Source organism: Ranitomeya variabilis, chromosome 5 (assembly GCF_051348905.1).
Source record: "Ranitomeya variabilis isolate aRanVar5 chromosome 5, aRanVar5.hap1, whole genome shotgun sequence".
Classification (NCBI taxonomy): Eukaryota; Metazoa; Chordata; class Amphibia; order Anura; family Dendrobatidae; genus Ranitomeya; species Ranitomeya variabilis.
In genome coordinates this window covers 566,573,102-566,717,280 of record NC_135236.1, presented here as the reverse complement: position 1 = coordinate 566,717,280, position 144,179 = coordinate 566,573,102, and positions in this window count along the sequence as shown.

Sequence of the window (144,179 nt, the reverse complement as noted above, 5' to 3'; positions counted from 1 at the left end):
ACTCTATCTCGCCTCCCGCTGCCAGAAACATTTTCTGGTGATAGTAAGTTTTGTAGGGGTTTCATGAGTCAGTGATCTATACATCTAGAGCTTCTGGCCTCTCATATCCCCACAGAGTGGGCTAAGGTGGGGTTTATTGTGTCTCTCCTGTCGCACAGGGCGTTGGAGTGGGTTACGCCGCTGTGGTAGCATGGCGATCATGTGGTGCAGAGTGTTTTGTTGTTCCTGAGCACTCTGAAACAGGTCTTTTTAGGTCCTCATGTCAACCATGGTATGGCGCTCCAACTGTTGTCATTGACTCAGGGCTCATCTTGGGCAGCCATTTTGCCGTGCACTTTCGCACCCTAGCATCTGAGCTGGAGTGGTCGGATAAAGCCCTTATTCCGATATTTTGGAGGGGGCTGGCTGACCACGTGAAGGACGCCCTGGTCACTAGGGAGATTCCCACCACACTGGAGGAGTTAATAGCAGTGTCCACTCGTATTGACCTCTGTTTTCACGAGCAGAGGTTAGAGCGAGCCCAGTGTAGGCAGAGGTTTCGGCTGGCTCCCACCTTTGCCAAACCTTTGGAATCTCCAGTCCAGGCTCCTGAGTCACATGAGGCCATGGATGTGTCACAAGCGGGATCTAAGTCCCGGACTGCTCGTGCATCCCAGGTTTGTCATGTTTGCCAGCAGTCAGGACATCTTGCCACCAGATGTTCCCAATGGTCGAGGAAACGTCAGCGTCTAGTGGTAGTAGGTGGAGGTACACTATACACGGCCACGTTTGCCTCCAAATTGTCCTTTAAGGGGACTATTACAATAGGCTCAATTACTCACTCAGTAGAGCTCTGCATGGATTCTGGGACGGAGGGCAATTTTATGTCTTCTGCCTTCACCCAACGTCACGCAATACCCCTGTTAATACTAGCTCAACCAGTAACTGTACGAGTGGTGAATGGGTCGACACTGCCCTCACAGATGACACACCAGACCATCCCTTTCACTCTGTCCTTGTCGCCATCTCATCAGGAGATTATATCTCTGCTCGTCATTCCTGAGGGAATTGATGAGATACTGTTAGGGATGCCTTGGCTACAGTATCACTCTCTTCATATCGAGTGGTCCACAGGCAGAATTTTAGGATGGGGTGAATCTTGTGGGGGTAGATGTCAGAGGGAAAGCGTTCAGGTTGCTACTATTGAGGTACCCACAGATTTATCCTCTCTCCCCAAGCAATATTGGCCCTATGCGGATGTGCTCTCCAAAACGGCTGCGGAGACCCTTCCTCCTCACCACCCCTATGACTGTCCTATTGACCTCTTGCCTGGTGAAGAGCCTTCCTGGGGTCGAGTCCATCCGTTCACTCTCCCGGAGATGGAGGCAATGTCACAGCATATCCAAGAGAATCTGGCAAGAGGATTCATTAAGAAGTCAGTGTCACCTGCAGGGGCTGGGTTCTTCTTCGTACAGAAGAAGAGTGGAGAACTGCGTCCATGCATAGACTATAGGGGTCTTAGCGCCATCACCGTTAAGAATAAATACCCACTACCCCTGATATCTGAGCTTTTTGATAGGCTACGGGGAGCAAGGTTATTTACTAAATTAGATTTGCGGGGTGCTTACTACCTGATTCGCATCCGTGAGGGGGACGAATGGATGACGGCTTTTAACACAAGGGATGGGCACTATAAATATCTGGTGATGCCCTGCAGGCTCTGTAATGCCCCAGCCATTTTCCAAGCCTTTGTAAACAACATCTTCTGGGATATACTTTCCACCTCGGTCATAGTTTATCTGGATGATATTCTCATCTACTCTCCAGATATAAACTCCCACCGGAGAGATGTTTGCAAGGTCTTCGACCTCCTACGGGTTAACTCCCTCTATGCCAAGTTGGAGAAGTGTGTGTTTGAGCAGGAGTCCTTGCCTTTCCTTGGCTATATCATCTCTGCCCAGGGATTGGCTATGGATCCTGCCAAGCTACAGGCTGTGATGGACTGGCAGTAACCCCATTCTCTCAAAGCGGTGTAGGGCTTTATGGGGTTCATTAATTACTATCACCAGTTCATTCCCCACTTCTCAACTTTGGTAGCTCCCTTGGTTGCCCTCACCAAGAAGGGGCAAATCCCAAGTTGTAGTTGGAGGACGTCTCCAATGCATTTCTCTCGATTAAGTCACACTTCGCTAGCGTTCCCATCCTACATCGCCCTGATGTAGATAAGCCATTTATTATGGAGGTGGATGCCTCATCCATTGGTGCTGGAGCAGTCCTCTTCCAAAAGGATGCTCAAGGTCTGAAGCATCCTTACTTCTTCTTCTCTAAGACCTTTTCACCAGCGGAGAGGAATTATTCCATTGGGGACAGGGAGTTGCTAGCTATGAAGTTGGCTTTCTCAGAGTGGAGACATCTTCTGGAGGGAGCTCGCTTTCCCTTCCAGGTGTTCACAGACCACAAGAACTTGGTGTATTTACAGACAGCCCAGCGGCTAAATTCTCGTCAGGCTAGATGGTCCCTGTTCTTCTCCCATTTCCATTTCACCCTCCATTTTCTTTCCGGGGAGAAGAACGTTTGTGCCGACGCTCTTTCTCACTCTGTAGTGTCATCAGAAGAGGAGGAGGAGGAGCCTCAGCTTATTGTCCCTTCAGAGAGCCTGAGAACTGTGGCTCCAGTTTCACTAGAGTCTGTGCCCCCAGGCAAGACTTTCATTTCATCTAATTTGCGACCGCAGGTTCTCTCTTGGGCTCACTCGTCCAGGGTGGGTGGACACTTTGGGATCAAGAGGACATCTGAGCTCTTGGCGAGGATGTACTGGTGGCCGCATAAGGCTCGTGACGTTGCAGACTATGTTCGGGCATGTGTCTCCTGCGCCAAGAACAAGTCTCCTCAGCAATGGCCAGCTGTGTTGCTTTACCCCTTGCCGGTGGCGGACAGGCTCTGGGAGACAGTCAGATGGACTTTGTGGTGGGCTTACGCAAGTATCGTAGCTGCACCATTATCTGGGTGATCACCGACCATTTTTCCAAAATGGTGCACTTGGTGCCTCTTCCACGGCTACCTTCTGCACGGGCTCTGGCTGCGTTGTTCATCAAACATATATTTCACCTGCACGGTATTTCAGACAAAATTGTCAGTGACCGGCATCCCCAGTTTGCGTCTCGATTCTGGAGAGAGCTTTGTCGTCTACTCAGTATTGAGTTGAATCTCTCTTCGGCATATCATCCCGAGACAAATGGGTTGGTAGGGAGGGCCAACCAGACTCTGGTCACATATCTACGTCATTTTGTTTCTGCCAGGCAGGATGACTGGGCATCCTTGCTACCGTGGGCAGAGTTTGCGCTTAACAGCGCCGTAGCCGACTCCACTCCTCCTTAATTACGACCAGCATCCGCGTGTCCCTGTGCCCATGCCCATGTCTTCCGCCGACTCCAGGGTGGCAGACTGGGCTGTGGAGGCACGGGACATTTGGGACGGCACTCAGGATGCCATTCAGGCCTCTAAGGAGAGAATGAGGTCATCCGCCAATGATCATCGACGCCCCGCTCCGACCTTTTCTCCTGGCGACTTAGTGTGGCTCTCCACCCATAACCTCAGGCTGCATGTTGAGTCCACTAAGTTTACACCTCGCTATTTGGGTCCCTTCAAGGTCCTCGAACAGGGTATCCCTGTGGTCTACCGTCTGGCCCTTCCTCCACGCCTAGGTATTACCGACACCTTTCATGTGTCCCTCTTGAAGCCCGTATGCATGTCCCGGTTTTCTGAGTAATCTGCCAGGACATCGGGTTCGTCTACGGACGATTATGAGGTGAACACTATTTTGGGGTGCAAGGTGGTATGTGGCAAGAAATTTTATTTGGTGGACTGGAAGGGTTATGGCCCAGAGGACAGGTCTTGGGAGCCTGCTGAGCACATTCGAGCTCTGCAGTTCATTGTTGCCATCGAGTGTAGCGAGGTCCAAGGAGGGGGACCCTGGGAGAGGGGTAATGTTAGGTGTCGAGTTCCCGCCTCTGCACAGGGGGAATCTCGAACCATCTCCGCTGCAGTCTCCCGTTCTTCTCCAGCCGCAGTGGAGTCTGCTCAGCAGAGACGTCGGTCCCAGCATCTAGCTCAGGCTGATACTGGATGACTGGTTACTTCTGCCCTTCCAGGCTCTGTCCTTGTAGCCAGCAATGTTCAGCAATGAGCAGGTCTTTCTGGGACTAATTCCTGTTTTTCCCATACTGAGCATGCCCACGGGACGACCTCCCATCGGAGGTCGGGAGTCACATGCTTAGGTCCTGTTGCGGCTCCTATTGGTCCATCTGGAAGGTCTTGTACCACTTCCGCTATAAAAGGTTTGCATGGCCGCTCGGCCATGCGCTAGTGTACATTTAAAATGTGTCTGTTGATGGGTGCAAGTCGTTCTTTAAACATCCCCTCCCTTGTGTATGACTGCTCGCATAAGGTGGATTTCTGCTATCTAGCACATGGCAGAGCTATCAGCATTAAGCACACGGAACAGCGTCTAATTGCTGTGACCGCTAGTGCAGTGCCGTGCGCTATAAGAGCACTTTCCTATCCCAAGTCTGGGTGGTTAGTGGCGTCCGCCAGAGCGGCACAGCAGGCACTCTTATGCATTTACGTTATATTTTCAGTTACTCTGACACCCCAGTTGCGGTGTCGAGCGCAAGTGGTCTGAATGTACTCTAATCCTGTGTCTTGGTATGGAGTCCTGAGACTCCTTTCTTGCGCTCTTGGTGCGGTACTGCGGCCCTGTGACGCAACAAGGTTTGCTTCCTTCACACTGGGTGAAGTTAACCCATGTGGGTATCCACATTGTACCGCCATATAGTCCGTCATTACTCAGCAGCAGGTTCCATCTCTGCACGGTGGACCCCGGGCTGCAAACGCCCTATACCATTTCTCTTATAATTTGGTGTGTTCCGCCGGCCCTGACAATGAGTGGATCGATCTGCTGTGTTTTGATTTGCACATATAGCAAAAAAATGGCTGGTATCATTTCACACATTGCTGAATATTGAATTAGTCAGAGAGTGGGCTCATGACTTCATGTGTAGCCCCACAGGCTTCCTCATATTGACTTGTAGCTATCACATGATATAGTTTAGCCAATCAGGCGGGGACAAACTTTCTCAATGAGAAACTATGTCTCTCTATGAAACAATATCACCTGCTCACATGGGGAATGCAAACTGGCCAGCAAGATAAGCTTGGCTCAGTTTGTCCTCTATTTTCTCCTCATGATTGTCTTTTTGGCAAACAGTCCACACTGTAGTGCCTTGTCATTGTTATCAGTTAAGATGAGTGGGTCGATCCATGGAGGATCGAGTTCGAGTCGATTTCCTGAAATTCACGATTTCACTTGAATACAAACATTTTGAGATTCATTTTGTGGTTCGCAAAAAAAATACCTTAAAATAGAAACAAAATGATCATATATCTTGCTGTAAGTAAGTAAAAATCAACAGTGCATATTAAAAACATACAGTAGGATGTTTAGTAAACACTTTCATAAAAGCGATTCCACCAGCGTAAAGGTGTATCCAATTGGGACAGTCCAAATCTAAACTATTAAAACTTTACCATGTGTCAAAAATGACATCAATGTGAAAAAGGGCCGAGCAGGATTGGGGCCTGACTATTTATACCCAGTAATCGGAAGCTATATACTGTAAGGACAGAGACAGACTGCCGTATTTCTCGTGGGAGAATCGCATTGTAAACCTCATACTGGCTGTCGGCCCTCCTGACCTGAGCTTGACAGCTGCATAGAAATACATTCTACTGTCTTGCTCAGGTCAGGAGTGGTGCCAGGCCAGTGTGTGCAGTGCGATGTGATTCTCTCATGAGAAATAAGGCAGTCTGACTCAGCCCTAAACCGTGTCCAGCTCAAATAAAGGGAGGCCACACCCTTGTGTGCACTGAGTGCAAGAACCTAAAGTAAATCCAAAAGAAAATGAACTAGAGTATAAGTTGGCATCCATGCAACATGTAGGAACACGTTCACACTGGCCATTAAGTTCCCAAAGTACCTTATGTTATTTATATGCACTATTGCTTTTTACTCACCTATAGCAAGGTACGGTTTATTGTTCATTTTGTTTCTATCTTTCGTTTTATCTGTTTAATGGCCAGTGTGAATATGCTCTTACAAGTTACATGCATACCAACTTGTACTCCAGTTCATGTCTTTCTCTTAAAAATAAACTTGCCCAGCACCATTTGCCACACTGTTGAAGCATCAAAGACTAGGCTAATTTAATTTTACGTTGCTCTGTGTGCTTCCCCGAAATGCCTTGCAGCTATGACATTTTATGACATTTCATACCTTGTACTGTGATGGTCCTGAGAGCGTTTCCCAGCAGAGCACAGTTTGCACCTAAGAGTCGTATTCCAAGCCCAGAGTCATTGTGTAAGTCTCTTTCTTCTGCAGAGTGTAGGCCCTTACAGTCAGCAGTAGAGATGAGTGGTGTTCGAGTCCAACTGTTCGCCAATTTCAAATTCGAGCATGAAACCGAGCCGATCCCTGTGTGGGGTCGGCCATGCGGTACGCGACTTTCGCGCCAAAGTCGCGTTTCAATGACGCTAAAAGCGCCATTTCTCAGCCAATGAAGGTGGACGCAGAGTGTGGGCAGCGTGATGACATAGATCTCAGTCCCCACCATCTTAGAGAAGGGCATTGCAGTGATTGGCTTGCTTTCTGCGGCGTCACAGGGGCTATAAAGGGGCGTTCCCGCCGACCGCCATCTTACTGCTGCTGATGTGAGCGTAGGGAGAGGTTGCTGCCGCTTCTTCAGAAGCAGGGATAGTGATAGGCAGGGTACATAAAGCTACAAACCGCTTGTGCTGTAGCGATTTCCACTGTCCAACACCACCTTTTGTTTGCAGGAACAGTGGAAGCTACATTTTTTTTTCCTCAGCGCTGTCGCTCATTGGGCTGCCCTAGAAGGCTCCCTGACCCTGATAGCTGCGTTGCTGTGCCTGTGTGTGTACGACGCTGTGCAAACCAACTGCTTTTTTCAAAGCACAAATCCTGTATTTCCTTCCTTTCTGCACAGCTATCTTGTGTGTTTGTCCACACTTTGGTGTGCAGCAGTCCTTTTCCTAGCTGCCTGCCATACTTTTCTGAGATAACTGCAGGGAGATAAATATTGGCAAGTCTGCCTCCATGCCATTGCTGTGGGTGGCATCTCTTTCTCATTGTGTGGCACCGAAAAAACCACTGTGATACTTGGCCATTTTTTTTTTTTTTGGCTAAATTCTCCCTTTTCAAAAAAAATAAAAATTAGTGGGAGATAAATATTGGCAATAAATGATATCCAAAAAAGAAAAAAGATGAAGCGCACTCACCGGTAGTAAATCCAAGTCTTTATTCCAAGTCTTTATTCGGACATAACTTAATGTGCTGCAGGGAGGGTGGTGAACACTCGGACGACAGCTGTTGATAGGACCTGTTGAAGTGCATTAAGCACGAAACAGCTGTCGTCCGAGTGTTCACCACCCTCCCTGCAGCACATTACGTTATGTCCGAATAAAGACTTGGAATAAAGACTTGGATTTACTACCGGTGAGTGCGCTTCATCTTTTTTCTTTTTTGGATATCATTTATGGACTATTATACAGCAGCACCCCGGTAAATTTGTTCCATATTTCAGGCTAAAGCGGCAATTGGCAATAACATAGGGAGACTCAAGGGTCTAACTTATAACAGCAGTGCGGAAGTGTTTTTTTTCCTTAAATATTGGCAAGTCTGCCTCCGTGCCAGTCCTGTGTGTGGCATCTGTCTCTCATTGTGTCCCACCGAAAAGCAGTGTGTAATACTGGGCCTTTTTGTTTTTTTTGGGTAAATTCTCCCTTTTCAAAAAAAAATAGTTAGTGGGAGATAAATATTGGCAAGTCTGCCTCCGTGCCAGTCCTGTGTGTGGCATCTGTCTCTCATTGTGTCCCACCGAAAAGCAGTGTGTAATACTGGGCCTTTTTGTTTTTTTTGGGTAAATTCTCCCTTTTCAAAAAAAATAGTTAGTGGGAGATAAATATTGGCAAGTCTGCCTCCGTGCCAGTCCTGTGTGTGGCATCTGTCTCTCATTGTGTCCCACCGAAAAGCAGTGTGTAATACTGGGCCTTTTTGTTTTTTTGGGGTAAATTCTCCCTTTTCAAAAAAAATAAAAATTAGTGGGAGATAAATATTGGCAAGTCTGCCTCCGTGCCAGTCCTGTGTGTGGCATCTGTCTCTCATTGTGTCCCACCGAAAAGCAGTGTGTAATACTGGGCCTTTTTGTTTTTTTTGGATAAATTCTCCCTTTTCAAAAAAAAATAGTTAGTGGGAGATAAATATTGGCAAGTCTGCCTCCGTGCCATTGCTGTGGGTGGCATCTCTCTCTCATTGTGTGGCACCGAAAAAACCACTGTGTGATACTTGGCCTTTTTTTTTTTTTTTGGCTAAATTCTCTCTTTTCAAAAAAAAAAAAATTTAGTGGGAGATAAATATTGGCAAGTCTGCTTGAGTGCTGCTTCTGTGCGTGCCATCTGTCTCAAATTATTGGGGCACAGAAAACCGAGTGTGTAACATTGGGCCTGATTTTCCTTTCAGTGTCAGGCACCTATAAAGGTATATATAAATTCTACAGAAGTTTGAGTTCACCTTATAAGTTGTTTTACAGTAACAAATAGCGTTACTTTGGTTACGTTTTGCAAACAATGAGGAAGTCTAGTGGAAGAGGTCATGGCCGTGGGCGGTCATTGTCAGCTGGTAATGATGGTAGTGGTGGTGGAGCATCAGGTGGTCGTGGTAAAAGCAGTACAGCACCTAAGTCTCGAGTTATTGGGCCAAAAACGTCATCTGCCTACACAAGGCCTTGAACGCTCTCTTTTCTGGGAGTAGGAAAACCACTTTTGAAGCCGGAGCAGGAGGAACAAGTATTGGCTTTCATTGCTCACTCTGCCTCTAGCTCTTTCGCCTCCTCCTCGGAAAGTGGCAAATGTCAGAGCAGTGCATCATCAGTGGATGCTCCCGGTCAGGAACAAGTCGCTTCCTTGTGTCCTTCACCCAGAACAACAGTGAAGGATACGTCAGTCGACACAACAGGTTACTCCATGGAGCTCTTTTCACATACCGTTCCTGGGTTAGACAGTGAAACAGTTAACAGGCCATGCCCATTAGAAGTTGAATCGGACATGGAGTGCACAGATGCACAGCCACAGCAAGATTACTATGCTGTTCCTTTGACTCAGACAAGAACATTGCCCTTGCAGTGTACTAAGGCAGAATCAAACCCAGCGGAGACTATGGTGCCCCGTCACGAACGCTATACCACCGGCTTACACGGTGACACAGACAAAGTTGCACACGACATAGAAGAGGAGGTCATAGATGACCCAGTTGTTGACCCCGATTGGCAGCCATTGGGGGAAAAGGGTGCAGGTGGCAGTAGTTCAGAAGCGGAGGAGGAGGAGCCGCAGAGGCATCAACATCACAACAGGTTCCATCTACCGGGCCCGTATCTGGCCAAAACCACGGGGCAAAACCAAAACCTGTTGGAGGACAGCGTGGCCATCCGGTTAAAGAAGCTCAGTCTTCAATGCCTGAAAAGTTATCCGATAGTAGAAAGAGTGCAGTCTGGCATTTTTTTAAACAACATCCAAATGATCAGCGCAAAGTCATCTGTCAAAAATGTTCAACTACCTTAAGCAGAGGTCAGAATCTTAAAAGTCTAAATACAAGTTGCATGCATAGACCTTTATCCACCATGCATTTGCAAGCCTGGAATAACTACCAAATGTCCCTAAAGGTTGCAGCACCCTCGGCCAATGAAGCTAGTCAGCAACGCTACATCCCTTCCCTCACTGTAAACCCACCATTTCCCGCACCACCGGCAGTATCTGTGCAGCTTTCGTCGCCAGGCCAAAGCAGTCAGGGAATCACCAGGTTTGCAGTAGGAAACACTGCATGTAGGGCACCGGCAAGAATACCATCTCCAACCCTCTCTCAGTCTGCCATGTCCACCGGCACCACCACTAGTTCCACGATCTCCAGCTCTCCAGTCCAGCTCACTCTACATGAGACTTTTGTTAGGAAAAGGAAGTACTCATCCTCGCATCCGCGTACACATGGTTTGAATGCCCACATTGCTAGACTAATCTCATTAGAGATAATGCCCTACCGGTTAGTTGAAAGCGAAGCTTTCAAAGCGCTGATGGACTACGCTGTACCACGCTACGAGCTACCCAGTCAGCACTTCTTTTCTAGAAAAGCCATCCCAGCCCTCCAACAGCATGTTAAAGACCGCATCGTCCATGCACTCAGGCAGTCTGTGACTACAAAGGTGCACCTGACAACAGATGCATGGACCAGTAAGCATGGCCAGGGACGTTACGTGTCCATCACGGCACACTGGGTGAATGTGGTGGATGAAGGGTCCACAGGGGACAGCAATATTGGGACAGTTTTGCCTAGTCCACGGTCAAGGAAAGAGTTGGCTGTAGGCGTTAGCCCCCCCTCCTCCTCTTCCTCCTCCTCATGCAGAAGCGAGAGCTCGTCCACACACCGCAGTCGCACATCCACTCCATCCGCAGCTGCCACTGTTGCATACCAGGTGTGCCATTATGGGACAGCTAGTGGCAAGCGTCAGCAGGCTGTATTGGCAATGAAGTGTTTGGGTGACAACAGACACACCGCGGAAGTTCTGACCGAGTTCTTGCTGAATGAAACTCAGTCATGGCTGGGCACTGTACATCTTGAGGCAGGCAAGGTTGTGAGTGATAACTGAAGGAATTTCATGGCTGCCATAGCCCTTTCCCAACTGAAACACATTCCTTGCCTGGCTCACACCTTAAACCTGGTGGTGCAGTGCTTCCTGAAATGTTACCCGGGGTTACCAGACCTGCTCCTCAAAGTGTGCAGACTTTGCTCGCATATCCGCCGTTCGCCCGTACACTCCAGCCGTATGCAGAACTATCAGCGGTCTTTGAACCTTCCCCAGCATCGCCTAATCATCGACATTTCAACAAGGTGGAACTCCACACTGCACATGCTTCAGAGACTGTGCGAACAGAGGCGTGCTGTTATGTTTTTGTGGGAGGATACACATACACGGGCAGGCAGTTGGATGGCAGACATGGAGTTGTCAGGTGTGCAGTGGTCGAAGCTACAAGACCTGTGTCAAGTCCTTCAGTGTTTTGAGGAATGCACACAGCTGGTTAGTGCAGACAACGCCATAATAAGCATGAGCATCCCCCTAATGCGTCTGCTGATGCAAAGTTTGACGCACATAAAGGAGCAGGCATCTGCAGCCGAGGAAGAGGAAAGCCTTGATGACAGTCAGCCATTGTCTGGTCAGGGCCGTGTAGAGGACGCGGTAGCAGGCGAAGAGGAGGAGGAGGACGAGGAGGATGATGGGGATGAGTACTTTTTGAATGAGGAAGCTTCTCCTGGGCCCACAGAAATTAGTGGCGTTGCAAGGCTGGGTTCTGTTTTTTTAAGGGAGACAAGTGACGTAGATTTGCCTGTAACAGCCCCTCCAACGAGCACAACCGCAGATTTGACAACTGGAACTTTGGCACACATGGCGGATTATGCCTTACGTCCCCTTAAAAGGGACACATGCACTATTAAAATGATGAGCGATGACGATTACTGGTTGGCCTGCATCCTTGACCCTCGCTATAAAGGCAAATTGCAAAATATTATGCCACATGAGAACCTCGAACAAATATTAGCAACCAAACAAGCTACTCTTGTAGACCGTTTGATTCAGGCATTCCCAGCACACAGCGCCGGTGATGGTTCTCACACAAGCTGCAGGGGGCTACAGGGCAGAGGTGTTAGAGGTGCACAGATCAGAAGTGGCGTTGGACAGAGGGGTTTTCTGACCAGGTTGTGGAGTGATTTCGCAATGACCGCAGACAGGACAGGTACTGCAGCATCTATTCAAAGTGACAGGAGACAACATTTGTCCAGTATGGTTACTAACTATTTTTCATCCCTTATCGATGTTCTCCCTCAACCGTCATTCCCATTTGATTACTGGGCATCCAAATTAGACACCTGGCCTGAATTGGCAGAATATGCGTTGCAGGAGCTTGCTTGCCCAGCAGCTAGTGTGCTATCAGAAAGAGTATTCAGTGCTGCTGGTTCAATATTAACCGAAAAAAGGACTCATCTGGCTACCCAAAATGTGGATGATCTCACCTTCATTAAAATGAACCACTCCTGGATTTCAAATTATTTTGCCCCACCTTTCCCGGCTGACACCTAGCTTTCCTATAAAAAGGTCTTGCTTCTGGACTGGTCTTACTGAGTGTTCCTATCTCTTAATTTGCAGCAGCTGTTTGTCCAGCATACGACATGTTTACACCTCCCCCAATGGGAAAAATCCCCCCACGGGGCCGTTGTCTCGCCACTTGGCGCAAGCACCCGTTACAGTGCTGTTTGTCTGAAGAGGTGGGTGTGCCCGCTTTTGGTCAACGGCACTGCCACTGGGTCCCTCATAGTACAATGTAGTGTCCCTGGCGGTGGTGGTGCGCACCCAATGTCAGACAAACCGTTGTAACATGAGGGCCCTGGGGCGGTACCGCCGGCCACAAGAGAGTCCCCCCCCCCCAGCTCAAACTGTGCTCTACCACGTGCAAAATTATCTCGCACAGCTCCACCAATGTTTAGTCTATGCGCTGACATCATTCAATGCCTGGCACTGACAAACAATACCAATTTGTTTGCATCTATGATGCTAGTTAAAGTAGTCTGGGGCAGTGTCCTATATTGACACCAGTAAATACTAATTTACTGCCAAATTACTTTGTCATAAACTCTGCAGATGAGCCCACCCCTGTACCTAAGCATGCCACCCTTTTTTTACTTATAGTTGTTTTGCGAGACATTAAATTTTTTTTTTTTTTTGAGTACTAACTGTGTCAGACACTCCTTGCAATCCTCCTCCACTGACCACAATGCTGCCTGCCTGTGTATCCATGTAACCGATGTAAAACTGCCATGAGCCTATTGTTTCTTATTTTAGGCCTTTGATAGCCTGTCTGCGGTCCCTACTTCCATTACTCCTCCACTGACTACAATGCTGCCTGCCTGTGTATCCATGTAACCGATGTAAAACTGCCATGAGCCTATTGTTTGTTATTTTAGGCCTTTGTTAGCCTGTCTGCGGTCCCTACTTCCATTACTCCTCCACTGACCACAATGCTGCCTGTGCATCCATGTAACCAATGTAAAACTGCCATGAGCCTATTGTTTCTTATTTTAGGCCTTTGATAGCCTGTCTGCGGTCCCTACTTCCATTACTCCTCCACTGACCACAATGCTGCCTGTGCATCCTTGTAACCTATGTAAAACTGCCATGAGCCTATTGTTTGTTATTTTAGGCCTTTGATAGCCTGTCTGCGGTCCCTACTTCCATTACTCCTCCACTGACCACAATGCTGCCTGCCTGTGTATCCATGTAACCGATTTTAAACTGCCATGCCTGCCTATTGTTTGTTATTTTAGGCCTTTGATAGCCTGTCTGCGGCCCCTTCTTGCAATCCTCCTCCACTGACCACAATGCTGCCTGCCTGTGTATCCATGTAACCGATGTAAAACTGCCATGAGCCTATTGTTTGTTATTTTAGGCCTTTGATAGCCTGTCTGCGGCCCCTACTTGCAATACTCCTCCACTGACCACAATGCTGCCTGGAGTGCCTGCCTGTGTATCCATGTAACCGATTTTAAACTGCCATGCCTGCCTATTGTTTGTTATTTTAGGCCTTTGATAGCCTGTCTGCGGCCCCTACTTGCAATACTCCTCCACTGACCACAATGCTGCCTGGAGTGCCTGCCTGTGTATCCATGTAACCGATTTTAAACTGCCATGCCTGCCTATTGTTTGTTATTTTAGGCCTTTGATAGCCTGTCTGCGGCCCCTACTTGCAATACTCCTCCACTGACCACACCAATGCTGCCCGTGTAAGTTCATAGAGCCTAGTTATATATTTTATTTACTATTAATAAGGCCATGATGGACTATGCTGTACCACGCTACAAGCTAACCAGTCGACACTTCTTTTGCGAGAAAAGCCATCCCAACCCTCCACCAGCATGTAAAAGACCGCATTGTCCATGCACTCTGGCAATCTGTGAGTACAAAGGTGCACCTGACAACAGACGCATGGACCTGTAGGCATGGCCACGGAAGATTACGTGTCCATTAAGGCGCAATGGGTTAATGTGGTGGATGCATGGTCCACAGGGGACAGCCTACTAAGTCTGTCTGCAGTCCCTAATTCAAATTGTCCTCCACTGTCTAAATCGGAGCTTCCACCTTCTGGCTTTCGGCCTATAGTATCAGATATTAAACTGCATTTGGCCTTCAACTTTGGTTACGGCCTACTAACGGTGTCTGCCCCTCCCTGGTGTTGCCCTCAACTGAATACAGCTGAGCTTCTACCTTCTGGCTTTCGGCCTATAGTATCAGATATTAAACTGCATTTGGCCTTCAACTTTGGTTACGGCCTACTAACGGTGTCTGCCCCTCCCTGGTGTTGCCCTCAACTGAATACAGCTGAGCTTCTACCTTCTGGCTTTCGGCCTATAGTATCAGATATTAAAATGCATTTGGCCTTCAACTTTGGTTACGGCCTACTAACGGTGTCTGCCCCTCCCTGGTGTTGCCCTCAACTGAATACAGCTGAGCTTCTACCTTCTGGCTTTCGGCCTATAGTATCAGATATTAAACTGCATTTGGCCTTCAACTTTGGTTACGGCCTACTAACGGTGTCTGCCCCTCCCTGGTGTTGCCCTCAACTGAATACAGCTGAGCTTCTACCTACTGGCTTTCGGCCTATAGTATCAGATATTAAACTGCATTTGGCCTTCAACTTTGGTTACGGCCTACTAACGGTGTCTGCCCCTCCCTGGTGTTGACCTCAACTGAATACAGCTGAGCTTCTACCTTCTGGCTTTCGGCCTATAGTATGAGATATTAAACTGCATTTGGCCTACTAGTGTGGTTGGGCCCTTAAAACAGTGTCTGCTGCTCTTGGGTTTGCTACTCCACTGAACAAAGCAGTGCCGTCTGTTTAGTCCTGTTACCAATTTTGAACTGCATTTAGCCTACTTTATTCTTTGGCTCTATATCTGTTTCCTCCTCATCCTGCCCATTGCCCAGCCACTGCTAGATGAGTCTGCTGGTACATTGACCCAGACCACTACATTCCCCTTGCACTCTACACAGCCAGAATCTGACCCTGCTGAAAGTAAGGTTCCCCTTCCCGCATGTTATACCACCTTACACAGGGACAACGAGGAAGGTGCAGATGAAAGTGCAGGTTCCTTCATCAGGTGGGGGGGCATACTCGTTGGCGACGTCATTGGCACAGGGCCCCTCAGAGTACGCAAAAGTGTCGCTGCTGGTGGGATGCGCCCCCGCCGTGCAAACACACCGCTGTACTTTGAGGGGCCCTGTGCCAGTGCCAATGCGAACGAGTGGGCCCCCCCCCTGCTTGCTCAGGATCACAGCACTTGCAACGTTGAAATACTTACCTCTCCCTGCTCCACCGCCGTGACGTAGTCCACGTTTCCTGGGCCCACTAAAACCTTGAACCAGCCCTACCCCCCACAACTTTTGCCAAATGACCCCCAAGTTCCAATGCCCAACTATTATTATAAAGTTAATTAAGATTGACAAGCTTCAGAAACAAGAATGGATGTTTTGGGCATTAAAATGGGCACTGTAGGTGTTTTCCTGGCCTCCACTCACTGCCGACTATGCTTCCCCATTGACTTGCATTGGGTTTCGTGTTTCGGTCGATCCCCGACTTTTAGCGATAATCGGCCGACTGCACTCGACTCGACTCTGGACAAAGTCGGGTTTCACAAAACCCGACTCGATCTTAAAAAAATGAAAGTCGCTCAACCCTAGTTTTGGGCGATGTTCGAGTTTTTCGACGAACTTGAACAATTTGCTTAAAATTCGGCTGTTCGAGTTTCTGTTCGATAACTGTTCATTCACCAAAAGCCTAACTTGATTTTCACATTAAAACTGTTTATCAATGTTAATAGACTGTTTCAGTGTATAGTGTGCGGGGTGGGGGGGGGAGATAGATCTCTGCTGAAATAATGCCGATCTCCATTTTATTTTTTCCCGCATTTACAGTGGGGCGGTGCCGTCTCTCAGCCTATCAGCAGTGCACACACACAGCAAAGTGCATGTGATGCACACAAGCAAGGGCATGTGTCATTGGCTATGTATGTCACATGTACTTGCCCTATAAGAACCAGCCATTTTCCCAATCGCCACCATATCCTCACTGCCGTGTTAGATGGCACTGCTGCTGCTGTGGGTGCTATACAGTATAAGAGTGTGAATTGCGAGCGAATTTGCAGTTAGATAGAGAGAGATAGGTTTAGGGAGTCGGGACTAGTTGTAATATCAGCCCTTTTCAGGGTAGGTTACAGCAGTTCATAGCACTTTTTGCCAGGCAGGTCTGTGCCAGTGCTGTGCAAGTGTTTGGTGTAGCAAAGAAATCTGAGGACACAGGGATTGTAGTTTCTTTACCTTTAATTGTAGGTGCAGTCCGAAGCAAAGGTAACAGGTGGTATTGGAGATCCGGGAAGCGTGGAAGCAGTTCAGAATTCCCCTAGCCAGGTGGGGTTGTAAGCCTCCCTACTGCGCTGCTCTCATGGTTCCTGATGCTTGTAGTTCTCCTCAAGTCCCTCTCTCAGTCTATTCCTTAAATGGGATACTATCCACATGGCAGGCAGCTTGAGCCTGTTCAAAGTGTCATTCCCTCGTGGTTACTCTGGGCTCTAGTATGCAGCTGTGCCTTTGGGTGTCAGTTGTGGCCAGGAGATCTGCAATCTCCTGTTTGACGGATTCAGTTGTTGGGCATGCAGTTGGTGCAGTTGTTGGGCATGAGTGAGCTCAGTCGCAACTCCTATCCCTAGCTTCTCCTCACTTGCTTTCTCTCCTTCACTGTCTCACACTGAACTAACTAACCCCTCCTCCAGACCAGAACTTATTGGGAACCAGGTTTAGAGCTCCCCCTTCTGGTCTGGTGTCAGGAAAGGTGTTGTATGCCAGCGTACCTGCTAAGGGAATCAATCCCTTCTTGCTTCCGGGGATGGCATCACTCCCTGTCAAAGAGGCAGTGCCACTGTGGCATGCCTACCAGGGCATTTTACACCAGTAAAAGCACCAAAAATCCTACTTATAGCAAAAAGGGAGAATTATAGTTATGGAACTATATGAATTTATGTTTCACAAAATTGTTGTCTTTTGTGCCATGCAATCGTACATCTATGGAATTGTTTTCAGAATTGTGGATCAATGTCCGGTATTGATCGGAGTGTTGGATAAAAATCAGCAATATAAGTTTACAGGTCAGTGAAAAAAATCTGAAAGCATTTTGTATGCTGTCTGTCATACACGTGGATTGTGGACCCACTGTTCTATGGGGCCATGCTTATCAAGGAGGGGTAAATCTAAGTGACTACCTGGTTTTCTTTAGAGCTCTGGATGGGAGTGCTAGTCTTGTGCAGCAGGTAGCCGCCAGGTAACACTCCTGATTATTACCTGGTACTGCAGCAGCTGACTCCAAGGGTCAGGATCACAGTCACAGTCACAGACACGGACTCGGAGTCACTAGCATGACTGGATTCAGATATTAATTCTGGTTCAGACAGTTCAGATTCTGGAACACAAGACAGGATGGACACTGATACTGGTTCAGGTACTCCTGGAGTGGCTACAGTCTCAGGTACTGCCGGAGCGGCTTCAGGTTCAGGTACCACTGGAGCAGTTTCAGGCTCAGGTACCATTAGAAAGGTTTCATGCTCAAGTACCAACGGAGTGGTTTTAGGCTCATGTATCTCCGGAGTGGCTTCAGGCACAAATACCGCGGTTTCACGCTTAGGTAAGCCATAGTGGCTTCAGGCTTTAGGCTAAGGTTCCACCAGAGTGGCTTCAGGTTCAGGTACCGCTGGAGTGGTTTCAGGCTCAGGTACCACCAGAGTGGCTTCAGGCTCGGATACCGCCAGAGCGGTTTCAGGTTCAGGTAAGATGGACAACAGAAACAGGTTCTATTACAGACAACATGGGTTTAAGGGACAGGTTCAGATTCAGAAAACACGGTACTCAAGGATAGGGAGCTAACATACTAGCTTCGACACACACACAGTAGGGAAACTACAGGAGAGGGTGCCATATATACCTGATGCCTCCCAGCTATTTCAAAAGTGCACAAGCTGCTCCTTTAACAATTGGGGAAAGTGCACATGTGTGCAATAGGTGCGTTACCAGAGACCTGTGAAGAGTGCGCAGGCCCAGATAAGACACAGCAGGAAACGGGGACACCCCGCACAGCTGGGATGGTGAGTATGTTTGATCTTTGCCGCGAGGAGGGAGAGGGACACGCAGAGATGCTGGCATTGGTGCTACACCATCCATGTGGTGTCCGTTTTTCAATTAGTGACAGATAACTAATAAAAGGTGGTGGAAAAACTTTTCTTTTACTCTGACCAAATTCTGATGTATATCTGTTTAAATTCTAATGAAAATCAAAGATGAAACTTGGTCTATTTATCTCAACATCAAAACAACTAATATCTGAAAAAGGTCTACAATGCAACACAACTGCTTGCTTAGAATTTCCATTTGCTCAAATATTTTATTCTCTCAGTGAATTCAGTGGCTTGCATGTTCATCAGTTGACCTGCACAACATTTCCAGAATCCACCATTTTCTTATAGTGATTTCAGTAAACCTTTATTGTTGCTCTCACTCATGTATTCACTTTTCGACTGCTGTAACTCACTGTACATCAGACTTCCCTTCACTAAACTTTTCCCCCTCCAATCTATGCTGAACACAGCAGTTTAATTTCTGCTCCGGTACAGCTGCCATAGCGATGTCTTTAGAGGCACTGGTTGTTCATGATCTTTAGAACTAAATGTATTGTCCTTAAAACTCAACAATATAGCCCTCCACAATGTGCTGCACTACTCAACATGTATGCTCAAAATTTTGTATGCAATGTCCTGTGTATACATTGGCAACCAAGAAGTTTTGCATTTTTTAAAGTGTGGTTATTTCTGTCTGGTTGTTGTGGTGCCATTTTCCTGGTGATGAATTGAAAGTTCATGAAGTTGTCATCATGCAAGACCTTAACTTTAACCAAAATGCTTTAGAATGTAGGTATGGTCATTTATTTAAAGTAAACTAACTGTCAAAAGTTTTGCAGGTACTATTTATTGATCACAACGTAGAGAGAAGTTCATTGTTTACAATGCAATAACTTAATATTTTGTAGCATAACCTCTTGCTTTACTGCACCACACCGACGGGCATTGAAGCCATTAGGGTATTCAAGACATGTTGAGGCATCTTGCGCCATTCCATCTGCAAACGTGCAAACAATTCATCTTTATTGCTATAGGTACGGGCTCCAACTCCTTGCCCTAACTTATCCCAGAGGTGCTCTATGCGGTTTAAATCAAGTGATTGGTCTGGTCTGATGAGATGAAGATAGACCTTTTGGTGATAGTTGTAATTGGTATGTGTGGAGAAAACCAGGCACTACTCATCACCTGCCCAATACAATCCCAAAAGTGAAACATGGTGGTGGCAGCATCATGGTATGGGAGTGTTTTTCAGCTACAGGGACAGGACAAATGGTTGTCATTGAAGGAAACATGAATGCGGCCAAGTATATAGATATCCTTGATGAAAACCTTTTCCAGAGTGCACTGGACTCAGACTTCGCTGAAGGTTCCTCTTCCAACAAGACAATGACGCTAAGCACACATTTAAAATAACAAAGGAGTGGCTTCAGAACAACTATGTGACCATTCTTGACTGGCCCAACCAGAGCCCTGGCCTAAATCCAATTGAGCATCTCTGCAGAGATCTGAAAATGGCTGTCCACCAACGTTCACCATCCAACCTGACGGAACTGGAGAGGATCTGCAAGGAAAAATGGCAGAGGATCCCCAAATGTTGCATCATTGCCAAGGAGACTCATGGCTGTACTAGCTTAAAAGGGTGCTTCTACTCAATACTGAGCAAAGGATCTGAATACTTATGACCATTTGATATTTCAGTATTTTTAAGTACAGTTTTTATTTTTTAATACATTTGCAAAAATTACTACATTTCAGTTTTTTTTCAGTCAAGATGGGGTGCAGAGTGTACATTAATGAGAAAAAAATGAACTTTTTGAAATTACCAAATAGCTGCAACGAAACAAAGAGTGAAAAATTTAAAGCTGTCTGAATACTTTCCGTACCCACTGTATATAGTGCTTGCCATTAGAGCCGACTCGATCCGAAAAAAGTAAAAGTCGCTCAACTCTAATGGCATACTACATGCATACATACATACTCCATACATACATACTGCATACATGCATACATACTACATACATACTACATACATACATACTACATACATACTACATACAATACATTCATACATTACATACAATACAGACATATAGACATACAGTACATTAAACATAGATTACATACTCACCATTACTTGTCATTTTGATCCCCAAAGCCAGTGTCATCTGTAAAAAATATGAAATAAACAAACAACCAATATACTCCCTGTCCACACAAATCCAAGAGTGTCCCACGACGATCTCCCGTGGAGAACGGCAGCAACAGCTGTTGCAACCGCTCTCCAGGGGCCCCAGGAACACAATGACGGGAGGAAGGTATTCCTCCGCCGCTGTAAAAAATAGTCCCTAGTCTCACTTTATGGCATTGCTGTATGAGAAATTTTTCCAGGCAGCAATTGCCATAAAGTGAGACTTTGAACTCTGGTAACCTCAGTGATGCACTGCAGGAGCCATTGTCTCCTGTCAGTGTGTCACTGAAGGTCCTATAGAGCAGTGACATCACCCGATGTCACTGTTTTATAGGGGAGATCGTCGTGGGACCCTTGTTATTAATTGGACTACGGCGGACAGGTAGTATACGGTTTATTATTTTACGTTTTTTGCAGGCGCTTAAGTATGGTAAGAATGGTGAAATGAAGAATGTTAAAATACTTTTTCCTAATGTGTGCGTGCTTTATTAACCCTTTCTTACTATTGGATTAATAACGGATAGGCGTCATATTGACTCCTCTCCATTATTAACCCGGCTTAATGTCACTTTACAATAGCAAGGTGACATTAACCCCTTATTACCCCATATCCCACCACTCTATAGCTGTTGCTGCCGTTCTCCCCAGAGATCGTCGTGGGACACTCGTGGATTTCAGTGGACAGGGTTGTTTGTTGTTTTCATATTTTTTACAGATGACACTGGCTTCGGGGATCAAAATGACAAGTAATGGTGAGTATGTAAAATATGTTTAATGTACTGTATGTCTATATGTATGTATTGTATGTAATGTATGTATTGTATTGTATGTAGTATATATGTATGTATGTATGTTTATAGTATGTATGTAGTATGTATGTATGTATGCAGTATGTATGTATGGAGTATGTATGTATGTATGTAGTAAGTATGTAGCACATATGTATTGACTTGTAGTCCCATCGGACGATGCCTGCACACACGCACAGAGCCCCAGCACGCCGCACAGAGATCCCCCCACGCCGCACAGAGACCCCCCACGCCGCACAGAGACCCCCCATGCCGCACAGAGCCTGGGCAGCCCACATCAAGCCCCGGCACGCCGCACAGAGCCTGGGCAGCCCTGATACAGCCCCACATAGAATTAAATCACTGGCAGGCCCGCACAGACCCCGCCCGCACACACAGACACTCACAGTGCCGCCCATGCACCACCCACGCACCGCCCACACTCTTCCCCCCTCCGGAGCAGCATATAGAAGGACAGAAAGGGCTTATTTACGTTCCGATATTTGTGTCCCATTGACTTGCATTGGTATCGGGTATCGGCGATATCCGATATTTTTTGGATATCGGCTGATCCAATACGATACCGATACTTTTGAATATAGGAAGGTATCGCTCAACACTAGGTCGGGGTCAATGTGCCAGCAGACTCATCTAGCAGTGGCCGGGCAATGGGCAGGATGAGGAGGAAACACAGTTAGTAGGCCCAAATAATAAAGTAGGCTAAACGCAGTTCAAATGTGGTAACAGGACTAAACAGGCGGCATTGCTTTGTTCAGTGGAGGAAAACTGTAATGAGTGGCAGACACAGTTAGTAGGCCCAAATAATAAAGTGGGCTAAATGCAGTTCAAATGTGGTAACAGGACTAAACAGGCGGCATTGCTTTGTTCAGTGGAGGAAAACCGTAATGAGTGGCAGACACAGTTAGTAGGCCCAAATAATAAAGTGGGCTAAATGCAGTTCAAATGTGGTAACAGGACTAAACAGGTGGCATTGCTTTGTTCAGTGGAGGAAAACTGTAATGAGTGGCAGACACAGTTAGTAGGCCCAAATAATAAAGTGGGCTAAATGCAGTTCAAATGTGGTAACAGGACTAAACAGGCGGCATTGCTTTGTTCAGTGGAGGAAAACTGTAATGAGTGGCAGACACAGTTAGTAGGCCCAAATAATAAAGTGGGCTAAATGCAGTTCAAATGTGATAACGGGACTAAACAGGCGGCATTGCTTTGTTCAGTGGAGGAAAACTGTAATTAGTGGCAGACACAGTTAGTAAGCCCAAATAATAAAGTGGGCTAAATGTCTGCCAAAAAATTGTTCATAAATAAACAGGTGGCATAGCTAGGTACAGTGGTGGGCTCCTCTGCTGAGTAGCAGACAGTGGTAGTAGGCGCAAAGTATTAAATGGTCTTAATGAAGGCCAGGGCCCCTGTATATTTTAACTATCATCTATCATTTCAACAAATTTGTTAGTGCCATTTGAAGGATTTAACAGCACAGACTACACAGTGGTGGAGCAGGGAGAGGTAAGTATTGCAAGTGGTAGAGCACTGTTCGAGCTGGGGGGAACACTCTCTCGTGGGCGACGGTACTGGCACAGGGCCCCTCATATTACGACGGTGTGTCTGACGTTGGTTGTGCACCACCACTGTCAGAGACACTTCATTGTACTATGAGGGACCCTGTGCCAGTGCCGTCGCCCAAGAGTGGGCCCACCAACCTCTCTAGGCAAACGGCACTCACACGGGTGCTTGCACCAGGTGGTGACCACGGCCGAAAGGGGGAAGTCAGCCCAATAAGGGAGGTATAAAAATGGCCTATGGTGGACATTCAGCAGCTGCAAATGGAGGAATTGGAGAAGTCAGTGAGAGGAGGCCAAAAGCAAGACATTTTTCAGGCAAGCTACGTGTCAGCAGGGGAAGGTGGGGCAAAATAATTTGAGATCCATGATTGGTTCATTTTAATGAAGGTTAGATTATAAACATTTTGGGTAGCCAGACGTGTCCTTTTCGGTCAGTATTGAACCAGCAGCACTGAAGACTCTCTGTGATAGCAAACTAGCAGCAGGGCAAGTGAGCTCCTGTAATGCATATTCTGCCAATTCAGGCCAGGCTTAACCATACTGGACAAATGCTGTCTCCTGTCACTTTGCATCGATGCGCAGTACCTGTCGTGACAGCAGTAGTGTTGAGCGATACCTTCCGATATCGGAAAGTATCGGTATCGGAAAGTATCGGCCGATACCGTCAAAGTATCGGATCTAATCCGATACCCGATCCCAATGCAAGTCAATGGGACGAAAATATTGGAATTAAAATAAACCCTTTCTTAACTTGTTGGTTCATTCTACATGAAGGAAAACAACTATGAATAATGTAGGATGTATTGGGGGACGTGGCGGAGACATTAAAGGCACAGAGGTTTAGCCCAATCTAATAGAATAGCAGGATTTTGTTTTGTTTTTTATGACGTTCGGCGTTAGAAAGATTTTGACTATGTTAATTTTTTTTTTTTTTTTGTCAGATATTGATGTTTCACTACTTCCACGCCCTTCACCTTCTTTTTTACTTCTCCCACACTTTCTTCTTCATTATCCTCATCATCAGCTTCTTTGACATCAACTTCTTCACTTATTCATCTTCTTCTTCATCTTCTACCTATTATTTTTTTTGTTACATTGTTCATATTCTTTTTATTTTACTATTATCTTCTTCATATTCAACTTCTTCATCATATTCTTATTTGTGACAGGCATTCCCGTAGTTGTTATCTATAAAAGTTTGAAGATTACACCTTCCGTTCTGCCTGTCACAAAACAGTTACATTTGTCCGCGTTCAGTTTGGCCTGCAGCATCAGGCTTTATCCAGGGGCACCACGAGGAGGAACGGACTCACCCCCATACACTGCTTAGTCTTCTTCTGCTTATAATTTAGATAATATCTTTTGCTCTGATATTTAGTCTTATGCTTAATGTTCTTCTGCTCTTTGTTCTGCAGCCTCTTGTTCTTCTGCTTCTCGGTCTTCCAGGTCGTCGTCGTCTCCAGGGTCGTCGTCATCGGGGTGGTCTTCAGGGTCATCGTCTCCAGGGTCGTCGTCATCTCAGTGGTTGTCGTCTCTGGTGTCATCGTCATCTTAGGGGTGGTCTTCCGGGTCATCGTCTTTAGGGTCTTGAACTTGGAAATGTAGCAGAAGGTACAAGAAGGCTGAGAAAATGCCGAGAAACAGCTGATGGAACTGGAACTCGGATGGCTACCCGAAGGTCCAAGAGCCAATGGAACTACCGAGGACCAGCTGACGTTACTGGAACTCGGTTACTAAGCAGGAGGTACCCGTGCTGAAAGCACTACCAAGGACCACCTGACGTTGGTGGAACTCAGATACCCAGAGGGAGGCACCTAAGCCAAAGGCTCTGCCCGGAACCAGCTGACAGTACTGGAACCAGGATGGGGAGCAGAAGGTACAAGAGCAAAAGACACTGCCGAGAACCAGCTGATGGTACTGGAACCCGGATGGGTAGCCGAAGGTCCAAGAGCCAATGGAACTACCGAGGACCAGCTGACGTTACTGGAACCCAGTTACTAAGCAGGAGGTACCCGTGCTGAAAGCACTACCAAGGACCACCTGACGTTGGTGGAACTCAGATACCCAGAGGGAGGCACCTAAGCCAAAGGCTCTGCCCGGAACCAGCTTACGGTACTGGAACCAGGATGGGGAGCAGAAGGTACAAGAGCAAAAGACACTGCCGAGAACCAGCTGACGGTACTGGAACCCGGATGGGTAGCCGAAGGTCCAAGAGCCAATGGAACTACCGAGGACCAGCTGACATTACTGGAACCCGGTTACTAAGCAGTAGGTACCCATGCTGAAAGCACTACCAAGGACCACCTGACGTTGGTGGAACTCAGATACCCAGAGGGAGGCACCTAAGCCAAAGGCTCTGCCCGGAACCAGCTGACGGTGCTGGAACCAGGATGGGGACCTATTCAGGCTTGTCTTCCTAGAGCCCCAACTAGCGGTGTTGGAGCAAAGGGTCAGCAGGGGGAGCAGAGTGTAGGCCGAAGCCTGCACTGGCGGCAGCTTTCGGTCTGTTGTGTCTGCGTGGCTGTTGCAGGACACGTTGCCGGCTACACAGCAGGGGAACAGCTGGCGGTGCTGAACCCCACTGACACATTGGCTGGTGTTTTTCTCTGTGCAGCTAGCAGTACCGGGCCCCAACTGGCGGTGTTAGAGCCCAGGGTCAGCAGGAGGAGAGGGAGCAGAGTGTAGGCCGAAGCCTGAACTGGCGGCAGCTTTGTGTCTGCGTGGCTGTTGCAGGACACGTTGCCGGCTACACAGCAGGGGAACAGCTGGCGGTGCGGAACCCCACTGACACATTGGCTGGTGTTTTTCTCTGTGCAGCTAGCAGTGCCGGGCCCCAACTGGCGGTGTTAGAGCCCAGGCTCTGCAGGGGGAGCAGAGTGTAGGCCGAAGCCTAATTGAACCAATTTTAAAGGTAACCTTTAACCCCCCCTCAGGTGTTACAAAGTAGAAGAGCCACAGCTTATGCAGCAGTAGTGCTGCACAAGTCAAAGGTTGCTCTTTTAATTTTTCTCCTTGCACACGCTGAATGAAACACGTATAACATTTAGCCCTTTATACAGTCAAACTGTGTTGGAGGCGAGAGTTCCCTTCGTAATGAGACGCAGCACAGATGTCAAGAATCCCACCTTGGTGCTGGGCGCAGCCTCCTGAGCGTTGTTATTTGCTGTACAGGAGTCTGCACTGTCGTTTTATCCCTTGGCCTTGCGCTGTTAGCGCTGCCCATCTTCTGGCATCATTTAATGTCGGCCGTTGCGGTTTGCGATGACCATGAATCCCAGCCCCACAGTGTCTTGACATAGTTAAAACACTGCGGTGCTGGGATTCATGGCCTGGCGCAGTACATATGTTGGCCTCTCACACTCGGGTCCTTACACCCGCTTCAGACTGTGCGGCGTCAGCTGATCCCTTATCGCATGCCACGGCCATGAAGCCGCACAGTCTGAGGAAGGCGGAAGGAGATGAGGGACAGGCGAACATATGCACTGCTCATGCCCATCAATCACACCCTTGCAGTCCAAATAAATAAGACACCGAGGGGCGTTGTGTCGGGCAGGGCGGCCGCAGAGGCGCAGGCAGCCAAACAATGATGCCAGAAGACGGGCAGCGCTACCAAGGGGGTTGCAGCGTGTCATTACAAAGGAAAGTCACACCTCCGGGACGGTTAAATGGTCACAGAGGACACATTTTAGACGTGTTCAGTTCCACATGTGCGAGGAGAATAAGTTTATGAGCCACCTTGCACACATGCAGCATTATTGCTGTACAAGGTGGCTGTAAAACATACAAACACCTGGGGGAGGGGGGACAGGTTAGCTTCAATTTCAGTTCTTGTGTCTGCGTGGCTGTTGCAGGACACGTTGCCGGCTACACAGCAGGGGAACAGCTGGCGGTGCTGAACCCCACTGACACATTGGCTGGTGTTTTTCTCTGTGCAGCTAGCAGTACCGGGCCCCAACTGGCGGTGTTAGAGCCCAGGGTCAGCAGGAGGAGAGGGAGCAGAGTGTAGGCCGAAGCCTGCACTGGCGGCAGCTTTGTGTCTGCGTGGCTGTTGCAGGACACATTGCCGGCTACACAGCAGGGGAAAAGCTGGCGGTGCGGAACCCCACTGACACATTGGCTGGTGTTTTTCTCTGTGCAGTTAGCAGTACCGGGCCCCAACTGGCGGTGTTAGAGCCCAGGGTCAGCAGGAGGAGAGGGAGCAGAGTGTAGGCCGAAGCCTGCACTGGCGGAAGCTTTGTGTCTGCGTGGCTGTTGCAGGACACGTTGCCGGCTACACAGCAGGGGAACAGCTGGCGGTGCGGAACCCCACTGACACATTGGCTGGTGTTTTTCTCTGTGCAGCTAGCAGTACCAGGCCCCAACTGGCGGTGTTAGAGCCCAGGGTCAGCAGGAGGAGAGGGAGCAGAGTGTAGGCCGAAGCCTGCACTGGCGGCAGCTTTGTTTCTGCGTGGCTGTTGCAGGACACGTTGCCGGCTACACAGCAGGGGAACAGCTGGCGGTGCGGAACCCCACTGACACATTGGCTGGTGTTTTTCTCTGTGCAGCTAGCAGTACCAGGCCCCAACTGGTGGTGTTAGAGCCCAGGCTCTGCAGGGGGAGCAGAGTGTAGGCCGAAGCCTAATTGAACCAATTTTAAAGGTAACCTTTACCTCCCCCTCAGGTGTTACAAAGTAGAAGAGCCACAGCTTATGCAGCAGTAATGCTGCACAAGTCAAAGGTTGCTCTTTTAATTTTTCTCCTTGCACACGCTGAATGAAACACGTATAACATTTAGCCCTTTATACAGTCAAACTGTGTTGGAGGCGAGAGTTCCCTTCGTAATGAGACGCAGCACAGATGTCAAGAATCCCACCTTGGTGCTGGGCGCAGCCTCCTGAGCGTTGTTATTTGCTGTACAGGAGTCTGCGCTGTCGTTTTATCCCTTGGCCTTGCGCTGTTAGCGCTGCCCATCTTCTGGCATCATTTAATGTCGGCCGTTGCGGTTTGCGATGACCATGAATCCCAGCCCCACAGTGTCTTGACATAGTTAAAACACTGCGGGGCTGGGATTCATGGCCTGGTGCAGTACATATGTTGGCCTCTCACACTCGGGTCCTTACACCCGCTTCAGACTGTGCGGCATCAGCTGATCCCTTATCGCATGCCACGGCCATGAAGCCGCACAGTCTGAGGAAGGCAGAAGGAGATGAGGGAAAGGCGAACATATGCACTGCTCATGCCCATCAATCACACCCTCGCAGTCCAAATAAATAAGACACCGAGGGGCGTTGTGTCGGGCAGGGCGGCCGCAGAGGCGCAGGCAGCCAAACAATGATGCCAGAAGACGGGCAGCGCTACCAAGGGGGTTGCAGCGTGTCATTACAAAGGAAAGTCACACCTCCGGGACGGTTAAATGGTCACAGAGGACACATTTTAGATGTGTTCAGTTCCACATGTGCGAGGAGAATAAGTTTATGAGCCACCTTGCACACATGCAGCATTACTGCTGTACAAGGTGGCTGTAAAACATACAAACACCTGGGGGAGGGGGGGCAGGTTCCCTTCAATTTCAGTTCTTGTGTCTGCGTGGCTGTTGCAGGACACGTTGCCGGCTACACAGCAGGGGAACAGCTGGTGGTGCTGAACCCCACTGACACATTGGCTGGTGTTTTTCTCTGTGCAGCTAGCAGTACCGGGCCCCAACTGGCGGTGTTAGAGCCCAGGGTCAGCAGGAGGAGAGGGAGCAGAGTGTAGGCCGAAGCCTGTACTGGCGGCAGCTTTGTGTCTGCGTGGCTGTTGCAGGACACGTTGCTGGCTACACAGCAGGGGAACAGCTGGCGGTGCAGAACCCCACTGACACATTGGCTGGTGTTTTTCTCTGTGCAGCTAGCAGTACCGGGCCCCAACTGGCAGTGTTAGAGCCCAGGGTCAGCAGTAGGAGAGGGAGCAGAGTGTAGGCCGAAGCCTGCACTGGCGGCAGCTTTGTGTCTGCGTGGCTGTTGCAGGACACGTTGCCGGCTACACAGCAGGGGAACAGCTGGCGGTGCGGAACCCCACTGACACATTGGCTGGTGTTTTTCTCTGTGCAGCTAGCTCATCTGGGCGCCAACTGGCGGTGTTAGAGGCCAGGGTCAGCAGGAGGAGCATAGTGTAGGCCGAAGCCTGCACTGGAGCAAGTTGAAAGGGAACCTTTAACCCCCCCCCCCCAGGGGTTTGTAGCTGAAAAAGCCATATTGTACAGCACTAATGCTGGAAAAGGTAAACTTAGCTCTTTTAATTATGGTCCTTGCAAACGCTGAACTTGACACTAATGAAATGTGTCCCCTCACACCGTTAAACCGTCCGGTCGGAGGGACTTTCCTTTGTCATGTGACGCAGCACAGCTGTCATTCTTACCCCCTTGGCGCCGTGCGCCGCATCCTCAGCATTGTTTGAATCTGTCCCGGAGCCTGTGCTGTTATGTTAGCCCTTGTCCATGCACACATTTTGCGCTGCCCATCTTCTGACATCATTTGGTGTCAGGCTGGCTGCGCCTGTGCGGCTGCGCTGGCCAAGATCCCGCCTCGCTGTGTCATCTAATGTAATCACTCTGCGGACCTGTGATCCATGGGCATGCGCAGTGCATATCCTTGCCTCTCACTCCCCTCCTTCCAGCTTCTTCAGATTGTGCGGCGTCATGGCCGTGGCATGCTATTAGGGATCAGCTGACGGCGCACAGTCTGAAGAAGGCTGAGGGAGATGAGAGAGAGGCGGAGGTTAAGATATGCACTGCGCATGTCCATGGATCACAGGCCCGCAGTGGGATTAAATCAAAAGACACTACGAGGCGGGATCTCGTCCAGCGCGGCCGCACAGGTGCAGCCAGCCTGACACCAAATGATGTCAGAAGATGGGCAGCACAAAATGTGTGCATGGACAAGGGCTAACATAACAGCGCAGGCTCCGGGACAGATTCAAACAACGCTGAGGAGGCGGCGCACGGCGCCAAGGGGGTAAGAATGACAGCTGTGCTGCGTCACATGACAAAGGAAAGTCCCTCCGACCGGACGGTTTAACGGTGTGAGGGGACACATTTCATAAGTGTCAAGTTCAGCGTGTGCAAGGAGCACCACAAAAAAAGCCACTTTTTCCTTTTGCATCATTATTACTGCTGCACAAGGTGGCTCTTTCAGTAACAAACGCCTTGGGGGGGGGGACAGGTTCCCTTAAATTTAAGTTGTGCCTGCGTGGCGGTCGCATGACACGTTGCCGTATACACAGCAGGGGAACAGCAGGCATTACTGAACCCCACTAACACATTGGCGAGGTGTTTGACTCTGTGCGGACAGCACTTCTGGACAACAACTAGCGGTGTTGGAGCCCAGGGACAGGAGGAGGAGGTGGAGGAGATAGGAGGGATTGCCACAAACACAGCTGGGGAACAGCTGACGTTACTGAACCCCAATAACAGAGGAGCGACTGTTGGGACTGTGCGGACAGCACTTCTGGACGGCAACTAGCGGTGTTGGAGCCCAGGGACAGGAGGAGGAGGAGGAGGTGGAGGAGATAGGAGGGATTGCCACACACACAGCTGGGGAACAGCTGACGTTACTGAACCCCAATAACAGAGGAGCGACTGTTGGGACTGTGCGGACAGCACTTCTGGACGGCAACTAGCGGTGTTGGAGCCCAGGGACAGGAGGAGGAGGAGGAGGTGGAGGAGATAGGAGGGATTGCCACAAACACAGCTGGGGAACAGCTGACGTTACTGAACCCCAATAACAGAGGAGCGACTGTTGGGACTGTGCGGACAGCACTTCTGGATGGCAACTAGCGGTGTTGGAGCTCAGGGACAGGAGGAGGAGGAGGAGGTGGAGGAGATAGGAGGGATTGCCACACACACAGCTGGGGAACAGCTGACGTTACTGAACCCCAATAACAGAGGAGCGACTGTTGGGACTTTGCGGACAGCACTTCTGGATGGCAACTAGCGGTGTTGGAGCCCAGGGACAGGAGGAGGAGGAGGAGGTGGAGGAGATAGGAGGGATTGCCACACACACAGCTGGGGAACAGCTGACGTTACTGAACCCCAATAACAGAGGTGCGACTGTTGGGACTGTGCGGACAGCACTTCTGGACGGCAACTAGCGGTGTTGGAGCCCAGGGACAGGAGGAGGAGGAGGTGGTGGAGGAGATAGGAGGGATTGCCACACACACAGCTGGGGAACAGCTGACGTTACTGAACCCCAATAACAGAGGAGCGACTGTTGGGACTGTGCGGACAGCACTTCTGGACGGCAACTAGCGGTGTTGGAGCCCAGGGACAGGAGGAGGAGGAGGAGGTGGAGGAGATAGGAGGGATTGCCACACACACAGCTGGGGAACAGCTGATGTTACTGAACCCCAATAACAGAGGAGCGACTGTTGGGACTGTGCGGACAGCACTTCTGGACGGCAACTAGCGGCGTTGGAGCCCAGGGACAGGAGGAGGAGGAGGTGGAGGAGACAGGAGGGATTGCCACACACACAGCTGGGGAACAGCTGATGTTACTGAACCCCAATAACAGAGGAGCGACTGTTGGGACTGTGCGGACAGCACTTCTGGACGGCAACTAGCGGTGTTGGAGCCCAGGGACAGGAGGAGGAGGAGGTGGAGGAGATAGGAGGGATTGCCACACACACAGCTGGGGAACAGCTGACGTTACTGAACCCCAATAACAGAGGTGCGACTGTTGGGACTGTGCGGACAGCACTTCTGGACGGCAACTAGCGGTGTTGGAGCCCAGGGACAGGAGGAGGAGGAGGTGGTGGAGGAGATAGGAGGGATTGCCACACACACAGCTGGGGAACAGCTGACGTTACTGAACCCCAATAACAGAGGAGCGACTGTTGGGACTGTGCGGACAGCACTTCTGGACGGCAACTAGCGGTGTTGGAGCACAGGGACAGGAGGAAAAGCAGAGGAACACAATGTAGGCCGAAGCCTGATTGGAGAAAGTCGAAAAAGAACCTTTAACCCCCCCCCAAGGCGTTTGTAGCTGAAAGAGCCAGCTTGTGCAGCACAAAGGATGCAAAAGGAAAAGGTGGCTCTTTTCATTATGCTCCTTGCAAACACAGAACTAAACACTTATAAAATGTGTCCCCTGAAACCGTGAGACCGTCCCGGAGGTGGGACTTTCCTTCGTAATATGACGCAGCACAGCCGTCATTCTTACCCCCCGGCGCCGTGCCACGGCTCCTCAGCGTTGTTTGATTCCGTCCCAGAGCCTGCGCTGTTATGTTATCCCTTGGCCAGGCACACTTAGCGCTGCCCATCTTCTGACATCATTTGGTGTCAGGCTGGCTGCGCCTGTGCGGCCACGCTGGCCGAAAGCCCGCCTCGCAGTGTCGTCTAATGTAATCCCACCGCGGGCCTGGGATCCGTGGCCATGCGCAGTGCATATCCTCGCCTCTCACTCCCCTCCCTACGGCTTCTTCAGACTGTGCGGCGTCACGGCCGTGGCATGCTATTAGGGATCAGCTGACGGCGCACAGTCTGAAGAAGGCGTAGGGAGATGAGTGAGAGGCGGAGGTTCAGATATGCACTGCGCATGTCCATGGATCTCAGGCCCCCAGTGGGATTAAATCAGAAGACAGTGCGAGGCGGGCTCTCGGCCAGCGCGGCCGCACAGGCGCAGCCAGCCTGACACCAAATGATGTCAGAAGATGGGCAGCGCTAAGTGTGCCTGGCCAAGAGATAACATAACAGCACAGGCTCCGGGACGGAATCAAACAACGCTGAGGAGCCGGGGCACGGTGAATGACAGCTGTGCTGCGTCATATTACGAAGGAAAGTCCCACCTCCGGGACGGTTTTACGGTATCAGTGGACACATTTTATAAGTGTTAAGTTCTGCGTGTGCAAGGAGCTAAACAAAAATAGCTACCTTTTCCTTGTGCAGCATTACTGCTGCACAAGGTGGCTCTTTCAGTAACAAACGCCTTGGGGGGGGGGGACAGGTTCCCTTACATTTCAGTTGTTGTGTCAGCGTGGCGGTCGCAGGACACATTGCCGGCTACACAGCTGGGGATCAGCTGACATTACTGAAACCCAATAACACTGGGTCGTATGTTTTGACTGTGCAGACGGCACTTCTGAGCCTCAACTGGCGGTGTTGGAGCCCAGGAATTTAAGTTCAGGTGGTAGAAAGATGAACACAACAGGAGACCTGGATAACGTAGACAGTCACCTAATTATTTAATCAGGAAGACGAGTGGCAAATTCCTGCGAGATCCAGGCCTTGTTCATTTTCAGGAAAGTAAGCTGGTCAACGTTATCGGAGGATAGTCGCATGCGACGGTCAGTTAGTACACCACCTGCAGCACTAAAGACGCGTTCCGATAATACACTAGCCGCAGGGCAAGCCAGCACCTCCAATGCATACTGGCTTAGCTCTGGCCATGTATCCAGCTTTGAGACCCAAAACTTGAAAGGGGAAGAGCCGTCTGGGAGTACAGTAAGAGGGCAAGACATGTAGTCTGTCACCATCTGACGGAACCGTTGCCTCCTGCTGACTGGAGCCGTCTGTGATGGTGTAGACTTTTGTGGCGGGCACAGAAAACTGTGCCACAGTTGGGCCATACTGGTCTTGCCTTGGGCAGAGGCACTGCTTCTGCTCCCTCTTTGTGCAGAGCCTACACCACTGCCTGGACGCACTGAGCTGCTTTGTAATGCACTAGCAGCACTTCTCTCACTTGGAATGGAGAAGATGATGGAATTCACCAGTGTGTCTTGGTACTCCCGCATTTTTCGCTCCCGGTTCAACGGTGTGATGAGGCTTTCTACGTTGTCCCGGTAGCGAGGATCGAGGAGGGTGAACACCCAATAATCAGACATGTTGAGAATGTGGGCGATGCGGCGGTCATTTCTCAGGCACTGCAGCATGTAATCCACCATGTGCTGCAGACTGCCAACTGCCCAAGAAACGCTGTCCCCTGCTGGAGGCGTGATCTCTGCCCGCTCGTCATCACCCCACCCTCGCTGTACACACTGAGTACTGGACAATTGTGTAACTCCCTCCTCTGGATGGATGTCTTCCTCCTCCATTGACTCCTCCTCATCCTCCTCACAAACTGTCCCCTGCCTACGCGTTTGTGAGGAACCACGTGGCGCTGACTGTCCAGAAGATGATGGAAATGGTGAATCCTCATCCTCTACCTCTTCCACAACATCATCCCTTAGCGCTTGCAGTGATTTTTCAAGCAGGCAGATAAGGGGGATAGTCATGCTGACAAGTGCATCATCTGCACTCGCCATCCGCGTGGAATAATCGAAGGGACGCAAAACCTGGCAGACGTCATTCATAGTGGCCCACTCTGTGGTTGTGAAGTCTGAACGGCGCGGAGTGCGACTTCTTTGCGCCTGATGCAGCTGGTACTCCATTACAGCTTGCTGCTGCTCACACAACCGCTCCAACATATGTAACGTGGAATTTCACCTGGTAGGTAGGTCACATATGATGCGATGTTCCGGCAGGCGGTGTCGGCGCTGCAGAGCCGCAGTGCGCGCTTTTGCCATGCTGGAACGCCGCAAGTGAGCACACTCTAGGCGGACCTTGTGCAGCAGTGCATCAAGATCCGGATAGTCCCTCAAAAAACTCTGCATGACCAAATTGAGCACATGTGCCAGACATGGGATGTGAGTGAGGTTGCCGAGGCCCAGAGCTGCCACCAGATTTCGGCCATTATCACACACTACCATGCCTGGCTGGAGATTCGCTGGCACAAACCACACATCGCTCTCCTGCTTGATGGCATTCCAGAGCTCCTGCGCTGTGTGGCTTCGATTCCCCAAAGAAATTAATTTCAAGATGGCCTGTTGACGTTTGGCCACGGCTGTGCTCATGTCGGTCGTAACAGGTAAACGTTCATCACGGGTCCATGTGGAGGTGGACTGTGACGGCTCCTGCAGCGATGATTCTGAGGAACTGGTGTAAGAGGAGGAGTCAATGCGTACAGAATGGATTCCTGCAATCCTTGGAGTGGGCAGGACACGTCCTGCGCCACTCGCACGATCTGTACCCGGCTCAACGACATTAACCCAATGGGCAGTGAGGGAAAGGTATCGCCCCTGTCCATGTTGACTGGTCCACGCATCGGTGGTGAGGTGGACCTTGCTACTGACGGCGTTCAGTAGCGCGTGTTTTATGTGTCCCTCCACATGCTTGTGCAGGGCAGGGACGGCTTGCCTGCTGAAGTAAAAGCGGCTGGGCACATTGTACTGTGGGACTGCCAATGACATCAAGTCACGGAAGCTGTCAGTCTCCACCAGCCTGAATGACAGCATTTCCAGTGACAGAAGTTTGGCAATGCCTGCAGTCAGAGCCTGTGCTCGTGGGTGGTTTGACGAGAAAGGCCGCCTTTTCTCCCATGCCTGTACTACCGATGGCTGTACACTGGGCTGGGAGTGTGTGGATGACTGGGAAAGTGGTGCTGCGGGTGGAATTACAGCGGGTCTCTGGACAACAGGGCCAGAGGTTCTTCCATGGCGATCCTGGGAGGAAGCCGAACCAGCTGCGTGTGAGCTGGAGGAAGAGGCAACACGAGCTGAAGAGGTGGTAGCTGCCGCTGATGGTTGGCCTAGCTCTTCAGTGTGTCTTTCTAACTCCGCCGCGTGCCTGTTGTGCACATGTTTCCACATGTTGGAGGTATTGAGGTTGCTGACATTTCGACCTCTTTTGACTTTGTTATGACACACCTTGCATTTGACATAGCAAATGTCATCTTCAACTGTGTCAAAAAAGGACCAGGCACTGCAAGTCTTGGGAGCGCCCTTTTTGGCTTTTGGAAGAGACATGCTCCTAACGGGTGCCAAAGCGGAGGCTGCAGGATCCGCAGTCTTCCCCCTCCCTCTCCCTCTTTGGGCCGTACGGGGAATCTCTTCCTCAGAGCTGCTCCCACCACCTTCCTGTCCCTCACGCCAAGATGGGTCAAGGACCTCATCATCTACACTACCCTCTGCCCCCAACTGCTCCTCCTGGGTAGTCTCAGCAGCAGAGCACGCACCAGAAAGTGGCACCTGAGTGTCATCATCAGCTGATGCGGCCTGCGATGTGGTGACCGGAGGCACTGGCCCACCCGCCTCTTCAGAGGAAGAGAGAAAAAGCTGTTGGGCATCACTGCACCCTGCCTCTTCTTCCATTTCTCCAATGCTGCTTGGCTGGCCCCCTGTTTCCAAGCCAAGAGATTCAGAGAACAGAAGTAGAGACGGCTCCTGTCCTGGGCTCTCTGTCTGCCTGGGCAATTTGGCAGGTGGTGAAGAGACAGATGGCTGCTCTCCAGTGCTCTGTGTCTGAGAGGATGTGGCACTAATTGAAGTTGATGCATTAGCTGCCATCCATCCAACAACGGCTTCAATTTGGTCTTCACGCAGCAGCGGTGTACGGTGCTCTGCGACAAAGCTGCACATGAAGGACTGTTCCCTGGTGAAAGTGGGTGCTGATGAGTCACCGGTGCCCGCAGCAGGCACAGAATCCCCACATCCTCTCCCTGCTCCGCGCCCACGCCCACGTGCCTTACTCACTGCCTTCTTCATCTTGGTTGACTGATAAAGATAAGCAGAAAAGTACTAACGGCTTTGTGTGCTTATTCCTGAACAACTCCTAACAGGTATAAGAAACACTAATTTTCTAAAGTGTGGACTAGACTTTAATATGAGCTAATGTGGCCTACACAAATGTAAAGTGGTGTCACTGGTGTGTTTGGTGAACTTTATTATTTATTTATTTTTTGGGGGCTGAACTGACAACAGAGAGAGCTGCAGTCACACGGAGACCGTGCAGACAGCCGTAAACGGCGCTGCAAGGCCACAAAACCCTCCTCTACGTTATCCTATGTAGTGTTTTTCACAAGTTAGCTGGAGACGGGTGGAAAGACACTAATAGGAATTTTTTTAAAAAATGTGCAGCAGCCTGCACTACTTAAAACTAAAGGAAAATTGATTTTACGGTATGACGCAGTGAAGAACCCTGAGCTGGAGACAACCAGGCTATGGCTGCTCACAGACTACAGGGCAAGCTGCAGTCACACGGAGACCGTGCAGACAGCCGTAAACGGCGCTGCAAGGCCCAAAAACCCTCCTCTACGTTATCCTATGTAGTGTTTTTCCACAAGTTAGCTGGAGATGGGTGGAAAGACACTAATAGGATTTTAAAAAAAAAATGAGCAGCAGACTACACTACTTGAAAAAAAAAAAAAAGAACAGTATGAGGCAATGAACCACCCTCCCTGAACTGAATACAACCAGCTATGGATGGCCTATGGCTGCACTCAGACTAGAGAGTGGGCTGCACTCACACACACACACACACAGACCTTGCAGATCGCTGTGAAAACAGCGCTACAAGGCAAAAGCAAGGTGATTAGTAGGTGAACACAGCGGTTGCTAAATTAGCCTTTGAAAAGCACAAAGAAGCAAATCGCTATCTCTAAACTGGCCCTCAGTCAGCAAACAGCGTCCTGTCACTATCTGAATTCACAGCAGAGTGATCGCAAAATGGCACCAGCGACTTTTAAACTGCATCATGACATCATTTCAGCAGCCAATCACAGCCTTGCCAGTAGTTTCATGCCCTCCATGCTGAACAGGATGTGTCCACACTTGGAATCATTCTCATTGGCTGATTTCGTACAAATTTGTGCAGTTTGAATCCTGGGAACTTCCGATTCCGGTATCCGATACGCGGCAAGTATCGGATCTCGGTATCGGAATTCCGATACCGCTAAGTATCGGCCGATACCCGATACTTGCGGTATCGGAATGCTCAACACTAGTCAGCAGTCATTGCGAAATCACTCCACAACCTGGTCATAAAACCCCTCTATCCAATGCCACTTCGGATTTGTGCACCTGTAGCACCTCTGCCCTGTTGCCCCCTACGGCTTGTGTGAGAACCATCACCGCCGCTGTGTGCTGGGAATGACTGAACTAAACGGTCTACAAGAGTTGCTTGTTTGGTAGCCAATATTTGCTCAAGGTTCTCATGTGGCATGATATTTTGTAATTTTCCTTTATATCGTGGATCCAGGAGGCAGGCCTACTAGGAATCGTCATCGGTCATCATTTTGATAATGCGGGGGTCCCTTTTTAGGATACTCAAGGTATACTCAGCCATGTGGGCCAATGATCCAGGTGTCAATTCACTGCTTGTGCTGGGTTGCGGAGCACTTTCTTGCAAATCAACATCAATTGTGTCCCGCAAAAACCCTGTACCTGACCTTGCAACGCCACCAGTTTCTATTGCCCCTGGGAAGCATCCTCCTCCTATAAATATTCATCCCCATCATCCTCCTCCTCTTCATCCACCACCTCATCCAGGAGAGTTCCCTGAGCAGACAATGGCTGACTGTCATCAAGGCTTCCCTCCTCCTCGGCTGCAGATGCCTGCTCCTTAATGTGCGTCAAACTTTGCATCAGCAGACGCATTAGTGGGATGCTCATGCTTATGATGGCGTCTGTTGTGAATTCCGTTCTTGGGCTCCCTCCAGTGGTTGTAAATGGCACTTTTGTGAATTCTGCCCTTGGGCTCCCTCCGGTGGTTTTGAGTGGAACTGCTGCTCCTTGGGTTTAGCATTAGCAGCTGCTTCCACTGATCGTCTCTCCTGGCTCTGCTATTTAGCCTGGCTCTAGTCTTCAGCCAGTGCCAGCTGTCAATGTTTCTTGGTTGGATTCAGATCTCTCCTTGGATTTCTCTGATAGCCTGCTTCAGCAAAGATAAGTCATTGCTTGTTCTTTTGCTTGTCCACTTGCTGTGGACTTAATTGTTCAGCTCATGTTATGTTTTTTCTTGTCCAGCTTGTCAGTATGATATATTCTGCTTAGCTGGAAGCTCTGGGGAAGCAGATTTGCCCCTCCACACCGTGAGTCGGTGTGGAGATTATTTTTGTAAACTCTGCGTGGATTTTTTAGCTTTTAATACTGACCGCACATTATCCTTTCCTGCTTTGTCTATCTAGGTAGTTTTGGCCTCCTTTGCTAAATCCTGTTTTCATTCTGTGTATGTCATTTCCCTCTCCACTCACAGTCAATATTTGTGGGGGGCTATCTTTCCTTTGGGGATATTCTCTGAGGCAAGAAAGCTTTCTGTTTCCATCTTTAGGGGTAGTTAGTTCTCAGGCTGTGACGAGGTGTCTAGGGAGTGACAGGAACATCCCACGGCTACTTCTAGTGTTGGTGTTAGGATCAGGAACTGCAGTCAGTACAGATACCACCTCCTCAGAGCTTGTCCCATGTTGCTCCTTAACTACCAGGTCATAACAGTACAGCTGGCCTGCAATGTGTTGAATGCATCTCAAAAGAGGGAAAAAAAAAGTACTTAGCCTTTTTTTTTTTTTCTTTGCAGCCTGTTTTGTCTTTTTTTTCCCCTTACCTTTGGGTGGCTCAGTGGTTAGATGCTAGCATGGATATTCAGGGATTGACGTCTCGTGTGGATCAACTTGGTGCTAGAGTACAGGGCATTTTGGATTATATCATTCAGACTCCTGTCTTAGAGCCTAGAATTCCTACTCCTGATTTGTTTTTTGGGGATAGATCCAAATTTTTGAATTTTAAAAATAACTGCAGATTGTTTTTTGCTTTGAGACCCCGTTCCTCTGGTGACCCCATTCAGCAGGTGAAGATTGTCATTTCTCTGCTGCGTGGAGACCCTCAGGACTGGGCATTCTCCCTTGAGTCAGGGGATCCTGCATTGCTCAATGTAGACGCATTTTTTCAAGCGCTCGGATTGCTGTATGACGAACCTAAGTCTGTGGATCAGGCAGAAAAGACCTTGCTGGCTCTGTGTCAGGGTCAGGAAGCGGCAGAAGTATACTGCCAGAAATTTAGAAAGTGGTCTGTACTCACTAAATGGAATGAGTATGCCCTGGCAGCAATCTTCAGAAAGGGTCTTTCTGAAGCCCTTAAGGATGTTATGGTGGGGTTCTCCACGCCTGCTGGTTTGAACGAATCAATGTCTCTAGCCATTCAGATTGATCGGCGCCTGCGCGAGCGCAAGGTGGTGCACCATATGGTAGTGTCCTCTGAGCAGAGTCCTGAGCCTATGCAATGTGATAGGATTTTGACTAGAGCAGAACGGCAGGAATTCAGACGTCAGAATAGGCTTTGTTTTTACTGTGGTGATTCTGCTCATGCTATTTCTGAGTGCCCTAAGCGTACTAAGAGGGTCGCTAGGTATGTTACCATTAGTACCGTACAGCCTAAATTTCTCTTGTCTGTTACCCTGATTTGCTCATTATCGTCCTTTTCTGTTATGGCATTTGTGGATTCAGGCGCTGCCCTGAACTTAATGGACTTAGAGTTCGCCAGACGCTGTGGTTTTTCCTTGCAGCCTTTGCAGAGCCCTATTCCCTTAAGGGGGATTGATGCTACACCATTGGCCACGAATAAACCTCAGTACTGGACACAGTTGACCATGTACATGGCTCCAGCACATCAGGAAGATTGTTGTTTTTTGGTGTTGCATAATTTGCATGATGTTGTTGTGCTGGGTTTTCCATGGTTACAGGTGCATAATCCGGTGCTGGATTGGAAATCTATGTCTGTGACTAGTTGGGGTTGTCAAGGGATACATAGTGATGTTCCTTTAATGTCAATTTCCTCTTCCCCCTCTTCTGAAGTTCCTGAGTTTTTGTTGGATTTCCAGGATGTATTTGATGAGCCCAAGTCCAGCTCCCTTCCTCCTCATAGGGACTGTGATTGTGCTATTAACTTGATTCCTGGCTGTAAGTTCCCTAAGGGCCGACTTTTCAATCTGTCTGTGCCAGAGCATGCAGCCATGCGGAGTTATGTAAAGGAGTCTTTGGAGAAGGGGCATATTCACCCGTCTTTGTCACCGTTGGGAGCTGGATTCTTCTTTGATGCCAAGAAGGATGGCTCCTTGAGACCCTGTATAGATTATCGCCTTCTCAATAAGATCACGGTCAAATTCCAATACCCTTTACCTTTGCTTTCTGATTTGTTTGCTCGGATTAAGGGGGCTAGTTGGTTTACTAAGATTGACCTTCGAGGGGCGTATAATCTTGTTCGTATTAAACAGGGTGACAAATGGAAAAAAGCATTTAATACGCCCGAAGGCCATTTTGAATACCTTGTGATGCCATTCGGACTCTCTAATGCTCCATCTGTGTTTCAGTCCTTTATGCATGATATCTTCCGGAATTATCTTGATAAATTCATGATTGTATATTTGGATGATATTTTGTTTTTTTCCGATGATTGGGAGTCTCATGTGAAACAGGTCAGGATGGTATTTCAGATCCTTCGTGCTAATGCTTTGTTTGTGAAGGGGTCTAAGTGCCTTTTTGGAGTTCAGAAGGTTTCTTTTTTGGGTTTCATTTTTTCTCCCTCGGCTATAGAAATGGATCCTGTTAAGGTCCAGGCCATTCATGATTGGATTCAACCCAGATCTGTGAAGAGCCTTCAGAAATTTTTGGGCTTTGCTAATTTTTATCGCCGTTTCATTGCTAACTTTTCCAGTGTGGTTAAGCCCCTGACAGATTTGATGAAGAAAGGCGCTGATGTGATGAATTGGTCCTCTGCGGCTGTTGAGGCCTTTCAGGAGCTTAAACGTCATTTTACTTCTGCCCCTGTATTGCGTCAGCCTGATGTTTCTCTTCCTTTTCAGGTTGAGGTTGACGCTTCTGAGATTGGGGCAGGGGCCGTTTTGTCTCAGAGAAGTTCTGATGGTTCTTTGATGAAACCGTGTGCCTTCTTCTCCAGAAAGTTTTCGCCTGCTGAGCGTAATTATGATGTCGGCAATCGGGAGTTGTTGGCTATGAAGTGGGCATTCGAGGAGTGGCGACATTGGCTTGAGGGAGCCAAGCATCGCGTTGTGGTCCTGACTAGTGTTGAGCGATACTGTCCGATACTTGAAAGTATCGGTATCGGAAAGTATCGGCCGATACCGGCAAAGTATCGGATCTAATCCGATACCGATACCCGATACCAATACAAGTCAATGGGACTCAAGTATTGGAAGGTATCCTGATGGTTCCCAGGGTCTGAAAGAGAGGAAACTCTCCTTCAGGCCCTGGGATCCATATTAATGTGTAAAATAAAGAATTAAAATAAAAAATATTGCTATACTCACCTCTCCGACGCAGCCTGGACCTCACCGAGGGAATCGGCAGCGTTCTTTGCTTAAAATGCGCGCGTTTACTTCCTTCCGTGACGTCACGGCTTGTGATTGGTCACGTGCCGCCCATGTGGCCGCGACGCGACCAATCACAGCAAGCCGTGACGTAATTTTCAGGTCCTCAATGCCTAATTCTAGGCATTCAGGATTTTAAAATTACGTTCCGGCTTGTGATTGGTCGCGTCGCGGTCACATGGGCGACGCGACCAATCACAAGCCGTGACATCACGGGAGGCAGGAAACGCGCGCATTTTAAAATTACGTCACGGCTTGTGATTGGTTGCGTGCCGCCCATGTGACCGCGACGCGACCAATCACAGCAAGCCGTGACGTAATTTCAGGTCCTGAATGCAGAATTAGGCATACAGGACCTGAAATTACGTCACGGCTTGCTGTGATTGGTCGCGTCGCGGTCACATGGGCGGCACGCAACCAATCACAAGCCATGACGTAATTTTAAAATGCGCGCGTTTCCTGCCTCCCGTGACGTCACTTTGTGATTGGTCGCGTCGCCCATGTGACCGCGACGCGACCAATCACAAGCCGGAACGTAATATTAAAATCCTGAATGCCTAGAATTAGGCATTGAGGACCTGAAAATTACGTCACGGCTTGCTGTGATTGGTCGCGTCGCGGCCACATGGGCGGCACGCGACCAATCACAAGCCGTGACGTCACAGAAGGAAGTAAACGCGCGCATTTTAAGCAAAGAACGCTGCCGGTTCCCTCGGTGAGGTCCAGGCTGCGTCAGAGAGGTGAGTATAGCAATATTTTTTTATTTTAATTCTTTATTTTACACATTAATGTTGTTTCGATACCGATACCCGATACCACAAAAGTATCGGATCTCGGTATCGGAATTCCGATACCCGCAAGTATCGGCCGATACCCGATACTTGCGGTATTGGAATGCTCAACACTAGTCTTGACCGATCATAAGAATCTGATTTACCTCGAGTCTGCCAAGCGGTTGAATCCTAGACAAGCTCGATGGTCCCTGTTTTTCTCCCGTTTTGATTTTGTGGTCTCGTATCTTCCGGGATCTAAGAATGTGAAGGCTGATGCCCTCTCTAGGAGTTTTTTGCCTGATTCTCCGGGAGTCCTTGAGCCGGTTGGTATTCTCAAGGAGGGGGTGATTCTTTCTGCCATCTCCCCTGATTTACGGCTGGTGCTTCGGGAGTTTCAGGCTGATAAACCTGACCGCTGTCCAGTGGGGAGACTGTTTGTTCCTGATAGATGAACTAGTAAGGTAATTTCTGAGGTTCATTGTTCGGTGTTGGCTGGTCATCCTGGGATTTTTGGTACCAGAGATTTGGTTGCTAGGTCCTTTTGGTGGCTTTCCTTGTCACGGGATGTGCGTTCTTTTGTGCAGTCCTGTGGGACTTGTGCCCGGGCCAAGCCTTGCTGTTCCCGTGCCAGTGGGTTGCTTTTGCCTTTGCCGGTCCCTGAGAGGCCCTGGACGCATATTTCCATGGATTTTATTTCGGATCTTCCTGTTTCCCAGAAGATGTCTGTTATCTGGGTGGTTTGTGACCGGTTTTCTAAGATGGTCCATTTGGTACCTTTGCCGAAGTTGCCTTCCTCCTCTGATTTGGTTCCATTGTTTTTTCAGCATGTGGTTCGTTTGCATGGCATTCCGGAGAATATTGTGTCTGACAGAGGTTCCCAGTTTGTTTCTAGGTTTTGGCGGTCCTTTTGTGCTAGAATGGGCATTGATTTGTCTTTTTCTTCAGCATTTCATCCTCAGACAAATGGCCAAACTGAGCGAACCAATCAGACCTTGGAAACCTATTTGAGATACTTTGTGTCTGCTAATCAGGATGATTGGGTGACCTTCTTGCCGTTGGCCGAGTTTGCCCTTAATAATCGGGCTAGTTCGGCTACCTTGGTTTTGCCTTTTTTTTTTAATTTTGGTTTTCATCCTCGTTTTTCTTCAGGGCAGGTTGAGCCTTCTGACTGTCCTGGTGTGGATTCTGTGGTGGACAGGTTGCAGCAGATTTGGACTCATGTGGTGGACAATTTGACGTTGTCTCAGGAAAAGGCTCAACGTTTTGCTAACCGTCGTCGGTGTGTTGGTCCCCGGCTTCGTGTTGGGGATTTAGTCTGGTTATCTTCTCGTCATGTTCCTATGAAGGTTTCTTCCCCTAAGTTCAAGCCTCGCTTTATTGGTCCTTATAAGATTTCTGAAATTTTCAATCCGGTATCTTTTCGTTTGGCCCTTCCAGCTTCTATTTCCATCCATAATGCTTTCCATAGATCTTTGTTGCGGAGATATGTGGTGCCCGTGGTTCCCTCTGTTGATCCTCCTGCTACGGTGTTGGTTGAGGGGGGGTTGGAATATGTGGTGGAGAAGATATTGGATTCTCGTTTTTCGAGGCGGAAGCTTCAGTATCTGGTCAAGTGGAAGGGTTACGGCCAGGAGGATAATTCTTGGGTTGTTGCCTCCGATGTCCATGCTGCCGATTTGGTTCGTGCTTTTCACTTGGCTCGTCCTGATCGGCCTGGGGGCTCTGGTGAGGGTTCGGTGACCCCTCCTCAAGGGGGGGGTACTGTTGTGAATTCGGTTCTTGGGCTCCCTCTGGTGGTTGTAAATGGCACTTTTGTGAATTCTGCCCTTGGGCTCCCTCCGGTGGTTTTGAGTGGAACTGCTGCTCCTTGGGTTTAGCATTAGCAGCTGCTTCCACTGATCGTCTCTCCTGGCTCTGCTATTTAGCCTGGCTCTAGTCTTCAGCCAGTGCCAGCTGTCAACGTTTCTTGGTTGGATTCAGATCTCTCCTTGGATTTCTCTGATAGCCTGCTTCAGCAAAGATAGGTCATTGCTTGTTCTTTTGCTTGTCCACTTGCTGTGGACTTAATCGTTTAGCTCATGTTATGTTTTTTCTTGTCCAGCTTGTCAGTATGATATATTCTGCTTAGCTGGAAGCTCTGGGGAAGCAGATTTGCCCCTCCACACCGTGAGTCGGTGTGGAGATTATTTTTGTAAACTCTGCGTGGATTTTTTAGCTTTTAATACTGACCGCACATTATCCTTTCCTGCTTTGTCTATCTAGGTAGTTTTGGCCTCCTTTGCTAAATCCTGTTTTCATTCTGTGTATGTCATTTCCCTCTCCACTCACAGTCAATATTTGTGGGGGCTATCTTTCCTTTGGGGATATTCTCTGAGGCAAGAAAGCTTTCTGTTTCCATCTTTAGGGGTAGTTAGTTCTCAGGCTGTGACGAGGTGTCTAGGGAGTGACAGGAACATCCCACGGCTACTTCTAGTGTTGGTGTTAGGATCAGGAACTGCAGTCAGTACAGATACCACCTCCTCAGAGCTTGTCCAATGTTGCTCCTTAACCACCAGGTCATAACAGGCGTCATCTGCACTTACCAGCCATGTGCATTCCTCAAAACACTGAAGGACTTGACAATGGTCTTGTAGCTTTGACCACTGCACACTGCACAACTCCATGTCTGCCATCCAAGAGCCTGCCCATGTACGTGTATCTTACCACAAATTAATTACAGCACGTCTCTGTTCGCACAGCCTCTGAACCATGTGCAGTGTGGAGTTCCACCTTGTTGCAAAGTCGATTATTAGGCGGTGCGGGGGAAGATTCAGCGATCGCTGATGGTTCAGCATACAGCTGGAGTGTACGGGTGACCGACGGATGTGCGAGCAAAGTCTTTGCTCCTTCAGGAGCAGGGCTGGTAACTCCAGATAATTTTTGAGGAAGCACTGCACCACCAGGTTCAAGGTGTGAGCCAGGCAAGGTATGTGTTTCAGTTCTGAAAGGGCTATGGCAGCCATAAAATTCCTTCTGTTATCACTGACTACCTTGCCTGCCTCAAGATGTACACTGCCCAGCCATGACTGAGTTTATTGCTGCAAGTACTCGGCCAGTACTTTTGCGGTGTGTCTGTTGTCGCCCAAACACTTCATTTGCAACACAGCCTGCTGACGCTTACCAATAGCTGTTCGATAATGGGACACCTCGTGTGCAACACTGGCAGCTGTGGATGGAGTGGTCATGCGACTGCGCTCTGTGGACGAGCTATTGCTTCTGGAGGAGGACGAGGAGGAGGTGGAAGAGGGGTGGCGAACGCCTACAGCCAACTGTTTCCTAGACCGTGGGCTAGGCAGAACTGTCCCACTATGGTTGTCCCCTGTGGACCCTGCATCCACCACATTAACCCAGTGCGCCGTTATGGACACGTAACATCCCTGGCCATGCCTACTGGTCCATGCATCTGTTGTGAGATGCACCTTTCCACTGACTGATTGCCTCAGTGCATGGACAATGCGGTCTTTGACATGCTGGTGGAGGGCTGGGATGGCTTTTCTCGCAAATAAGTGCCGACTGGGTAGGTCATAGCGTGGTACTGCATAGGCCATCAGGTCTTTGAAAGCTTTGCTTTCAACCAACCGGTAGGGAATCATCTCTAATGAGATTAGTATAGCAATGTGGGCGTTCAAACCCTGTGTACGTGGATGAGAGGATGAGTCCTTTCTTTTTCTAACGAGAGTCTCTTGTAGGGTGAGCTGGACTGGAGAGCTGCATATGGTGGAACTAGCGGGGGTGGTGGTGGACATGGCAGATTTAGAGAGGGTTGGTGATGGAATTCTTAATGTTGGCCTACATTTAGTGTTTCCTACCAATAACCTTGTGATTCCCTGACTGCTTTGGCCATGCAACGATACCTCCACATTTGCAGCTGGTGGTGTCCTAACCGGAGGGCTTACAGTGAGGGAAGCAATGTAGCGTTGCTGACTACCTTCATTCTGAGCAGGTGTACCAACTGTACGGGACGTTTGGTAGTTAGTCCAGGCTTGCAAGTGCATGCTGGTTAAATGTCTAAGCATGCACATTGTATTTAAATTTTGAAGATTCTTCCCTCTGCTAAAGGTCTTTGAGCATTTCTTACAGATAACTTTTGACTGATCATTCGGATCTTGGTTAAAAAATTGCCACACTACACTCTTCCTACTATGGAATACCTGTTCAGGCATTGCATGCTGTCCTACTTTCACCAGATGGCCACGCTGTCCTAAAACTGTTTTTGTTTTTGACAAACGTTTTTGGTCAGATACGGGCCTGCCAGATGAAAGTTGTTGCGATGTAGATGGCTGCTGCGGATCATCCTCCTCCGCTTCTGAGCTACTGGCAGCGGCACCCTCTTCCCCAATGGCTGCCAATCTGGGTCAACAACTGGGTCATCTATCACCTCCTCTTCAATGTCATGTGTACCTTCCTCTGTGTCCCCGTGTAAGGTGCTATAGTGTTTGGGACGGGGCACCATAGCCTCATCAGGGTCAGATTCTGGCTCAGTACACTGCGAGGGCAATGTAGTGATCTGAGTCAATGGAACAGCATAATAATCTAGCTGTGGCTGTGTATCAGTGCACTCCATATCCGATTCATCTTGTAATGGGCAGTTAACAATTTCCCTTTCTAACCCAGGCACGGTATGTGTAAAGAGCTCCATGGAGTAAACAGACGCATCCTTCACTTTTGGTTTGGGTGAAGGACACAAGGAAACATCTTGTTCCTGACCAGGAGCATCCACTGACGACTCGCTGCTTTTATATTTGGAACTTTCTGAAGAGGAGGCAAGGAAAGCCAAAACTTTTTCCTGCTGCTCTGGCTTTAAAAGCTGTTTTTTTCCTACACCCAGATAAGGGAGCCTTCGAGGCCTTGTGTAGCCAGACGATGACGCTGGCTCAACACCTCCAGCCTTAGGTGCTATTGTGCTTTTGCCACTACCACCAGATGCACCACCACCACCATCAGTACCAGCTGGCATCCACCATCCACGGGCTGTTCCACCAGACTTTGGAAAATCTAACCAAAATAACAACCGTTATATGGTACTGTAAAACAAGGTAGAAGGTGTATATAAACTTGTTGAGAATTTAAACCTCCCTTTTTTTGTGGGAGACTGAACCAAAACTCAGGCCCTGTGCATAAAACAACAGAATGTAAGTGGCAGAAAGTGGCTGGCTGATATACGACAAACTAACAGAACTGAAATATATCCACTTTGTGAGAATTTGAATCTCCCTTTTTTTGGGGGGAGACTGCACCAAAACTCAAGCAGCCCAGTGTATAACACAACACAATGTAAGTGGCAGAAAGTGGCTGGAAGATATATGAATAAATACAAGGACTGTAGTACAATTTCAATCTCCGTACAATGATCTCAGGACAATTATGGCAGCAATACATAGGACTGCTGCACACAAAAGTGTGGACAAATAAACAAGATAACTGTGCAGAAAGGAGCAACAGGATTTTTGCTTTTAAAAAAGCAGTTGGTTTGCACAGCAGCGTGCAAACAGCAATGCAGCTATCAGGGAGCCTTATAAGGCAGCCTAATAAGCTACAGAGCTGATGCACAAAAATATACCCTTCACTGTCCCTGAAAAAAAAAAGGTGGAAATTGCTACAGCACAAGCGGTTTGGGGGTTAATCTTCCCTCCCTAACTATATCCCTTCTTCTGATGAAGCTACAGCAACCTCTCCCTATGCTAAGACCAGCAGAAGTAAGATGGCGGTCGGCGTGCACGCCCCTTTATAGCCCCTGTGACGCCGCGGAAAGCAAGCCAATCACTGTCATACCCTTCTCTAAGATGGTAGGGACCGAGACCTATGTCATCACGCTGCCCACATTCTGCGTGCTCCTTCATTGGCTGAAAAATGGCGCTGAACGCATCATATGAAACGCGACTTTGGCGCGAAGATCGCCGACTGCATGGCCGATCCCACACTAGGATCAGGTAGGGTTTCATGAAACCCGACTTTGCCAAAAGTCGGCAATTTTTGAATTTGTCCGATCCGTTTCGCTCAACCCTAGTGATCAGTATGCCTACAAATCTACGATTTTTCAAACCCAAACACCAGGCAGGCCTCAGCCTGACCTAACAGACTGTATTCAACTTTTGGGTTTTTCTTTTTTAAAGTTAATTTCTGCGAAATAGTGCTGCACAGAATTTGAGTATCACACAGCCACAAAATAAGTACACCGGCCTCCAATGCCCAAACTTAGAGCACAGAGATATATGACGGCTGTAACAGAAATACCACACTGGCAAATCTGTGGCCTTTTAATTTTTTTGGATGCTAAATAGCGCTGTATAGAATTTGAGTATCACATAGCCACAAAATATGTACACCGGCCTCCAATGACCAAACTTGGCGCACAGAGACATATGACGGTTGACGGCTGTAACGGAAATACCACTCTGGCAAATCTGTGGCCTTTGAATTTTTTTTTATGCTAAATAGCGCTATATAACATTTGAGTATCACACAGCCACAAAGTAGGTACACTGGCCTCCAATGCCCAAACTTAGAGCACAGAGATATATGATGGCTGTAACATAAATACCACACTGGCAAATCTGTGGCCTTTCAATTTTTTTTATGCTAAATAGCGCTGTATAGAATTTGAGTATCACACAGCCACAAAATAAGTACATCTGCCTCCAATGCCCAAACTTGGAGCACAGAGATATATGAGGCCTTTTTTGGTGAATTTAAAACACCAAAGAAAAAAAAAGGGGGCACAAGGGTAGCACACACAGCTATGCTATGTATGCCTGACAAACTATCACTTTTCATCAGGCCTCAGTCTGAATTTGTGGAAAAAAAGGTATGTAGACCATAAATAAGCTGCAGCAGCAGGCAGTTATGGAGCTTTGGGAAGGATGCAGTGGGAGCAATGGATGCACATACAGTGCCTGCAGGCCTTGCACTGATGTGGATATGCACTGATGTGGATATGCTGGGCCCTGCCTACCTAGCGCTGCAATATCAGGATCCACGAATTAGCCCTTAAAAGGACTGTTGGTTTCTCAGGAGTTGTGGATGTAAGAGTTGCAGACCTACACTAACTCTAAAACCACGATTCTGACCCTGTCTCGGCAGCAGCTCTCCCTACTCTCGCTGAAACAGGAACAGAATGCGGCGAGCAGGGCGGCGCCTGGACTCTTATACTCGGGATGATGCTGTACGGCCCAGCCAATCACTGCACGACCACAAAAAAGATGGCTGCGGCATTTCATGGCCTGGCAGACAATCCCAAAACTGCTGGGTGGAGACTGCAGTTACCGCCGAATAATCCCGGAAATGCTCGCTGCTCGGCGAGTACCCCAAGTACCCGGATACTTGGGCGAGTAACGAATAGAGGCGAGCACATTCGCTCATCACTAGTCCACACCCATCAGCGTTACACTATACAATTAATTAACATGCAGCTCTTGTTGAAGATGCCTATAGGTACTGCCATGGAGTGCTGTCTACTGTTTTTACACCAGATTTATCAAAAAGGCAAGCACCCACCCCTGATGAAAGAAGCACTTGCAAACACTTGTCTACCTCTGATATTGTGTTGAGCAGCAAGTATCAAAAGGACACAAGTGCCAGTTATGAAATAAAACATGAATTCTGGAAATATCCTATTTAATGTTTTCATCATACAGGTATCCTGCACAGAATCTAAAGGTTTTTATGGTGCATATGACCTGTACAAATATATCAGACACTTATTTTCTTATGTTCTAGACAATGTTGCAGATGTCAAACAGCTTTTGTATTTTGTTAGGTTGTGATGTTTAAATGATATTTCCTCTTATGGTGTCAAGATATCAGGATGTTTCATATATTCTGCAGATGTTTCTGGCAGAGAGAGAGAGAGAGTGCTTGAGGGGACTTGCAGGTTGGACAAAAAGCTGCCGAAATTGATTGGTAATTAGAGCTCAGTGGCCTCCCCTGGGTATTACTGAATTTCTGTGACTGATTTTGATGAAGTGGTTTTATTTGTCTTTTTATGTATCTAGAGACTACTGCTGAATTTGTAATAGAGCAGCATGTCTCCTGTTTAGCTTTGTCAGGCTCCACTTAGACATGTTATAATTTATTTTCTAGGAAAAAAAAATATTTCTCATGAGGGCTGGAAGCTAACACAGCTACAGAACAGCTGGCTACTGTTCAATTATTTTCTGAAGGCAGCTGTGCTGTTGTGAATATGCCAATACAGCATTTTTATATGAAGGAGGGAAACTAGTAAACTGCATTGTATGTGTATTTATAACTACACCCATATTTTGTGAAAAAGAAAAGTCACAGAGCATAATATTTTTGCAAAATATGAGTTTTGGTGGGGCATGGCTCTTGGCCATTTTTTGCAGTCATGTGACTCAGAGATCCAAATGCTCAGACTCTACAATATTCCTAATTATTATCTGATTTTAAAAAGATTGCATTAACAAATTGGTGTTTTTCTCCTAGAAGAGTGAGGGGTGGGGTTAAAAAATAAATCTATTTTCTAGAGTGTCCAGAGAGGAAAGATCTTCCAGTTGCTTATTTAAGGCTGCTGCTAGGTTTGACAGATTTACCCAGACCGCAATTCATCTGTGGCATTTCACTTGCATTGTAGTAGGACTGGTATTAGAGAAAATGCTAGTGCTGAGGTTCTGCTAGGTAACCGGAAAATAAAAACACTACTTCACATCCAGATGAAGACTCCTTATTTTAAAGTCATATGAAAACAACCCTAAACAAGGCATGTGAACAAAATCTTACACCACCAAGGTCCCTACGAATGCCATCTTGCCCAGGAAACATAAACATATTACATTCAGTCTTATCTTGGAAAAGGATTGGTAGGCCGTGAGTGGTTGTTTCATCAGTATTTTTGCACCTGTGCTACCACCATCTTAACTACATGAGTCTGCTACATCCTGTTAGTGCATTTGTCTGAAGGTTTGGGCAGGTAAACATCTCTGCCTTTTATCTGCTGGTTTCTGAATTTTTGGAGGATTTTCAGTCCTCTTTTAGTTGCTTTGCAGTACTAACGAAAAACTTTTGCATTGCTTCATTTTCCTTTTTGGAATTTATAAAATGTAAAAGATGAAAATATATATATATTGTTTTGCCTAAAATAAAAAAGAAATGTGTTATATTTAACTGTTCACAATAACAGTAATTTTGACCAGAGGTGCCCAAACCTTTACATGCCACTGTATAGGGATCTGTTTTTAACAGGTTCCAGTGGATAGCTACCAGGGCTGTCGACCAAAAGCAGGAATAGACGCCAAGCAGGGTCAAAGCTGAGAAGTCACATCAAGGAAAGGAGGCAAGTGAGTAGTCATAATTCAACCCGAAGTCAGAACATGTGAAAGACAAAGCAGATCGCAAAAGCCAAGTCAATGCAAGGTCAGATAGAAGGAATATAAACCAGCTCACCCGTGATGCATAAGCTGAATTTCGGGAGCATGGACCCGCTGTGTCCAGGCATGTAGAATCCAAGAGAAGAAAATGTCCAGCTTCACCGAATCCATGAAAAAAAGTTTTCTTTATTCACAAACTTAAACATGGAGGATGCAAACGTCAGCACAAACCATATGGGTAAGAATCTCAATGTGTTTCTGGAGACTAAGCTGTTGTCATGATTAAGGGAGCTTAGTCTCCAGAAACATGTTGAGATTCTTACTCATATGGTTTGTGCTGAAGTTTGTATCCTCCATGTTTAAGTTTGTGAATAAAGAAAACTTTTTTTCACAGATCCGGTGAAGCTGGACATTTTCTTCTTAAGGTCAGATAGAGCCTGTTGTGAGCTAAATACGCTAATAAATGGCAGTTAGAGGAAAAGGCTTTTATTCACAATGTGTTTCAATGAGTTAGTACCTAGTAGCACCCCCTTTTGAAAGTATCACAGCTTATAAACGCTTTTTGCAGACAGCCAAGAGTCTTTCAATTCTTGTTTAAGGGATTTTCATTCATTCTTTCTTGGAAAATTATTCCTGAACTGCGAGATTCCTTGGTCGTCTTGCATTCACTGCTACTTTGAGGTCTAGCCATAGATTTTCTAGGTCAGGGGACTGTGAGGGCCATTGTAAAACCTTCTGCTTGCACCTTTTGAAGTAGTCTATTTCACCTCTTTTTGTGAAATTCTGTGGCCTTTTTTATCCACACATACCTTTGTTTCTTGTGACCAAAGAGTTCTATTTTAACCTCATCAGTCTACAGGAGTATTTTTCAAAATGCACCAGGCTTGTTTAGATATTCTTTTGCATGCTTCGGACGCTGAATCTTATGGTGGGGAAGCAAGTGAGGTTTTATTCTGTTGACCATTTCATAAGTGCCATATCTGAGCAAATGTCTATGAACAGCAAAATAATGTACCACAACTCCCGAGTCTGCTAAATCTTGCTGAAGGTCTTTTTCAGTCAAATGGGGGCTCTTATTTGCCTCTCTAGCAATCCTACGATCAACTCTGAGTGAAATTATGCTTGGTCTTCCAGCCCTTATTTTGACCTCCACTGCTCCTGTTAACTGCCATTCTGAACTGACGAAAGAGCAACTTGAAAACACTTTGCTATCTTATAGCCATCTCCTGCTTTGTTGGTTCCACCAATTTCATTTTCAGAGTGCTAGGCAAGCTGCTTAGAAGAACCCATAGCTGTGTTTTTTTGGCACAAGGTTAGAGGAGGCTTGTTTTTTTAGAAAATTATGACATTTGCACCACCTTGCCTTTCCTAGCAATGATAGCTAACAAGTCATAATACTAACAGGTTAAGTAAGGTCTGAAACCTTGGTCAAAGCTATCTGAGTACAAAAATTACAATAATTATTTATTTTTGCCTAAAATGCAAAAAAAAATAAGTAATCTCTAAATTTTAGCCTTATAGAGATAATTTAATCTTCAACTGGCTTAATTGTGTACAATAACAGAAATTTTGACCAGGGGTGTCCAAAGTTTTACATGCCACTGTATCCTCTTACCTAGTAGTGATGAGCGTATTGAGCCATAAAGGACTGCATTAGAGTTCAATTTCCTGAAAATTGATGATATGAGTGAACTTGAATCCTATGCTATTCACAGAGTGAGAATTGGCAAATAAAATGCCTGTCACCATTTAACTCAGTGTTGAAGACTCAGTGAACATACTAATGACATCAGACACAGGTGCATGGGCTTCCTGATAAAGCACTGCAGCAATCAGATTCAGTATCACCAAAATGGCATTACTGCCCTTACTGGTGTACGGGACCTAGTGAGCATAAGCAAAGAGGGGGATGCTGGACTGGGCCTCCCTCTTTTTATTCTTGTCATCGGTTCCCAGGGGCAGGATTTATCCTGTTCAGTAACTGAACTTGCATCCTTGGATGCATATTCAGTTGAAATCTATTGTGGCTGGCAGCTGACATCGGCACCTGAAAAGGATTAGGAAGAGAGCACCATTAGACTGTTGCCAAGTAAGGAGATACCTTTTGTACTGAGAAACTCAATATGGGGGCAGGATGGGAGATCACATGGAAGCAGGATGGAGACACATGAAACCAGAATGGGAGAACATACGAGGGCCAGGATTGGATGACTTATGTAGGGAGGATGGAGACACATGGGGCCAGGATGAGATAATATATTTGAGCCAGGATTGGAGGACATATGGGGGAAGAATTGAGACACATGGGGTCAGGATGAAGAGAACATATGGGGCAGGATGGAGACACATGGGGTCAAGATGGTAGAACATATGGTGACAGGATGGTATAACATATGGGGACAGGATGGAAACACATGAAAGAAAAAGAAAAAAAGGTCAGGAAAGAGACACAAGGGGCAAGGTATTAGACACATGGGGACATAATTACAAGAAAGGACCTGGATGTGGGACATTATTACTGTAGAGGCTAAATAAGGGTTATTATTACCATTGTGATGTATTTTATTTTTGAGGATACTGTTTTCAGTGGCAGGAAGGTCCTGTTACTGTGCAGGGTGCCACTATGTCACATTTTTTCTTTATCTGGTGTAGTGTAGAATTTGGGGAAAAATTAGGGAATGTGCTCTGGAAATGGTTCTCTAGATAACTGTTTGTTATTTTCTGCAGAGATGAGTCCTGGCTGGAAGAAATGATGGTTGCCTGTGCTGGATGAAGAAGAAAAGTGAAGATGAATATCTTGAATTAGAGACTTCACAGGTGAGTCAGTGTGTTATCTGTACACGTACACTATACACTATATACTATAAACAGCTCCTGTGTATGATGACACTGGTGATCCCTAAATTACATGTACACTGATATTATATACAGAGCTACTGTGTATAATGTTACTGGTGATCCCTATAATACCTGTACACTTGCACTATGTACAGAGCTCCTGTGTATAATGTCTCTGATGAGACCTGTATTACCTGTACACTGACACTATATGCAGAGCTCCTGTGTATAAAGTCACTGGTGGTCCCTGTATTACCTGTACACTGACACTATACACATTATACTATATATAGAGCTGCTATGTAGAATGGAACGTATGGTATAATTAGTATTGTGTTTTTTTTAGTAATTATCAGTATTGTAGTATTCTGTCACTATGTGGTGATAATAATATGTGAACTGGTCATGGTGTGGCAGTATTTGTTCCTTGTATGTGGTGATATTTGGTCACTATGATGTGGTAATATGTGGTTTGGTCATGAAGTGATGGTATTTGTTCCTTGTATGTGGTGGCATTCAGTCACAATGTAGTGGTAGTATGTTGTCTGGTCATAGTGTGATGGTATTTATTTATTGTATGTGGTATCATTCAGACACTATGTGGTGTGAATATGTGGTCCGGCCATGTTGTGGTGGCATTTGTTTCTTGTATGTGGTATTATTCGGTCACTATGTGGTGGTAATATGTGATCTGGTCATGGTGTGATAGTATTTGTCCCTTGTATATTGTTTTATTAGTAATTTTAAAAATGTATGTGACACATTCAGATAAAGAAAAATAAATAAAAATACCTAAAAAGAGTATTGAGTATTTAAACATGTTTTTAATAGGTCTGAGTAGAGTAGGGCCTGGCCAAAAGAGTCTACATTGTTGTAGTGGCAGGCTTAAAAAATCCTTTTGGTCAAAATAAAATCTGATGGCAATGTATGTGATATGGTGTTCAATGGGACCTGTTAATGTGTGATTGGTGATGACATAGTGGAGAAGTGGAGTCTTCCAAGAGTGACAGTGGGACTGTGGAAGGTTCAAGGAGCGGAGGCGGAACTGGGGGAGAACATGGACAGAGTCTCACGGGGGCCTGAAAATTCCTGGGGGCAACCCTGATCAGATCACATGGTTTAACCCAGCAAAACAGGGAAGCTTTCAAAGCCAATATAAATTAAAGGTTTCAAAAGACTGATCGTCTCTTCCAGACAGAAAACTTTGAGACAGAAAACTGGTGTGCAAAGGTGCATACTAAGAGTAGCCATCTCCTTACAGAATTAACAAATAATGTTGCCCTCTGTAATGCTATAGCATGCAAACATGAAATATATGAAATTGGTATTGCATTACTGCTCTAGAAAATAGGAAAAAATAAGTTACTTAGTGCATAAATTGGTCAATTCATGTATGCCCAGCGGCCATAGCAAGGCAATATTCTTTGCTGGGAACCTGATCTAATGTGACTCCTTCCATGGGCAGCTAGCCTGCATTTATAAGGGTAGATAGGATCCTGCTGTGACTAAAACCAAAATAGACTGATGGGTGGAGTGGTCAGTCAGAAATCCTATGTATATAAATTTCAAAAGGCTGACAGTCACTTCCAAACAGAAAACTGGTGTGAATGCTAAGAGTAGCCTTTTCCATTTCTAATTAACAAATAAAGTTGCACTCTGTGACAATATGGCATGCAAACATATGGGTATTTAGGTTTCAGACTGCTGAGACTTTCTCCTTTGTTATAACTAGTGTTTTGCTACAGTAAACTGGTAGGTAATTAGCCCACTACTGTAAACCATGTTAGCCCCAGCAGACTAACTCCAGCTGCCAGGTATTAGTGTATTTGGATACCATTAGGCTTCTATCTGAACTTGCTCTGACTTGGCTCTTGTGATCTGTTTTGTCTATCCCATATTTAACTCAGGCTTGAATTCTGAGTACCCACTTGCATGATGATCAAAATGTTTTATCTCTCGTTGCACCAACCATATGCACCTCAGCAAATACAGTTGCTCCATCTGAACAGCTAGATGAACTACCCCTATTACTTGTTGCTCCAAAAGTTTATTTTCAGGGCATTTGGAAAGCACTGGGCCACTAGCCTGATCTAATAGTATGGACGTCACTAATAGGCTGTAAGCCAGATGCTGTGCATCACCTCTATGTGAACAGCATACAAACCTCTATTGTGCATTAATATACCAAGCAACCACCCCCTCCATGGATTGGCAGACTGAGAGTGATAGTCTCATTGTTATTTTTGGACCTTTGTAGACCCCATCTTAACTACATGGGTCCACTGCATCCAGTGCATTTGTTTGAAGGCCTGGGCAGGTAAACATCTCTGCCTTTTTCTGCTGTTTTTTTAATTTTTGGAGGATTTTTAAGGCCTCTTTTTCAGGTTTTGCTGCTTAGTGTTAGGACTCGCAAGCGTGAGGACCCTTGACATGGGTTGCGCGCTTGCATACCTTGGCCAAAATATCGACTAATACCTCACATATTTTTATGTTTTCTGCACTTTACTTTTCAGGGTGCAGCTGGGCCCATTCGGTCTTGTAAACTGTGGTGTCTGTTCACAATGGATGCATTTGGATTGCACTGGGCAGCCAGCCTGATCAAATAATATGGGCATCACTAATAGGCTGTAAGCCAGATGCTGTGCATGACCTGCATGTGAACAATGCCGCAAACAAACCTCTATTGTGCATTAATATACCAAGCAACCACCCCATCCATGAATTGACAGGCTGAGAGTGGTTGTCTCATCAGTATTTTTGGACCTGTGTTCTCGCCATCTTAATTACATGGGTCCACTGCATCCTGATAGTGCATTTGTTTGGATGCCTGGGCAGGTAAACATCTCTGCCTTTTTTGTTATTTTCAGGGGATGTCTTATTTGTTTCCCTCTTTTTATCCCTATCAATTGAATTCCTATATTACCAGACTACTACACATTGTTGTGCATTGGTTGCACACTTATGCAGTAATGAGGCAGTGACAAAGCAAAGTTCCACACAAAAGTCTCTTTAATGCATTCACTTCACAGCATTAATGTCCAACTCATATAAATACAGCGTGCGATATCCTCCGGATTGCAGCTGGGCACATATCCTCTGGATTACACTCACTAAACACGCCAGTCCACCTCTGACCAGTTGCCATGGGCGACTGCACAACCTAGGTAATGTCTCTTCACTCATATCTTTACACAGTACACAATATTCTTCAGTTTACAGTCACTAAACATGCCAGTCCTCCTCTTGAGACCAGTTGCCATGGGTGACTGCACCACTGTGTTAATGTCTCTTTACTCACAGCACAGTGTATCCTCCGGTTTGCAGCTGGGAACCATATCCTCCAGTTCACAGTCACTAAACAAACCAGTCCTCCTTTGGGCACAGGACAGTCTACTTCCGTTTTTACGCTGGGCATAAGACAGTACACCTTTGAGACCAGTTACAGTGGGTGACGGCACCACTGTGCATGCTGCGGGTTCCAGGCCTCTCAGCTCCCCTGGCTGCTTGGCTCTGCTTAACTGTGTTGTCACACACAGGAGCTCTGCAGAGCTGACTGCTTTGCCCTCTACCATACACCAGACTGATACTGACTCTGACCCTGACACACCTCAACCCTATACTGCAGGGTTTTTAACTAGCAACCTGTGGCCTTCAGCAACATGGAAAGCCTGGGCCGGGAATTAAATGGACAGCACCACTACCATACTGCAGGCTGTTTCAAACACAAAAAACGCAGAGCAGGTTATCCCTAAATCTCCCTTGGACAACCAGCATATCCAAGACCTGTACTCACTTTTAGTCTGCATTGCAACCACAGCTACGCCTTTCGTTGTTCGGACCAGCCATAGTATAAGGATCGAGTGTTCATGTAAAGCTGCATGAACCAGTTAACAACCTAAGTATGTTGCAGTACAGACACAGAGGGCTATTAACTGCAAAAATTGTATGAGAACATGGTGCGAGGAACCTGATTTTGGTTTAACTTATATGAATGAATGGGCCACACAGGGATAATTAGGTTAATGCGTTGAGGCGGTAGGCCAGGCTGAACAAATACCTTTTTAGGGCACGCTTAAAACTGTGGGGATTGGGGATTAATCGTATTAACCTGGGTAGTGCATTTCAAAAAATTGGCGAAGCACGTGAAAAGTCTTGGAGACGGGAGTGGGAGGTTCTGATTATTGAGGATGCTAACCTCAGGTCATTAGCAGAACAGAGAGCACGGGTAGGGTGGTAGGCTGAGACCAGGAAGGAGATGTAGGGTGGGACTGAGCCATGGAGCGCTTTGTGAATGAGGGTAATAGTTTTGTGCTGGATTCTGGAGTGAATGGGTAACCAGTGTATTGACTGGCACAGGGTAGAGGCGTCGGTGTAACGGTTGGTGAGGAATATGATCCTGGCAGCAGCATTCAGTACAGATTGGAGCGGGGAGAGTTTGGTAAGAGGGAGGCCGTTTAGGAGAGAGTTACAATAGTTCAAGCGAGAATGAATGAGTGAAACAGTAAGAGGTTTTGCAGAGTTGAAAGTAAGAAAAGGGCAAATTCTAGAAATGCTTTTGAGATGCAGATAAGAAGAGGGAGCCAATGATCGGATGTGGTGCTGAAGGAAAGCTCGGAATCAAGTATGACCCCAAGGCAGCGGGCATGTTGCTTGGGAGTAATGGTGGAACCACACATGGAGATGACAATGTCAGGCAAATATAGGTTAGTAGAGGGAGAGAACACGTGGAGTTCTGTTTTTGACAAGTTCAGTTTCAGATAGAGGGAGGACATGATGTTAGAGACAGCGGTAAGGCAATCACTGGTGTTTTCTAAAAAGGCAGGCGTGAGATCAGGAGAAGAAGTGTATAATTGGGTGTCATCAGCATAGAGATGGTACTGGAACCCAAATCTACTGATAGTTTGTCCAATGGGGCAGTATACAAAGAGAAGAGGAGGTGGCCTAGGACTGATCCTTGAGGAACCCCAAAAGTAAGGGGAAGGTGAGAGGAGGAGGAACCAGCAAAAGATACAGTGAAGGAGCGATCAGAGAGATAGGAGGAGAATCAGGAGAGAACGGTGTCCTTGAAGCCAATGGAGCGGAGCATAGTGAGGAGGAGCTGATGATCCACAGTATTGAATGCTACGGAGAGATCCAAGAGAATTAGCATGGAATAGTGACCAATAGATTTAGCTGTTAGTAGATCATTAGAGACTTTAGTGAGGGCATTTTCAGTAGAGTTTAAAGAACGGAAATCAGATTGAAGAGGGTCAAGAAGAGAGTTATCTGAGAGATAGCGGGTAAGACGGGAGTGGACCAGGCTTTCGAGGAGTTTAGAGATGAAGGCAAGATTAAAAACAGGTCTATAATTAGCAGCACAGTTTTGATCGAGGGATGGTTTTTTAAGTAGTGGATGTGTGATGGCATGCTTAAATGAGGAGGGAAAAACACCGGAAGAGAGAGAAAGGTTGAATATTTTTGTTAAATGAGAGGTGACAGCTGGGGAAAGGGACTGCAGGAGATGTGACGGAATGGGGTCACTGGTGCTAGTGGTCGGGCGAGAAGGTACAAGGAGCTTGATTACTTCTTCTTCTGTAACTGGTTCAAAATCAGAGAGTAAACTAGATGCTGTGGGGGAGGGAGGACAGTGCATAGTATGAAGGGGTTGGGAGATAATTTCCTGTCGAATGTGGTCAATTTTTTCTTTGAAGTAATTGGCCAGATCGCCAGCGATCTGTGGTTGGGGCCTGCACTCTTGGGTTGAGTAGGGACTGGAAAGTGTCAAATAGACATTTAGGATTATTGGACAGGGATGTGATGAGGGTGTTAAAATAGGTTTGTTTGGAGAGGTGAAGGGCAGAGTTGTTTGTTTTAAGCATGAATTTATAATGGATAAAATCTTCGGATAGATTAGATTTTCTCCACAGAAGTTCGGCACACCTGGAGCACTGCAGCAGAAAACGTTTTTGCAGCGTGTGCCACGGTTGTCGCCATTTGTGCTGAGTTTTTCTATGTATAGGAGGTGCAGTTTCACCCAGGGCACTTTGCAGGGTTTCATTGTAATGCTTCATTGCAGAATCACGACATGAGATAGGGGAAATAGGGGCCAATGAGGACTGCAAGTTCTTCACAAGTTTCTGGGTGTTAATGGCCTGTATGATTCTATAAGTGTGGAAATTGGGGATGACCTGGGCAGGATGGCAGTTCTTGATAGAGAATGAAAGAAGGTTGTGGTCAGAGAGTGGGAGAGGGGAGTTTGTGAAATCGTCCACTGAGCAAAGGCGGGAGAAGACCAAGTCGAGGGAGTTTCCGTCGTCATGCGGTGGAGAGTTAGTATGCTGCGAGAGGCCGAAAGAGAAGGTTAGAGATAAAAGATGAGAAGCAGATGGGGACAGGGGAAAAGCAATGGGTATGTTGAAATCACCCATGATGAGGGTGGGGATGTCACAGGAAAGAAAGTGAGGAAGCCAGGTGGCAAAGTGATCCAATAACTGATGAGAAGGGCCGGTAGGACGATACACCACCGCCACTCGCATGGAGAAGGGGATGTAGAGTCTGACCGCATGGACCTCAAAAGAAGGGAAGACAAGTGAAGATACTTGGGGGTAACCTGAAAGGTACATTTGGGTGAAAGGAGCAGACCAACGCCTCCATCTGCTCTGTTGTCCAATCTTGGGGTATGAGAAAAGTGTAGTCCCCCATATGAAAGAGAAGCAGCAGCGGTGGTGTCTGACTGCTGGATCCAGGTTTCAGTAAGAGCCAGGAGGTTAAGAAAATTAGAAAGGAAGAAGTCATGGATGAAAGGGAGTTTATTACACACAGAGCGAGAATTCCAAAGGGCACAATTGAAAGAGACAGAAGGCATGCATGGAATATTAATAAGGTTAGAGGGGTTTCTGAGTGTAGCAGTTGAGAGGTTAAACTTGCTTTAACATGGGGGGCCGAGGTTGGGAGAGATGTCTCCAACAACTAGGAGAAGGAGGATAGAAAGAATGAGCAGATGGTTAAGAGATTTGTGAGAACGTCTCTTGTGCTGGATGGCGGAACTGAATGGATCTGCACTGTCAAGCAATGCGAACAGAGTGTGAATGCTATACATATAAGAATGAGTGCTATCTGTCAAAATTATGGATAACAATTGTCCAATTATTATGGTCACCTGCATGAGCCCCAAGTCAGAGAGCAGCTTTTACACTTTTACTTCTTCCAGATGTAATTTTTACCCAAACGAAGTGAGAGTAAAGCAACAGCTGATTGCCACCAGTGCTCATATGACATAAAAATGTAATGGCTCAGTTATCCTAGGTGAATATTGGCTGTTTTTTATTTTACATGGGGGAATATAGCAATTGAAAAAGGGTTGAGTTGTGGACAACTCTTCTAATGCCTAAGTCACACTAGAGTATAGCATCCGATGTGAGAGCATTGGATTGTGATATGCTAATGACACTCTGGTCAAACTCTGCTGCGAGCATGAGCCGAGAGTCAGTGCACTGTGCTCTGATTTTCTTGCATGATTGGGCAGAGTCAAATCTAATTTTTTTTTATCAGATTGCACTTGTCCAATTTATTCACCCTTATAGAGATGACTGATATTGCTAAAATTTTTATTCATCAGCTTCTCCTGGAAATTTGTTTTGCATGAAATTACAAGAACGGATTGTTCATTATTATGCCCTTGGGTTTCTCCATAGCATAATAAGTGTAGGGTGAAAGTGAAATACTCAACTTGCTGCTTTCCCGTCCCACCGCTGCAGCTCCGTCCATTTTCTCCTTTCTGTCTTCACCATATGTGATGTTCTTTTTTTGCATGTTCACTCTGCACTGGGGGATTTAGCTCCGAGTATGCCCCATGTCATGATATGCTTCACCTAAAACCTAGTAGTCTGCTCTTCAGTGATTTAAAGTATGGGCTCACTCACACGAGCGTATAAATTGGATGAGTGCTGTCTGATTTTTTAGAAATATAGCAAGACAAAGAAATGTCTACCAGTGCACTTCCATTAACAGCTGCCCTGACAACAGCAGAACATTATATACAGGAAGCAGAAGCATTGTTGAATGTGTGTCTTCAACACTAGTGACATCCAAACAGTGTAGAAGGCAACAGAAAGGCAGGCAGTTAGTATAGTCAATCTAATGTTTGGCATCAGCAGAAGGTGAATGACAGTCATCACTGATACATGCCTGATTAAGTATGACAAATAGGAGGTACTCCACGGGTGTGACATTTGAGGCTGAACATGACAGTATTAGCAAAACTGGGACGGTACTTGCTATTGGTCCAGTAGTCCATGAGAATAGGGCTAAAAGTATCTGCCAAGGAAATTACATATTGTCTTTACTGAACATAACCCATTGCATCATTTTGCAAAATTTTTGGAGTATGCCCGAAATAAAAGCCGTACTCCAAAAATAAGTCAGCCCAATTTACAGACAGGATTGGCATTGGGCATGGGGTGGCAGGCTGGGAAATTTCCCAAAGGTTCTTGCACTGCAGAAGTCAAGATGAATTGAAGAGGAGACAGGCTGGTGTGTACTCTTTGTGTATACTCATGTGTATTTGCAATGTGTGTGCATACCTATGTATGTGCAGTGTGTGCATCTACACATGTATGTGCAGTGTGCATTCGTGCGTGTGTGTGTTTAGAGATGAACATTCCAAAGTTCGGTTCAGTTTGGTTCGCCGAATGTCCCAATGTTCGCAGAACATATTCAATGAACATACCCAAACCCCATTGAATTCAAGGGGAGCCAAAACCAAACCCACTCAGATGGCACAAACATCAGTTTAATAGAGTATTATTTGTAGAAAAATGTAAGTAAAGTAACAATGGTAGTTGACTAATCAATTGACACACAGTAGAACATTTAATTATGACATTGAAGCAGTCAGCCATGGGACATGCATGACTTATCAATGTCCGTAACAGCATTTAGAGCTTTGATTTGAAGTTTCAATTAAGACCTGATGGTTAAGGGAGCAGTGTAAAACTTCTTTCCTGGGAGCCATGGTACCTCATGCAACAGCTCAATTTTTTCCCAGCCACACTGCCCTACTGCTGCTACAGGCAACACACATGAAGGTGACCCAACTTGGAGTCTCTGTTACGGATCTGCAACACAGGACTAAGGTAGAAGGGGGAAAACTGACCCTGCACTATGACTAGGCTGAAACCCTACGATGGAGTGGGCGACCCATTCCTTGCGAATAGACCCACCGACGATTCTAGGTTAATCTCAAACGAAGACCTATAGATAAGGAGGAAGGGGTTCCCTAAAAGAACTAAGGAATGGGTACAAAAAAATGGGTCACCTCCTAGTAGAAAACACAGAGAAGGCTGCAGAAACCAATGGAAAACAGAAACTAAGTCTAGCAGAACCAGAGGTACCAGAACTGCACAAATAACACACACAGAACACAAAGCAAAGCACCAAGCTAGAGCTCAATCAGATTAACACTGTTGTCCAGCAAGGACTGGTAGACGGATGCTGGTTAATAAAGAAAGAAACAAACACCCAAGACAAACCCAGCATCAGAGGAAAAAGACCAGCAGCCAGAACTCCACAAGAAAATGGCGGATAGTAACAAACAGATTCTAACAGTGTCCATATTTCAAAAAACTATTCTCACACACCAGCAAAGTGTCATCAATTTCCACAGAGTAGAAATAGTATAATAGGCCTCTGATACACCTTCCATTACAGGCAATCATATTTCAAAATATTTGTAATATCAGCAGCAGTAGTAACAGCAGGCACAGAAGCCATGTCATAGGTGTCACAGACTGCAATAATGTGAGATCAATACATGACAATAAAAATGACACCATTGCCTGTCTAATCTGCGACTAGGTTGCAAAAGTCAATAGAGATCCATAACTTGTTCATTTTGATGAAAGTTAGGCAGTCTACACATTCAGGGAACTGGTGGATGAGCTTATCCGTAGGACCCCACCAGCAGCGCTGAACACATGTGCTGAGAGAATGCTGGCTTCCAGACATGACAAAACTTCCAAAGTGTGACTGGTGAGCTCAGGTCACTCTTCATTTTTGAAGACCAAAATGAAAAAGGGTCCAAATTCCCCCTGTTGGCATTGAAATTGAGCTTGAGATACACCAGCACCATCCTCTCCAGTCATTTACAAAGTGTCAGATTTGTACTCTTTTCTGCTGGTGCATGAGCTGTTCTAAAAAATTTGTGAAATAACTCACAGAAATTGCTTCTGCCACTTACACTGCTACTGCTACTGCTGCTAATATTTTTACGGTGACGCTTTGACGTTTCCGGGGTTGAAAGTTTTAAACTGCTATGCACAATGTGTGCCTTACTGCTGTCTTGGAAAAAACAACTCTGAAGATTGTCTACAAGCGTGTTTTGATACTCCAGCATGCGCACATACCTTTTCTGGGTGGGAGCATTTGGCTAAATTTACTTTTGCACCGTAGATGTCCACTTTTTATATGGACAGGGACATGTGACTTCAGCAGCCAAACACCTAAGACCTTGTGTCTTAACATTGTGGATGGTTTCTGCACCCTGATTGGCTGCCGGAATGTACACAAATTAAGTTATTAAAGAAAAAAAATGAAACATTAATTCTGTCGCTCCTCTGACCTAGACAAACCCACTCCCCTCATAAAACACTTCTACCATGCACATCATACAGAACCATGATCCTAGACAAAGTCAAAACAAAGGCATTAGTGGAAATTGGTGAACGTTTTATGAACAATTTCACTCATCTATATTTGTATTGACATGATTGTATTTGAATAAATATTTTTTTTTTGTTCAAGAATAAATGTGGATTGTTGTTCATGAAAAAAATATGACTTTGCCTGAAAATAAGCCCTATCTAGTGATGAGCGAGTATATTCGTTGCTCGGGTTTTCCCGAGCATGCTTGGGTGGTCTCCGAGTATTTGTTATTGTTCGGAGATTTAGCATTCATCACTGCAGCTGAATGATTTACAGCTACTACCCAGCCTAAGTACATGTGGCGGTTGCCTAGTTGCTAGGGAATCCCCACATGTGTTCAAGCAGGCTAGTAGCTGTAAATCATTCAGCTGCTGCCACTGAAAACTAAATCTCCAAGCAGTTACAAATACTCAGAGACCATCTGTAATACTATTGTAGGAACTCAAGGTTTCTGGTAGCGTGGGGCAATGAACAGACAGAGACGGGTTTCTGTAGTGCAAATAGTGTATTTGTACAACAGCGAATAACACCCAAAACAATATACTGATAACCCACAGTGACCTGCAATGAAACAAGTCCTTGAAACTTATACAGCAAAACGGCAGAGTTATTAAGAGTCCTCAGCAAGGTGATCAAAAGGAAAGTGTGAACGGTGACGTGGTGTGGATCAAAACACTGGCGGTGCAGAAAGAGTCAAATCCAGGTATGTAGTAAACACAGGAAAGTCCAGAACAAGTCATCAGGTTAATCCCAGGTATGACAAGAACATGGGTAAGTCCAGAAACTAGTTCACAAGTTGATCCCAGATGTGGCATGAACACGGGTAAGTCTAGAAACAGGTTCACATTAAAGCATTATACTGGTTTTGGTTCCAGCAGGTCCCACCAGGGGGAATAATGAAGGATTAAGCAGCAACACACAGTCCAGAGACACAGTTCAAAAACACAGTTCAAAAACACAGTTCTTACCAGGAAGAGTGAACCAAGGGTTAAGTTCCAAAGTCAACAGACTAAAGATAACATGCAGAGAATGTCCAGAGCCATGGGTAGAAGCAACTAAGAACAAGCAGCTGAGCTGAAGGGGAACAGAAGCAGAATACTCCAGCAAGAAGCTGACACCTGAGTCGGGTTTTAAATAAATGAGCAGGAAGTAGGGCAGACAAAAACAGCAAACTCCATCTTAACAAAGGGCAAGATCATTCACAAGTTGACTTGGAAAACCCGGAATACTGACACTACCCGAGCGTGCTCGGAAAAATCCGAGCAACAAGTACACTCGCTCATTAACAGCCCTAACCCATCTTTTGGAGCAAAAAATAATAGGGTTAGTCCACCTGGCTGTTCAGATGGTGCAACCTTATTTTCCGATCTGGTTGTTGCAGCTTCAGTCTTGGTTTATTTGTTAAAGCTGTACTACTGATTAATGTAAGTAAACATTGGCTTTGTACAGAGTGGAGAAGGGCCTCTTGGTCACACATGCAGTCTGCAGGCAAGCAGAAAAGTTATCCTGGTGATATGCCAACTTAGACTCTCTTTTGGAAACCATACACTTCTCTCGTTTTTCTTTTTACAGCGAAGGTCTAAAATCGTGGCTATCCAAAAGTCATCTGTTTGCTTGACAGTAATTATACTACTATAATCCATAAGGAATTCTAGCATAAAACTTGCCATGCTTGCCAACATGACAGAGGGCCCCATTGATCACTTTTGCTGGCATTTTCACTGTTAGCCTTGTGTCCTGTCTATGCCTAGGAAACTTCTTGTCCCCTTTATATCCACCTGTTGCTGTTCCTTCCCTGCTGCTTCTTCTCTATATCCTGCTACAAGTATCATGGATCTTCTGTGTCCTCAACAGCCACAAGATGTCGATAAACATGTATAACTTGCTGTTCTTTAGCCATCCCCCGCATTCTGATGATCGTTTATCATAGATAAATATAAATTGGATGACATTGTTTATGCCACAGTTTTCACTACTGACAGAGTTTTTAGCCTCTTTAAAGGTCTTTTCTAAGTGACCGGTCCTACAGCAGCTGCCAATGGTAGATCTAAAAGTAAACCATGATCCATTTTGGCTTCTGCATGATGTAGTCTGTCACCACTGCTTATACAGAATCTCCAACAAATACAGCGCCGAAAAACCAACTGTAATGTAATACATAACCACTCTTGCAGACTATTCTGTGTTTACAAAAACCAAGAGAGTGTACTTTGCCAAGTAAGAACAGTTGAAATGATAAGCTATTTTTGTGGCCATTTGCAAAACCTTCCTCATATGGGCATATAAATTAATATATTTTTAACAATTGTACAATTTAATTCACAATAATTAAACAGTTAAAATGTTGAATGCATTTTCACTCATAACCATAGCCAACTGTTGTTTAAGGGGAGCCATCCAAGGTGACATTTCCAGCTTGCTGCACAGCACCAACTCGTCTGAAGAGTGACTTTTGCCCCTCCCCATGTTTTCACTGTATTTTGCATGAATGAAAATAATGTGGCTGGTGTGTTGAATGAATGCTGCGCTCTTTTGTTGTCGGTGATAAAGTCATGTCTATTTGAGCCTTTCCCTGCTCATGGCACCTCCTCTTCTTCCTTGTCAAACAGCCCAGCTGAATGTCTCTCATCTTCTGCGTGTAAACAAAACTCATATAGACCCCATTTTGGAAAATACACTGTCAAAGTATTTATTTTAAGGTGCACTTAACATTTTGACTTTACAGTGGTGTTGATCGAGCAGTGAAATGTTTGAGTGCTCGGTACTCGAATCAATCACTTCAGACATGCCCGACTTGAGTAGCAAGAATTATGGATGAGCACCACAAAATATTTTGCATTGCTTGCAACTCAAATGAGTGTCTGATGCTCAATTGAGTATCGAGTAGTGCCGAGCATGCTTGCCCATCACTAATAAAGACAAGTGTTGATCGAGCAGTGAAATGCTTGGGTGCTCAGTACTCGAATCGAGCATGTCGGACGCTCAAACATGCTCTACTTGAATAGCGAGCATAATGGAAGTGAATGGCAACCTTGAGCATTTTTTTGGAGGGGGGTCTCTCTCTTTTTCTCTCTCTGCGTCTGGCTCAGATAACCCACTTAGGCCGGTTTCACATTTGCGGTTGTGCATTTGTGCCGCAATTTTCCGCATGCGTTGTGTTTTCCTATCTTTAACATTAGGGACGCATGTGTCTGCGATTGGTTGCGTTTTGCCACGTTTGACGACGCATGTGTCGTTTCGTCCTCTGCTGCTTGGCGCGGTAAACGCTACATGTAGTAATAGGAATGCAGCAAAAAAATAGGAATGCAGCAAAAAAACGCATTACAGTCTATTGGAACGCATGCGTACACATGTCTTTGCGTACGCATGCGTTTGATGCGCTTGCGTACTTCGGACTGCGCACGTCCAGGAACTGATTTAGACATGCCCATTAAAGACGCACCCTCCTGGAAAAATCAAACGCATGCGCATAAAAAGCTCAAAAATATGTAAAAACGCATGCAAACGCTGCATTTTTTTACCATCATGTGTAAGCTGATGCGGATAAAAAAACGCTGCGTTATCAGACGTTTGCGGTTGTAGACAATACGCTGTGGACTTAACCGCAAATGTGAAAGTAGCCTTATGGGGATCCGAACACTTGAGCACTATGTGATACTCACACTGCCCACTATTTGATCAAACACCTGAGCACACTCGCCCATCACCACTCTACATTGTTTCATAGATTTTTACAGCATTAGCTCTAGAAATTAGAAATTACATTCTTTAAAAAAAGAATTGGATGTCCTATGATGGATGCGGGTTTACAGAGCAAGTTAAGAATCTAAGCACATTCCATACAAAACTGTTGCCAGCTGTTATACAAGGTGCTTTTTTGTTTTTGCTTGTCCCATTATGAACATTTCAATATCTAATATGTTTAGTTGTTTTAATTAGTTTGTCTTCAATAAAACAGGACTTCAAGGCAATGTATCTTCTTAAGATTACTTATTGTTTAAATCAAGTTTTGTGTTGCATGCGTTTAAAATAAATTAGCAATTTTTTTTATTAAAAACTAAATTGCAAATTTTTCCATTTCAAAATTAGCAAATTGGTCAATTTTGGAATCATACTTTCTGTCCCTTCAGGTAGAGTTATCAGCAGGCTCAATGTCATCAGATGCAAGATTGCAATGATAATTAACACTTCAATACACAGCTGATAATATAAAATCAATTATTCAAATCAGGTAATGTCATAACCGACTCTACTTCCTTTCCCTTCCCTTCTGTGGCTAATTTATATGTGAATTTCCTGAAATCAATGTAGTAAACTAAAATAGTTTGCGTGGCCAGAATAAAAATGTGCAAGATTATTTTTTTTATTTTCAATACAGATTGTTATATGAAAAATGTATTGGCAATATTTAAAAAAATAATTAACACAAAAAGTGTTTACATTTCTTGACGCAATCTTTTTTTCCAAGATACGTTTTTCACATTTTCACTTAGTAATTCTACTGCATGGGACTTGACAAACTGCTGACTACTGGTATAATACTGTATAATGCAATGCATTTGACAATTTTAAACTGATATAAATCCTATAAGACTTGAATGTGGGCAGAGCCTAACAGACTTCTGAATCTATGGAAAACCCAGAAGTCACTTTGAAGCGCATAGGCACCTCACGAACGTTTGTTACAATTGACAAATGCTGCTAATGGCACAAACTTCTAATAGCACCAAATATTGCATTTGATAATAATAATAACAATAATAATAATAATAATAATAATAATAATTTTATTTACATAGCACCAACATATTCCGCAGCGCTTTACAAATTATAGAGGGGACTTGCACACACAATAGATATTACGGCATAACAGAAATCACAGTTCAAAATAGATACCAAGAGGAATGAGGGCCCTGCTTGCAAGCTTACAATCTATGAGGAAAAAGGGGAGACATGAGAGGTGGATGGTAACAATTGCTTTAGTTATTTGGACCAGCCATAGTGTAAGGCTCGGGTGTTCATGAAAAGATGCATGAACCAGTTAACTGCCTAAGTATGTAGCAGTACAGACACAGATGGCTATTAGCTGCATAAAGTGTATGAGAACATGATGCGAGGAACATGAATATGTTTTTTTTTTGTTTTTTTTTTAAATGGGCCACACAGGGATAGTTAGGTTAGTGCGTTGAGGCAGTAGGCCAATCTGAACAAATGAGTTTTTAGGGCATGCTTAAAACTGTGGGGATTGGGGATTAATCGTATTAACCTAGGTAGTGCAATCCAAAGAATCGACGCAGCACGTGTAAAGTCTTGGAGACGGGAGTGGGAGGTTCTAATTATTGAGGATGCTAACCTGAGGTCATTAGTGGAGCGGAGGGCACGGGTAGGGTGGTAGACTGAGACCAGAGAGGAGATGTAGGGTGGTGTTGAGCCATGAAGTGCTTTGTGGATGAGGGTAGTAGTTTTTTACTGGATTCTGGAGTGGATGGGTAGCCAGTGTAATGACTGGCACAAGGTAGAAGCATCGGTGTAATGGTTGGTGAGGAATATGATCCTGACTGCAGCATTCAGGACAGATTGGAGCGGGGAGGGTTTGGTAAGATGGAGGCCGATTAGTAGAGAGTTACAATAGTCCAGACGAGAATGAATAAGTGAAACAGTAAGAGTTTTTGCAGAGTCAAAAGTAAGGAAAGGGCGAATTCTAGAAATGTTTTTGAGATGCAGATAAGAAGAGCGAGCCAGTGATCGGATGTGGGGGGTGAATGAAAGCTCGGAATCAAGTATGACCCCCAAGGCAGCAGGCATGTTGCTTTGGAGTAATGGTGGAACCGCACACGGAGATGGCAATGTCAGGCAAAGGTAGGTTAATAGAGGGAGAAAACATGAGGAGTTCAGTTTTTGACAGGTTCAGTTTCAGATAGAGGGAGGACATGATGTTAGAGACAGCAGTAAGACAATCAATGGTGTTTTCTAAAAAGGACAGCGTGATAACAGGAGAAGAAGTGTATAATTGGGTGTCGTCAGCATAGAGATGGTACTGGAAACCAAATCTACTGAGTGTTTGTCCAATAGGGGCAGTATACAAAGAGAAGAGGAGGGGGCCTAGGACTGATCCTTGAGGAACCCCAACAGTAAGGGGAAGGTGAGAGGAGGAACCAGCAAAAGATACAGTGAAAGAGCGGTCAGAGAGATAGGAGGAGAACCAGGAGAGAACGGTGTCCTTGAGGCTGATGGAGTGGAGCATAGTGAGGAGGAGTTGATGATACACAGTATTGAATGCTGCGGAGAGATCCAAGAGAATTAGCATGGAGTAGTGACCATTAGATTTAGCTGTTAGTAGGTCATTAGAGACTTTAGTGAGGGCAGTTTCGGTAAAGTGTAAAGAGCGGAAACCAGATTGAAGAGGGTTGAGAAGAGTTATCTGAGAGATAGCGGGTAAGACGGGAGTGGACCAGGCGCTCGAGGAGTTTAGAGATGAAGGGAAGATTAGAGACAGGTCTATAATTAGCGGCACAGTTTTGATCGAGGAATGGTTTTTTAAGTAATGGATGTATGATGGCATGCTTAAATGAGGATGGAAAAATACCGGAAGTGAGAGAAAGGTTGAATATTTTTGTCAGGTGAGAGGTGACAGCCGGGGAAAGGGACTGGAGGAGATGTGACAGAATGGGGTCACTGGTGCAAGTGGTTGGGCGAGAAGATGCAAGGAGACTGATTACTTCTTCTTCTGTAACTGGTTCAAAGTCAGACAGTGAACTAGATGCAGTGGGGGATGGAGGACAGTGCATGGTATGAAGAGATTGGGAGATGATTTCCTGTCAAATGTGGTCAATTTTTTCTTTGAAGTAATTGGCCAGATCGTCAGCACGTTTACCAGAAGCTAAGAGTAAGGGTACTGTTACACAAAACGATTTACCAACGATCACGACCAGCGATACGACCTGGCCGTGATCGTTGGTAAGTCGTTGTGTGGTCGCTGGGGAGCTGTCACACAGACAGCTCTCCAGCGACCAACGATGCCGAAGTCCCTGGGTAACCAGGGTAAACATCGGGTTACTAAGCGCAGGGCCGCGCTTAGTAACCCGATGTTTACCCTGGTTACCATCGTAAATGTAAAAAAAAAAAAAAACCGTACATACTCACATTCCGGTGTCCGTCAGGCCCCTAGCCGTCTGCTTCCCGCACTGACTGAGTGCCGGCCGTAAAGTGAAAGCAGAGCACAGCGGTGACGTCACCGCTGTGCTCTGCTTATACTTTCCGGCCGGCAGTCAGTCAGTGCGGGAAGCAGACGGCTAGGGACCTGACGGACACCGGAATGTGAGTATGTACGGTTTGGTTTTTTTTTACATTTACGATGGTAACCAGGGTAAACATCGGGTTACTAAGCACGGCCCTGCGCTTAGTAACCAGATGTTTACCCTGGTTACAAGCGAACACATCGCTGGATCGGTGTCACACACACCGATCCAGCGATGACAGCGGGAGATCCAGCGACGAAATAAAGTTCCAAATGATCTGCTACGACGTACGATTCTCAGCGGGGTCCCTGATCGCTGCTGCGTGTCAGACACAGCGATATCGTATGGATATCGCTGGAACGTCACGGATCGTACCGTCGTAGCGACAAAAGTGCCACTGTGAGACGGTACCCTAAGTCATGGAGAAGAAGGGGTTAATAGAGACTTTTGTAAATTTCCTGTAGCTCCTTGTTTACTCTGGATCATCCCTGTGTCCCTCTAAATTCAAGATATATAAAGGATCACTCCCTCATGGCTTGGTTGCTGTCCTAGACCGCAATGAACTGAAGTCACTCACCTACCAAGGTTTTACATTACTGGGAATTGCCAACAGAGTCACTGCATATACGTCCCTCACACATAAGCAGTCTCCTTGCTCTTTCATGTCTGAGATGGCATGATGGCAAACACCTTCAATCACACCCATCAGAGTATGGATTATCTTTGGTGTGACTATCTTGGTGCTCTGTGCTTGCTCCTAGTATTCACCTATCTGGCAGATGCACTCATCACTTACTGAAAAAAATGGCACTCCTTACTCTCTCTCTCTGTGACATTGGTACTCTACTTGATTTCTTATGGACTACTAGGCCACCTACTCTGATGACAGTACAGGCTGTAGGTTTCTAGTTTGCTCATCTGCACTGCTCCCAGATTGAGGCAGCACATTACACATAGATAGTGCTACTTGCCCCCATTAGTAGCTATCTATGAGGCAGATACTTCCAACAGGTTTTGTCCTCTGCCGGCAGGAAACAAGACCTTTTAACTTAGTTGGGTTACAAAGAGCATGGCTCAGCAATGGCCCCAGCATCACCTTTTACTCTTTAACCCCTTACTATCTAATTGTTATTTATTCACTTAAACATCACTGTCAATCTCTGACAGTGTCCTTTAACTTGTGCAATCCTCCAGGGCCATTCATCATTCCCCGCTATGTGATGAATGATGAAGACTCTCATCATTCCCATCTTGGTGCTCCTCTGAAAGCTTGTATCTATATTTGACTGGGATACATACAATTCACTGTAAGGCTACAGTCACACTATCAGTATTTGGTCAGTATTTCACATCAGTATTTGTTAGCCAAAACCAGGAGTGGGTAAAAAATACAGACTTGGTGACGTGTTTCTATTATAGCTTTCCCCTCTGTTTGTTCCACTTCTGGTTTTGGCTTACAAATACTGATGTAAAATACCACATACTGATAGTGTGACCGTAGTGTTACTAAAAATAAAACAGAAGGTCTAAAAGTTTGAATATCCCTCCTTTTTCCTTTTAAGAAATAAAGAAATTAAGAAAATAAGCATATTTGGCATTGATGTATCCATAGAAGTCTGTTATAACGAAGTTAACTATTGCTAGACAACACCATGTCAGTGCTGTTAGATATGACCCATAATGCTTATGTAGATGTATGCAACATAAAAAGAGGCTGTTAATAATTGTGAAGAAACAGGATTGTATCTTAATTAATAAAATGACTTTTTTTTTAGCAAACCAAGAATAACGGGCTGTTATATATACTTTTGCTCGTGTCAGCCTGTAATATTTACTTGTAAGCTGATATTTCATATAATATAGTGTGGTCTTATCTTTGATGACTAGTAATGTTTGCTGATATGCTAATCATGCTTTGTGTTATGGATCCAGTTTGTTGACTTCGAAGTCAGAGAAGGAAAAACTATGCAAATAGATTAAATAATCAAGTAATGCTACTTGATCTCATTACCATTCTTCTCCTTACCTGTGATGCTGGACTGAAGGACACTTGATAAATCTAAAATGCCTCTGTAAAAAGAGACAGAGAGATTGAGAGAAAGAGAAAGCCAGAGATTCTGCCAAGACATCTATACATCCAAAGGACCAGAGATAGGACAGCAGCCATTTTACATCATGGCTCCATCACGTGAGACACGGCTCTATCATTACACAGGAAACAACCTAGTGGTTTTTGGCCCCGGTTGGAAGAACACAGATCTGCTCCATTGACCAACGCTGAACCATGAGTATGTTTAAGAAGCCAGGTTGTGACTCTAGGGATAACTGGCCTTGTACCTCAATGGACTGTCATCCTCCTATGCTTGTCGTTACCTCCTCTCTGTGTTCGTGCCATAGGTAGAGTAACCGACCCTGGAAGATAAAGCCAGGTTGTGATCCTCCGATCAACTGGCCTTGTATTGACTGAATGGACTGTCATCTTCCTACACTTGTTGTTAAGTCCTCTCTGTGTGCACGCCACAGGTGGGATAGCAATCCTGGAAGCTCTGAAGCAACATCTGCCATTATTCCGGTGAGTCAGCAAAATGGTGAGACTCTGTAATGTGCACCACCTTGTTTCACCTTTACCCTGTATTGTCTGAGTAGAGTTATACTCACATTAAAGGGAGAGCGGGCATTCAGCGGTACAATCCCTGGTTCATGCAGTTTTGGCTAGCGGAACCGTGGCGCCAGACGACCTCCCGTGTCTCCACGATAATGGTACCTGATTGCTTTACTTTGGCAGGATATGGGCTTTACATTTGGATTTTTGGGATTTACTTGTTCGAAAAAGACTTTTGATCAGCAATAAAAAAAGTGAAAACATTAAATAATGTATTTCGTAAGTATAAAATGAACAATGGTGTCAGACAATATATGTAATATGTACAGTAGCTTCTTTGTGCTGCCTAAATATATCTAAATGATAATTCTCATCTACACAGAATCACTTCAGATTCAGTTTATCACGGAGTATAATTCACACAATTATTTTGATGAGTACCTGAAGCTATGTCTTCCACAGCCAGTTAGTGCAGTAATTACGTCTGACATAAAGAAAATGAGAGGCAGATCAAGTCGAGGTATTTCCACATAGCACAAAATATTAATTCAAATAAATAATTTCATTTTGCAATTGCACAAGAATAGGCAGTATAATAGCATTTTGTAATAGATAATAAAAAATGAAATGAAATGCTGTGACAGCAGACAAATATAATGCAGAATAACATGGCGGAGAATTTGTAAATATGGTCTACAAATGACAGCAATGCAATTATAAATCATATGCACTGCTAGAGTAGGCTAATCCAAATGTCATTGCTTAATATTAAGCCACAAATGTGGCAATTTGCTCATTGGTATCATTGACTAGAAGTGTCATGTCTACAATGCTTTGGATAAAAATTAATAATAAAAATAATAATAATCTTAAAGGAAACTATGGACCCATTTGGCAAATAATAATGGCAATGATTATTTCAATACTTTAATAAGCAGGATCAGTCTGAGTTTAAAAAGTTATTCATTTCTATTATATTTCAATATTTCTATTTAAAATAGCTTCAGCTAAAGAATTAAAGAGATATAAATGACTGGAAATGCTCTTCTAGTGGCTGAAGTCGTCCCAATAAAATAAAAATGGCCATGCTCACGTCCAAGACTGCCACTGTTAAAAAAAAATCAACTTTGTCTCCTAGATGTCACATTAAATTGTTTGCGTCACTTGAGCGCTGCAGTCTATCTGTTAATGCTGTTTAGCTGCAGCCTTCCAAATTCCACAAAATAGAACAATTTTGTCTGAGTAATTTGAAGGTGGCAACTAATCAGTGTGACATAAGCAATGTCATGTGAGTGATATGCAGGAAAAAATGTTTTGAAACTGTTTACTTGTGGGGGTTACAAATCAAAAAAGACTAATAAGGAAAAACCCATAAAATTTAGATGTAAAAGATAAAAATTAACTGTTAATATACCTGATTAAACGACAAAGGACAAGCAACAAACACTGTGCACATATAACCATGTTCTCTGAGTACACTCAAAGATAAATTCCCTAAGCTCTATATCTGCCTGTCAGCGGATGTTGACACCCTAAACAAATATACAAGTGATGATGCCCCTGCTCCTCAATGGCTGACCCTGAGTGTCGTGGGTCTCCCTATGTTGGTAAGTCAGGCAAACACAAGCCCACCAGGTGCAGGGTACAAGGATACAAGGATACCAGGGTGCTTGACAAAAAGTAAGATGTAGACAGATAAGTGTCATAGAGATGCACAGAGAAAAGCAAATTAATCAACACAAATAGAATGGCATATAGATAACAAATAATATATTTTTTCAGTAACGCTCCATGCTTTTCCCTGCTTAATCAAATCCTACCTGCCAGCGGTGGTTGGCACCCTACTTTTCAGCGGATATGGCAATCCTGCTACATGATGGCTGACCCTGGAAGTCCCTAGGATTAATATACTTGCATACTGCAGGAACAGTTTCTGTAGAAGCAGTGTAGCAACAATCACAGACCATAACCAGTTAAATGGTCATATATACTATCCATTGATACATGGTACATATCATGATAACAGCATAAAAGGGTACATATGGTTGGCAGTTTGTGACCTCTACGTGTTTCACTGAATGTGGATCATCAGGAGGCAAGATGGGTTGATGCTGCATGGTGCTCGCCTGTACTCTTATATTTATACCAGCCCATATTGTCCTAATCCAACCCACATCCAGAGGAGGCAAAAAAAGGGGACAAAAGCATGTCCTCATCAGAGGCTTACCTGCATCGCTGTGCATGTCAGGGTGGTGGCCAGTGATGTCATAGGTCCGCCCACCAATGACATGTGTCCCGGTGTCTCCCACCTACCAGGAGGGCTCTGCACAGTAGGTGAAAAGACCAAGGTTGGAGGAGTGTTTAAACTAGGGATTGGGGGGGAGGGTATTCATTTTATAGGAGGGGAAGATAGTGCAGATAGAGACCTGGGCACAAATAAGGAAGTTGGAGGTGGGGATGGCATGGGGGGTGGGGTTAGAACAGTTAGTAATTTAAGAAAGAATAGAGGTACAGAGAGGAACATCAAGTGCATGTATACTAATGCCAGAAGCCTGGCCAACAAAATGGACGAATTAGAACTAATGTTGTTGGAGCATAATTATGACATGGTGGGGATATTTGAAACATGGCTGATGAGAGCCATGACTGGGCTGTTAACTTGCAGGGCTATAGCCTTTTCAGAAATGACCATACAGATAAGCGAGGGGGTGGGGTGTGTCTGTATATAAAATCGACCTTAAAACCCATCCTGCGTGATAATATAGGTGAATCTAATGAAAATGTAGAGTCCCTGTGGGTGGAGATAAGGGGAGGGGGAAAAATAATAAATTACTGATAGGGGTTTGTTATAAATCTCCAAAAATAATGGAAGCAATGGAGAATATCCTCGTAAAGCAAATAGATGAAGCTGCGACTCAAGGAGAAGTCATTATTATGGGGGACTTCAACTACCCTGAAATAGATTGGGGAACAGAAACCTGCAGTTCCAGTAAAGGTAATCGGTTTTTGACAACTATGAGAGATAATTACCTTTCACAACTGGTTCAGGACATAACTAGAAGGGGGGCACTGCTAGACCTAATATTAACCAACAGGCCAGACCGCATATCAAATATAAGGGTTGGGGGTCACTTGGGGAATAGTGATCACAAAATAATAAGTTTTCATGTAACCTTTAATAAGATGGGTAGTAGGGGGGTGACAAGGACACTAAACTTCAGGAGGGCAAATTTCCAACGGATGAGAGAGGATCTTGGTGCAATTAACTGGGATGATATCCTGAGACATAAAAGTACACAAAGAAAATGGGAGACGTTTATTAGCATCCTGGATAGGACCTGTGCACAGTATATACCGTATGGGAATAAACATACTAGAAATAGGAGGAAACCAATATGGCTAAATAGAGCTGTAAGGAGCGCAATAAGTGACAAAAAGAAAGCATTTAGAGAATTAAAGGAAGTAGGTCGTGAGGAGGCACTAAATAAATACAAAAAATTAAATAAAATCTGTAAAAAGCAAATCAAGGTAGCAAAGATTGAGACAGAGAGACTCATTGCCAGAGAGAGCAAAAATAACCCCAAATATTCTTTAACTACATAAATGGTAAGAAACTAAAAAATGATAGTGTTGCCCCCCTTAAAAATAGTCTGGGTGAAATGGTGGATGAGGATGAGGAAAAAGCCAATCTGCTAAATGACTTTTTTTCATCAGTATTTACAAAAGAAAATCCCATGGCAGACAAAATGACTAGTGATAAAAATTCCCCATTAAGTGTCACCTGCTTAACCCAGAAGGAAGTACGGCGGCATCTAAATATCACTAAAATTGACAAATCTCCGGGCCCGGATGGGATACACCCCCGAGTACTGCAGGAACTAAGTACAGTCATTGATAGACCATTATTTTTAATCTTTAAAGAGTCCATAATAACAGGGTCTGTACCACAGGACTGGCGTACAGCAAATGTGGTGCCAATATTCAAAAAGGGGACAAAAACTGAACTCGGTAATTATAGGCCAGTAAGCTTAACCTCTACTGTGGGTAAAATCCTGGAGGGCATTCTAAGGGATGCTATACTGGAGTATCTGAAGAGGAATAACCTCATGACCCAGTATCAGCACGGGTTTACTAGGGACCGTTCATGTCAGACTAATTTGATCAGCTTCTATGAAGAGGTAAGTTCCGGACTGGACCAAGGGAACCCAGTAGATGTAGTGTATATGGACTTTTCAAAAGCTTTTGATACGGTGCCACACAAAAGGTTGATACATAAAATGAGAATAATGGGGATAGGGGAAAATATGTGCAAGTGGGTTGAGAGCTGGCTCAGGGATAGGAAACAAAGGGTGGTTATTAATGGAGCACACTCGGACTGGGTCGCGGTTAGTAGTGGGGTACCACAGGGATCAGTATTGGGCCCTCTTCTTTTTAACATATTTATTAATGACCTTGTAGGGGGCATTCAGAGTAGAATTTCAATATTTGCAGATGACACTAAACTCTGCAGGGTAATCAATACAGAGGAGGACAATTTTATATTACAGGATGATTTATGTAAACTAGAAGCTTGGGCTGATAAATGGCAAATGAGCTTTAATGGGGATAAATGTAAGGTCATGCACTTGGGTAGAAGTAATAAGATTTATAACTATGTGCTTAATTCTAAAACTCTGGGCAAAACCGTCAATGAAACAGACCTGGGTGTATGGGTGGATGACAAACTCATATTCAGTGGCCAGTGTCAGGCAGCTGCTACAAAGGCAAATAAAATAATGGGATGCATTAAAAGAGGCATAGATGCTCATGAGGAGAACATAATTTTACCTCTATACAAGTCACTAGTGCGACCACATTTAGAATACTGTGCACAGTTCTGGTCTCCGGTGTATAAGAAAGACATAGTTGAACTGGAGCAGGTGCAGATGCAGAGAAGAGCGACCAAGGTTATTAGAGGACTGAGGGGTCTGCAAAACCAAGATAGGTTATTACTAGGGTTGAGCGACTTTCATTTTTTTAAGATCGAGTAGGGTTTTGGGAAACCCGATTTTGTCCAGAGTCGAGTCGAGTGCAGTCGGCCGATTATCGCTAAAAGTCGGGGATCGACCGAAACACGAAACCCAATGCAAGTCAATGGGGAAGCATAGTCGGCAGTGAGTGGAGGCCAGGAAAACACCTACAGTGCCCATTTTAATGCCAAAAACATCCATTCTTGTTTCTGAAGCTTGCCAATCTTAATTAACTGTATAATAATAGTTGGGCATAGGGAATTGGGGGAAAGTTGTGGGGGGAGTAGGGCTGGCTCAAGTTTTTCGTGGGCCCAGGAAATGCGGACTACGTCACGGCGGTGTTGCAGGGAAAGGTAAGTATTTAAACGTTGCAAGTGCTGTGATCCTGAGCAAGCAGGGGAGGGCCCACTCGTTCGCATTGGCACTGGCACAGGGCCCCTCAAAGTACGGCGGTGTGTTTGCATGGTGGGGGCGCCTCCCACCAGCAGCGACACTTTTGCGTACTCTGAGGGGCCCTGTGCCAGTGACGTCGCCAACGAGTATGCCCCCCCACCTGATGAAGGAACCTGCACTTTCATCTGCACCTTCCTCTTTGTCCCTGTGTAAGGTGGTATAACATGCGGGAAGGGGAACCTTACTTTCAGCAGGGTCAGATTCTGGCTGTGTAGAGTACAAGGGGAATGTAGTGGTCTAGGTCAATGTACCAGCAGACTCATCTAGCAGTGGCTGGGCAATGGGCAGGATGAGGAGGAAACAGATATAGGGCCAAAGAATAAAGTAGGCTAAATGCAGTTCAAAATTGGTAACAGGACTAAACAGGCGGCATTGCTTTGTTCAGTGGAGTAGCAAACCCAAGAGCAGCAGACACTGTTTCAAGGGCCTAACCACACTAGTAGGCCAAATGCAGTTTAATATCTGATAGTATAGGGCGAAAGCCAGAATGTGGAAGCTCAGCTTTGTTCAGTTGAGGACAACACCAGGGAGGGGCAGACACCTTTAGTAGGCCGGAAAAGCCTATTGCATTTTTTAAAATGGTAATTTGGAGCAGAAGGTTGAAGCTCAGCTTTATTTAGTTGAGGACAACACCAGGCAGCGGCACACAGACAGACACCTTTAGTAGGCCGGAAAAGCCTATTGCATTTTTTAAAATGGTAATTTGGAGCAGAAGGTTGCAGCTCAGCTTTATTTAGTTGAGGGCAACACCAGGGAGGGGCAGAAGCCGTTAGTAGGCCCTAACCACCATTTTGTTTTTTAAAAACCACTTAATGAGAGCCGGAAGGTTGAAGCTCAGCTTTATTCAGTTGAGGACAACACCAGGCAGGGGCACACAGACAGACACCTTTAGTAGGCCGGAAAAGCCTATTGCATTTTTTAAAATGGTAATTTGGAGCAGAAGGTTGAAGCTCAGCTTTATTCAGTTGAGGACAACACCAGGCAGGGGCACACAGACAGACACCTTTAGTAGGCCGGAAAAGCCTATTGCATTTTTTAAAATGGTAATTTGGAGCAGAAGGTTGAAGCTCAGCTTTATTTAGTTGAGGACAACACCAGGCAGGGGCACACAGACAGACACCTTTAGTAGGCCGGAAAAGCCTATTGCATTTTTTAAAATGGTAATTTGGAGCAGAAGGTTGAAGCTCAGCTTTATTTAGTTGAGGGCAACACCAGGCAGGGGCACACAGACAGACATCTTTAGTAGGCCGGAAAAGCCTATTGCATTTTTTAAAATGGTAATTTGGAGCAGAAGGTTGAAGCTCAGCTTTATTCAGTTGAGGACAACACCAGGCAGGGGCACACAGACAGACACCTTTAGTAGGCCGGAAAAGCCTATTGCATTTTTTAAAATGGTAATTTGGAGCAGAAGGTTGAAGCTCAGCTTTATTTAGTTGAGGACAACACCAGGCAGGGGCACACAGACAGACACCTTTAGTAGGCCGGAAAAGCCTATTGCATTTTTTAAAATGGTAATTTGGAGCAGAAGGTTGAAGCTCAGCTTTATTTAGTTGAGGACAACACCAGGCAGGGGCACACAGACAGACACCTTTAGTAGGCCGGAAAAGCCTATTGCATTTTTTAAAATGGTAATTTGGAGCAGAAGGTTGAAGCTCAGCTTTATTTAGTTGAGGGCAACACCAGGGAGGGGCAGAAGCCGTTAGTAGGCCCTAACCACCATTTTGTTTTTTAAAAACCACTTAATGAGAGCCGGAAGGTTGAAGCTCAGCTTTATTCAGTTGAGGACAACACCAGGCAGGGGCACACAGACAGACACCTTTAGTAGGCCGGAAAAGCCTATTGCATTTTTTAAAATGGTAATTTGGAGCAGAAGGTTGAAGCTCAGCTTTATTCAGTTGAGGACAACACCAGGCAGGGGCACACAGACAGACACCTTTAGTAGGCCGGAAAAGCCTATTGCATTTTTTAAAATGGTAATTTGGAGCAGAAGGTTGAAGCTCAGCTTTATTTAGTTGAGGACAACACCAGGCAGGGGCACACAGACAGACACCTTTAGTATGCCGGAAAAGCCTATTGCATTTTTTAAAATGGTAATTTGGAGCAGAAGGTTGAAGCTCAGCTTTATTTAGTTGAGGACAACACCAGGCAGGGGCACACAGACAGACACCTTTAGTAGGCCGGAAAAGCCTATTGCATTTTTTAAAATGGTAATTTGGAGCAGAAGGTTGAAGCTCAGCTTTATTTAGTTGAGGGCAACACCAGGGAGGGGCAGAAGCCGTTAGTAGGCCCTAACCAAAGTTGAAGGCCAAATGCAGTTTAATTTCTGATACTATAGGCCGAAAGCCAGAAGGTGGAAGCTCCGATTTAGACAGTGGAGGACAATTTGAATTAGGGACTGCAGACAGACTTAGTAGGCTGTCCCCTGTGGACCATGCATCCAACACATTAACCCATTGCGCCGTAATGGACACGTAATCTTCCGTGGCCATGCCTACAGGTCCATGCGTCTGTTGTCAGGTGCACCTTTGTACTCACAGATTGCCAGAGTGCATGGACAATGCGGTCTTCTACATGCTGGTGGAGGGTTGGGATGGCTTTTCTCGCAAAAGAAGTGTCGACTGGTTAGCTTGTAGCGTGGTACAGCGTAGTCCATCATGGCCTTATTAATAGTAAATAAAATATATAACTAGGCTCTATGAACTTTTAAATAGGTTCCAGGGGTACACGGGCAGCATTGGTGTGGTCAGTGGAGGAGTATTGCAAGTAGGGGCTGCAGACAGGCTATCAAAGGCCTAAAATACCAAACAGTAGGCACTCATGGCAGTTTTACATCGGTTACATGGATACACAGGCAGGCACTCCAGGCAGCATTGTGGTCAGTGGAGGAGTATTGCAAGTAGGGGCCGCAGACAGGCTATCAAAGGCCTAAAATACCAAACAGTAGGCACTCATGGCAGTTTTACATCGGTTACATGGATACACAGGCAGGCACTCCAGGCAGCATTGTGGTCAGTGGAGGAGTATTGCAAGTAGGGGCCGCAGACAGGCTATCAAAGGCCTAAAATACCAAACAGTAGGCACTCATGGCAGTTTTACATCGGTTACATGGATACACAGGCAGGCACTCCAGGCAGCATTGTGGTCAGTGGAGGAGTATTGCAAGTAGGGGCCGCAGACAGGCTATCAAAGGCCTAAAATACCAAACAGTAGGCACTCATGGCAGTTTTACATCGGTTACATGGATACACAGGCAGGCACTCCAGGCAGCATTGTGGTCAGTGGAGGAGTATTGCAAGTAGGGGCCGCAGACAGGCTATCAAAGGCCTAAAATAACAAACAGTAGGCAGTCATGGCAGTTTTACATCGGTTACATGGATACACAGGCAGGCACTCCAGGCAGCATTGTGGTCAGTGGAGGAGTATTGCAAGTAGGGGCCGCAGACAGGCTATCAAAGGCCTAAAATACCAAACAGTAGGCACTCATGGCAGTTTTACATCGGTTACATGGATACACAGGCAGGCACTCCAGGCAGCATTGTGGTCAGTGGAGGAGTATTGCAAGTAGGGGCCGCAGACAGGCTATCAAAGGCCTAAAATAACAAACAGTAGGCAGTCATGGCAGTTTTACATCGGTTACATGGATACACAGGCAGGCACTCCAGGCAGCATTGTGGTCAGTGGAGGAGTATTGCAAGTAGGGGCCGCAGACAGGCTATCAAAGGCCTAAAATAACAAACAGTAGGCAGTCATGGCAGTTTTACATCGGTTACATGGATACACAGGCAGGCACTCCAGGCAGCATTGTGGTCAGTGGAGGAGTATTGCAAGTAGGGGCCGCAGACAGGCTATCAAAGGCCTAAAATAACAAACAGTAGGCAGTCATGGCAGTTTTACATCGGTTACATGGATACACAGGCAGGCACTCCAGGCAGCATTGTGGTCAGTGGAGGAGTATTGCAAGTAGGGGCCGCAGACAGGCTATCAAAGGCCTAAAATAACAAACAGTAGGCAGTCATGGCAGTTTTACATCGGTTACATGGATACACAGGCAGGCACTCCAGGCAGCATTGTGGTCAGTGGAGGAGTATTGCAAGTAGGGGCCGCAGACAGGCTATCAAAGGCCTAAAATAACAAACAGTAGGCAGTCATGGCAGTTTTACATCGGTTACATGGATACACAGGCAGGCACTCCAGGCAGCATTGTGGTCAGTGGAGGAGTATTGCAAGTAGGGGCCGCAGACAGGCTATCAAAGGCCTAAAATAACAAACAGTAGGCAGTCATGGCAGTTTTACATCGGTTACATGGATACACAGGCAGGCACTCCAGGCAGAATTGTGGTCAGTGGAGGAGTATTGCAAGTAGGGGCCGCAGACAGGCTATCAAAGGCCTAAAATAACAAACAGTAGGCAGTCATGGCAGTTTTACATCGGTTACATGGATACACAGGCAGGCACTCCAGGCAGCATTGTGGTCAGTGGAGGAGTATTGCAAGTAGGGGCCGCAGACAGGCTATCAAAGGCCTAAAATAACAAACAGTAGGCAGTCATGGCAGTTTTACATCGGTTACATGGATACACAGGCAGGCACTCCAGGCAGCATTGTGGTCAGTGGAGGAGTATTGCAAGTAGGGGCCGCAGACAGGCTATCAAAGGCCTAAAATAACAAACAGTAGGCAGTCATGGCAGTTTTACATCGGTTACATGGATACACAGGCAGGCACTCCAGGCAGCATTGTGGTCAGTGGAGGAGTATTGCAAGTAGGGGCCGCAGACAGGCTATCAAAGGCCTAAAATAACAAACAGTAGGCAGTCATGGCAGTTTTACATCGGTTACATGGATACACAGGCAGGCACTCCAGGCAGCATTGTGGTCAGTGGAGGAGTATTGCAAGTAGGGGCCGCAGACAGGCTATCAAAGGCCTAAAATAACAAACAGTAGGCAGTCATGGCAGTTTTACATCGGTTACATGGATACACAGGCAGGCACTCCAGGCAGCATTGTGGTCAGTGGAGGAGTATTGCAAGTAGGGGCCGCAGACAGGCTATCAAAGGCCTAAAATAACAAACAATAGGCTCATTGCAGTTTTACAGCGGTTACATGGATACACAGGCAGCTAGGTGGTGAGTGGAGGAGTATTTAAAGTAAGGACCGCAGACAGGCTATCAAAGGCCTAACATAACAAACAATAGGCTCATGGCAGTTTTACAGCAGTTACATGGATAGACGGGCAGGCAGCTTGGTGGTGAGTGGAGGAGTATTTAAAGTAGGGACCGCAGACAGGCTATCAAAGGCCTAACATAACAAACAATAGGCTCATGGCAGTTTTACAGCGGTTACATGGATACACGGGCAGGCAGCTTGGTGGTGAGTGGAGGAGTATTTAAAGTAGGGACCGCAGACAGGCTTCAAAGGCCTAACATAAGAAAATGGGCTGGCTGTAGGCACTTTATAATTGGTTCCAGGGGTACACGGGCAGCAGTGGTCTGGTCAGTGGAGGACTAGTGGAAGGAGGGACCGCAGACAGGCTTCAAAGGCCTAACATAAAAAAATGGGCTGGCTGTAGGCACTTTATAATTGGTTCCAGGGGTACACGGGCAGCAGTGGTCTGGTCAGTGGAGGACTAGTGGAAGGAGGGACCGCAGACAGGCTTCAAAGGCCTAACATAAAAAAATGGGCTGGCTGTAGGCACTTTATAATTGGTTCCAGGGGTACACGGGCAGCAGTGGTCTGGTCAGTGGAGGACTAGTGGAAGGAGGGACCGCAGACAGGCTTCAAAGGCCTAACATAAAAAAATGGGCTGGCTGTAGGCACTTTATAATTGGTTCCAGGGGTACACGGGCAGCAGTGGTCTGGTCAGTGGAGGACTAGTGGAAGGAGGGACCGCAGACAGGCTTCAAAGGCCTAAAATAACAAACAATAGGCTCATGGCAGTTTTACAGCGGTTACATGGATACACGGGCAGCTTGGTGGTGAGTGGAGGAGTAGTGCAAGGAGTGTCTGTCCCAGTACTCCCAAAATATAAATAGATGTTAATGTCTCGCAAAGCAACCAAAACAAAAAAAAAGGTGGCATACTTAGGTACAGGGGTGGGCTCATCTGCTGAGTTTCTGACATAGTAATTTGGCAGTAACTATTTAATGGTGCCAATATAGGACACAGACACAGACTACTTTAAGTTGCATCATAGATGTCTACAAATTTGTATTGTCAGTGCCAGACATTGAATGATGTCAGCGAATAGACTAAAGATTGGTGGAGCTGTGCGACATAATTTTGCATGTGGTAGAGCACATTTTGAGCTGGGGTAGGGGGGAACTCTCTAGAGGCCGGCGGGACCGCCCCAGGGCCCCTCATGTTACAACGGTGTGTCTGACGTTGGGTGCGCACCACCACCGCCAGAGACACTACATTGTACTATGAGGGACCCAGTAGCAATGCCGTCAACCAAAAGCGAGCACACCCACCTCTTCAGACAAACAGCAGTCTCACGGGTGCTTGCGCCAAGTCGCGATACCACGGCCCCGTGTGGGGAGTTTGGCCATTTAGGGAGGTGTAAACATGTCGTATGCTGTACAATCAGCTGCAGCAAATTAGACATTAGAAAAGTAATTCACAGGCAAGAGCCTTTCATAGGAAAGCTAGGTGTCGGCCGGGCAAGGTGGGGAAAAAGATTTCGAAATCCAGTTGTGGTTCATTTTAATGAATGTTAGATCGTCAACATTTTGGGTAGCCAGACGAGTCCTTTTTTCGGTTAATATTGAACCTGCAGCACTGAATACTCTTTCTGATAGGACACTTGCTGCCGGGCAAGCAAGCTCCTGCAATGCATATTCTGCCAATTCTGGCCAGGTGTCTAATTTGGAGGCCCAGTAATCAAATGGGAATGACGGTTGAGGGAGAACATCGATAAGGGATGAAAAATAGTTAGTAACCATACTGGACAAATGTTGTCTCCTGTCACTTTCAATTGATGCAGCAGTACCTGTCCTGTCTGCGGTCATAGCAAAATCACTCCACAACCTGGTCAGAAAACCCCTCTGTCCAACGCCACTTCTGATGTGTGCACCCCTAACACTCCTAGTCTGCTGCCCCCTGGAGCTCGTGTGAGAACGATCACGTGCGCTGTGTGCTGGGAATGCCTGAAGCAAACGGTCAACAAGAGTTGATTGTTTGGTTGCTAATATTAGTTCCAAGTTCTCATGTGGCATAATATTTTGCAATTTGCCTTTATAGCGTGGATCAAGGAGGCAGGCCAACCAGTAATCGTCATCGTTCATCATTTTCGTAATGCGTGTGTCCCTTTTTAGGATACGTAAGGCATAATCCGCCATGTGGGCCAAAGTTCCAGTTGTCAAATCTCCGGTTGTGATTGGTTGAGGGGCAGTTGCAGGCAAATCTACGTCACTTGTGTCCCTCAAAAAACCAGAACCCGGCCGTGACACGCAACCAATTTCCTGTGCCCCCGGGAAAGGTTCGGCATTAAAAATATACTCATCCCCATCATCCTCCTCGTCCTCCACCTCCTCTTCGCCTGCTACCTCGTCCTGTACACTGCCCTGACCAGACAATGGCTGACTGTCATCAAGGCTTTCCTCTTCCTCTGGTGCAGACGCCTGCTCCTTTATGTGCGTCAAACTTTGCATCAGCAGACGCATTAGGGGGATGCTCATGCTTATTACGGCGTTGTCTGCACTAACCAGCCGTGTGCATTCCTCAAAACACTGAAGGACTTGACACATGTCTTGTATCTTAGACCACTGCACACCTGACAACTCCATGTCTGCCATCCTACTGCCTGCCCGTGTATCCTCCCACAAATAAATAACAGCACGCCTCTGTTCGCACAGTCTCTGAAGCATGTGCAGTGTTGAGTTCCACCTTGTTGCAACGTCTATGATTAGGCGATGCTGGGGAAGGTTCAAAGACCGCTGATAGGTCTGCATACGGCTGGCGTGTACAGGCGAACGTCGGATATGTGAGCAAAGTGCACGCACTTTGAGGAGCAGGTCGGAGAACCCAGGATAAGTTTTCAATAAGCACTGCACCACCAGGTTTAAGGTGTGAGCCAGGCAAGGAATGTGTTTCAGTTGGGAAAGGGAGATGGCAGCCATGAAATTCCTTCCGTTATCACTCACTACCTTGCCTGCCTCAAGATCTACTGTGCCCAGCCACGACTGCGTTTCTTGTTGCAAGAACTCGGACAGAACTTCCGCGGTGTGTCTGTTGTCGCCCAAGCACTTCATAGCCAATACAGCCTGCTGACGCTTGGCAGTAGCTGGCCCATAATGGGACAACTGGTGTGCAACAGTGTCATCTGCCGATGGAGTGGTTGGCAGACTGCGTTCTGTGGAAGAGCTGTAGCTTCTGCAGGAGGACGAGGAGGAGGAGGAGGGGGTGCGAACGCCTACAGCCAACTGTTTCCTAGACCGTGGGCTAGGCACAACTGTCCCTAAATTGATGTCGCCTGTGGACCCTGCATCCACCACATTCACCCAGTGTGCCGTGATGGACACATAACGTCCCTGGCCATGCCTACTGGTCCATGCATCTGTAGTCAGGTGCACCTTTGTACTCACAGATTGCCTGAGTGCATGGACGATGCGCTGTTTAACATGCTGGTGCAGGGCTGGGATGGCTTTTCTGGAAAAAAAGTGTCGACTGGGTAGCTCTTATCGTGGTTCAGCGTACTCCATCAGGGCTTTGAAAGCTTCGCTTTCAACTAACCGGTAGGGCATCATCTCTAACGAGATTAGTCTAGCTATGTGGGCGTTAAAACCCTGTGTACGCGGATGCGAGGATAAGTACTTCCTTTTTCTAACCAGAGTCTCATGTAGGGTGAGCTGGACTGGAGAGCTGGAGATCGTGGAACTTTCGGGTGTGCCGGTGTACATGGCAGACTGAGAGACGGTTGGAGACGGTATTGTTTCCGCCGGTGCCCTAGATGCAATATTTCCTCCTACAAAACTGGTGGTTCCCTGACCCTGACTGCTTTTGGCTGGCAAAGAAACCTGCACAGATACTGCCGGTGGTGCGGAAAATGGTGGCCTTACAGTGACGGAAGGGATGTTGCGTTGCTGACTAGCTTCATTGGCCGAGGGTGCTACAACCCTAAGGGACGTTTGGTAGTTAGTCCAGGCTTGAAAATGCATGGTGGTTAAGTGTCTATGCATGCAACTAGTATTTAGACTTTTCAGATTCTGACCTCTGCTTAAGCTAGTTGAACATTTTTGACAGATGACTTTGCGCTGATCAGTTGGATGTTGTTTAAAAAAATGCCAGACTGCACTCTTCCTAGACTCGGATCCCTTTTCAGGGATTGCCGACTGAGCTTTAACCGGATGGCCACGCTGTCCTCCAACAGGTTTTGGCTTTGACACGCGTTTTGGGCCAGATACGGGCCCGGCAGATGGAACCTGTTGCGATGTTGATGCCTGCTGCGGCCCCTCCTCCACCTCCGCTTCTGAACTACTGCCGCCTGCACCCTGTTCCCCCAATGGCTGCCAATCGGGGTCAATAACTGGGTCATCTATTACCTCCTCTTCGAGCTCGTGTGCAACTTCGTCTGTGTCACTGTGTCGGTCGGTGGTATAGCGTTCGTGGCGGGGCAACATAGTCTCATCAGGGTCTGATTGTGGATCTGTACCCTGAGAGGGCAATGTGGTGGTCTGAGTCAAAGGAGCAGCATAGTACTCTGGCTGTGGCTGTGCATCAGTGCACTCCATGTCAGAATATACTTGTAATGGGCATGGCCTGTTAAATGTTTCACTTTCTAAGCCAGGGACGGTATGTGTAAAGAGCTCCATGGAGTGACCCGTTGTGTCGCCTGCTGCATCCTTCTCTCTTGTTGTAGTTTTTGCTGAGGAGGACAAGGAAGCGACTTGTCCCTGACCGTGAACATCCACAAGCGACGCGCTGCTTTTACATTTACCAGTTTCGGAAGAGGAGGCAAAAGAGCTAGAGGCTGAGTCTGCAATGTAAGCCAAAACTTGCTGTTGCTGCTCCGCCTTTAAAAGCGATTTTCCTACTCCCAGAAAACAGAGCGTTCGAGGCCTTGTGTAGCCTGACGACGAAACTGGCTCCACAGCTCCAGACTTAGGTGGAATATTTTTATCCCCACGACCACCTGATGCTCCACTACCACTACCATCATTACCAGCTGACAATGAACGCCCACGACGACCTCTTGCACCAGACTTCCTCATTGTTTTAAAATCTTAACCAAAGTAACTTTATTTGTTGCTGTCAAACAACTTACACGGTGAGCTATAACTTCAGTATGATTTCAATATCCCTTAACAGGTTCGTGAGACCACAAGGAAAATCAGGCACAATGTTACACACTCTGTTTTCTGTGGCACAAAATCACAGAGATGACAGACACGCAGGACTGTCACTCAAGCACTAATGTCAATATTAATCTCCCACCTAATTTATTTTTTTTTTTTTCTCAGGGAGACTTTAGAAACCAAATAATATTAAAAAAAAAAAAAAAAAAAAAAAGGCTTTCTATGGCCCACAATTAGAGAGAGAGAGGTGGCACACCCAGGAGTCAAGACTGGCGCACAAGCTGAAAGGGCAATATTACTCTCTCACTGTTTTTTTATGTATTTTTTGTTTTTTAAGGGAGACTTTAGAAACCCAATAATATTTAAAAAAAAAAATAAATAGGCTTTCTATGGCCCACTGAATGAGAGGGAGAGAGGTGGCACACCCAGGAGTCAAGCCTGGCACACAAGCTGAAAGGGCAATATTACTCTCCCACTGTTTTTTTATGTATTTTTTGTTTTTTAAGGGAGACTTTAGAAACCCAATAATATTTAAAAAAATAAATAAATAGGCTTTCTATGGCCCACTGAATGAGAGGGAGAGAGGTGGCACACCCAGGAGTCAAGACTGGCACACAAGCTGAAAGGGCAATATTACTCTCCCACTGTTTTTTTATGTTTTTTTTTTTTTTTTCAGGGAGACTTTAGAAACCAAATAATAAGAAAAAAAATAAATAAATAAATAGGCTTTCTATAGCCCACTGAATGAGAGATAGCACACACAGCAGTGGCACACAAGCCCTGACTGAGGCCAATATTTTTCTCCCACTGATTGATGTAGTGTTTTTGTGTTGAGGTAGATTTTAGAACACAAATCAAGGAAAAAAAAAAATGCTTTCTATGGCCCACTGAATGAGAGAGAGGTGGCACACCCAGGAGTCAAGACTGGCACACAAGCTGAAAGGGCAATATTACTCTCCCACTGTTTTTTTATGTATTTTTTGTTTTTTAAGGGAGACTTTAGAAACCCAATAATATTTAAAAAAAAAAATAAATAGGCTTTCTATGGCCCACTGAATGAGAGGGAGAGAGGTGGCACACCCAGGAGTCAAGCCTGGCACACAAGCTGAAAGGGCAATATTACTCTCCCACTGTTTTTTTATGTATTTTTTGTTTTTTAAGGGAGACTTTAGAAACCCAATAATATTTAAAAAAAAAAAATAAATAGGCTTTCTATGGCCCACTGAATGAGAGGGAGAGAGGTGGCACACCCAGGAGTCAAGACTGGCACACAAGCTGAAAGGGCAATATTACTATCCCACTGTTTTTTTTTTTTAGGTATTTTTTTTTTTCAGGGAGACTTTAGAAACCAAATAATATTAAAAAAAAAAAAAAAAAAAATAGGCTTTCTATAGCCCACTGAATGAGAGATAGCACACACAGCAGTGGCACACAAGCCCTGACTGAGGCCAATATTTTTCTCCCACTGATTGATGTAGTGTTTTTGTGTTGAGGTAGATTTTAGAACACAAATCAAGGAAAAAAAAAATGCTTTCTATGGCCCACTGAATGAGAGAGAGGTGGCACACCCAGGAGTCAAGACTGGCACACAAGCTGAAAGGGCAATATTACTCTCCCACTGTTTTTTTATGTATTTTTTGTTTTTTAAGGGAGACTTTAGAAACCCAATAATATTTTTTTAAAAAAATAAATAGGCTTTCTATGGCCCACTGAATGAGAGGGAGAGAGGTGGCACACCCAGGAGTCAAGACTGGCACACAAGCTGAAAGGGCAATATTACTCTCCCACTGTTTTTTTATGTATTTTTTGTTTTTTAAGGGAGACTTTAGAAACCCAATAATATTTTTTTAAAAAAATAAATAGGCTTTCTATGGCCCACTGAATGAGAGGGAGAGAGGTGGCACACCCAGGAGTCAAGACTGGCACACAAGCTGAAAGGGCAATATTACTCTCCCACTGTTTTTTTATGTATTTTTTGTTTTTTAAGGGAGACTTTAGAAACCCAATAATATTTAAAAAAAAAATAAATAGGCTTTCTATGGCCCACTGAATGAGAGGGAGAGAGGTGGCACACCCAGGAGTCAAGCCTGGCACACAAGCTGAAAGGGCAATATTACTCTCCCACTGTTTTTTTATGTATTTTTTGTTTTTTAAGGGAGACTTTAGAAACCCAATAATATTTAAAAAAAAAAATAAATAGGCTTTCTATGGCCCACTGAATGAGAGGGAGAGAGGTGGCACACCCAGGAGTCAAGACTGGCACACAAGCTGAAAGGGCAATATTACTCTCCCACTGTTTTTTTATGTATTTTTTGTTTTTTAAGGGAGACTTTAGAAACCCAATAATATTTTAAAAAAAAAATAAATAGGCTTTCTATGGCCCACTGAATGAGAGGGAGAGAGGTGGCACACCCAGGAGTCAAGACTGGCACACAAGCTGAAAGGGCAATATTACTCTCCCACTGTTTTTTTATGTATTTTTTGTTTTTTAAGGGAGACTTTAGAAACCCAATAATATTTAAAAAAATAAATAAATAGGCTTTCTATGGCCCACTGAATGAGAGGGAGAGAGGTGGCACACCCAGGAGTCAAGACTGGCACACAAGCTGAAAGGGCAATATTACTCTCCCACTGTTTTTTTAGGTTTTTTTTTTTTTTTTCAGGGAGACTTTAGAAACCAAATAATATTAAAAAAAAAAAAAAAAATAGGCTTGCTATAGCCCACTGAATGAGAGATAGCACACACAGCAGTGGCACACAAGCCCTGACTGAGGCCAATATTTTTCTCCCACTGATTGATGTAGTGTTTTTGTGTTGAGGTAGAATTTAGAACACAAATCACGGAAAAAATAAATAGGCTTTCTATGGCCCACTCAGTGAGAGATGGCACACACAGGGATGGCACTGTAGCAGAAATGCCAATCTTAATCTCCCACAAAAAAAACAAAAAAAAAACAGGGACTGTCCTACAATTACTATCTCCCTGCAGTAATGTAAGCCAGGTATGGCAGGCAGCAATAGGAGTGGACTGATGCACAAATTAAATAAAAAGTGTGGACAAACAAAAAAGATAGCTGTGCAGAAAGGAAGGAACAAGAGGATATATGCTTTGAAAAAAGCAGTTGGTTTCCACACGGAGCCTTCTAGGGCAGCCCAATGAGCTACAGCGCTGAGGGGAAAAAAAAAAAAAAATAGCTTCCACAGTCCCTGCACACCGAAGGTGGTGTTGGACAGTGGAAATCGCTGCAGCACAAGCGGTTTGGTGGTTAGTGGACCCTGCCTAACGCTCTCCCTGCTTCTGACGAAGCGGCAGCAACCTGTCCCTAAGCTCAGATCAGCAGCAGTAAGATGGCGGTCGGCGGGAACGCCCCTTTATAGCCCCTGTGACGCCGCAGACAGCAAGCCAATCACTGCAATGCCCTTCTCTAAGATGGTGGGGACCAGGATCTATGTCATCACGCTGCCCACACTCTGCGTTCACCTTCATTGGCTGAGAAATGGCGCTTTTCGCGTCATTGAAACGCGACTTTGGCGCGAAAGTCGCGTACCGCATGGCCGACAAGCACAGGGGTCGGATCGGGTTTCATGAGACGCCGACTTAGCCAAAAGTCGGCGACTTTTGAAAATGATCGACCCGTTTCGCTCAACCCTAGTTATTACACTTGGGGCTATTTAGTTTGGAAAAACGAAGGCTAAGGGGTGATCTTATGTTAATGTATAAATATATGAGGGGACAGTACAAAGACCTTTCTGATGATCTTTTTAATCATAGACCGGTGACAGGGACAAGGGGGCATCCTCTACGTCTGGAGGAAAAAAGGTTTAAGCATAATAACAGACGCGGATTCTTTACTGTAAGAGCAGTGAGACTATGGAACTCTCTGCCGTATGATATTGTAATGAGTGATTCATTACTTAAATTTAAGAGGGGACTGGATACCTTTCTGGAAAAGTATAATGTTACAGGGTATATATATTAGATTCCTTGATAAGGCGTTGATCCAGGGAACTAGTCTGATTGCCGTATGTGGGGACGGGAAGGAATTTTTTTCCCCATGGTGGAGCTTACTCTTGCCACATGGGTTTTTTTTTGCCTTCCCCTGGATCAACATGTTAGGGCATGTTAGGCTATGGGTTGAACTAGATGGACTTAAAGTCTTCCTTCAACCTTGTTAACTATGTAACTATGTAACTATCTAAGGGTCAGGGCTGCGCATGCATGTGTAAACAGTGCACAGCATTTCTTTATTGTGTGTACGGAGAAGGGGACAGATGAATCCGGACAGTAACCAGATGGATCAAGAAGAGTGATATTGTAAAACCAAAAAAGTCAGCCCACCCATCAGTTGGCTCCAAAATCCGAGCACGGAAGCTGCAGTGCGGCCGGACAAGCAAATAACCAAGGAGTAATCCATCTCAAGTGGGTCCGTTTAAAATTATTTTGTTGAAATTTTTATTGAAGAAAAAGATTTCCATTAAAAAATATTCACATAATATACAAAATCACAACCCCCATGTGGGAATAATAGCAGGGGCAGACGCATTTCGAACAGTAGTTCTTAGTCTTTGCATACCATTGAATACTAAGTACACCCTTATATATCACATCCTGTCCCAACCATGTGTCTAATTCCACACAATCACATATAAAATTATTCATCTGCTAAGAGGTGTCTCCCTCATTAAAAATCAAAAATACAAAAATTGAAAAGAAAAAGACATAGACATTAAGAAGAACATGAGCAAAAAAGACTATATAACAATAAAATATGCAAGCCAGCTTAATAATATAATGGCATCATGGACAAATAGCTAGATTCCAAAAACACCAGCGAAATAAAGGGAAAGTCACACAATGATATATATATATATATATATATATATATATATATATATATGGGTGGGATTATGTGTGGTAATGTGGTGGGGGGGCGGGATTATGTGTGGAGATGTGGTGGGGGGCGGGATTATGTGTGGTAATGTGGTGGGGGGCGGGATTATGTGTTTCTAATATGGTGGGGGGCAGGATTATGTGTGGTAATGTGGTGGGGGGCGGCATTATGTGTAGTAATGTGGTGGGGGGCGGGATTGTGTGCGGTAATGTGGTGGAGGGCGGGATTATCTGTGGTAATGTGGTGGGGGGGCGGGATTATGTGTGGTGATGTGGTGGGGGATGGGATTGTGTGTGGTATTGTGGTGGGGGTGGGATTGTGTGTGGTAATGTGGTGGGGGCGGGATTGTGTGTGGTAATGTGGTGGGGCCGGGATTATGTGTGGTAATGTGGTGGGGGTGGGATCGTGTGTGGTAAAGTGGTGGGGGCGGGATTGTGTGTGGTAATGTCATGGGGGGTGGAGCTACTGTGCAGGGGCAGGATTAGCGAGTACTCACGATGCCTCTTATATATAGATATATATATAAGTCAGACAATGATATATATATATATATATATATATATATATATATATAATATATAATGATATGCAATATCATGTTTGATATTCAGTAAATACACCATGATTCTCTATTTAGCAACTTGCTATGGTGGTCCCCCCCCCGCTAAAGGGTTTAAAAACTGTTTCAATACCAATAATCCTACACATTTTAGTATTTCCAATATGATGTAAGGAAAAGTGTTTTGATGCAGCCGAGCATTTAATCATTTTATTGCTGGCTGCATCCAATTTCCAGTCCCATATCAGGTCATATGGTCGCTATTTTGATGACCTTCTCCTGATATGGGATGGGACTGTGGAGGCAGCCGAGGAATCCGATTTTTTTTGGTGAATCAGAATCATTTGAATTTGAAGTTCACACTTACGGTACAAAAAAAAAAGATCGATTTTTGGGATATATCTCTGGAATTTTCACCTGAGGGAATTATTATTACTCCTTTTAGAAAAGATATAGCGACAAATTCTACACTCTATGGAACATCCTGCCACCCTATAAAAACAAAATATTCCATTAGGGGAACTTATACGTACTAAAAGGAATACCTCTTCAGAAATTACATTTAAAAAGGAACAATTACAGGTTAATGACAGATTAAAAAAGGGTGGTTATTCTCAGTGGATGTTGGATAGAGCTACCGGTAATAATTCGATCGAGAATAAAAATAGACAGGATATTTTAAAAGAAAAAATTCCAGTCAGCACAAAGCAGGTTTCTAATCAAATTACTTTTGTAACTCAGTCCAGCCCTGAGTTTGATTAGAAACCGGTTGTGTACTGACTGGAATTTGTTCTTTTAACATGTCCTGTCTATTTTTTTTCTCGATCGAATTGTTAGCTCTATCCAGCATCCACTGGATTTAATCAGCCTCTAAAGCTTTCTTCTATTGATACCTCTGTGCATTGGGGCAGAACTGAGGTTTGAGTGTTTAGAATCTTCTTGTTCTTCTCCTTCTATCCACCACCTGCCTTCTGTGGTTCTATGATAAGTCACTTCAATGACCTGCCTTTTGGTAAACTTTTTAAATTCCACGCCTTCACTGTCAGTGGGTTGGGTGTCATGTGTGCAGTGTGATTCAAAGGCCAGTCTTCAAAAAGTGGTGTCGGAGAGATCTCGAGTCAAAGATGTCTTCATTAATTTGAAGTCTCTATCTGCACATGCAGACAGGGCAACCAGAAGAAGACCTGGCATTTTTGCACAGTTCAGTGCAAAAATTATCCCTGTTTGTGGAGTATTAAGAGACTGGCATTTTGCTAATCAGAAAAACAACAGCTTTTTCACAAGCCGTCCAAAAATATCCCTTTGATTAGGGAGACAAAACAGGTTGGCTGTTTAGAATGCGAAAAAGCAAAAGATTTTCAACTAGGAGTGAAAAAACATTATCAATCTGACCAAAAAGTATCCCCTTTTTTAAAGAAACAAATCATTCATGAGTATTGTCATTCAAAATAAAGAATCTAAGGTTTGCTTTCTACAAACCTTTTGAGAAATTAGCTCTATTTTGGAAGCTGTTTCATATTTGAGTACCCTCAAGGGAGTTCACTACCCAGCATCAGTAGTATTGTCTAGCACTATGAAACACAGTGGGCAGCCAGTAGATATGTGGCTGGTGTAACTGTACAATGGCTGCAGCAGGATTAGCACAATAGAGAGTTAAAGAAATATTTCCATCTCCAAGATCCTATCCCAATATGTGTTAGGTGTAATAATAATAATATCAGCAAATATTTCCAAATAGAAAGATAGTATAATTTTTCTGCTTTGCTATGTCTCTTTGCTCATGTACAGGTATTGAAGGACCTTACGTATCCATGATTACATCCACTAGCAACTAGCTAACTGTCACAATATCAGGGTCATAACTATGAAGGATACCTAAAGTACTACAATGCCTGCACATGAGTAGAAATACATAGCAAATCCAAAAAACTATACTACTTTTCTCATTGGAGATATTTGCTATTATTATTATTGTTGTTATTATTATTATTATTATTATTATTATTATTATACAATTTACTACATATTGGGATTTGATCTTGGAGATGGGAATATCCCTTTAAGATGAGGCAGTCAAAGCAATGTGTAGCAGTTTAGAGGCAGCAATGTCAACTCCAGAAGCAGGTATACAATCTAGCAGTATGAAATACAGTGGACAATAGGAGATTTGTGGATGGCGTGGCTGTGCAGTACTTGAGGCAGGAGAAGCTTGGTGAAGTGTTAGGATGAGGCAGAAAATGAGAGGGATGGCAGTTTAGGGTCAGCAACAGTAACCCTGACAGATGCAGAACAGCATAGCACTATAAAATATTATGGACAGCCAGATGTATGGCTGGCATGCCTATGCGATGGCTATGTCAGGTGCAGCAAAGGGGGTTGTTTACAGCATAACACCCATATAAACTTGTAAAAATTAGCTGCTGCAGTCTTGCCTCCAGGTAGAAGGAGAAATTCTGAGCATGCAATTTAAGAGTGAAGTGGTGGGTGGCGATTTAGATAACTGCACTGCTGAGTAGAAACACTGGACCCAAACAAGTAGATGGAATAAAAGTAGTCTTTATTAGGCGTTTCTGGGTAGAAGAGGCCCCTTTCTCAAATACAGCAACCTTTACTTCATCTACTTGCTTGGATCCAGTGTAACTTAGCAGCGTGGTCATGTAAATTGTAACCCACCACTTCACTCATCAACTGCTCCATTATGTCACATATTCTGTAGGTGTTGCTGCTGATACCCGCTGCCTTGACTACTTCTAGAGCTAAAGTTGGAATAGTTGGGGTAAATTTGTGTCTTCGTGGACCGCGAAATTGTCTGCCGGTCAGTCAGGCAAGCAAAAGCTTTACTGAGCATATAACAGAGCTTGACATGTGTATGGATTCACGCTCTCTGGTAGGCATTAGGCATTAGGCCTTAGGTAGCGGTCATACAGGCAAACAGCTTTGGTCCAAACACATGCAGTTACACAGAACCAAAAACAAACTAATAAACATAAATTCCTAGCCTTGTCCAGGCTCTAACTAAACAGAACAGACCCTGGCTACCCATACAAAAATGATGCAGTCCCATCTCAGTCAAACAACACAATTAGAGTCTATAGCAACCACTAATACGGCCTGTGCAGACTCTTCTCAGAAAGGAATTTGGTCCTGTCTCTCTCTCTTCAGCTTCAAGACACATCCAGTCTGGTCAGCTCCCCTGAACTGACTGTCTTAGAATGACGCCAATCCTGTCTATATGCAGAGCAAGCCAGGTGCACTAATTAAAGCATGCAGAGCCAAGATTTAACCCTATTTTGGAAACTGGAAAAATTCCCATTTTGCTTTTATTGCTAGGTAGCAGAAACTAGGCTAACCAATAGGATTCATTTTCAGGATGGATATTAGCAGAATTACATAATTGATTCCACATATTTTCCTACTGTCAAATGTTGTCACCTCTTCAAAGGATTTTAGTAGATAACATGCATCCCTCATTAGCTGCCAATGTCAAATCTCAAAGTAACCACCCATGCTCCAGTTTGACTGTTGCTCAAGACAATTTTGAGTGGCATTTCACAGTGGGCTACATGCTGCCAAATGCACAGCAGCAGCTTATCTGCCATGTTGCATTTCTCCCCTGAGCTTTCAAGCCTTAAACTGGAGTGAAGTCATGGGTGTTAGGGTTGGCGGATTGCACCAAATAAAAATAAATAAAAAATAAGGTGCGATCGCAACTCGGGGTCCACTGTGCAGAAAACTGCTGCTAGTACGAACAATGACAGATAAAAAACTAGCAAACATTCCTCCTTAGGGTATGTGCACACATCAGTATTTCTTGCAGAAAATGGAAATGGAAAACAGAAAACCAAACCCAGAAACAACTCACAGGTACACAGAGAGAGGAGCACCTGCTCAGCTAACCACTGAAGGGTACAGGGAAGGTTAATACCAGCTCAGCTAACCACCTAGGGGTGCAGGGACGGTAAGTACCAGCTCAGCTAACCACTGAGGGGTACAAGGACAATAGGAAGTGTGCAATACCCCGATAGAACCACTGCTAAAGAACACGTGGGTAGAACTTGCTCTATGGTGCAATACCCTGTTAACCCAGCAGGGAAGTATAGCATACACACAAAACAGAAACAGATAGCAATAACTTACAATCAGCAAGAACACGCAGCAAACCTCCTCTCCGGAGGAGCCGGAATTCTAATGGCTTGATGCCAGCCCTAAACTCACACAGCTAATCTCCTCTCTGGAGGAGAGGAGATTCTCCCACTGCGTGAGATAGATACCAAGCATCTGGAGTTACAGAGCAAGTCCAACCCACAGCCTACAACTCTCAGGGAAAGTGTCAGGGCTTTGCACCTAACATCACGTGTTCTTCCTTTGGCTCTTCATCTGCTTCATTTTTGTGTGTGATTGACACTGTTTAGTTGCAGAGCAATCTCAATCCACATGCTTCCATCCCTGCTACTTTTAACAGGGTATAGTACTCAGCAGACTGGGTGCAGTACCTCTCAGTGAAGTAGCTGAACCTGGTACTTTTTGTTCTATTCACACTGTGTGGCGTTAACACTAGAGATGAGCCACCTCCCTAGTGTTCGGGTTCGGTTCATTGAACAGTGACATGTTCGACGAACTGTTCGTCGAACTGTTCGACGAACACCATCGAACCCCATTGAAACCAATGGCAGGCAAACACAAACACATACAAACACATGGAAAACACATAGAAAACACCTTAAAAGGTGTCCAAAAGCTGACAAACTGCTCAGAAGACACAACAAACACATGGAAAAGCCACAACTGCATATAGTAATGCAAAAAGAAAAGAGGTGGAGGAGTAAAAGGAGGATGAGACACAGATATAGGCATGTCATGCCCTTCTAAAATCAAGAAAGGCTGGAGTAAAAATCTAAACTCACTCTACCAACACCCAAACGTCTTGACAAAAAAATAAAAAAATAAATATATTTAGGTAGAATGGCGGCGGGTCTATTCAGAACACTTTCCTTAGAAGACGTAGTGGTACCCCCGTTGGGAGTTGTGCCAAAAAGTGAACCCAATACATTCAAACTAATCCACCATTTGTCATATCCAAGGGGCAGGTCAGTAAATGACAACATCGACGTGGAACCAAGTACAGTACTATGTACTGTACCTCCTTTGACAAGGCAATCAGGCGGGTCAAGAGGTTGGTAAGGGGCACCCGAATGGCCAAAACAGACATTGAGGGGGTGTTCCGGTTACTACCTGTGCCTACGAATAGTGTCCTCCCATTGGGCTGCTTCTGTGAAGCAGCATACTACATAGATCGCTGTTTGCCCATGGGGTGCTCCATATCCTGCTCACTATTTGAGGCATTTAGTTGCTTCCTCGAATGTGTCGTCATGGACGTTTGTAAGGTGGCACATATTATCCATTACCTCGACGACTTCTTATGACTTTCTTATAGAAAAACTATAGCTATCATGATAATAAATAAATAAAACCAGTTCTTGACCTGCTATTGATTTGTTGATTCTGCCTCTCAAAGATTGCAGTATGGCTCAGCACACAATTATCCTGCACTCTGTGCTGAGCGCTTACACCGTGGTTTCCATGTAAATACATGATTCAGACGGAAGCCCTGGGGAAAGAATCCCTATAAGGCTGCCGTCACACTAGCAGTATTTGGTCATTATTTTACATCAGGATTTGTTAGCCAAAACCAGGAGTGGAACAATTAGGGGAAAAGTATAATAGACAAAAATGCACAACTTATGCATTTATCACCCTCTCCTGGTTTTGGCTTACAAATACTGATGTAAAATACTGACCAAATACTGCTAGTGTGATGGCAGCCTAAGTAGGCAAATGGAGACACTGTGGATACAGTCTGGCCTGTGATCCGGTGGTGTCATTTTTTTTAGGCCTGCATAAAAGTGCGGTCGGCCACAGTTTTTTGCACCTCTGTAAACAAGGGCACCGCTAGGCAGAGGCCAAATGAAGTCCAGAGTCACTCTGATGCCTCATTATAGTGAATGGATTCCTCGGGGGTAGAATGCCATACAAATGTGATCCCAAACATTAAGTAAAATGTTTCCAGTAAAACTTCAACTCTATCCACAAAAAAAACAAGTCCCCACTCAGGTCCGTTATCTGTTCATGGAAATATAGGGGGCTTCATCAATGCTAGTAGTAAACTGGCTCTGGAAAAGCACTATGGCTCCCAAAAGAAATCCAGTGAATTTGGCACCCACAAACTCAAATGTTCCCTCTCCCTACTGAGCCCCAGATTGTGCCTAAACCACATTTTACATCCACATGCTTGGGATTTCTTTAGTAATGAGTAGAGATGAGCAAATTTGCCCAGGTTTCCACCTAGTTCGGAAATCTATAGCACTTGCTGAATAAGCTGCAGAGGGAACCCGGCTTCCTGGATCTCGCTGGCTGATCAACTGATTGGCGTCGCAGCTGGTTGTGTCACAGCTGTGTGACAGTCATGACACATGCATGGACAGCCTGTTTGTTGGGCTTTCCATGCATGTGTCATGCCTGTCGCACAGCAGCGGCACATTTAGCTGCGGCGCATATCAGCTGATCGGCCCGCGATATGGCTTGCCGAAAAAAAGGTGACCCAAGCAAATTTGCTCATCTCTAGTGACTGGGCATAATGTTCTGGGAACTACAACACATTAGACACTACAATTTATGCGCACTACAATAGCAGGTTTCAATTTTCACTCAGTAATATCCACTATTGTTTGCTTCTGGAAAACACCCATGAATTCAAAATTATCATCACTTACACCTGTAGATAAATGTCCAAAATGGAGTAACTTGAGTGAGAATTATGCTCTTCTAGCACTTAGGAGCTTAGGGATTTTATATATGGAGTCTGCAAACAATTCTAGAGAAATCTGTGCTCCAGGATACAAATAGCGCGCCGTCCCTCCCAAGTCTTGCCATTACTGTACAGCCACATATTGAATATTTTCACATTCAGCATAAATTGTTACAAATTTTGGTGTCATTTTTACCCTTTCCTCTTGTGAAAATGTAAAATCCGAGGCTAAAACCACATTTATTAGGTAAAAATGTAAAAAAAAATTCTTCAACGCCCAGTGGTATAAAATTCCGTAACACACCCTTTGTATCACTATGATTACTGCACCCTTAGATTAAGAGGTATAGTTTGTAAAATGGGGTCACTTATTTGGGGATTCGACTTTTCTGGCACCTCAAGTGCTCTCCCAGTGGGTCATGGTACCTGCAAACCATAACAGTAAAATCTGCACTAACTTATGGCTCTCTTCCCCTTCTGAGTTTTGCACTGTGCCTCAAAGTAATTCCCCATTACATGTAGGATATTGGCATTCTCAGGAGAAACTGAGAGGTCCATATTTTCCTTTAGCCTTTATAAAAATTAAATATATGGGGCTAGAACAACATTTTAGAGTAAAAAATGTAATGTTTCTTTCCCCACTTCCCAATGGTGTAAATTTATGTGAGGTACATTGATGTCAACATGCTCAGTTCACCCCTAGATAAATTCATTGAGAAGTGTAGTTTGTAAAATTAACTCACATATAGGGGTTTTCTGCTGTTTTGGCACTTCAGGGGCTCTGCCAATGTGACATGGCACTCTCAAACCATTCCAGGAAAATCTGAACTCCAATATGGCACTTTTTCCCTTCTGGGCATTGCACTGTGCCTTAAAAGGAGTTTTAGGCAGGATATGGGATACTGGTATATTCAGAAGAAAATGCACTTGTGGGGGGGGTCTTCACTGTTTAAGCACATTAGCGGCTCTCGAAACCAGACATGGCATTCGCAATTATGCATTCAAGAGTCAAATGGCACTTATTCTCTACCGAGCTCTGCCATACACACAAACAGTAGTTTCCCCCACATATGCGGTATCTGAATAGCAAATTTTATGGTGCAATTTCTCCTGTTACTCTTCCAAAATTAAAAAAATGGTGACTAGAAAACATTTTTGTTGGAAAAATAAGATTTTTTTTATTTTCGCAGCTCAAAATTATAAATGTCTGTGAAACACCTGTGGCTTCAGGGTGCTCACCTCACATTTAGATACATTCTTTTGGGGGGTTTAATTTTCAAAATGATGTCATTTGTGGGGGGGTTCCACTGTTTAGGAGCTCTCTAAAAAAGGCATTGTGTCAGCTAATAATTCAAGCAACTTTTGAGTTCAAAAAGTCAAATGGTGCTTCCTCCCTTCTGAGCCCTGCCGTGCAGACAAACAGTAGTTTTCCTCCACATATTGAGCAACAAATTGTATATTGCGTTTTCTCTTGTTACCCTTGTGAAAATGCAAATTTTTGGACTAAACCTTTTTTTGGGGAAAAATTAGATTTTTTTATCTTGGTTTCTATGTTATAAACTTCTGTGAAGCACTCGGGAGTTCCAGGGGCTCACTGCACATCTAGAGACATGTTCTCTTGTTGCCCATGTGAAAGTAAAAAATTTGGGGCTGAAAAACATTTTTTGATGAAAAAGTTTGATTTTTTATTTTCACGGCTCAATGTTATAAATTTCTGTGAAGCACCTGAGGGTCAAAGGTGCTCACTACACATCTAGATAAGTTCCTTGAGGTGTCTAGTTTCCAAAATGAGGTCACTTTGGGGAATTTCCATTGTTTAGGCACATCAGGGGTTCTCCAAACGTGGCATGGGTTTTCTTTCGATTCCAGCCAATTTTGCTATGAAAAAGTCAAATGGTGCTCCTTCCCTTCCAAACACTGTCATGTGCCTAAACAGTAGTTTCCCCCCACATATGGTAATCGGTGTGGTCTTAAGAAATCGGACAACACATTTTGTAGTCCATTTTCTTGTGTTACCTTGTGGAAATAAAAAATTAGGGTCTAAAAAAAAAGAATTTTGTGAAAAAGGTTAACTGTTAATTTTTTCCTTCCACGTTGCTTCAGTTCCTGTGAATGTGATTTTGAGCATTTCTAGGGGTGTCGTTTTTAGAATGTTGTCAATTTTGGATATTTTCTGTCATGAAGGTCACTGAAAGTCACTTTGAATATGATGTGGTCTCTAAAAAATGGTTTTGTAAATTTTGTTGGAAAAATTAGAAATTGCTGGTCAACTTTTAACACTTCTAATGTCCTAACAAAAAAATTATATTTACAAAATGTTGATGATGTAAAGTAGCCATAACTCTCTGGTTTAATGGCATAAAATAAAATATTAAAAATTGCTAAATTTTTGCAAACTTTCCTTTTTTTTCACAAATAAATGCAAGCCATATTGAACTTATTTTACCACTATCATAAAACACAATATGTCCCGAAAAAACTTTCACGGCATCAGTGGGATCTGTTGAAGCATTCCAGAGATATTGCCACAAAATGACACTGGTCAGCATGGTAAAATTTGACCTGTTTATGGAGGTGAAAACTGGCTTTGGTTGGGTTAAGGGGTGAAATTACCTTGTTACATAATTGTTCCTGTGTGTACCAATGAGGAATGGCTTGACATAACTATGTACTTGAGGAATTTGGCAGCAAGTAATAATATGTTGCAATTATGTGCAAATATGATTATTTATTCCATGGCTTCATTTATAGTACATATCCATGGCATAATTTATGGCATATATTAGATGTGACAGAATATATTAAAAAAAAATTCAATTGAACTCAAATTTAAAAAAAAAATCCATATTCACTAAAATGCTTTTTTTTCAATAACTTATGTATGCATTCAGTAAAATTGTGGCTTGTTGTCCACAATTTTGATATACTGCAAAGATCAATCAAAGACTATACTGGTGTTCGCCTTACTGCTTACCCCTCTGTAATTACTGCTGTTTACCATCTCCATTTGATCTTTGCCACATCTTCTAACTGTTGCTCTGAACACTGAAATGCCAGTCCTCTTCACACTAGGCTGGAACTCTTATGAGGTCCAAGACATTTTGGCACGTGGGCATGTAAGGCCATGACATCCTGTTGTGATAATGTGATGTTGTGACCTTATGCATACATGCACAGACCTATCCCAGGTCTCAACAAAGCCAAACGTCATGGTCAAACATAAAGAGGCCTAGGATTTCAGGATTTGTGGAGGTGAAACACAAATGCGATGAGAACCGGAAAGGAGAAGATGAGGAGTTTAGGCCCTGGAGAGATGAGCGGTAAGGTTAGCACAAACGTGTTTTTTAATTTTTACATCTTATGTTTATTATGTTCTGGGGTTTCTCCAAATCCCAGCGCACACTAAGGCTTCTTTCACACTAGCGTCGTGCACCGCACGTCGCTATGCGATGTTGCGGCGCACCAACGCTAGCAGTGAAACCGCCGCACAACGGGGGCAGCGGATGCAGTTTTACAATGCATCCGCTGACCCATTGTGAGGTGCAGGGAGGCGGGGGCGGAGTTCCGGCCGCGCATGTGCGGTCGGAAAAGACGCTGATGACGCACAAAAAAAGTTACATGTAACGTTTTTTTGTGCCGACAGTCCGACGCAACACGACACAACCATTGCACGATGGTTGCGACGTGTGGCAATGCGTCGCTAATTCACGTTTATGGAAAAAAAACACATCCTGCAAGCAATTTTGCAGGATGCGGTTTTTCTACAGAACGACGCATAGCGACGTGCAGTGCACGATGCTAATGTGAAAGAGGCCTTAGGGACAGTCAATTTGCAAAGAATAACTTTGCTGCAAATCAAATTTCCTTTGAAAATCTGTTAGATATGGTGAATTTGAATGTGGCCAGATCCACTCATCTCTAGTATATGCATTTGAAACTAGAAGTTTACATACACTATATAAAAATAAATATATGCATGTTTTTCTCAATATCTGACATGAAATCAGAATAAACCTTTCCCATTTTAGCTCAATTAGGATTACCATAATTATTAATATTTACCAAATGCCAGAATAATAAGAAAGAGAATGTTTTAAGGCATTTTTATTATTTCCTGCAATGTCAAAAGTTTACATACATTTCATTAGTATTTGGCACCGTTGCTTTTTAACTGAATGACTTGGGTCAAACGTTTGGGATATCCTTCCACAAGATTCTCACAAGAGTTGGTAAAAATTTGGGCCCATTCCTTTTGACAAAACTGGTGTAAATGATCGAGGCTTGTAGGTCGCCTTGCTAGCACCTGCCTTTTACCCATAAATATTCAATAGGATTGAGATCAAGGCTTTGTGATGGCCACTCCAAAACTTTCACTTTGTTATCCTGAAGCCACTTTGCTATCATTCTGACAGTATGTTTCTGGTCATTGTCCAATTGGAAGATGACCCATTACCGCCCAGGTTTTAATTTCCTGTCTGATGTCTTGAGATGTTGCTTCAGTATTGCCACATGATCTTCTTTTTCCAAGATGACATCTATTTTGTGAAGTGCACCCGTCCCTACTGCAGCAAATCAAGCCCACAACATGATGCTGACACCCCTGTGTCTCACAGTTGGGATGGTGTTTTTAGGCTTCCAAGCTTCTCCTTTTATTTTCCAAACGTAACGATGGTCATTATGCTTAAAAAGTTAAATTTTAGTTTATTCAGAACACAAGACATGTTTTCAAAAATTAAGGTCTTTGTTTCTGTGTGCATTTGCAAACATTAATATGGCTTTTTTTTTTTGTTTCTTTTGGAGTATTGGCTTCTTCCTCGCAGAGTGGCCTTTCAGCCCATGTTGATACTGTACATGTTTCATAGCGGTATGATGGCTGGACATTTCCATCTTGTTTGTACTTGTGTATAATTGTTTGTACAGATGAATGAGGCACCTTCAGGTATCTTGAAATTGTACCCAAGGGTGAGCTAGACATGTGCAAGTCCACAATTCGCTTTTTGGTATCTTGTCTGATTTCTTGAGAATTTCCCATGATGCTACAAAAAGAAGAAGTGTGTTTCAGATGTGCATTAAAATTCATCCACAGGTGTGTTTCTAATTAACTCAGATGTTGCCAAGAAATCAGAATCTTCCAAACACATGACAACATAATATGGGTAGTCCAGAATTGTTTAAAGGCATAGCAATCTAAGTGTATGTAAACTTTCGACTTTGCAGTAAGTAATAAAAATGTCTTAAAACATTCTATCATTATTATGGCATTTGGCAAATATTAATAATTATGGTAATCCTAATTGACAAAAAAGTGAAAGGTTTATTCTGAATTTATATCAGATATTGAGAAAAACATGCATACGTGTATTTCTATATATTGTATGTAAACTTCTGGTATCAACTGTACATTTTGTGTAGATGGTTTTGAGTTCCAAAGTGATTATTGCTTATGACACGGGATCATTGTTTTTTTATGCTATAGTCTTGTATACTTCTTGCATAACACGTGGATCATATCTAACATATTTGCTTTATGAATGTCTAATGATTCAAAAGATCCTTTTCAGTTGCAAAAAAAAGCTCATTGTTTTTTCCGATCAGTGAATTCAAAAGGGCCATGTTTATGGCTCGTCACAGAAGGCTACAAAGATGCCCCAAAAATGCTTGGTTGTTCCTTCGCAACATGGTCAGAAAGCATAATTTAATACACATTAATACTTCATGCAAGACAAGGAAAAAACATTCCCTTACGGTTACAGCATGTAATAGTTAGGCATAGACTTATATCACATTCTAGAACCATTCTTTCTCTTAAAATTAAGGAGGGACAGAAATCATTTACCAATCTGTCATTTTGGGACTTTTTCAATTGTCTCTTTTACCCAGATGTAAAGGTTCATCAGACCATAACTTGTTCTCATTATTGACTAGCTGTTTCTGGCAGTCAACTTTTTGCAAATGTTCCCATGAACCTTAGTTAACTTTGCTCACCCTGGAGCCTGCAATGCTATCTGAAAACATGCCATTGTTATATTTGTTGTAAACGATGATCATTTACTGATGCATATTTAATGAGGAGAAGTGATTTATTTGTACAAGTAGATTCTTAACTTATGCTCACAAATACTGCATTAATTCAGTTGAGGGACTCCTAGAGGCAGTCTGATAGAGAAATTTCTCCAGAGAATAGACGTTTTGCATTTGTATCTAAATTTCTGTATAATTAACAAAGAACTTGCCATCTGTGGCAATTGACCTGTCAGAACTGTTCTACTCTGATAATTTCAGTGACATTTCAAAATAAAAAAAAAATAGAATTTAGAAATGTCTTTGTTAAAAAAATCATAAGATGCATTGTTCTGAAACAAAACAAATTAATGCATGAAATTATAAATTTAACAAACATATATCGTTACGAATGAAAGCATTTAGTCTGCCAGGAAATGCAGATATTATGTGTAATATAATCTTTGACTTGCACAAGCTAATTTCACTTCAACTGCATAATATAGTGTTACTTGTAATTGTAATTGTGACCTGATCCTTATGAAGGACACACTAATAAAGTAATTGCAGCCTCCAAGGAAACTTGTATTAAGCTATTTCATAATTAGAGGAACCAAATTCTAAAAATAAAATTCATCAATATGCCTCAGAACTGACAGGTACAAAGTATGACATATAACAAATTCTATTATTTTGTTAAATGTATTAGTACCATAATTTAATAATTTGTTTTCAAAGGTAACTTTGTAATATAGCTTTTCTAATTTATCCCTGATTCAACATCGTAGCATTTTATGTCTTTGAGATCAACAGTTCAGTTACTGTTCAGTTTCTTATGAAAGAATGTCTTGATTGTTGTTGACAGCCATTGCTACATTGTTGCTACCACTCAAGCTATCTAACCTTTCTCCTTGTGGAGAGTGCCAAGTTGGCATAAGGATACTTATAGGCCATGCAATGCTGCACTGAAAATGTAAATATGCAAATAGCCACTTCATAGGGGAAGAGTACAGGAACTCTAATGCCATCTATCAGATGTAGCAATCCTAAAAGTACATTTTGACTCTGTAATAAACCTTTGTCACAGGATTTAGGATAAGAAGCCACATATGAAACTTTATTTGTAGACACATGTTTCGGGGTGTTTGTCCCTCCTCGGTGCAAAGCAAAAGCTCTAAATAAGTTTATTTCTCAGGTCTTTTGAAATTTCTCTTCCATAAGGTGTTATTGCTGATAGATTGTAATGGGCAGGGGTTATTTTTGTTAAAGGGGTTGTCCAGGTTTTTCACAAATGTCTGCAGTCACTCTATATGCTCTGTGAAAATTCATTGATGCCGGCAGTGAGACTGGGCGGTCGTGTGACTGCAAGTATGTGATATGCAATCTACGGATGACTGATTTATTACACAGGATGGAAGGGCTCTCTGTGGTTGGAAAACATGGGCTTGATAAGCTCAGAAAAATGATGGCTCAGAGGTGATTTCATTTAAAAATATAAGCACAAGTGTGGTCAATACAAGTAGCTGAAAAATGAATACTCCTTCCAAGGAATTTAAAAAGGACCATTGGACATTCATTACATGCAAATAACGTTTCAGCTTCTAATTAGGAAAGGATTCGTTACAGTGTGAGTAGTCAGATTGTTGAATGCCCTACCATAAGAGGTAGTAATGTCAGGTACTAGATCAGAATTTAGAAAAGGGTTTGATGCTTTGCTCAAAACAAGTGACATTGTGGTTTCTGAATAATTTAGTGACAGTTACAGTATAATTATTGGAGAAAGGTTAAACTTGATGGACCTATGTCTTTTTTCAATCTATGTAACACTGTGCATACAATGAAGTGGGAAGATATAGCACCCTGCAACATAGAGGCATATTATATAACCACAATACAATGTAGTAAAGATTTATATGATGGTGGGTACTCTGTTCCTTTGGTCTGCCTATGATTTTACTACAATTTTGTTTCTAAAGGATTCCGTAAGCATCAGCAAATAATAAAATTTTATTATGCTTCAACATTGTAGAGGTATTCACCATAAGAACATAGAAGCAGATTTATCAAAATTCTTTGTTGTTCATAGAGACCAATCTCAGCCATTTTCATTTTACCAGAGCAATTTAAGAAACAAGAGTTGACCTTTAACTTGTTCACTATTCACTACAAAGTTATGCTGTTTCATAAAGAACTCTGCTATATCCAGATGGTTTTTAAGGTGATTTGGGTTCATTGGCTATGAACTCCAGTGACCTTATGCATTAGATACTGCAGGAGCGTAATTACGCTCCTGTCTCAGTGTGTTTCGGGTGGCTTGCTGAGCGCCTACATCATGCCACGGCTCAGAGCTAGAGTTCTTCTTGGGACAGTGTGACGGGGTGTATGGCAGAGCAAGAAGGGACAACAGGCCAATGGATGATTCCACAGATTTATTATCAAGAACGCTGGAACAACACATGCAGGTAGATCTACAGAGTCCACAATTAGTCCAACAGAACAGGTTCGGGGCACCTCCCGATAATCCTTGTGCCAGCTAACAAAGCAATAGTCCACACGAGTCCAAGGGATCCCAAAACAATCCCACGAACGAAGAGATATGTCCTCAGCTCAAGTCTCGCTCCGTTCACTTCCGCAGTCACAGATGAACGTGGGGTCTTGCCTCAGCTAAGAATCCCCATTCCTTCTCCTTCAAGGGTCAACTCACATCTGATCTCAAAAATAAGAATGGCTTGTCTGAGCTCCTGGGATCCGCCCATGAAGGGGGTAGGGGTCACACCTTTTATTCAATGGCTGAGTCCACCAGAAGATTCTATTCTGGTCGGCTCCACTTAGTCTAGGTCGTATGTACATTTGACTAGCCACCTGCTGAGAGGAAGAATGGCTATTCCTTCACTAGTGTTGACAAAGCTTAATTACATTAAAGCTTAGGGCTGCAAGTATTGGGGGAAGGAGACATTGTTACAGGTAAACTCCTAGCACAATTAAATACATAAATTACAGCTAATAGAAACCAGAGAACAGTTACATACATCAAATGGCATATTATTCAAATACAGGACAGGGCAAAAGTACAGATCATGACAATCAGCATCACATAGAGATTATCTGTGGACAGGTGAACAATATGGTGTTTTTTTTACTTTTTATTTTTACAATCATAAGTGTGTAAAAGAGGGTCAGGGAGTTTTTATTTCAAATAAAGAACATTGTGGGCTTTTTCAATTAAAGGGCTTTACTTGGTTTGTGTCTTTATGACATTTGACTATGGGGTTAGTAATGGGGGTGTCTCTCCATTACTAACCTAGGAGCTTGATGTCAGCTGATATTACAAAGCTCACATCAACCTCAATACTATTAACCTACTTGCTACCCCACCAGGGCAAGTGGGAAGAGCGAAGGCTAAGGGCAAGAATTGGTGGATCTAATGGATGCACCATTTCTTGGGTGGCTGAGGTTTGTTGTTCTTAGTCTGGTAGGAGGGCAATATCCATCATCCCTTTATAGGCTATTAATATCAGCCCACAGCTGTCTGTTTAGCCTTTGCTGGTATTAATTATAAGGGGACCTAACGTCATTTTTTTGGTGTCATCGTTTGTTAAAAACCAGCAAAGGCAAAGTAAACATCTGCTAACTGATATTAATAGCCTGGGAAGCTATATGTTTATTACCCTCTTCCCAGACTATAAACATCAGCCCACAGCTGTCAACCTTCCCTTAACTGGTTAAAAAAAATAGGATCCCAAGCCATTCTTTTCTTTAGTTATTTATGTCTTAACTAAATCCATGTACATGCACTACACTAATTATTAGTGTTGAGTGATACCTTCCGATATTTGAAAGTATCGGTATCGGATTGGATCGGCCGATATCCAAAAAATATCGGATATTGCCGATACCGATACCCGATACCAATACAAGTCAATGGGACACAAATATCGGAAGTGATCCTGGATGGTTCCCAGGGTCTAAAGGAGAGGAAACTCTCCTTCAGGCCCTGGGATCCATATTCATGTAAAAAATAAAGAATAAAAATAAAAAATATGGATATACTCACCCTCGGACGAGCCCTGGCTGTCACCGCTGCAAGCGTCTGCCTCCGTTCCTAAGAATGCAGAGTGAAGAACCTTCGATGACGTTGCGGTCACGTGAGTGGTCACATGAGCGGTCATGCGACCAATCACAAGCCGCGTCGTCCTACACTCACTGCATTCTTAGGAACGGAGGCTGCCAGTTGCACCGCTGAGGTCCAGGGTCCGTCGGTGGGGTGAGTATATCCATATTTTTTATTTTTATTCTTTATTTTTTACATTAATATGGATCCCGATCCCGATTCCCGATATCGCAAAAATATCGGAACTCGGTATCGGAATTCCGATACAGCGAATATCGGCCGATACCCGATATTTGCGATATCGGAATGCTCAACACTACTAATTATATATGTCACTGACATCTTTCTATTTATCTAGTCTATGTAAATATCTATTCTATCTATTCTCTTCTGGCGGGTCATGCTATGAACTTGCTATACTTGACTGATGAAATGTTGGGTTTCCTATGAGATGGGAGCGTAAAAATCAGATGGCATACACACTCATTGACTTAAATAGGCGATTCTCATTCGATATACGGGGTCACGCACAGCATGCTGTGATTTTTTTTTCTCAGTCCAATCCAAGATAAGAAAAAAATTGCAGATTAACACAGAATAATTGACAAACATTAGTCAGAGTGCAATACGATTTTTTATATAGGATTACACTCGTCCGATTTATACGCAGTTGAATATGAGCCACTAGAATCACTATCTGACAATACAGTTACTGTATATGAAGATGAGAAAAATCCCTTTACTGTCCAAAACAATATACTGTATAAAGCACTAAAATTAAGTTTTGCAAACTTAAAGGGGTTCTTATTTCAATTGTCAATTTTTTATTGCGCAATTCAAATTCATATATTTGATTTTGGTAAATTAACATATAATTATTCCCTAGCTTCAATAAAAGCCTTTGAACTAGTTTAGGTCTGCATTGGCACATAGTGACTGAGGAAGAAACCTACAGTATCTTTAAAGCTGTGATTGTTTCAGTTAGTAGATAAAAATGACCATGCAGCTTACAAAAAAATGTTTCTACAGATTGTTAGAATAGCACAAAACTCCATGACTTTGTGCCTTATTATATAGCTTTAAGTCGCGACATTGGTTGCAGTAATATATCAATGAACATATTGTACGAGACTGTAAATATATGGACTCAGAAATGGATCAATTTAATGTTACTATTATGTAACACCAAAGTTACTGTAAAAAATGATATTTGTGCCAAATATGTATACGCTCGAGATATACAATATATTTGTTTCTGCATACTGTATGGGTGTTACCATTTTGACCTTTCACATGTAATTCCACCTGAAACAATCCTATGCAAAAATATACCATGGCTTGAACCAGAGTGTTGAAATAATCTAAATTCTTTAATGCTGCCGTCTGAATAATTCTTAGAAGTCCTTATCGCTCCTCTTAATCAAAGCTGTGAATCTGAAGAAAAGTAGTAAATTACAAGTTGTAACCAGTGACACAATGATTTGATTTGTAGAAGGTCTTTTTCCATTACCATTTAGATGCATTCATCTCGTAGAATTGGGGTGTCTTTCATAATCAGCATACCAAAAAGCAAGTACATTTAATTTATAATGAGCTCATGTACTGTATTCCAGGCTCTGATTATAATCAAAACCCTATCTTTTAAATCTGTTATAATGTGAATCAGTTGTCTCTAGAGACGGTAGACTGTTGATTAGAAAAGAAACCACTTATTCTACATCGGTAAAGTTAGCCGCACCATCATAGTAGGTTTGCATAATGGAATCAGTACTTCATTTAAGAATGAAGGAGTTTAAACTTCAGGGAACTCTCTGCTGTAAAAGTAAGTTGTGGAAAAGGTACAACAATGTCATTGGTCATACACCATTCTTTACAATGTGAGTTTCCATTACACATAATACAGTTCACAGAGCCTGACATCCTTCAAATTAGAGATTACAATGGCTAAAATCATCCAGGTTTTTTTTCCTCATCTTACTTCAATTTCCTAAAGAACTTAAGTATTTTGAGCCAATGTTTACTAATTAAAGTATATATCTTCTGGAATTTACTACATTAATAAAAGTGCCGTAGTGAAAAATGGCCTGTGATGCGTGATAATCGGCATAACCTGGACAAAGGCAGTGAGAGGACAAAATTTAGTAGGTACGTTTCCTCATACACCATACCATAGAGTTTAGCTGCACATAACAACAAATAATAATGACTAGACCATAATAATTCACTAGTCCAAAGATTGTAGCCCATGGTCAGGGTGGCACTGATTAAAAAACAAAAAATCAGAAAACACATGTGACTAGATGCAAAATGTCTGTAAAGCGTAAATAAAATTAACATGTAATATAAGAATTTAATTGATTTCTGCTGTTTCAACAAACTTTGCATAAAGTAATTGTACAAACGAACATAAGAAACTTTGTAAAATTTCTGATAAGGAACATGCTTCTTTCACTACAGACCAGCCATTTCTTCTTCCTCTTCCTTCTGAAATCATCCAAAAACAGCCGATATCCTCTTGGATCAAAGCAAGATGGAGTGCCAACTCATTGCAGCATCAGGTTATATTTCCTATTAATATCTATAACGAGCGGAATGGGGGTGAGGAGGGAAAATCTGGGAGATGCATTAACAGAGAAACACAGATCTGTATTTCATCTTCTAGCAAGTAAGCTATCTCATCCCAGAGCAGGATTCACAGTTACAGTGCTCAATATGGCTGTGTGCTGTGCTCAAAGCTACTGCTGCTTCTGTCTATTTGTTACACAAAGGAAAAAGAAGAATTCATCTCTCTGTGTGCATTGTGTATAGGAGACATCACATCAGCTAGTTTCCACCTACAAGGTTAGAGAGAAATTAAAAAAATAGCTTGCAGTGGGAAAATGCAGGAATGCATAAGGGCCAGAGCTACTGTCATTCTTCATGTACACAAATGTTAATCTTTATTCTGAAAAGTTAGATGAAAGAGACAGGTGTACTTTAATCATTTGCAGTTGTTTCATTGTCAGCTCAGTTATATGTGACCAATTCCAATTGATCTGTAAAATCAAGCCAATCAGTGTGGTAATTTCATTGGTGGCATACCTGTGAATCAGTCCTTGTGGTGTCACTTTATTTTTAGATTTTCGCCATTCTAGGCGAAGGAAGGAGTGAAGTTAAAAATGTTATGTTGAATAATACATATATATTTGAAAAAAATCCCTCGCTTTTGTGTCGCCGTATTCTGAGAGCTATGTTTTACAATTTTCCATGCGCAGAGCTTTTTTAAAGTAAAAATAGTAAAAACATATAAAAACCTTTATAAAATTGGTATTGTTGTGAATGTGTTACTCTTTGATTGTTTTTCACTCTATTTTGTAAGACAGATGAATTTCAAGTGTTCTTTCCATATTACAAAACACTACTATGCTTCTATGTTTGCCATTTAATACTGATTAAATATTCTCTCTTTTCTCAATTTTAATTTTTAGTTCAATAGATCTGAACTACGGTGACTTACAGTGGGTACGGAAAGTATTCAGACCCCTTTACATTTTTCACTCTTTGTTTTATTGCAGCTATTTGGTAAATTCAAAAAAGTTCATTTTTTTCTCATTAATGTACACTCAGCACCCCATCTTGACTGAAAAAAACAGAAATGTAGTATTTTTTGCAAATTTATTAAAAAAGAAAAACTTAATGTTTCCTACAATGACAACCAGACGTCCTGTCCCTGCATCTGAAAAACACCCCATAGCGCTTACAATTATCACCAAAAAGGTCTATCTTCATCTCATCAGACCAGAGAATATAATTTCTCATAGTCTGGGAGTCCATCATGTGTTTTTAGCAAACTCTATGCAGGCTTTTATATATCTTGCACTGAGGAGAGGCTTCTGTCGGGCCCCTCTGCCATAAAGGCCTGACTGGTGGAGGGCTGCAGTGATAGTTGACTTTGTGGAACTTTCTCATATCAACCCGGTTGCATCTCTGGAACTCAGCCACAGTGATCTTGGGGTTCTACTCTACCTCTCTCACCAAGGCACTCACTCTCTCACCACGATTGCTCAGTTTGGCTGGACTGCCACGTCTAGGAAGACTTCTGGTGGACCCAAACTTCTTCCATTTAAGGATTATGGAGGCCTCTGTGCTCTTAGGAATTTTGAGTACTGCAGAAATTCTGTTGTAACATTAGCCAGATCTGTGCTTTCCAACAATTCTGTCTCTGAGCTCCTTGGCCATTTCCTTTGACCTCATAATTCTTGTTTGGTCTGACATGCACTGTGAGCTGTGAGGTCTTATATAGACAGGTGTGTGCCTTTCCAAATCAAGTCCTATCAGTATAGTTAAACACAACTGGACTCCAATGAAGGAGTAGAACCATCTGAGTGTCTGAGCAAAGGGTCTAAATACTTATGACCATGTGATATTTCAGTTTTTATTAAGTGAACTTTTTTGAATTTACTAAATGGCTGCAATGAAACAAAGAGTGAAAAATTTAAAATGGTCAGAATACTTTCCGTACCCACTGTAAGTGATATCACAACTAGCACCATGACAAAAAGTCTCATGGTGCAGCACTAAGCTCCTGGAGTTCAATGCAGTTCATAGGCCTGGCTGAATATCCAGCCTCAATGACCTGTGGTAACCTCGATGACATCACCGCTAGTAATTCAGGCTGCGTTTACAGCAGCTCATTCTCCAGTCTTCAACGTAGACAGTCACTTCTGGGCAACAACCAGGTTGAAAACTATTAATTGCAGATATGGAGCGCTGGTGCAGTAGATCCTTTTGCATAGCCAAGGCCAATGCAGTTTGGACGTGGTGCAAATCACGCTTGTGGAGTGGCACAGATAAAGGGTCTCTGCACCCTTCTGCAGAGTTTCTAAATGGCTAGTAAAATGCTTAGCACTGACGATGCCATCATCAGCATCACTATTTTGGACTTCTATATTCTAGAGCTCACTTTGAATAGCCTGAGTGAGGAGGTGGTGGTCCCAGAGGAAGAGTTGGAAGCAAAGGAGGATATGGAATGGGTAACAATATCTCGAAGTTCTGAACTGTCGTCTCACAGGTGGGTGCCATGGGAGGGTGGATTACAGTGATTGAGGGGGGCTAATGGTTCCGGCAAACTGTTAGTAAAGGTGCACAAGCCCAGGAACAAATTGAGGAGGACTATGAAATAAACATGCAACAGTTAGGAGATGAAGAGGATAATGATCTCTCTTCCGCTGTCTGTGGTTGGCGTTAGGGTTAGGGGATGGAGGAAGCAACCATGAGTGTTACTCTGCTACCAACACATCATGGACTTGGACTTCATGGAAGCACCTAACACATGAACGCTTTCTTGCTGCATTGTTTTCAATATGCTGCCCTTATTCTTAGAGTCAGATATAGTGCAGTCTACTCGGTTGCCACGGTACAAGAGTAAATTTAGCAAGATGCTTCCCCCCTGGAAAGAGACGTGCACATGCTGGTGTATCAAAACATGCTTGTAGACAATCTTAAGAGTGGTTTTCCCAAAAACAGCAGTGAGGCACACAGTGAGCATCACAATTGTAGACTTCAAACCCTGGGAATGTCAAGGATTAATTGCAAAACAGCAGCAGCAGTATAAGTGGCATAACCGATTTCTGTGAGTTATTTCACACAATTTTTATACCAGCCCGTGCACCAGCAGAACAGAGTACAAGTCTGACACATTGTGACCAACTGGAGAGGATTGTGCAGTAGTATCTCGATCTCAATATGAATGGCATCAGTGGGAATTTGGACCCTTTTGCATTTTGGTCTTCAAAAATGGAAGAGTGGCTGTAGCTCGCCTGTCATATCTTGAAGGTTTATTCATGCTTGGTAGCCAGCGATCTCTCAGAATTATTAATTTTATTCTGTCCACACTAAATTTATATTTATGTTACTATTTGTTTTATTATTTTGTATTATAAATATACAATCGAAAAAGTCCCTTGCTTTTATGTTGAGATATTCTGAGAGCTCATGCTTTAGGCTAGGTTCACATTGCGTTAATGTGTTCACGCTAACGGACAGCGTTGCACAGCGAAAATGTCGCAATTAACGCCGTGCAACGGGTCCGTTAGCGCACGCATTGACAGCAATGTAAATTTTGCCTGCAGCGCATCGCTAGCGCGTGCCTTTTTCGGCTTGCGCTAGCGATGTGCCGTTCTTCTGTGGCGCGCCTCGGACGCTGCTTGCAGCGTCCGCGGTGCGCCCGAGGTCCGTTCCCCGCTCTCACAGATCGGGGATCTGCGAGAGCGGGGACGTTAACGCGACCCCTAACGCGGCCCCTAAATAAACATTGCATTAGCGCAATCCGCTAGCGCTAAACGGATTGCCCTAACGCAATGTGAACCTAGCCTTACAGTTACAATTTTCCATCCGCAGAGCTTTATGAGGGTTTGCTTGTGTCATACTAGGGTTGAGCGACTTTCATTTTTTTAAGATCGAGTCAGGTTTTGTGAAACCCGACTTTGTCCAGTCGAGTGCTGTCGGCCGATTATCGCTAAAAGTCGGGGATCGACCGAAACACGAAACCCAATGCAAGTCAATGGGGAAGCATAGTCGGCAGTGAGTGGAGGCCAGGAAAAACCTACAGTGCCCATTTTAATGCCAAAAACATCCATTCTTGTTTCTGAAGCTTGTCAATCTTAATTAACATTATAATAATAGTTGGGCATTGGAACTTGGGGGTCATTTGGCAAAAGTTGGGGGGGTAGGGCTGGTTCAAGGTTTTAGTGGGCCCAGGAAACGTGGACTACGTCACGGCGGTGGAGCAGGGAGAGGTAAGTATTTCAACGTTGCAAGTGCTGTGATCCTGAGCAAGCAGGGGGGGCCCACTCGTTCGCATTGGCACTGGCACAGGGCCCCTCAAAGTACAGCGGTGTGTTTGCACGGCGGGGGCGCCTCCCACCAGCTTCGACACTTTTGCGTACTCTGAGGGGCCCTGTGCCAGTGATGTCGCCAATGAGTATGCCCCCCCACCTGATGAAGGAACCTGCACTTTCATCTGCACCTTCCTCTTTGTCCCTGTGTAAGGTGGTATAACATGCGGGAAGGGGAACCTTACTTTCAGCAGGGTCAGATTCTGGCTGTGTAGAGTGCAAGGGGAATGTAGTGGTCTAGGTCAATGTACCAGCAGACTCATCTAGCAGTGGCTGGGCAATGGGCAGGATGAGGAGGAAAGAGATATAGGGCCAAAGAATAAAGTAGGCTAAATGCAGTTCAAAATTGGTAACAGGACTAAACAGGCGGCATTGCTTTGTTCAGTGGAGTAGTAAACCCAGGAGCAGCAGACACTGTTTTAAGGGCCCAACCACACTAGTAGGCCAAATGCAGTTTAATATCTGCTACTGTAGGCCAAAAGCCAGAAGGTTGAAGTTCAGCTTTATTCAGTTGAGGAAAAACACCAGGGAGGGGCAGACACCGTTAGTAGGCCGTAACCAAAGTTGAAGGCCAAATGCAGTTTAATATCTGATACTATAGGCCGAAAGCCAGAAGGTTGAAGCTCAGCTTTATTCAGTTGAGGAAAAACACCAGGGAGGGGCAGACACCGTGAGTAGGCCCTAACCACCAATTTTTTAAAAAACAGCACTTAATGAGAGCCAGAAGGTTGAAGCTCAGCTTTATTCAGTTGAGGGAAAACACCAGGGAGGGGCAGACACCATTAGTAGGCCCAAACCATCAATTTTTTAAAAGACAGCACTTAATGAGAGCCAGAAGGTTGAAGCTTAGCTTTATTCAGTTGAGGAAAAACACCAGGGAGGGGCAGACACCGTTAGTAGGCCCTAACCACAAATTTTTTTAAAAACAGCAGTTACTGAGAGCCAGAAGGTTGAAGCTCAGCTTTGTTCAGTTGAGGAAAAACACCAGGGAGGGGCAGACACCGTTAGTAGGCCGTAACCAAAGTTGAAGGCCAAATGCAGTTTAATATCTGATACTATAGGCCGAAAGCCAGAAGGTTGAAGCTCAGCTTTATTCAGTTGAGGAAAAACACCAGGGAGGGGCAGACACCATTAGTAGGCCCTAACCACCAATTTTTTAAAAAACAGCACTTAATGAGAGCCAGAAGGTTGAAGTTCAGCTTTATTCAGTTGAGGAAAAACACCAGGGAGGGGCAGACACCGTTAGTAGGCCCTAACCACCAATTTTTTAAAAAACAGCACTTAATGAGAGCCAGAAGGTTGAAGCTCAGCTTTATTCAGTTGAAGAAAAACACCAGGGAGGGGCAGACACCGTTAGTAGGCCGTAACCAAAGTTGAAGGCCAAATGCAGTTTAATATCTGATACTATAGGCCGAAAGCCAGAAGGTTGAAGCTCAGCTTTATTCAGTTGAGGAAAAACACCAGGGAGGGGCAGACACCATTAGTAGGCCCTAACCACCAATTTTTTAAAAAACAGCACTTAATGAGAGCCAGAAGGTTGAAGCTCAGCTTTATTCAGTTGAGGGAAAACACCAGGGAGGGGCAGACATCGTTAGTAGGCCCTAACCACCAATTTTTTAAAAAACAGCACTTAATGAGAGCCAGAAGGTTGAAGCTCAGCTTTATTCAGTTTGAGGAAAAACACCAGGGAGGGGCAGACACCGTTAGTAGGCCGTAACCAAAGTTGAAGGCCAAATGCAGTTTAATATCTGATACTATAGGCCGAAAGCCAGAAGGTTGAAGCTCAGCTTTATTCAGTTGAGGAAAAACACCAGGGAGGGGCAAACACCGTTAGTAGGCCGTAACCACCAATTTTAAAAAAAACAGCACTTAATGAGAGCCAGAAGGTTGAAGCTCAGCTTTATTCAGTTGAGGGAAAACACCAGAGAGGGGCAGACACCGTTAGTAGGCCCTAACCACCAATTTTTTAAAAAACAGCACTTAATGAGAGCCAGAAGGTTGAAGCTCAGCTTTATTCAGTTGAGGAAAAACACAAGGGAGGGGCAGACACCGTTAGTAGGCCATAACCAAAGTTGAAGGCCAAATGCAGTTTAATATCTGATACTATAGGCCGAAAGCCAGAAGGTTGAAGCTCAGCTTTATTCAGTTGAGGAAAAACACCAGGGAGGGGCAGACACCTTTAGTAGGCCATAACCAAAGTTGAAGGCCAAATGCAGTTTAATATCTGATACTATAGGCCGAAAGCCAGAAGGTTGAAGCTCAGCTTTATTCAGTTGAGGAAAAACACCAGGGAGGGGCAGACACCGTTAGTAGGTCCTAACCACCAATTTTTTAAAAAACAGCACTTATTGAGAGCCAGAAGGTTGAAGCTCAACTTTATTCAGTTGAGGAAAAACACCAGGGAGGGGCAGACACCGTTAGTAGGCCGTAACCAAAGTTGAAGGCCAAATGCAGTTTAATATCTGATACTATAGGCCGAAAGCCAGAAGGCTGAAGCTCAGCTTTATTCAGTTGAGGAAATACACCAGGGAGGGGCAGACACCGTTAGTAGGCCGTAACCAAAGTTGAAGGCCAAATGCAGTTTAATATCTGATACTATAGGCAGAAAGCCAGAAGGTTGAAGCTCAGCTTTATTCAGTTGAGGAAAAACACCAGGGAGGGGCAGACACCGTTAGTAGGCCCTAACCACCAATTTTTTTAAAAACAGCACTTAATGAGAGCCAGAAGGTTGAAGCTCAGCTTTATTCAGTTGAGGAAAAACACCAGGGAGGGGCAGACACCGTTAGTAGGCCATAACCAAAGTTGAAGCCCAAATGCAGTTTAATATCTGATACTATAGGCCGAAAGCCAGAAGGTTGAAGCTCAGCTTTATTCAGTTGAGGAAAAACACCAGGGAGGGGCAGACACCGTTAGTAGGCCGTAACCAAAGTTGAAGGCCAAATGCAGTTTAATATCTGATACTATAGGCCGAAAGCCAGAAGGTTGAAGCTCAGCTTTATTCAGTTGAGGAAAAACACCAGGGAGGGGCAGACACCGTTAGTAGGCCCTAACCACCAATTTTTTTAAAAACAGCACTTAATGAGAGCCAGAAGGTTGAAGCTCAGCTTTATTCAGTTGAGGAAAAACACCAGGGAGGGGCAGACACCGTTAGTAGGCCGTAACCAAAGTTGAAGGCCAAATGCAGTTTAATATCTGATACTATAGGCCGAAAGCCAGAAGGTTGAAGCTCAGCTTTATTCAGTTGAGGAAAAACACCAGGGAGGGTCAGACACCGTTAGTAGGCCCTAACCACCAATTTTTTAAAAAAACAGCACTTAATGAGAGCCAGAAGGTTGAAGCTCAGCTTTATTCAGTTGAGGAAAAACACAAGGGAGGGGCAGACACCGTTAGTAGGCCATAACCAAAGTTGAAGGCCAAATGCAGTTTAATATCTGACACTATAGGCCGAAAGCCAGAAGGTTGAAGCTCAGCTTTATTCAGTTGAGGAAAAACACCAGGGAGGGGCAGACACCGTTAGTAGGCCATAACCAAAGTTGAAGGCCAAATACAGTTTAATATCTGATACTATAGGCCGAAAGCCAGAAGGTTGAAGCTCAGCTTTATTCAGTTGAGGAAAAACACCAGGGAGGGGCAGACACCGTTAGTAGGCCATAACCAAAGTTGAAGGCCAAATGCAGTTCAATATCTGATACTATAGGCCGAAAGCCAGAAGGTTGAAGCTCAGCTTTATTCAGTTGAGGAAAAACACCAGGGAGGGGCAGACACCGTTAGTAGGCCCTAACCACCAATTTTTTAAAAAACAGCACTTAATGAGAGCCAGAAGGTTGAAGCTCAACTTTATTCAGTTGAGGAAAAACACCAGGGAGTGGCAGACACCGTTAGTAGGCCGTAACCAAAGTTGAAGGCCAAATGCAGTTTAATATCTGATACTATAGGCCGAAAGCCAGAAGGCTGAAGCTCAGCTTTATTCAGTTGAGGAAATACACCAGGGAGGGGCAGACACCGTTAGTAGGCCGTAACCAAAGTTGAAGGCCAAATGCAGTTTAATATCTGATACTATAGGCAGAAAGCCAGAAGGTTGAAGCTCAGCTTTATTCAGGTGAGGAAAAACACCAGGGAGGGGCAGACACCGTTAGTAGGCCCTAACCACCAATTTTTTTAAAAACAGCACTTAATGAGAGCCAGAAGGTTGAAGCTCAGCTTTATTCAGTTGAGGAAAAACACCAGGGAGGGGCAGACACCGTTATTAGGCCATAACCAAAGTTGAAGCCCAAATGCAGTTTAATATCTGATACTATAGGCCGAAAGCCAGAAGGTTGAAGCTCAGCTTTATTCAGTTGAGGAAAAACACCAGGGAGGGGCAGACACCGTTAGTAGGCCGTAACGTAAGTTGAAGGCCAAATGCAGTTTAATATCTGATACTATAGGCCGAAAGCCAGAAGGTTGAAGCTCAGCTTTATTCAGTTGAGGAAAAACACCAGGGAGGGGCAGACACTGTTAGTAGGCCCTAACCACCAATTTTTTTAAAAACAGCACTTAATGAGAGCCAGAAGGTTGAAGCTCAGCTTTATTCAGTTGAGGAAAAACACCAGGGAGGGGCAGACACCGTTAGTAGGCCGTAACCAAAGTTGAAGGCCAAATGCAGTTTAATATCTGATACTATAGGCCGAAAGCCAGAAGGTTGAAGCTCAGCTTTATTCAGTTGAGGAAAAACACCAGGGAGGGGCAGACACCGTTAGTAGGCCCTAACCACCAATTTTTTAAAAAACAGCACTTAATGAGAGCCAGAAGGTTGAAGCTCAGCTTTATTCAGTTGAGGAAAAACACCAGGGAGGGGCAGACACCGTTAGTAGGCCGTAACCAAAGTTGAAGGCCAAATGCAGTTTAATATCTGATACTATAGGCCGAAAGCCAGAAGGTTGAAGCTCAGCTTTATTCAGTTGAGGAAAAACACCAGGGAGGGGCAGACACCATTAGTAGGCCCTAACCACCAATTTTTTAAACAAACAGCACTTAATGAGAACCAGAAGGTTGAAGCTCAGCTTTATTCCATTGAGGAAAAACACCAGGGAGGGGCAGACACTGTTAGTAGGCCGTAACCAAAGTTGAAGGCCAAATGCAGTTTAACATCTGATACTATAGGCCGAAAGCCAGAAGGTTGAAGCTCAGCTTTATTCAGTTGAGGGAAAACACCAGGGAGGGGCAGACACCGTTAGTAGGCCGAAACCACGAATTTTTTAAAAAACAGCACTTAATGAGAGCCAGAAGGTTGAAGCTCAGCTTTATTCAGTTGAGGGAAAACACCAGGGAGGGGCAGACACCGTTAGTAGGCCCTAACCACCAATTTTTTAAAAAACAGCACTTAATGAGAGCCAGAAGGTTGAAGCTCAACTTTATTCAGTTGAGGTAAAACACCAGGGAGGGGCAGACACCGTTAGTAGGCCGTAACCAAAGTTGAAGGCCAAATGCAGTTTAATATCTGATACTATAGGCCGAAAGCCAGAAGGTTGAAGCTCAGCTTTATTCAGTTGAGGAAAAACACCAGGGAGGGGCAGACATCGTTAGTAGGCCCTAACCACCAATTTTTAAAAAAAACAGCACTTAATGAGAGCCAGAAGGTTGAAGCTCAGCTTTATTCAGTTGAGGGAAAACACCAGGGAGGGGCAGACACCGTTAGTAGGCCGTAACCAAAGTTGAAGGCCAAATGCAGTTTAGTATCTGATACTATAGGCCGAAAGCCAGAAGGTTGAAGCTCAGCTTTATTCAGTTGAGGGAAAACACCAGGGAGGGGCAGACACCATTAGTAGGCCCTAACCACCAATTTTTTAAAAAAACAGCACTTAATGAGAGCCAGAAGGTTGAAGCTCAGCTTTATTCAGTTGAGGAAAAACACCAGGGAGGGGCAGACACCGTTAGTAGGCCATAACCAAAGTTGAAGGCCAAATGCAGTTTAATATCTGATACTATAGGCCGAAAGCCAGAAGGTTGAAGCTCAGCTTTATTCAGTTGAGGAAAAACACCAGGGAGGGGCAGACACCATTAGTAGGCCCTAACCACCAATGTTTTAAAAAACAGCACTTAATGAGAGCCAGAAGGTTGAAGCTCAGCTTTATTCCATTGAGGAAAAACACCAGGGAGGGGCAGACACTGTTAGTAGGCCGTAACCAAAGTTGAAGGCCAAATGCAGTTTAACATCTGATACTATAGGCCGAAAGCCAGAAGGTTGAAGCTCAGCTTTATTCAGTTGAGGGAAAACACCAGGGAGGGGCAGACACCGTTAGTAGGCCGAAACCACGAATTTTTTAAAAAACAGCACTTAATGAGAGCCAGAAGGTTGAAGCTCAGCTTTATTCAGTTGAGGGAAAACACCAGGGAGGGGCATACACCGTTAGTAGGCCCTAACCACCAATTTTTAAAAAAACAGCACTTAATGAGAGCCAGAAGGTTGAAGCTCAACTTTATTCAGTTGAGGTAAAACACCAGGGAGGGGCAGACACCGTTAGTAGGCCGTAACCAAAGTTGAAGGCCAAATGCAGTTTAATATCTGATACTATAGGCCGAAAGCCAGAAGGTTGAAGCTCAGCTTTATTCAGTGGAGGAAAAACACCAGGGAGGGGCAGACATCGTTAGTAGGCCCTAACCACCAATTTTTTAAAAAAACAGCACTTAATGAGAGCCAGAAGGTTGAAGCTCAGCTTTATTCAGTTGAGGGAAAACACCAGGGAGGGGCAGACACCGTTAGTAGGCCATAACCAAAGTTGAAGGCCAAATGCAGTTTAGTATCTGATACTATAGGCCGAAAGCCAGAAGGTTGAAGCTCAGCTTTATTCAGTTGAGGGAAAACACCAGGGAGGGGCAGACACCGTTAGTAGGCCCTAACCACCAATTTTTTAAAAAACAGCACTTAATGAGAGCCAGAAGGTTGAAGCTCAACTTTATTCAGTTGAGGTAAAACACCAGGGAGGGGCAGACACCGTTAGTAGGCCGTAACCAAAGTTGAAGGCCAAATGCAGTTTAATATCTGATACTATAGGCCGAAAGCCAGAAGGTTGAAGCTCAGCTTTATTCAGTTGAGGAAAAACACCAGGGAGGGGCAGACATCGTTAGTAGGCCCTAACCACCAATTTTTTAAAAAACAGCACTTAATGAGAGCCAGAAGGTTGAAGCTCAGCTTTATTCAGTTGAGGGAAAACACCAGGGAGGGGCAGACACTGTTAGTAGGCCCTAACCACTAATTTTTTAAAAAGCAGCACTTAATGAGAGCCAGAAGGTTGAAGCTCAGCTTTATTCAGTTGAGGAAAAACACCAGGGAGGGGCAGACACCGTTAGTAGGCCCTAACCACCAATTTTTTAAAAAACAGCACTTAATGAGAGCCAGAAGGTTGAAGCTCAGCTTTATTCAGTTGAGGAAAAACACCAGGGAGGGGCAGACACCGTTAGTAGGCCGTAACCAAAGTTGAAGGCCAAATGCAGTTTAATATCTGATACTATAGGCCGAAAGCCAGAAGGTTGAAGCTCAGCTTTATTCAGTTGAGGAAAAACAACAGGGTGGGGCAAACACCATTAGTAGGCCCTAACCACCAATTTTTTTAAAAAACAGCACTTAATGAGAGCCAGAAGGTTGAAGCTCAGCTTTATTCAGTTGAGGAAAAACACCAGGGAGGGGCAGACACCGTTAGTAGGCCATAACCAAAGTTGAAGGCCAAATGCAGTTTAATATCTGATACTATAGGCCGAAAGCCAGAAGGTTGAAGCTCAGCTTTATTCAGTTGAGGAAAAACACCAGGGAGGGGCAGACACCATTAGTAGGCCCTAACCACCAATTTTTTAAAAAACAGCACTTAATGAGAGCCAGAAGCTTGAAGCTCAGCTTTATTCCGTTGAGGAAAAACACCAGGGAGGGGCAGACACTGTTAGTAGGCCGTAACCAAAGTTGAAGGCCAAATGCAGTTTAATATCTGGTACTATAGGCCGAAAGCCAGAAGGTTGAAGCTCAGCTTTATTCAGTTGAGGAAAAACACCAGGGAGGGGCAGACACCATTAGTAGGCCCTAACCACCAATTTTTTAAAAAACAGCACTTAATGAGAGACAGAAGTTTGAAGCTCAGCTTTATTCAGTTGAGGAAAAACACCAGGGAGGGGCAGACACCGTTAGTAGGCCGTAACCAAAGTTGAAGGCCAAATGCAGTTTAATATCTGATACTATAGGCCGAAAGCCAGAAGGTTGAAGCTCAGCTTTATTCAGTTGAGGAAAAACACCAGGGAGGGGCAAACACCGTTAGTAGGCCGTAACCACCAATTTTTTTTAAAAACAGCACTTAATGAGAGCCAGAAGGTTGAAGCTCAGCTTTATTCAGTTGAGGGAAAACACCAGGGAGGGGCAGACACCGTTAGTAGGCCATAACCAAAGTTGAAGGCCAAATGCAGTTTAATATCTGATACTATAGGCCGAAAGCCAGAAGGTTGAAGCTCAGCTTTATTCAGTTGAGGAAAAACACCAGGGAGGGGCAGACACCGTTAGTAGGCCCTAACCACCAATTTTTTAAAAAACAGCACTTAATGAGAGCCAGAAGGTTGAAGCTCAACTTTATTCAGTTGAGGAAAAACACCAGGGAGGGGCAGACACCGTTAGTAGGCCATAACCAAAGTTGAAGGCCAAATGCAGTTTAATATCTGATACTATAGGCCGAAAGCCAGAAGGTTGAAGCTCAGCTTTATTCAGTTGAGGAAAAACACCAGGGAGGGGCAGACACCGTTAGTAGGCCGTAACCAAAGTTGAAGGCCAAATGCAGTTTAATATCTGATACTATAGGCCGAAAGCCAGAAGGTTGAAGCTCAGCTTTATTCAGTTGAGGGAAAACACCAGGGAGGGGCAGACATCGTTAGTAGGCCCTAACCACCAATTTTTTAAAAAACAGCACTTAATGAGAGCCAGAAGGTTGAAGCTCAGCTTTATTCAGTTGAGGGAAAACACCAGGGAGGGGCAGACACTGTTAGTAGGCCCTAACCACTAATTTTTTAAAAAACAGCACTTAATGAGAGCCAGAAGGTTGAAGCTCAGCTTTATTCAGTTGAGTAAAAACACCAGGGAGGGGCAGACACCGTTAGTAGGCCGTAACCAAAGTTGAAGGCCAAATGCAGTTTAATATCTGATACTATAGGCCGAAAGCCAGAAGGTTGAAGCTCAGCTTTATTCAGTTGAGGAAAAACACCAGGGAGGGGCAGACACCATTAGTAGGCCCTAACCACCAATTTTTTAAAAAACAGCACTTAATGAGAGCCAGAAGGTTGAAGCTCAGCTTTATTCAGTTGAGGAAAAACACCAGGGAGGGGCAGACACCGTTAGTAGGCCATAACCAAAGTTGAAGGCCAAATGCAGTTTAATATCTGATACTATAGGCCGAAAGCCAGAAGGTTGAAGCTCAGCTTTATTCAGTTGAGGAAAAACACCAGGGAGGGGCAGACACCATTAGTAGGCCCTAACCACCAATTTTTTAAAAAACAGCACTTAATGAGAGCCAGAAGGTTGAAGCTCAGCTTTATTCCGTTGAGGAAAAACACCAGGGAGGGGCAGACACTGTTAGTAGGCCGTAACCAAAGTTGAAGGCCAAATGCAGTTTAATATCTGGTACTATAGGCCGAAAGCCAGAAGGTTGAAGCTCAGCTTTATTCAGTTGAGGAAAAACACCAGGGAGGGGCAGACACCATTTGTAGGCCCTAACCACCAATTTTTTAAAAAACAGCACTTAATGAGAGCCAGAAGGTTGAAGCTCAGCTTTATTCAGTTGAGGAAAAACACCAGGGAGGGGCAGACACCGTTAGTAGGCCGTAACCAAAGTTGAAGGCCAAATGCAGTTTAATATCTGATACTATAGGCCGAAAGCCAGAAGGTTGAAGCTCCGCTTTATTCAGTTGAGGAAAAACACCAGGGAGAGGCAAACACCGTTAGTAGGCCGTAACCACCAATTTTTTTTAAAAACAGCACTTAATGAGAGCCAGAAGGTTGAAGCTCAGCTTTATTCAGTTGAGGGAAAACACCAGGGAGGGGCAGACACCGTTAGTAGGCCCTAACCATCAATTTTTTAAAAAACAGCACTTAATGAGAGCCAGAAGGTTGAAGCTCAACTTTATTCAGTTGAGGAAAAACACCAGGGAGGGGCAGACACCGTTAGTAGGCCGTAACCAAAGTTGAAGGCCAAATGCAGTTTAATATCTGATACTATAGGCCGAAAGCCAGAAGGTTGAAGCTCAGCTTTATTCAGTTGAGGAAAAACACCAGGGAGGGGCAGACACCGTTAGTAGGTCCTAACCACCAATTTTTTTAAAAACAGCACTTAATGAGAGCCAGAAGGTTGAAGCTCAGCTTTATTCAGTTGAGGAAAAACACAAGGGAGGGGCAGACACCGTTAGTAGGCCATAACCAAAGTTGAAGGCCAAATGCAGTTTAATATCTGATACTATAGGCCGAAAGCCAGAAGGTTGAAGCTCAGCTTTATTCAGTTGAGGAAAAACACCAGGGAGGGGCAGACACCATTAGTAGGCCATAACCAAAGTTGAAGGCCAAATGCAGTTTAATATCTGATACTATAGGCCGAAAGCCAGAAGGTTGAAGCTCAGCTTTATTCAGTTGAGGAAAAACACCAGGGAGGGGCAGACACCATTAGTAGGCCCTAACCACCAATTTTTTAAAAAAACAGCACTTAATGAGAGCCAGAAGGTTGAAGCTCAGCTTTATTCAGTTGAGGAAAAACACCAGGGAGGGGCAGACACCGTTAGTAGGTCCTAACCACCAATTTTTTAAAAAACAGCACTTAATGAGAGCCAGAAGGTTGAAGCTCAGCTTTACTCAGTTGAGGAAAAACACAAGGGAGGGGCAGACACCGTTAGTAGGCCATAACCAAAGTTGAAGGCCAAATGCAGTTTAATATCTGATACTATAGGCCGAAAGCCAGAAGGTTGAAGCTCAGCTTTATTCAGTTGAGGAAAAACACCAGGGAGGGGCAGACACCGTTAGTAGGCCATAACCAAAGTTGAAGGCCAAATGCAGTTTAATATCTGATACTATAGGCCGAAAGCCAGAAGGTTGAAGCTCAGCTTTATTCAGTTGAGGAAAAACAACAGGGAGGGGCAGACACCGTTAGTAGGCCATAACCAAAGTTGAAGGCCAAATGCAGTTTAATATCTGATACTATATGCCGAAAGCCAGAAGGTTGAAGCTCAGCTTTATTCAGTTGAGGAAAAACACCAGGGAGGGGCAGACACCGTTAGTAGGCCCTAACCACCAATTTTTTAAAAAACAGCACTTAATGAGAGCCAGAAGGTTGAAGCTCAACTTTATTCAGTTGAGGAAAAACACCAGGGAGGGGCAGACACCGTTAGTAGGCCGTAACCAAAGTTGAAGGCCAAATGCAGTTTAATATCTGATACTATAGGCCGAAAGCCAGAAGGTTGAAGCTCAGCTTTATTCAGTTGAGGAAAAACACCAGGGAGGGGCAGACACCGTTAGTAGGCCGTAACCAAAGTTGAAGGCCAAATGCAGTTTAATATCTGATACTATAGGCCGAAAGCCAGAAGGTTGAAGCTCAGCTTTATTCAGTTGAGGGAAAACACCAGGGAGGGGCAGACACCGTTAGTAGGCCGTAACCACCAATTTTTTAAAAAACAGCACTTAATGAGAGCCAGAAGGTTGAAGCTCAGCTTTATTCAGTTGAGGGAAAACACCAGGGAGGGGCATACACCGTTAGTAGGCCCTAACCACCAATTTTTAAAAAAACAGCACTTAATGAGAGCCAGAAGGTTGAAGCTCAACTTTATTCAGTTGAGGAAAAACACCAGGGAGGGGCAGACACCGTTAGTAGGCCGTAACCAAAGTTGAAGGCCAAATGCAGTTTAATATCTGATACTATAGGCCGAAAGCCAGAAGGTTGAAGCTCAGCTTTATTCAGTTGAGGAAAAACACCAGGGAGGGGCAGACATCGTTAGTAGGCCCTAACCACCAATTTTTTAAAAAACAGCACTTAATGAGAGCCAGAAGGTTGAAGCTCAGCTTTATTCAGTTGAGGGAAAACACCAGGGAGGGGCAGACACTGTTAGTAGGCCCTAACCACTAATTTTTTAAAAAGCAGCACTTAATGAGAGCCAGAAGGTTGAAGCTCAGCTTTATTCAGTTGAGGAAAAACACCAGGGAGGGGCAGACACCGTTAGTAGGCCATAACCAAAGTTGAAGGCCAAATGCAGTTTAATATCTGATACTATAGGCCGAAAGCCAGAAGGTTGAAGCTCAGCTTTATTCAGTTGAGGAAAAACACCAGGGAGGGGCAGACACCGTTAGTAGGCCATAACCAAAGTTGAAGGCCAAATGCAGTTTAATATCTGATACTATATGCCGAAAGCCAGAAGGTTGAAGCTCAGCTTTATTCAGTTGAGGAAAAACACCAGGGAAGGGCAGACACCGTTAGTAGGCCCTAACCACCAATTTTTTAAAAAACAGCACTTAATGAGAGCCAGAAGGTTGAAGCTCAACTTTATTCAGTTGAGGAAAAACACCAGGGAGGGGCAGACACCGTTAGTAGGCCGTAACCAAAGTTGAAGGCCAAATGCAGTTTAATATCTGATACTATAGGCCGAAAGCCAGAAGGTTGAAACTCAGCTTTATTCAGTTGAGGAAAAACACCAGGGAGGGGCAGACACCGTTAGTAGGCCGTAACCAAAGTTGAAGGCCAAATGCAGTTTAATATCTGATACTATAGGCCGAAAGCCAGAAGGTTGAAGCTCAGCTTTATTCAGTTGAGGGAAAACACCAGGGAGGGGCAGACACCGTTAGTAGGCCGTAACCACCAATTTTTTAAAAAACAGCACTTAATGAGAGCCAGAAGGTTGAAGCTCAGCTTTATTCAGTTGAGGGAAAACACCAGGGAGGGGCAGACACCGTTAGTAGGCCCTAACCACCAATTTCTAAAAAAACAGCACTTAATGAGAGCCAGAAGGTTGAAGCTCAACTTTATTCAGTTGAGTAAAAACACCAGGGAGGGGCAGACACCGTTAGTAGGCCGTAACCAAAGTTGAAGGCCAAATGCAGTTTAATATCTGATACTATAGGCCGAAAGCCAGAAGGTTGAAGCTCAGCTTTATTCAGTTGAGGAAAAACACCAGGGAGGGGCAGACATCGTTAGTAGGCCCTAACCACCAATTTTTTAAAAAACAGCACTTAATGAGAGCCAGAAGGTTGAAGCTCAGCTTTATTCAGTTGAGGGAAAACACCAGGGAGGGGCAGACACTGTTAGTAGGCCCTAACCACCAATTTTTTTAAAAAACAGCACTTAATGAGATCCAGAAGGTTGAAGCTCAGCTTTATTCAGTTGAGGAAAAACACCAGGGAGGGGCAGACACCGTTAGTAGGCCGTAACCAAAGTTGAAGGCCAAATGCAGTTTAATATCTGATACTATAGGCCGAAAGCCAGAAGGTTGAAGCTCAGCTTTATTCAGTTGAGGAAAAACACCAGGGAGGGGCAGACACCATTAGTAGGCCCTAACCACCAATTTTTTAAAAAACAGCACTTAATGAGAGCCAGAAGGTTGAAGCTCAGCTTTATTCAGTTGAGGAAAAACACCAGGGAGGGGCAGACACCGTTAGTAGGCCATAACCAAAGTGGAAGGCCAAATGCAGTTTAATATCTGATACTATAGGCCGAAAGCCAGAAGGTTGAAGCGCAGCTTTATTCAGTTGAGGAAAAACACCAGGGAGGGGCAGACACCGTTAGTAGGCCCTAACCATCAATTTTTTAAAAAACAGCACTTAATGAGAGCCAGAAGGTTGAAGCTCAACTTTATTCAGTTGAGGAAAAACACCAGGGAGGGGCAGACACCGTTAGTAGGCCGTAACCAAAGTTGAAGGCCAAATGCAGTTTAATATCTGATACTATAGGCCGAAAGCCAGAAGGTTGAAGCTCAGCTTTATTCAGTTGAGGAAAAACACCAGGGAGGGGCAGACACCGTTAGTAGGCCCTAACCATCAATTTTTTAAAAAACAGCACTTAATGAGAGCCAGAAGGTTGAAGCTCAACTTTATTCAGTTGAGGAAAGACACCAGGGAGGGGCAGACACCGTTAGTAGGCCGTAACCAAAGTTGAAGGCCAAATGCAGTTTAATATCTGATACTATAGGCCGAAAGCCAGAAGGTTGAAGCTCAGCTTTATTCAGTTGAGGAAAAACACCAGGGAGGGGCAGACACCGTTAGTAGGTCCTAACCACCAATTTTTTAAAATACAGCACTTAATGAGAGCCAGAAGGTTGAAGCTCAGCTTTATTCAGTTGAGGAAAAACACAAGGGAGGGGCAGACACCGTTAGTAGGCCATAACCAAAGTTGAAGGCCAAATGCAGTTTAATATTTGATACTATAGGCCGAAAGCCAGAAGGTTGAAGCTCAGCTTTATTCAGTTGAGGAAAAACACCAGGGAGGGGCAGACACCGTTAGTAGGCCATAACCAAAGTTGAAGGCCAAATGCAGTTTAATATCTGATACTATAGGCCGAAAGCCAGAAGGTTGAAGCTCAGCTTTATTCAGTTGAGGAAAAACACCAGGGAGGGGCAGACACCATTAGTAGGCCCTAACCACCAATTTTTTAAAAAAACAGCACTTAATGAGAGCCAGAAGGTTGAAGCTCAGCTTTATTCAGTTGAGGAAAAACACCAGGGAGGGGCAGACACCGTTAGTAGGTCCTAACCACCAATTTTTTAAAAAACAGCACTTAATGAGAGCCAGAAGGTTGAAGCTCAGCTTTACTTAGTTGAGGAAAAACACAAGGGAGGGGCAGACACCGTTAGTAGGCCATAACCAAAGTTGAAGGCCAAATGCAGTTTAATATCTGATACTATAGGCCGAAAGCCAGAAGGTTGAAGCTCAGCTTTATTCAGTTGAGGAAAAACACCAGGGAGGGGCAGACACCGTTAGTAGGCCATAACCAAAGTTGAAGGCCAAATGCAGTTTAATATCTGATACTATAGGCCGAAAGCCAGAAGGTTGAAGCTCAGCTTTATTCAGTTGAGGAAAAACACCAGGGAGGGGCAGACACCGTTAGTAGGCCATAACCAAAGTTGAAGGCCAAATGCAGTTTAATATCTGATACTATATGCCGAAAGCCAGAAGGTTGAAGCTCAGCTTTATTCAGTTGAGGAAAAACACCAGGGAGGGGCAGACACCGTTAGTAGGCCCTAACCACCAATTTTTTAAAAAACAGCACTTAATGAGAGCCAGAAGGTTGAAGCTCAACTTTATTCAGTTGAGGAAAAACACCAGGGAGGGGCAGACACCATTAGTAGGCCGTAACCAAAGTTGAAGGCCAAATGCAGTTTAATATCTGATACTATAGGCCGAAAGCCAGAAGGTTGAAGCTCAGCTTTATTCAGTTGAGGAAAAACACCAGGGAGGGGCAGACACCGTTAGTAGGCCGTAACCAAAGTTGAAGGCCAAATGCAGTTTAATATCTGATACTATAGGCCGAAAGCCAGAAGGTTGAAGCTCAGCTTTATTCATTTGAGGGAAAACACCAGGGAGGGGCAGACACCGTTAGTAGGCCGTAACCACCAATTTTTTAAAAAACAGCACTTAATGAGAGCCAGAAGGTTGAAGCTCAGCTTTATTCAGTTGAGGGAAAACACCAGGGAGGGGCAGACACCGTTAGTAGGCCCTAACCACCAATTTTTAAAAAAACAGCACTTAATGAGAGCCAGAAGGTTGAAGCTCAACTTTATTCAGTTGAGGAAAAACACCAGGGAGGGGCAGACACCGTTAGTAGGCCGTAACCAAAGTTGAAGGCCAAATGCAGTTTAATATCTGATACTATAGGCCGAAAGCCAGAAGGTTGAAGCTCAGCTTTATTCAGTTGAGGAAAAACACCAGGGAGGGGCAGACATCGTTAGTAGGCCCTAACCACCAATTTTTTAAAAAACAGCACTTAATGAGAGCCAGAAGGTTGAAGCTCAGCTTTATTCAGTTGAGGGAAAACACCAGGGAGGGGCAGACACTGTTAGTAGGCCCTTACCACAAATTTTTTAAAAAGCAGCACTTAATGAGAGCCAGAAGGTTGAAGCTCAGCTTTATTCAGTTGAGGAAAAACACCAGGGAGGGGCAGACACCGTTAGTAGGCCCTAACCACCAATTTTTTTAAAAAACAGCACTTAATGAGATCCAGAAGGTTGAAGCTCAGCTTTATTCAGTTGAGGAAAAACACCAGGGAGGGGCAGACACCGTTAGTAGGCCATAACCAAAGTTGAAGGCCAAATGCAGTTTAATATCTGATACTATAGGCCGAAAGCCAGAAGGTTGAAGCTCAGCTTTATTCAGTTGAGGAAAAACACCAGGGAGGGGCAGACACCGTTAGTAGGCCATAACCAAAGTTGAAGGCCAAATGCAGTTTAATATCTGATACTATAGGCAGAAAGCCAGAAGGTTGAAGCTCAGCTTTATTCAGTTGAGGAAAAACACCAGGGAGGGGCAGACACCGTTAGTAGGCCCTAACCACCAATTTTTTAAAAAACAGCACTTAATGAGAGCCAGAAGGTTGAAGCTCAACTTTATTCAGTTGAGGAAAAACACCAGGGAGGGGCAGACACCGTTAGTAGGCCGTAACCAAAGTTGAAGGCCATATGCAGTTTAATATCTGATACTATAGGCCGAAAGCCAGAAGGTTGAAGCTCAGCTTTATTCAGTTGAGGAAAAACACCAGGGAGGGGCAGACACCGTTAGTAGGCCGTAACCAAAGTTGAAGGCCAAATGCAGTTTAATATCTGATACTATAGGCCGAAAGCCAGAAGGTTGAAGCTCAGCTTTATTCAGTTGAGGGAAAACACCAGGGAGGGGCAGACACCGTTAGTAGGCCGTAACCACCAATTTTTTAAAAAACAGCACTTAATGAGAGCCAGAAGGTTGAAGCTCAGCTTTATTCAGTTGAGGGAAAACACCAGGGAGGGGCAGACACCGTTAGTAGGCCCTAACCACCAATTTTTAAAAAAACAGCATTTAATGAGAGCCAGAAGGTTGAAGCTCAACTTTATTCAGTTGAGTAAAAACACCAGGGAGGGGCAGACACCGTTAGTAGGCCGTAACCAAAGTTGAAGGCCAAATGCAGTTTAATATCTGATACTATAGGCCGAAAGCCAGAAGGTTGAAGCTCAGCTTTATTCAGTTGAGGAAAAACACCAGGGAGGGGCAGACATCGTTAGTAGGCCCTAACCACCAATTTTTTAAAAAACAGCACTTAATGAGAGCCAGAAGGTTGAAGCTCAGCTTTATTCAGTTGAGGGAAAACACCAGGGAGGGGCAGACACTGTTAGTAGGCCCTAACCACTCATTTTTTAAAAAGCAGCACTTAATGAGAGCCAGAAGGTTGAAGCTCAGCTTTATTCAGTTGAGGAAAAACACCAGGGAGGGGCAGACACCGTTAGTAGGCCCTAACCACCAATTTTTTTAAAAAACAGCACTTAATGAGATCCAGAAGGTTGAAGCTCAGCTTTATTCAGTTGAGGAAAAACACCAGGGAGGGGCAGACACCGTTAGTAGGCCGTAACCAAAGTTGAAGGCCAAATGCAGTTTAATATCTGATACTATAGGCCGAAAGCCAGAAGGTTGAAGCTCAGCTTTATTCAGTTGAGGAAAAACACCAGGGAGGGGCAGACACCATTAGTAGGCCCTAACCACCAATTTTTTAAAAAACAGCACTTAATGAGAGCCAGAAGGTTGAAGCTCAGCTTTATTCAGTTGAGGAAAAACACCAGGGAGGGGCAGACACCGTTAGTAGGCCATAACCAAAGTTGAAGGCCAAATGCAGTTTAATATCTGATACTATAGGCCGAAAGCCAGAAGGTTGAAGCTCAGCTTTATTCAGTTGAGGAAAAACACCAGGGAGGGGCAGACACCATTAGTAGGCCCTAACCACCAATTTTTTAAAAAACAGCACTTAATGAGAGCCAGAAGGTTGAAGCTCAGCTTTATTCCGTTGAGGAAAAACACCAGGGAGGGGCAGACACTGTTAGTAGGCCGTAACCAAAGTTGAAGGCCAAATGCAGTTTAATATCTGGTACTATAGGCCGAAAGCCAGAAGGTTGAAGCTCAGCTTTATTCAGTTGAGGAAAAACACCAGGGAGGGGCAGACACCATTAGTAGGCCCTAACCACCAATTTTTTAAAAAACAGCACTTAATGAGAGCCAGAAGGTTGAAGCTCAGCTTTATTCAGTTGAGGAAAAACACCAGGGAGGGGCAGACACCGTTAGTAGGCCGTAACCAAAGTTGAAGGCCAAATGCAGTTTAATATCTGATACTATAGGCCGAAAGCCAGAAGGTTGAAGCTCAGCTTTATTCAGTTGAGGAAAAACACCAGGGAGGGGCAGACACCGTTAGTAGGCCATAACCAAAGTTGAAGGCCAAATGCAGTTTAATATCTGATACTATATGCCGAAAGCCAGAAGGTTGAAGCTCAGCTTTATTCAGTTGAGGAAAAACACCAGGGAGGGGCAGACACCGTTAGTAGGCCCTAACCACCAATTTTTTAAAAAACAGCACTTAATGAGAGCCAGAAGGTTGAAGCTCAACTTTATTCAGTTGAGGAAAAACACAAGGGAGGGGCAGACACCGTTAGTAGGCCATAACCAAAGTTGAAGGCCAAATGCAGTTTAATATCTGATACTATAGGCCGAAAGCCAGAAGGTTGAAGCTCAGCTTTATTCAGTTGAGGAAAAACACCAGGGAGGGGCAGACACCGTTAGTAGGCCGTAACCAAAGTTGAAGGCCAAATGCAGTTTAATATCTGATACTATAGGCCGAAAGCCAGAAGGTTGAAGCTCAGCTTTATTCAGTTGAGGGAAAACACCAGGGAGGGGCAGACACCGTTAGTAGGCCGTAACCACCAATTTTTTAAAAAACAGCACTTAATGAGAGCCAGAAGGTTGAAGCTCAGCTTTATTCAGTTGAGGGAAAACACCAGGGAGGGGCAGACACCGTTAGTAGGCCCTAACCACCAATTTCTAAAAAAACAGCACTTAATGAGAGCCAGAAGGTTGAAGCTCAACTTTATTCAGTTGAGTAAAAACACCAGGGAGGGGCAGACACCGTTAGTAGGCCGTAACCAAAGTTGAAGGCCAAATGCAGTTTAATATCTGATACTATAGGCCGAAAGCCAGAAGGTTGAAGCTCAGCTTTATTCAGTTGAGGAAAAACACCAGGGAGGGGCAGACATCGTTAGTAGGCCCTAACCACCAATTTTTTTAAAAACAGCACTTAATGAGAGCCAGAAGGTTGAAGCTCAGCTTTATTCAGTTGAGGGAAAACACCAGGGAGGGGCAGACACTGTTAGTAGGCCCTAACCACTCATTTTTTAAAAAGCAGCACTTAATGAGAGCCAGAAGGTTGAAGCTCAGCTTTATTCAGTTGAGGAAAAACACCAGGGAGGGGCAGACACCGTTAGTAGGCCCTAACCACCAATTTTTTAAAAAAACAGCACTTAATGAGATCCAGAAGGTTGAAGCTCAGCTTTATTCAGTTGAGGAAAAACACCAGGGAGGGGCAGACACCGTTAGTAGGCCGTAACCAAAGTTGAAGGCCAAATGCAGTTTAATATCTGATACTATAGGCCGAAAGCCAGAAGGTTGAAGCTCAGCTTTATTCAGTTGAGGAAAAACACCAGGGAGGGGCAGACACCATTAGTAGGCCCTAACCACCAATTTTTTAAAAAACAGCACTTAATGAGAGCCAGAAGGTTGAAGCTCAGCTTTATTCCGTTGAGGAAAAACACCAGGGAGGGGCAGACACTGTTACTAGGCCGTAACCAAAGTTGAAGGCCAAATGCAGTTTAATATCTGGTACTATAGGCCGAAAGCCAGAAGGTTGAAGCTCAGCTTTATTCAGTTGAGGAAAAACACCAGGGAGGGGCAGACACCATTAGTAGGCCCTAACCACCAATTGTTTAAAAAACAGCACTTAATGAGAGCCAGAAGGTTGAAGCTCAGCTTTATTCAGTTGAGGAAAAACACCAGGGAGGGGCAGACACCGTTAGTAGGCCGTAACCAAAGTTGAAGGCCAAATGCAGTTTAATATCTGATACTATAGGCCGAAAGCCAGAAGGTTGAAGCTCAGCTTTATTCAGTTGAGGAAAAACACCAGGGAGGGGCAAACACCGTTAGTAGGCCGTAACAACCAATTTTTTTAAAAAACAGCACTTAATGAGAGCCAGAAGGTTGAAGCTCAGCTTTATTCAGTTGAGGGAAAACACCAGGGAGGGGCAGACACCGTTAGTAGGCCCTAACCATCAATTTTTTTGAAAAACAGCACTTAATGAGAGCCAGAAGGTTGAAGCTCAACTTTATTCAGTTGAGGAAAAACACCAGGGAGGGGCAGACACCGTTAGTAGGCCGTAACCAAAGTTGAAGGCCAAATGCAGTTTAATATATGATACTATAGGCCGAAAGCCAGAAGGTTGAAGCTCAGCTTTATTCAGTTGAGGGAAAACACCAGGGAGGGGCAGACACCGTTAGTAGGCCGTAACCACCAATTTTTTAAAAAACAGCACTTAATGAGAGCCAGAAGGTTGAAGCTCAGCTTTATTCAGTTGAGGGGAAACACCAGGGAGGGGCAGACACCGTTAGTAGGCCCTAACCACCAATTTTTTAAAAAACAGCACTTAATGAGAGCCAGAAGGTTGAAGCTCAGCTTTATTCAGTTGAGGGAAAACACCAGGGAGGGGCAGACACTGTTAGTAGGCCCTAACCACTAATTTTTTAAAAAGCAGCACTTAATGAGAGCCAGAAGGTTGAAGCTCAGCTTTATTCAGTTGAGGAAAAACACCAGGGAGGGGCAGACACCGTTAGTAGGCCGTAACCAAAGTTGAAGGCCAAATGCAGTTTAATATCTGATACTATAGGCCGAAAGCCAGAAGGTTGAAGCTCAGCTTTATTCAGTTGAGGGAAAACACCAGGGAGGGGCAGACACCGTTAGTAGGCCGTAACCACCAATTTTTTAAAAAACAGCACTTAATGAAAGCCAGAAGGTTGAAGCTCAGCTTTATTCAGTTGAGGGGAAACACCAGGGAGTGGCAGACACCGTTAGTAGGCCCTAACCACCAATTTTTTAAAAAACAGCACTTAATGAGAGCCAGAAGGTTGAAGCTCAGCTTTATTCAGTTGAGGGAAAACACCAGGGAGGGGCAGACACTGTTAGTAGGCCCTAACCACTAATTTTTTAAAAAGCAGCACTTAATGAGAGCCAGAAGGTTGAAGCTCAGCTTTATTCAGTTGAGGAAAAACACCAGGGAGGGGCAGACACCGTTAGTAGGCCCTAACCACCAATTTTTTTAAAAAACAGCACTTAATGAGATCCAGAAGGTTGAAGCTCAGCTTTATTCAGTTGAGGAAAAACACCAGGGAGGGGCAGACACCGTTAGTAGGCCGTAACCAAAGTTGAAGGCCAAATGCAGTTTAATATCTGATACTATAGGCCGAAAGCCAGAAGGTTGAAGCTCAGCTTTATTCAGTTGAGGAAAAACACCAGGGAGGGGCAGACATCGTTAGTAGGCCCTAACCACCAATTTTTTAAAAAACAGCACTTAATGAGAGCCAGAAGGTTGAAGCTCAGCTTTATTCAGTTGAGGGAAAACACCAGGGAGGGGCAGACACTGTTAGTAGGCCCTAACCACTAATTTTTTTAAAAGCAGCACTTAATGAGAGCCAGAAGGTTGAAGCTCAGCTTTATTCAGTTGAGGAAAAACACCAGGGAGGGGCAGACACCGTTAGTAGGCCCTAACCACCAATTTTTTTAAAAAACAGCACTTAATGAGATCCAGAAGGTTGAAGCTCAGCTTTATTCAGTTGAGGAAAAACACCAGGGAGGGGCAGACACCGTTAGTAGGCCGTAACCAAAGTTGAAGGCCAAATGCAGTTTAATATCTGATACTATAGGCCGAAAGCCAGAAGGTTGAAGCTCAGCTTTATTCAGTTGAGGAAAAACACCAGGGAGGGGCAGACACCATTAGTAGGCCCTAACCACCAATTTTTTAAAAAACAGCACTTAATGAGAGCCAGAAGGTTGAAGCTCAGCTTTATTCAGTTGAGGAAAAACACCAGGGAGGGGCAGACACCGTTAGTAGGCCATAACCAAAGTTGAAGGCCAAATGCAGTTTAATATCTGATACTATAGGCCGAAAGCCAGAAGGTTGAAGCTCAGCTTTATTCAGTTGAGGAAAAACACCAGGGAGGGGCAGACACTGTTAGTAGGCCGTAACCAAAGTTGAAGGCCAAATGCAGTTTAATATCTGGTACTATAGGCCGAAAGCCAGAAGGTTGAAGCTCAGCTATATTCAGTTGAGGAAAAACACCAGGGAGGGGCAGACACCATTAGTAGGCCCTAACCACCAATTTTTTAAAAAACAGCACTTAATGAGAGCCAGAAGGTTGAAGCTCAGCTTTATTCAGTTGAGGAAAAACACCAGGGAGGGGCAGACACCGTTAGTAGGCCGTAACCAAAGTTGAAGGCCAAATGCAGTTTAATATCTGATACTATAGGCCGAAAGCCAGAAGGTTGAAGCTCAGCTTTATTCAGTTGAGGAAAAACACCAGGGAGGGGCAAACACTGTTAGTAGGCCGTAACCACCAATTTTTTTTAAAAACAGCACTTAATGAGAGCCAGAAGGTTGAAGCTCAGCTTTATTCAGTTGAGGGAAAACACCAGGGAGGGGCAGACACCGTTAGTAGGCCCTAACCATCAATTTTTTAAAAAACAGCACTTAATGAGAGCCAGAAGGTTGAAGCTCAACTTTATTCAGTTGAGGAAAAACACCAGGGAGGGGCAGACACCGTTAGTAGGCCGTAACCAAAGTTGAAGGCCAAATGCAGTTTAATATCTGATACTATAGGCCGAAAGCCAGAAGGTTGAAGCTCAGCTTTATTCAGTTGAGGAAAAACACCAGGGAGGGGCAGACACCGTTAGTAGGTCCTAACCACCAATTTTTTAAAAAACAGCACTTAATGAGAGCCAGAAGGTTGAAGCTCAGCTTTATTCAGTTGAGGAAAAACACAAGGGAGGGGCAGACACCATTAGTAGGCCCTAACCACCAATTTTTTAAAAAACAGCACTTAATGAGAGCCAGAAGGTTGAAGCTCAGCTTTATTCAGTTGAGGAAAAACACCAGGGAGGGGCAGACACCGTTAGTAGGCCATAACCAAAGTTGAAGGCCAAATGCAGTTTAATATCTGATACTATAGGCCGAAAGCCAGAAGGTTGAAGCTCAGCTTTATTCAGTTGAGGAAAAACACCAGGGAGGGGCAGACACCATTAGTAGGCCCTAACCACCAATTTTTTAAAAAACAGCACTTAATGAGAGCCAGAAGGTTGAAGCTCAGCTTTATTCCGTTGAGGAAAAACACCAGGGAGGGGCAGACACTGTTAGTAGGCCGTAACCAAAGTTGAAGGCCAAATGCACTTTAATATCTGGTACTATAGGCCGAAAGCCAGAAGGTTGAAGCTCAGCTTTATTCAGTTGAGGAAAAACACCAGGGAGGGGCAGACACCATTAGTAGGCCCTAACCACCAATTTTTTAAAAAACAGCACTTAATGAGAGCCAGAAGGTTGAAGCTCAGCTTTATTCAGTT